This window comes from Neltuma alba, unplaced genomic scaffold (genome assembly GCF_004799145.2).
Source record: "Neltuma alba isolate B1F8T4 unplaced genomic scaffold, ASM479914v2 tig00002863_pilon, whole genome shotgun sequence".
Taxonomy (NCBI): Eukaryota; Viridiplantae; Streptophyta; class Magnoliopsida; order Fabales; family Fabaceae; genus Neltuma; species Neltuma alba.
The window spans coordinates 323,374-445,269 of record NW_021633048.1 but is presented as its reverse complement, the minus strand read 5'-3'; the positions used below and the strand labels follow the sequence as shown (position 1 = coordinate 445,269).

Here is a 121,896-nt window from a genome sequence, read left to right as displayed (position 1 = left end):
TTAAATTAATTTAAATTTTTTTAATCAGTAAGCTGACGGCGTATATCTTATTTAATTTCATCAACAAATAGCAACCAATCAAGGCAACAAAACTTCACTTAATGGACAATATCGTAGTTAATAAAGTAATTAAGTTGCCAGTCTTGGAATTTAAAACAACTTACTGGCGTCTTATTTTTAAAGCACAGTTAATTAGAACAGAAAGTTTATTCAAATCAACAACTCTTAATTTCCTTAATTGCCAATCAATAAAAAATTATAAAATTATACGACACGAAAGGATATCAAATATTGCAAATAAACACAGATTAATTAGATTAAAGAAATATTATCCCCCGTAAGGATAAAATGAACATCAATTTCACATTGCGTTAGGGAAATTGATTGAAAGGGGAATAAGAGATAGCACTTGAGCGTTGATGTAGGCAAATATCATAATAAATGGAAGTTGATGTGGCCTTCAATTTTGTACTTTTGCAAACTATAAAGTTTAAAAAAAAAAATAAAGCATAATTTATAATAAAATTTAATTATTAATTAGAGCTTGACCTATCTTCCATCTTCACCTAACTCAGTGCACTAATCAAAACTCTTGAGGCGCACCCAGTTTTAATTTGGCCTTTGGACCCATTGATCTCTTCTTTGAAACTATTAGTATTTAAAATTAGTGGGCACGAGATCCACACTTATTCCCACAAATTATATTCGTCGCTTTAATTACCAATTATTTATTTCTTTGCTTGATTCCAGCCATTGGCCTCATGATGCACACCATGACTTCAAATCAATTAAAAACATAGATTTTATTGCTAAAAAGGTCAATAAATACTATCTCTTCTCCTTAATATAAGAATTAAATAATTAATTTGGGGATATTAAAAAAATTAATTAAGTTAGTTATTGTCATAAATATGTGTTAGTCTCTCTAAATTATTATCTTCAGTTATGTGTCTTTGATGATTAAAATTATCCCAATACTTAATATTAGAATTATTTCTTGGTAGATTCTTTGTAATCAATAAGGATATTTTGAGAAAATATAAAAAGCAAAATGAATTAAGAGTTTATATTTAGATCAAATCTAGCCTCTTGACTAGTTTTTGTATTAAATACTGATTGGTATCTTAATTCCTCAATTTTATTTAGTATTTTGATTAAGTCAATTATTCCTGTTTCATGTCAAATCAATCTTATGTAACTTTAATTGGAAGACATGAAAGATGGATGCCACTGCTCTGTGAGACATATATCTGAAGGGCTAGCAGTTCATAAATGTATACGGCATATATTAACTAACAAAAGATTTTTTTCTCTTCGTTTTGGCCGATTGATATTGATTAAAAGTTAAAAAATTAGTTTCGCAGAAACCAAAAACTTAAGGACCAAATCAAAACTATGACTTAAAATGCTTCTGGAATATTTTGAATGTACTGTAAATTATAAGAAAAAAGATCGTGTCAAGGTTTACAGAAGGTGCTAAATATATCATTAAAAAAATTAATACAAAAACCAACAGTCCTAAATGAACCTTGGTATTTGAAGGTTGCTGTGAACACTGCAGAATCTTGCCAATTACTCAATAAATATTAGACCAATGATCGAATCGGAACTCAAAAGGCGAATTGTTTTGAGCTTTATCATTTCATATTGAATACGAGTTAATTTTATTAACATTTATTAAAATGATTCGTCTCCTGAATTTTAGGTCTCTGGCTCTTATTTTTGTCAAATTTTGCTAATTTTCACCGAGGCAAAATAATTGGATATTGTTGAAGGAGCTTAGCCAAACAAGTGGAAGAATATATACACCTCACTTCCAGTTTATTCTTTCCACCTAATCCTCAATTAAATTAATAAAAATTTATTATGCTTGTTGAACACGACATTTTTTTAAAAAACTTAATACTACTGTAAATATTATGAATGATTTAGCTATTTATTCTTTTTTATACGAGAGAGGGTACAAAATAACTTAAAATTTTTAAATCCTGTGGACGCGGCGGCCTCATATATAATAATACATCTCACTTACGAATTGCTCAAATTGTTAATCATTATCTTAATTCTTAAGTCTAATGAGTTGCATTTTTCCATATTATTTTCCAGCTTATTTATATAAGAAAGAATACCCAATCCTCACTAGCCGACTGGTCGTATAGAAAATATTTATTGTTCCTGGGTTTTATTATTTGAAGTATATAAATACAGCTAGTTCACGAAAGGGATATTATTAAATATATTCTGTTTTGCAAGAATGTTCTAGCTCTTAGACTTTCTTTTTGTTTGCCTTTTTTAACGCAGTTTTAAATTGGATAGATGCTATTATGGTATTAATATCAGTATCAAATTAAAATACTTAATCATAAACGTGATGTCATTAATTTGCCATCCAGCAGCTTGGCTTTGAACTTATCTCAAGCGTTTTTTTTTATTTGCAAATCAAAAGAAAAATGATTTATATGTTTGCAGAAACCTCTGAATATATAATATTATTAATTTGATGAAAATTATTGGATATAACAATGCTAAACTATCGCAATCCATGATTAGGCAGGAAAATTAAGGGGGTATATAAAAGTGTTTAGCTAATTTGTGAGATTAAAAGCACTTGACCTTTTCCTTTGATTTTAAAAATATTTTTTCCGGATCATTTCCAAGCAGGTTCCGCGCATTTTAGCAACTGTTGATGATAATGATGATCATACTTTTTCCATAATATGACTTTTATAATAACCATAAATTTTCTTAACATGTTTGCCATACAAATAATAATAACAACTGATGATGCCGATCAAGCTCTTTTACCAAACAATTGTGGAAGGAAAATAAGAGCTCTTAATTAAAAATAGGTTTCAAGAGAATGATTTTAATACCATATATATTCATAATAGGTTATGCAATATTATTTATTCTGGTGTGTTCAAACATATGCAATCTGCAAAATAAAAATTATTAATTAGATCTAGTATGACAAATCACACACAGATTCAAGACGCAACCAATGAGCGGGCAATAATTTTATCAAGTACCTTACTTTAAAACAACATCTAAACAAACCAAAAAAAAGTTAGATATTATTTTGTTGTTATAGGAACAAGGGCTACCTCAAAGCTCAAATACGTGGTACCTACTTTAATTAGGAAGAAATTAAATATAATATTAAAAAACATAGCAAACCAACCAATCTTGGTCTAAAAGCTAAAAACCCATCAAACCAAACCAGGAAAAATAATATTAGGAGAGAGTGGGGCAACACAGAGAAGATTATAGCGAGATTTGGTTCTAGCATGTGTATGTGCTGCAAAAATATAAAGATAATGTAGGTGTGGTTTGCACATAGCTTTCAAGTACACCTTCACTGTCTCCGTGTGCGTTTGCGTTGAAATTTTCATGGCTTAGCGTGAAGAGCTAGACTTTAATCCATTACTCCACGTCATCATCTTCCTCTTCTTATAGCCCAGGAATCTCACAATTCCTCTCACCTTAAGTCCATTCACAGAAACCAGACCTAACTTTTATCTTCTTCTTCTTTTTCTCTCAAGATTATTCTCAAAGACATGGAGGGTCTTATTCCTTTTGTGTACAGAGCTATAATGCAATACAGAAATGGGAAAGAAGGAGCCATGGGATCATGGCTTTGTGAGTCACCTTCTTATTCGTACGTTAGACTTTCTGGTGGTGACTCTGGTCGGTTTCAAACCTCCGCTTCTGCTTTACTGGCTGATTATGGCTTCTCTGCAACTGCACAACCTGCCAAGTCATCATCGTCACCTTCAAATAATTCTTCTTCTGCAACACAGTTCCTAGCACAATCTTCTGGCGGCGTTCAATCTTCAGGTTCTCCTCTGAATCGTCGTCAAGTTTCAGCATGAACATCCTTATGCTTCTCTATGTGCTTCAAGGAAGCCGAAGGCTCAGCACAAGAACTACTTATCCTAGTAAGAAGAATACTTAGGTGAAGTTTTTAGATGTTTTCTGTCAAGGTTTTTTAGTAAGAACGTAATATGTTTTTATTAAACAATCTCTGATTGCAAATTTCTAAACAACTTCCCTTAAGTTCTGTGCTCCTGGTTTGAAAACTGCATTTAGGGGTTGATATTAAAGTGTGCTATCTGAGTTTGTGTTTCGCAAATCGTGAAGGCTTGAGAATCAAGCAAGCGTGTGGAAAAACCAAAGGGGTTCCCAACGCTTGGTTAGTTAGTTAGTGTTGAAAATCAATGTAAATAGGGGGATTCTGGTGCATGAGGAAAAATAAATAAATGCATGTTTCTTGAGGCCAAAGGGCCAGGTGGACTACGAGCTTTTGAGACTGTATATTTGATATTCTGATTACCAAAGGGTATGTTGTTTCATGGCCAAAAAAGTGGCCATCGAAACTCTGAACTTGCTTGTAATAAAATAATTAGTCTGCAGTTAGTGTACTTGTTTGTGTTCTGTTCTCAACTCTTATGTCAAAATTGTATTGGAATGCTTACTTGGCAGCTTGGGCAATATGGATAGATATATATGTATTAGTCCAGTATTCGTTAGAAAAGAGTTTTTATTTTTCTGCAAGTTATTAGGTATATGTACTTTTAAGATAGTTTGTTTAATTTGTTAATTGACATGAGCAATCATGGTGTGGCCTGCTGCCTACAAAAATGAGATTATCGGTACTACGTCTCGTGAATTATTTTCTGCAGTTTTTACTACCACGGTGTGTGATAATAGTGATATAGAGTCTAAATTTTCATAACTTTCTCTCTTTGTAATAAATTTTACCAAATTTAATTTGAAAAAGAAAAGACAGGGAAAAACAAATAAAGGAATTAACGAATAAGCTTGATACGTACACCTGTTTTTATGAATATGTATTGGCAGAATTATAGCAATAAATGAGCTTTTTCATAGAATCTTAAATTATAAAAGCACGAGATAATATGCTTATATCATCAGAGAGAATAATAAAGGTCAATTATTTGATAAATTTAAGGGGAAGGAGGTTCAGAAGTCTTCATCGACCAACTTTTTGGTCATTATCAATCCAACAAGAGGCCAACACATCTTTACTCCAACAAGTTTTCCTCTCCATAGGCTGGCGGCTAAAGGCTAAATGTCTCCATTAAATGGTGGGCTTAACAAGAAGATTTGAACTAACCCAGTTTTCAATTATTTATCAGTGGATAGGTAGCAGAACATGATTTCTAAGAAACAGTTAGTTCAGTTCAATTATGCCGGAAATAATTTGAGATTGACTTCTATAGCTTCCACATGAAAGGAAAAACAAAATGATTGACCAATAAGTTATAAAATCTTTTGCCCTAATAAAATTTAGATCTAAAATAGAGCCTCTGGTTTAAAAAAAAAAAAAAGATCTAAAATAGAGCACATTTAATTATGATCAAATCTGCGATGAAAATGTTCAGAGATCTGCAGTCTGCCGATGATGTATCCAAAAAAGATACATTGACCTTAAAGAAAGATCCAAAATCCAAAGTGGTTGGGGATTGCCAACTCGTACACCGACTTTTATATCTTTTCACCATTTTCTTGCACATATACAAGTTTTTTTTTTTAAAAAAAATTAAGATTTAACTTATTTTAAATAATTTTATGTTATACGAAATAAATATAGATAAAAAATTTTATCCTGCAAAACATAAAATGAGTTTTTTTAGAGTGTTTCCAAACGCCCACTTATCATGGTCCTTTGAACATATTTTCTCCGAAAATAATTTATCAGATTGTATGCTTTTATTATTTCTAATTTTGTTATGATTCGATTGTATAAATACTTTTAAGATAATTCATTGTTTTATTATTGTTTTATTAGTACATGTATTCTCATATTAGAGATAATTCTACTCAAGATATTATTGAGTACTAAATATGAATACATTTTTCAATAAGAATCTGGAACTTGGTTTACCACATCACCGCGTCATAAGTAACTAGTCCTTTTTACTATATCCAACCTTGTTGTTAGTTGTTTTCTCATCATTTTTAACACCATCCGTGACTAAAACTTTATATATATTTTTGCATGCATATAAGCTAACACTATTCATTAGTTACTTGCGAATAATAAGATCTTCTATTAATTCAATATGATATAATAATGCCTTCTTGCCATGTGAGACAACAGAACTCAGGAGATGTGCATTATTTAGCAACTCTAGGAAGCCAAGTACGAAAGAAATTATTCTAGCTGCAATGAAATAGAATATAATATTGAGTTCGCTGTACTAAATTACTTATAAGAATTGAAGTACCACATGATTCAGCACAAGAAAAGGAGTGAAATGTTGTGAGCACAAGATTCTTCGTCAAGAACGATGCTCGCCATACGAGGAATACATATCCCCTTTCCCTTTGTTGCCTCCACTACTTTTATTTATCTTGTACTTATTTTTAATATAAGAATTAATTAAAAAATTTAGAATTGAAATTCATAAAGCATTTTAAAACATTTTTTCAAATATGTTTAACACTTTAAAACATTTAATAGTTCATTTAATATCCTGAAATATTTTTTTATGTGTATCAAGCACTCTAAAATATTTTTTTACATGCATTCAATATCCTAAATATCCTAAATCCTAAATTCTATATTAGGGTGCTTGCCACACTAAAACAATATTTTAAGATGATGGATGAATAAAAAAACATTTTAAGATGTTGACATTCTTAGGAAAATATTTTGGAGTATTAGATAAATCAATAAATATTTTAAGGTGCTGGATATACATAAAAAAAATACTTTATGGTGTTAGATGAATCTTAACCGTTTCATTTAAGTAGATAAGTTAGATAAATGATTCAATTATAACAAATATGACTTAATCTTCTTAAAATACTACTCTTGTATAACATTAGATCATATATCATTTTATAAGATAGATAAATTATATTAAAAAATGATAAATTTAGGAGATAATAAAGTGAATCGATATTACATTTAAAATCAAATCCACCCACACAATTAGCTCCTAAAGAGGGGTATTCATTTTCTTCAAAACCATCTGTCCATTACCCTCCTTTGCTTTGCAAAAGTTTGGAAATATAAAACCAAACCATTGTTTTCGCGTACGAGGTTTCACACTAATGTTAACATAATTCAGGTCGAGCCCATGCATCATGGGGTTCTCCAGACTGTATGAGCAGAATGATATGGGATACTGTCAATGTATGATTTTTTTTTTTTGGGGCCAACAAATGTATGATCAGTTGATCACATGCACATGATATAATAATCAATTCCAAAAGGTAACACACATACACTATTCAAGTTTAAATCTAACCTAATAAATTGTTCAAATGCATTAACTAATAATTTCTTTTATACAGAGATCATAGAATCTAGTGTCAAAAGTAGGGGTTGACTCACATTTCAATATATTACGAGATTAGATTGCGTAATTAGAAAATTATGAACGTGAAACTATAGCTGCCCTAGCCAGCCAGCCAGCCATAAGAGCTTCATTTTGAGTGTCCACAAGTTCAAATCATGAAGATACCTACCAGCTTCTATCTTCTTCTTCTCTGCTCTTTCTCATCATTAGTCATATCTTTTAGCCATTGTCCAGATTGTGGTCGCACCCATGTCCCATTCCCACTTAGCACCAACCCTCATTGTGGCGACCCATCTTACAAGGTTCGATGCCATAAAGGTTCCCTCTGGTTCAACGCTCTCAATGGTTCCTCCTACATGATCACCACCATCAGCTCCCAAAGGCAGCGTTTCGTAATCCGGCAGCCCGGTCTAGCCGGCCACCACACCTGCGTCTCCTCCGATTTCCGAACCCAAGGCATGTGGCTGGACCCAAACGGACCCTTCAACATTACCTCCAGTAACACCCTCGTACTCATGAACTGCTCCGAAGAGGTATTGACTCTCTTGTGGAATTGCTCTTCGTCAAGCATCTGTCATACTTATGTTAAGGCCAGAGCTGCCAAGGCGTGCAGCGGCGAGATATGCTGCACCGTGAAGACTGGGGGGTCGGCGACGGAGTATAGAATTAGGGTGAGGAAAGAGCGTTGCGCGGCGTACGTGAGTTTCCCGAATTTGGATGATTCAGCTCCGGTGAGTGAGTGGCCGGAGCCCGGGGTGGAGATAGAATGGGAGTTGCCGCAGGAGCCTGTGTGCAAGGTGCCGGCAGATTGTGGTGGCTTGGCAAATTCGGCATGCTCGCCGTCGCCGGTTCCGGCTATGGGTGGAGTGAGGAAGTGCTCGTGCAACTCTGGTTTTCAGTGGGATCCTGTGAACGGAATATGTCAGAGTAAGTACATAAATAAATAAAATAACAAGTTAAACTTTAAAAATTATTTGAACAAAATGGGGGGTTTAATTTTGTCGTGTCGCTAACGAGGAAGAACATTAATTGTTTCTTTGTTATAAACATGTGTTTGTGTAAGTGCGCGCCTAGATGAACAGAAAGTGGTCAGGTACAACTGGTGGCTAGCTGGCCGCCAATCAAACCTGGCCATGTGAATCACTGATGAACTCAAAATTAATCTTAATTAATCAGCCTCGTTTTTGATATTATTTCTCATGAGGAGGATGTTGAATCTTGAAGAAATGAAGGATTTTGCAAGATCAGTTTTGTTCGTTTCAGTATTGGTTTACCACTCGGTTGATCCATTTACCTTCAGATATCAGGTGTGAACAGGGAAGAGGATGCACGCGTCATAGTAACAAGAAAGCTCTACTTAGCCGAGGTAATTTATTTGTTGGATCATGACAATAATTAAAGTGTTTCAATATTTTGCATGCAAGTTCGATTCGGCATGCATGTGTTTGGAAAACTAATGCATGATCTTTTGATTAGCATGTCAAATATGCATTACTCCCTCCGTTAAGACCGTACCATTTGAATACTCTTATATTCAATATAATCTCAGGCTTGGCATTTGCTGCGGCTGCCATGATCACCGGAATCCTGATCGCTGCAATGGTTTTTCGCTACCGGAGGCGGAAAGCAACCCAACTTATGAGCGTAAACAGAGCACGTGACATATTGGACGCCGACAACAATAGCGGAAGATCAGCCAAGATTTTCACCATCAAAGATGTCACAAAAGCCACCAACAACTTCTCGAAACACAACCTCCTCGGCTCCGGCGGCTTTGGCGAGGTTTTCATGGGCACGCTGGCCGACGGCACTCTCACGGCCATCAAGCGCGCCAAGCTCGGTAACTCCCGCGCCGTCGAGCAGATCCTCAACGAGGTTCGAATCCTCTGCCAAATCAACCACCGCAGCCTCGTACGCCTCCTAGGTTGCTGCATCGACCTCCACAACGAACCCCTCCTCGTGTACGAATATGTCCCCAACGGAACCCTCTACGACCACCTCCACAACACCAATAAGTGGGCCCCACTCCGGTGGCATCGACGGCTGAAAATCGCCCATCAAACAGCAGAAGGACTCTCCTACCTTCACAACTCAGCCATACCCAGAATCTTCCACAGAGACATAAAGTCGAGCAACATCCTCTTAGACCACAACCTTAACGCTAAAGTCTCAGACTTCGGACTTTCCAAGTTGGCTCTGAGCGAAGCGAGTCACATCACAACGTGTGCGCAAGGCACATTGGGATATCTTGACCCAGAGTACTACTTAAATTTTCAGCTGACGGATAAGAGCGATGTGTACAGTTTTGGGGTGGTTCTGTTGGAGATATTGACGTCGAAGAAGGCTCTGGATTTTGGGAGAGACGAGGAAGATGTAAACTTGGTGGTGTTAGTGAAGAGGGCGATGAAGAATACGACGTTGATGGAAGTGATTGATCCAATGGTGAAGATGGGAGCTAGTAAGTCGGAGTTGGATAGTATCAAAACTTTGGGGTGTCTTGCGATTGCATGTTTAGACGAACAGAGACAAAATAGACCGTCCATGAAAGATGCTGCTGATGAGATTGAACACATTCTTCAAACTCTTTCTTCTGATACTGGCTTCATGGTTGAAGCTTCCGACGAGTTTTTCTTACAGTGAATGCGAACAAGCTTTACAAAAGTTCCCTGCCATGTTCTAGTAAAGAATGAGAGAAAAAATAAGTGTGTATATGGAGACATATATTTTCTCTCTTTCCTTTACTCTCTCAATCTTCTTCTTCTTTTCACTTGCCCAGTAATCTGTGAAATTTTCAGCGCATGCATCGATCTGTCTTTGTCAGAAAACTGTCTTTAATTATTGATAAAACATAATTAATCACGTACTTGTCATCATCCCAAGTGTAATTATACATGTCCAAGAGGGCTAAGTTTAGGAGTGGGAATTAATTATGGTTCATCGTACCTCAAAAGCAGTGATATAGCAATTGGTAATTAAATATGATGTGTGTTATACGGAAGCTTGCATCGAGTTTGTGACTGTTATGTATCTGTCTCACAATATAATCAAAACTTTAGTTATGAATAAAGTACAGAGCAAATGAACAATACAATTATGTGTTGTCCGGCAATTGGCCTTGGAAACTCGTGAATGATTGTTTTGTTGAGTATCTTTAAAAATTATTATTTGGTTTTTCCAATTTGATAGAATGCTTGCATGTGAAGCAAAATATCCATTAAACAAGAAGGGGTTCCATTTTTCAACAACATGAACCGGCCAGGGTTCAAAAATTAAAATGAGAAAGAGACATTCATATGTGTATGGGGATACTTCATACACAGGTTTGCACGTAATCAAACATAAATGTCCCTATGATTTTTCAAAGAATGAAAAAATAGGAGACAACATAAAATGCATTAGAGAGATATGAGAAATTGACGCGCCCTTATTGCTGTGGCAGAAGCAAAATCACTCGAATCCCTATTTTAATCCAATCTCTACAAGCATGCAATCGTCCATCTTTCTTGCCTAAAACTACGGACGATCATCCCAAGCCATTCATATCTTCAAACTGCTAAGTTCTTCTTTTTTGTTATCCAATCCAATTGACTGACCATTGAATTAGTGACCACAACTTAATTAATTAGTAAATTAACCATTGACCCAACGACTTTATCCTTCACTGACTCAACCTCAACTTCGATCCAATAGCTCTATGGATACATAGCAGACAATGAGATTCCCTGAAATCTTGGAGGCGTGAAGATAGTCAATCAATCCTGGTATTTTGACCTTCAAAAATTGTGTTTCAGTATTTTGGAAGTAATTTCCTCAGAAATGGAAAGAGGAGGTGAATTTGGACCTCTATATTTTGAGCTTAATACTGGAACGAAGATGCCATCGGTTGGCCTTGGAACATGGAAAGCGCCTCCTGGTCTTGTGGGTGATGCTGTCATTGCTGCTGTCAAGGTTTTCCTTCTCCTTGCTCCTTTGTTTTTTCCTCTTCGATTTCTTCTGAGGGATTTCAGATGGCTCTGATTATATATATATATATATATATATAATTGTTATACGAATGTGATCTTATAGGGCATGGCTTTGTTTTAGGAAAATATATTCACTTATCGAGCATGTCAATTAGAATTTGATTTGATGAACCAAATCAATTAAATGTAAACAAATGTTTGTAGACTTCGTCTGCGAAGGAATGTCTTGTAATTGAGTTCATAAGAAGGGGGGAAACAGAGCTGGCTGTAATATTTAGTCTAATGAAAGTTTTCCAATGATTTGCAGGCTGGTTATAGACACATAGATTGTGCCAAGGTCTATGAAAATGAAAAAGAGGTAAGATTTTCCTGTCCCATATTATTAGACATAGCATTTGTTTTGGTTTGTCTTGTGTTTAGAGATTTATGTTGGAAGCAGATAGGAGAGGCACTGAAGAAACTGTTTTCAAGTGGAGTGGTACAACGTAGTGAAATGTTCATCACATCCAAACTATGGTACGTGTTTTTTAGTTTCAACTGTAAAACACGGTTCCATGATTCAATGGACTTAATAAATTAATGTTGTTGATATATACTTTTCCAGTTGATTTGTCATTGTTTGTCCAAACAGGACCAGTGACTGTGCACCCCAAGATGTGTCTAAAGCGCTAAGTAAGACTCTGGAGGACCTCCAGCTAGATTACATTGATCTATATCTTGTATGGTTCCTGATTTTTCAACCTCCCAAAGCCTATTTTCAGACAAATGAATTTGACATCTCATTATTTTTGAAGGCTGCAATTACGTCTTCCTTCAACTATATGTCATTTGCGTACACTTCATTAAAAATCTGCTGTCTAATTTTCCGTCAACTCAAAATAGTTGTAATTAATGTGGTGACAGATGCATTGGCCTTTTAGGACAAAGGCAGGTTCAAGAGGATGGGATCCAGAGGTGATGGCTCCATTGTGTCTTGCAGAGACATGGAATGCAATGGAAGGACTATTCGTGTCGGGTCAGGCTCGCGCCATTGGAGTGAGCAACTTCTCTACCCAGAAGCTGCAAGACATGCTCAAGTATGCTAAGATCCCACCTGCAGTAAACCAAGTGGAATGCCACCTAGTTTGGCAGCAATCTTCTCTTCACAATCTGTGCATGTCTACTGGTGTTCATCTCTCTGTATTACTCTAAATTATCTTTTCTTCTTCTTCTTCTTCTTAATATCTGCATTTTCTGGTTCTGCTTCATTGAAATTAAAATTAAAGATGGTTTGTTGTTTCAGGCATACTGTCCATTGGGTTCTCCAGGGTCGTGGGTGAGAGGTGAGGTTTTGAAGGAACCAGTGTTGCTTGAAATTGCGGAAGAACTCAACAAGTCGCCAGCACAGGTTGCCCTGCGCTGGGGAATCCAAAGTGGTCACAGTGTTCTTCCAAAGAGTGTGAATGAATCAAGAATCAAGGAGAATATTAGCTTATTTGATTGGTCCATCCCTCCACATCTTTTCTCAAAATTCTCTCACATCCACCAGGTCATAATTGATGCCTTTTAACACATTCAAACAGTTAACTTCACATATTGATCATTGGATTGTTTGTTTTCTCTTGTTCTACAATGCAGCAAAGGTTACTGCGAGGGGACTTCGCTGTTCATGAAACTTGCAGTCCTTACAAGAGTCTCGAGGAATTGTGGGATGGAGAAATATGAAATGTCAGGTAACATCGTAGCCGAATGCTAATTAAATTGAAGAAACATCTCTCTCTCTCTCTCTCGTTTACGTTTTTCTTGCTTCACAATTTATGTGAATATCCATATATTTCACCTGATTATGATGCCTTCAGGTTTTTTTTTTTTTGGGGCCTTTTCTCTTCGTTCTGGCCTTGTAAAAAGGGTTCATGTAACTGTAATTTCCTTTTTTGACTCGTTGACATTTGGATTCAACTGTAGGACTAACCTACGAGATATGGCATCAATTTAATCACTATGATTTACAACCTTACAATCTTTGAACATAAATACTCTATCAATCTTCAAACCTTCGAACTAAGTGCTCTCCCGATTTCTTAGAAGTCCTCACATCTATTCAAGAAGACAAGTCACCCCTGACTTCTTGATCATTTGCCTCTTAGGATATTATCACACTTGGGATTTTCATATGAGACCCTTGCTATTAGACAGACACATGCATTGGTGTTACATATTTAAGGATATGAGACACTTGGATTGAATGGTGCAAGAAAAAGTCAACTGTAGATTTATTATAACAGAGGGACAATAATTTATTATGATTTATTGGGGTAAAAATTAATAAGATATCCACCTGCCATGGAAAAATTCACCTAATTAGTAGTATCCTCAAGCTGTTTCTTTCCCCTGAAGATGCTCCAGATAGGAAAAAAAATTCTGGAATAGGGGCAAATTAAATTGTAATTAATAGGTTATAATACGCAAACTAATTATACAGTGCAAGCATTGTATCTTAAAATTGAAGGGAAGAAAAACTGCTAGTAGCTTCATCTAATCCCAATTGTAAACCTATCTAATCCTATGCATTTAGAGGCAGCTCCTTGTGTGTGTAGGTTATCCCTCGATCACCATTCACCACATGCCCACTTCCTCTCAATATCCTGCAATATTATATCGTATGAGATTTTAATACTAAAACATGCGAGCAAGATAGATTGTTATCAGGTTCTTTAATGAAAAAGATACACATGGTGAGAGAATCAATACCATCTGTTTGTTAACAAACCCTCAACTCCTACTGGACCTCGAACATGGATTCGACTTGTGCTTATTCCAACCTGTTTAACAATATATGAAACAAAATCAAATCAGAAATTAAAACTAACCATGCTTATCAATATATAGCATGAAACTTCTGGGAGATGGGAGATGCATTACCTCTGCACCAAGGCCAAAGCGTGCTCCATCACAGAACCGGGTACTTGCATTATGAAATACAGCAGCACTATATGCGCATGTAAAAATAAGTCATGATCCAAAAAAGAGTAACATAAGTTGAAAACAAATTAAGATATATTAACAAGCAATGATACTGCTTAAACTGGAAAAATAATTTGAGACGAACCAAAGAACACTTCGGACAAACAAACAAACCTTTAAAATCTCAATAAGTAATTTGTCAGAAAAGCTTTTAACCTTACTCTGAAGAAGCTATTTCAAAGGTATAATTAGGTAACAAAGCATGGAACAGGAATACTGTCATTTTATTTCCTTAAATCATAGCCAGCCTACCTATCAACTTGACGAAGGAAAGTAGCAGCAGCTTCAGAGTCTTCAGTAACAATGCAATCAGTATGAGCACTGCAGAAAATGGAATGGAAGAAAGACTATCAGCCTCGGAATACGGAGAACTCAAATAATGATGAATGTAAAGGAGCAGGATGGTCCTCATAACATGCCTTCCATGTTTATGTATGTGGTCAATAGCAGCAAACACGTCATCTACAATTTCAACCGTGCATGCCAGCGAGCTGTACTCATGATGGAAGGATCTGGTTTCAGGAATATTTAACAGTCCACGGGCTCTTGGTCCACCATATAGTTGAACCCCTGCCACCAAATCAGTGTATAATACATAAGATTCATCGACTCTCAACTAATACCCTCCTTGCAAGCAGGATCCCTTCAATTTTCTATGCACAGATCACTTTTGATTTTTCCTTGGCAACATCTATAACCAACCAAAACAGAGTTTCCTCTTTCTTAGTTCCTTGATTCTTTTGGACAAAAACTTACCCACAAGAGCCTGCATTCTGGTTTAGTTTTATTAGAGACAGTGATCCCTCAACTTTAGTCCATTTTTCTTTATATGAAAAACTAGCTATCGTTTCGGCACACAAAATCCAGGTTTTCTAAATTTTTCGTCTGAAAATGAAGGACTTGTTTGATTACAGTAGAAAAGGGGGAAATAATCAATATTGCAAAGGGATTGACAGAGGGCTAGAAAATAACAAAAGAAAAAGAAATTGTCCCCTTAAATATATGCTTTCAGTTTCTCATTAATCCATATGCAATTAAGATCAAACCTTCTTTTCGGAGTTCAGCCATGAGTTCCCTGATTCCACCATTCTGTGTTAGATCCTTGTGCACGAGAAGTGTTTCCTTGGAACATCAGGGTATAACGTATTAGTGCACACAGTCCACGATCTAATAAATGTAAAACTTAAAGGATAGACGGATGTAGGCGATTCTTTTATTGGCCATTGTGGATACATGAAGAAACAGTAGTATTTAATGCACATTTCAAGGGATGTTAATTATAATTACCATTGCATTACATGCAGCAGGATAGTCAATCTTTGCATCTCTAACAATCTGCTTTGCCATTTCAATATTAGCTGACTTGTCAACATATACATGACAGATTCCATCTGCATGACAAAATTATAACTTAGTAGAAGCTTTAGTTTGCAGATGCACAAGGGAAATAATATTACATAATTGTGTGTGTGCGTGTTAATTACCAGCATGGCCAAGAACAGGAATCTTTGTTGACTCCTTGATTTGAGAAACAAGCTTATTGCTGCCTCTCGGGACCACAAGATCTATCACATCATCAAGCTGTCGCAAAGTAGAATTAGAAGGGAGCCATCTTAGAAAAATAACTATCAGAAATTTAATTCTAGCACCACCTTCAGCAGATCCGGAATTTCTTCTCTTGAAGTCACAAGTCCAATAAGTTTTTCACCAACATTTTCTGGAATGGCTGAAGTAATGATCTACAATAGCGAAGAAACATTAACATTGAGAACCTTATCAACTAATTTGCGTAAAATTGTATATAATACTAATTCAAATTAATCTTAAAAAACAACAGCCTCAGACCCAAAACTTGGGTAAACCTTGTGTAAGACAGCATTCGAACGTTTGGCTTCCTTTCCTCCCTTGAGCAGTAAACCATTTCCACTTCGAATGGCCAATGCAGCTATCTATCAAACCACACATCAACAAACAACTTATTAGTCAATCTTGAATATGAGGAAACATATGCCACAACAGTATACTTGTTCTGCAAAAAGTGACACAGAATCACAAAAGCCCAAATTAAATAGTATTGTTGAACAATGATAAGCCTGTTAATGCATTGTTTAACATCTTGCTCATATCTGAAACTTTTCAGCAGTTTGTTGAAGCTGGAGGAAGGATATACCTGAACAAGGGCATCAGGACGAGACTCAAAGATAACAAGCACGACACCCAAAGGGCATGATATTTTCTCCAGTATGAGTTTATCTGCCAACTGAGCACAAGAACATCAGGATTTTTAGTTTTCAGAGAGGATAATATTCTTTTGGCCAAAGTAGTGAGATGCTTTGTTTATAGATAGAAAGATGTGACTATTTTAATTACCAGGGAGAGACGTGAAGTTTTGTTTTTAGAAGGGGGAAAAAGTCTCAAGAATTTGTCATTTTATCAAGCCAACTCTACATGTCAGTTATGGATTCTACCTCTGTTTTCTTTAAAATTTGACCAATGGGTTCTTGCATATCTGCCAGCATACGCATAGAGCTCGCGAGTCTATAGATCTGTAAAATATAATAGTTGTCAGAAAAGAACATTTTCACAGAAAAGGGAAAAAATGACATTAAAAACATCCCTTAGAAGTGAGGATCTAGTGTGGTCTTGGACAGTAAGAACAGGAGATTGTTAGGCATAATATTTTTTAGTGCATTTCCCAAATAAGGAAACGATTGATCACCTTCTCAGGTTTCAAGGTTAAACGTGAAACCAGTGACTTTTCTAATCCAGCCAGCTCTGCCTCAGCAACATCAGCTTCATTCTCGGCCCTTATCATGCTTTCATTTTCCTCCAATGCGTCAGCTATTGCCAACATTATTTTCCTCCTTTCATCAGAATCTAGGGCCTGATACCCAAATCATTAGTACTATATTAATGAAACTACCTACTTTGGTTAATTGTTGTTGGCTGTAAACCATGCCCAAAAGAAAAGAAGGCACCTCACACTCGTTAATTTGACGGTGCATTTACCTGAAGTCTTCTAGAACTATCACGTGCTGAAACAGCCATTTCATGCGCGCTCACTTCCTTAACGGTTGACCACAAATGTGCATCTTTATGAAAAACAGTTCCTATCTTCTCCCCTTGAAGCACCCTTATAATGTTGTCTGTAGCATAGCCACTTGAAAGGAGATTGAATTGAAATCAAGGTCAGTAAAATAGGAAAATCCCTGTATCCTTGTACCAGACAAAAGAATCAGAGATAACTTGAGCCTGTTTTCATCACTTCAAATAGGTGGCATTCAAAGACAATAAAAGCATATAGAAAATAAAAATTGTTGCAACATGAGAAATGTTTCTGTAATTTTTTAGCATTACATGGCTCGCAAGTGTCAATATGATGGATAAAATCATTTTGTCTGTTCCAATCTGATGTAGACCGTCAAACTAAACTCTTTTTCCGGGCTTAGTGGAAACTCTTTATGCCATGTCTCAACAACTGACAACCCTTACCAGATTCCAATGGTGACATGAAACAAAATATATTAAAAGCCAACCATGAGAAAGGGATCATTTGTAATAAACAAACTCATTATATGTCCTACTTCATTGCATTTCTTTCCCAATATTTTGATAAATAATTTTATCAGTAGGGACAGTTTTCTCCAAGTCAAGCAAAAGATGGATCAACCAACAAATTGAAACAACTTGTTTTTTATTATTATTGAATCTAAAAGTCTAACGAAAATAGATATGTTTAGCACAAACATCCTGATATATTGGCAAAAAAATACCTAGTAATAACCACAGGGGTTCCCGCATAGGCAGCACAGACTGCAGCATTGACTTTAGCAGTCATACCCCCTCTGCCCAATCTGGACTTATCTCCAAAGGTAATTTCTTCTTGGTGTTTTTCTTTTACATATGTGTGAATTAGCTTTGACTTTGGGTCACTTGGAGGACCACTGTAAAGGCCCTCTACATCACTCAATAAAACAAGAAGGTCAGCTTTCAGTTCCAAAGCCAATAGACCCGCCAAACTATCATTATCCCAGAAAATACCAGAAGAATCCTGCAGATAGCGGTAACAATTAGAAGCAATCACCTATCACAATGACCAACAGGATCAGATTGTTGTTTGAATCTGGAAACAAGAAGTTAAGATTTTGGCAAAAGCCATCTAACAATATTTTAACAGCAAAAGATTGAATTTCAAGCTCCTCACAATAAGATTAATCCTACTAGAAAACAACTGTAAAATCAGCACAGATCATCAGGAGTAGCTGATGGTTCTCAGTTTCCATCATCATCTCTTGAAAAAGAAGGATAATTGAATGAAAATGAAAGGACTAAACAATCAGACGTAAAATTATAAAAACCATAAAAAATTAGAAAAATCAAACTAAAAATCTTAAGTCCCAGCATACCTCATAAGGTGCCTTCCTGGTACTAACAGCATCATTTTCATTAAAAATAGGAATAACCCTTAATTCTAATAAGGAATGCACTGTATCTGTCAGTTGTTTTCTGAAACCCGCATCTCTAAATAAGCCATCAGTCACAAGAAGTTGGGATGAAGTGACATCAAGCTGCACCACACAAATATCTCATCAATATCAATATGAAAGAAAACTATGATAGTAATTTTTGAGGGAAAAAAATCTTCCAATATATATATTCCATCCACTCATGTATCAAATTGAAAACCTATAGGATCAACAGATTGATTTGTGACTACCTGACTGAACATGGTATCATACAGAGCCATGAGACTACCCTGCCCAACTGATGCGCAGGCTTTCCCGTCAAGCTCACCTTGAGGCTTTTGAAGATCAGAAAAGCTGTATAGTAATGAAAAATTTGATAAATACGTGTATCATTCTCAAGCGCAAACTTACATGCTGAAAGTGTGCATGAAATTATTAGATGCTATGCTGATCTATTGTTAATTAAAAAATTTAAATCAAAATAATCTAAGGGAGGTGTGTTGTGGAGAATTTTGAACTAGTTTTACAGAACAACGCAGAGCCCGATGGAATTATATATCTGTTCCATTTGATGTATTCAACCCATATAGTTGTCCTTAAAACCGCATGAAAACATGATATATTTTGGAGGAACGTCACATGCTTCAAAAGCTTCCGTTATTTGATAAATTCATTTAGTTACTTTCGTGAACCAGTAATTAGATGAAATCGATACACGTATTGAAAACATATTTTACTTCAGCTTAGAGAAAACCTGCTATTGGCCACTCTGCGATATCCTAGTCTTTGGCGGCCGAGACCAACTGCACCAGATGTCACCAATATAACCTCGTAGCCAAGGGTATTGAGCTCTTTAAGCTGCACAAATTGACAAAAATTCAGTCACACTGGAAAAAATGAAATAATGATGTTGACCAAAAAGGGAAAAAAAAGAAAAAGAAATCATGACCAATGAGATATTTCTAGCTAGTTTCTTTGGGGGGGGGGGATCTGGGTCCATTGGCCGTTCAGTTTTCTCCTTTTCCCTTTTTCTCTGTATTTATCCTTGGTTTTCTTCTCACATGCGCTTCAGAAAAATCACAGAGGGTTGACTGAATATTGAATTAGTTTTATACTGGTACTATTAAGATTACCTGCTCACAGAGGGCTCCAAGTCTTCCTAGCGCTAATCTTCCATCACTTCGAGTAACCACAGCAGTTCCGACCTGCAATTATAATAGTAAAAGACGTAAGGTATATACGCAGGACAAAGAGCAGGAAAGTAAAAGCAAAGCGATTTTTAAAAATGCAGCGAAATTGAATGGAGCTCAATAAATTCGGCCACATTCACTCTTTTCTTCATTTTAACATGTATCAGAAATAAATCCAAAGAAGTTTCGGCGTAGAAACTTCTCGGAGGAAATAAAAAGCAAATCTTATCACTGAACCAATCAAAAGATTAAACCGACGTCGCCTTGAAGAACAAAAAGCCGAGAACAACGCCGGAAACGATTTGCGTCGTTCCCTAACATTTCACAGCATTAAAAAACAAGTGAAGCATTACGAAAAACTAGAATGCAACCAATGAAACAGGAGGTACTAGACAATAAAAGCGAGGGAGACCTTGACAACAACACGCTTGATATTCTTGACAAAAGCACGATTGGGATCCATGATGGTAATAGAGATCGAAGGTGATGAGATGAACTAAGGAGAGAACAGAAGAATCTCTGTGAGGGGAGTGAGAGTGTGGAAGGAGGGGTTGGACTTTAGACCGAGGAGTGGAGTGTGCGAGGTACGTTGGATTGGAGGCAGAAGAAAGCGCTGCCAAAGACGCGGCGGACCTGCCACGTAATGCTCAACTACTTGGAAGTATTTGCGGGCTCCGATTTTTTGAGGGGATATTACAAAAAAGTATTAAATAAATCCCGTAGATTCACTTGTTATTTAAAAATTTATAAAATCCTATTGGCTCATCTAATGGGGGAAAAGTTAAAATAAATAAAAGGGGAGATTCACGGATTCAGCTTGAACTTTGTGGGGTCACGTGTCGCTGGGCCTTTATTGAATTTTATTGTCTGCTTTTCATAGATAAAAGCAAACTCTTAATTATTGGCGTTGAAATAGTCTAAATTCGTATGGGATTGGTTATTGATGAAGAACAAGACTACAAAATTTTTAGAGATTCTATCTAACTCCTTTTAATTGTAATAAAATTACAAATTATGAATAATATCAATAATTTTTTACGCGGTCAACAAAGTTTTCTAAAAAATCTAGAGTTTGTTTTTATAATAAAAAATTATGTTACAAATAAATTATTGAGAGAAGCACATAATTTTATTGGTTATTCTATCTGTCCCTCTCTCTCTCTCTCACATATTCAAACAACTTAAATAAAACAATATAATAACTAGAAATTTTAAAAATATCAAGCTGAAAATTAAAAATTAAAAATTAATGAAATAAATAAATATTGATGAGAATATTAATTTTAATAAAGGCTACATTTTGTGTTAGGGAACAATTAAGAATGATATTAAGCGGAAGGGGAGGGAGAGTTCATGTGCAAGAGACATAAACAAGTCCTTATGATTGTAGGATCCAAGGATTCAGATTGGCTGATCTTAAAATATATATTTATTTAATAATAAATAATAAATAATCTGACGTTTTCTGGCCACTTATGCCATTTCAACGTTCCTCAGGCTTTGGAACACGTGTCATGCATTAAGCGGTACCTGAGAGCAGTCCAAATTTTGTCAGCCAGAAATATCTCTTAGTCCTATAATGATGATGATGATGATTTATTTTTCAACATCCTAATATTATGCATATCTAATATGTGATTATGTATTTTATGAAACTTAAAATGTATGATTTATTCAAAACTCATGAATAGCATAGTTTGTTAGAGTTGCTATATTTCTTTATTAAAAAAGAGTGTTATATTAAAAAATAGATATTGAAAAAAAATACTTTTGAAAAAATCATAATTTTTCTTTAAGTCTTTAAAAATTAATTAAAATAATAAATTATTTTATGATCTTAAATAAACATGAAAATTATAATAAAATATTTTAAAATAAAAAAAATTTAGATATGAAAAAAAATTCTCTTACTAATTTTCACCATTCCAAATTTTATCTCCGTACCATTCATGATAAATAATTTTGTTTTCAGGGAAATAATAAAAATTGCAAAATCATAGTAAAAGAAAATATGTAAATATAGATTACACCCATAACAAATTTATCATGCTGAGTGAGGATTGGTACCTATTTAATATTTATACAATATCGTAGGCTCTATAATTAAATAATAAATTAAAATACAAAAAGAAACGAGGGAAAAAAATTTTATATATAGAGTCTAATAAAGGGACCGGCTATTAAAAGTTTATAATAAGTATGTCCAGCTATAAATTATAGATTTTACATAAATTTTAAAAATGAAAAAAAATGTACAAGTGAAAATTTTGAATTTTTTAAAATAACATTTTAGAGAGGCTATACATAGATGAACACTTACACTATTTTGAATACGAAATTTTATATTTAATTATAAAACGTATAAAGTTTTAGAGTATTTATATTTAATATTTAAAAAATAAAAAGTTTTTTTTAACATCGAAAAATAAAAAGTTGTGAGACATAGCAGAGAAACTACGGCACCACCGCACCATCTACTTTTTTCACATGATGCTCGAGCTGCCTCCGCACCATGGATGGTTGGAAGTTGGGAGTTGGAAGTTGGGATTGTATCATAAAGCAGAGATCAGCTATAATTAAATTCAAACAGTAACAAGAATTTATTTTAATTTTCTTATTTTTATATTTATACAAAATATATATTTTCCAAAAAAATAAACAACTTACTTTAGAATGTGTAATTAAATAAATATCCAAGATCTAATTTAAACATATCGAAATGGAATATTCGAAAAGATTTTATATGCAATTATCATACCCATGTTAATTGTCATGGCATGATATCATGAAACTTAGATTTTTTTTTTTTTGGCCAGACACGGAACTTAAATTAATTTCTATTAAAATTGAATTGTTATAAAAAAATTTAACGAAATCAAAAAATGCCAAACCCATTCATACTAAGAAAAAACTTGGCAAAACTGGGAAATCCAGATTCAGAAACTGATGAAATGGACAAATTAACAGCCTTTTAAAAATAGTTTTCCAAGAGAAGAAAACTACTAACCATTTTTAATATGCATAAAAAAAAACTAATAATTTCAAATATTTCTTTTTTTTTTCCTGCACTAATTTTGATATATTTCCAACAGCCCGTAGCTGCATGCCAAACATCCAACGCATCCAACACATAAACCCAAACGATAAAAGAAGTAAAAATAATCATATAAACAAATAAAGCTGGAGAAATATCGAAAATGGAAGATTTTTAAATTTAAAATTAAATTAAAATACCAAATAAAACTAGGTGTGTGTATTGAAATTTATTTATTTATTTATTCGGGGACTGAATATTAATATATTTACTAAATTGATGAATCAAGCAGCATAAATAGAATATTCCAAATAAGGAGCCCATTGAAGCTATTTTTAGCAAAATTCAAATCACTCTCAACAAACAAGTAATAAATGACGAATTTATCGTAAATAAAAATCAAGGGTTTTATACAGAAAAAAAAGGGGGGCCAGGGAAGAAGAAGAACTAAAGGAAGCATAAGCTGGATGCAATGTCGTGAACGGAAAACCGGTAGATTTTGATTCTAATTAATCATAACACTGTTCAACATTTACAGCGTATAATGAATTTTTCCATACTCGAAAGAACAAGAAGATCTAAAAAATAAAATTAAAAAAAAAAGGAGATATAGAGGAGAAGGGCTGACCTTAACGATGAGTCGCCGGACCTTGCTGATGAAAGCGCGAGAAGGATCGACCTTGGTGAAATCGGTGGAATCGGAAGGGTACTTGAGCTGAGTTGACCCGTTTGAGTTAGGCAACTCGAGCGCGCTGATGAAGAACTCGGTGAGGCCGTTCATATTGACAGCCATAGGCACGGCTTCTGTCATTTTTTTCTGGGAAATGTAAAAGATGAATGAAGGAAGGAAGGAAGGGGTGAGTGTGATCTTCCAGTTCCCTGCTGCGGGGGGCTTTTATAGCCTTTGTGTGGCGGGACTGTCCCACTTATCCATTTTTTTATTCCCATAATTAATTATTTCTGCTAATTATTAAACCCAAAATAAACTAATCACCACCCAAATTACATTATTATCTAGTTTGATTAGCCCAATTACAACGGCCTCTCATTGCTACGTCTTCCGCTTAAAAAAAAAAAAAGAAAAGAAAATATATACTGGTATGTTGCTTTTATAGGGCCGAAGGGGCACCAACCCTAAACAAAGTCTTAGCGGCGCATAATCCAACAACCTTAATTTTATAAGGCTGAAGGGCCTCCAGTTGTTTTATATCGGTCCGTTTGTTATTGGATCTTCCAAATACCTCCGCACTCGTTAGTCATTAATGATTGTTTGGTTCATTTGAATTTTTCATAAATCAATATTCAGATTTAGAAGTCCGTTTGTTATTAGAGCTGCCAAATACCTCCGCACTCATTAATAATGATTAGGTTCAATTGAATTTTTAATTAATCAATATTCAAATAAATTGAGGTCAGGTATATTTCATTACGTGTCTTATTCAAACTATATGAAATTATCTTGGTAATATGTTAAATTTAATTTATTTGAAACTCTCTTAATGATAGTCTAGATTAAAAGCCCTATTTTACCGGTAATTGAATTGATTTTTCATATTTATTTGTATCATGAAAATAAAATTATTTATTTGTGGATGAACCTTAATAATTGATTAAAAAATAATAATAAACAGTTAGAAAATGATATCACAATTGTATTTTAAAATATATAATGATGTATTAAAAATAAATATTAAACATAATGTTTAGATATTTTGTGAGATGCTTCTTATGTTGTGTTTTAAAAATGAAACGAAATTATTTTTTACAAATATATTTTAATTTATAATTTATAACATGTGGCGTCAATTTTTTTTTGTCATTTTTTACAAAAAAAAAAAAAAGATGGGGCTCCGCATCTACATCCACATGACCGTGACCGATAACGAGTTAGTGATTTAAGATGGGGAGATTTGGAAGATTTTTGGGTCATTCTGCCGAGTTACTGTCCCATAAAATATGCTGAAATGGGCAAGTATATTGATTGTATCGGTTTTGAGCTTTGATGGCTGTAAATGGAGGTACGATTTGCCACGTCTCCTACCGCAATCAAGGTCAAAAGTGACACACACAGACACACAACAATTATCTATAAAAATTTAAATAAATTAAGAGAAAATCATAAAAACAGACCACCAAAATGAAAAATTATAAATAAGAACCCATGACAATATTAGTATGGGTTTTAACAACAATAGTATGGGTTTTGATAACAATTTTATGAATGAGTTCTCTGGGTGTAATTTTTTTATTTTTTATTAAAAACTTATTTTTTAATTATTTACATTAAAATAATCTAACTATAAAAAGCTTTAAAAAAAAATTAAATTGGTATTCAAAGCTGAGAGTCCTAACGTGACCCGTTGATGAGTTGAGAATGAGTGGCCTTACCTGAACTAAAGCGTTGGATATTATACTATGTTAGTTTGGTCCGGTTCAGCTAACAGCAAATTTTTCCGGATTTGTGACAATTCTTGCTCTTTCCTGATAAATTCTGGGCTAATATATCCTTTTTCGATAAGTCGCTTCAGATCTGCATTCAGCTAATAAGCCTGAAAAGACATAGTCATTTTTAGATAAATTTAGTATGTTAAAATGTTTTGTGGTATAATTTTATTTAGAATGTTAAGGTACTAAATATGTCTGAAAAATACTTAACAATACTAATTAATTATAAAATATTTTACAAAGTCAGGGGCCGGAATAAATTTTAATCCAACAAACTATTCAAGATAATAACGAGGAAAAATGGGGGGGGGGGTAAAAACCGTAGTATCTGGGGTCGCATCAGTGTCGTCCACTCACGTGACACGGATATCTGAGCCGTCTACTCAGGTGGGCTCCCAGTGCAGTCCATCTCAACTAGCAGACCGCAAATTCACAGGACCCTTCCTAAGCACACGCCACGTCATCGCATCCCGGAGGGCATATGGAATCTGCGGTGCACGAGACTTTTTCCCCATCCGAAACTAGCGTGGGAGGATAAAATGTTCAGCGAGAGATGGAGAAAGGCCGCACGGAAGCGGCTAAAGCGAGACGCGTGATGTGTACGACGGCGATTGGGACGTTTGTGAGCATGGGGGCAATCTAGAAGCCACGTGTCCACAAGACATCGTTTCAGTGCTCATTTGTCATTTTTCGCTGATTGGGAGATTATTGAAAGAGAGAGACACGAGTTGAGCCCTGATTTGGTCATATAACAATTATGATGAGTATAGTTCATACTGAGAGAGAAGCAAAGAGATCCACGGCTCTTGTGCGTATTGGAGACGTCCAGATGTATAAACACCACCTCCGATCTTAATTATAAGAACTAATTAATTAATTTAAAAAAATTAAAAAATGAGTTAAATTAGTTATTTGTAATAAATAAATATTATTTTTTCTAAAACGTCTTTGCCAATCAAATATATTAATTAGAGCTACTATTATAAAAAGGACTATTTTAAAAAAAATGTACAAATATGAAAGATAAGGTGGATTCAGGTTTTATATTTAAAATAAAAAAAACAAATAAAATTTTATATTAAAAAATTATATGTGTGTGATATGTGTGGGGGTGGGTGATGTGAGAAAGTAGGAGCCTGATAAGTTTAAATATAATGAAAAAGCCAGCATCATAATTATAGTGAAAGCCTTTTCCAAAGTAAATACGCGGTTTAATATAAGTCCAAACAAGGGAATTTGCAGCAAAAGAAAACGCTAATTAAGTGATTATGTTGGAAAAAGTCGCGATTTCGGGCATAACGTCACGCCTAAGATATGATTTAGAAAGCCAATCAATGTGATTAAGAGTTAAATTATCTTAAGCCAGCTGTGGATTTTGCACAGGGCAATCATGATTAATTTCCTTGTGCACTTGTGAAAGCACAAGTCATTGCACTTTGGAAGATTCCCTTTCAACCATCATAATATGGTAGTGTTTGTTTGCTTTGCATATTTATATAGAGTAAAACAATAGCAGAGAAAAAATTTTTGGGGATAAAATCAACTATGTTTTGCCACTTTTTCAAGAAATTAAAAAAAAATTAAAGATTTCAAATTATACCGTGATAAGGTAATAAATTTTGAAAAACATTTAGGGGGGGGGACATCTTTATAAACTAAATTAAATGCTCTTTCCAATATTTAATATCAGAGCGAGACAGAGTGATGAATTTGATTATAAATAGAAAGAATTTCACAGGAAAAAAATTGAAATTACTAAATTTTAAATAAAAAATTTCTATAAAAATATTATGTTATTTGCAAATCTAATGTTATTAAAGCCTATTGAAATGTTGGAACAAATTTATCAAAACCTATTGAAGTGTTAAAGCAAACTTGACTTGGAATTTAGTAATTTTAAAGATTTGGAATTTAGTAATTTTAAAGTTATTTTTTCGGAACTTTTCGTTGTAAATACAATATATTAATTTATTTTATTTCTAATATTTATAAATTCCTCTCAAAAACCTATATTAGTTGCACGCATTAAAAAAAATCTCTATTAAGAGGTAATCTCGATACACATAGTTAAGAAGAAAATTTTTAAAAAGCTGGAAAAAAAAAGAAAATTTTAAAAAGAATCAACACGTTTTCTTTTTTACAAATGACTAATAATCATTTATATGATTTTCTTAATTTTCACAAAATTGGGTCTCAACTTTTTTTTTGTGTGACATAGTCCTTAATATCAGAGTTTTTTTATTTTTATTTTGGTCCTAAATATAAGACCTCAATTCACTTTCTCTCTTATATTTATTTATTTTTCCAAACTAGTCTTTGTAATAACAGTAGTTCTAGCCAATACATTTGATTAATAAGAATATTTTGAGAAAGACAATACCTATTTATTACAAGTAACTAATTTAACTAATTTTTTTAATCTTAAGCCAGCGCACAGGACAATCATGATTAATTTCCTTGTGCACTTGTGAAAGCACAAGTCATTGCCCTTTGGAAGAGTCCCTTTCAACCATCATAACAGGGTAGTGTTTGTTTGCGTTGCATATTTATATACAACAATAGCAGAGAAAAAAATTTTGAGGATAAAATCAACTATGTTTTGCCACATTTTCAAGAAATTAAAAAATTAAAGATTTCAAATTATAACCGTGATAAGGTAATAAATTTTTAAAACATTTAAAGGGGAAAAACATCTTTATAAACTAAATTAAATGCTCTTTCCAATATTTAATATCAGAACGAGACAGAGTGATGAATTTGACTATAAATAGAAAGAGATTCACACAAAAAAATTGAAATTACTAAATTTTAAATAAAAAATTTCTATAAAAATATTATGTTATTTGCAAATCCAATATTATCAAAGCCTATTGAAATATTGGAACAAATTTATCAAAACCTATTGAAGTATCCGAACAACTTGACTTGGAATTTAATAATTTTAAAGATTTGGAATTTAGTGATTTTAAAGTTATTTTTGCAGAAATTTTCCTTGTAAATATAATATATTAATTTATTTTATTTCTTGTATTTATAAATTTTTTTCAAAAACCTATATTAATTGCTCGCATTAAAAAAAATCTCTATTAAGAGATAATTTCGATACACACAGTTAAGAAGAAAATTTTACAAAAGAATCAACATGTTTTCTTTTTTACAAATGACTAATAATCATTTATATGATTTTCTTAATTTTTACAAAATTGGGTCTCAACTTTTTTTTTGCGACATGGTCCTTAATATAAGAGTTTTTTTATTTTGGTCTTAAATATAAGATCTCAATTCACTTTGTCTCTTATATTTATTTATTTTTTCAAACTAATCCTTATAATAATAGTAGTTCTAACCAATACATTTAATTAATAAGAATATTTTAGAAAAGACAATACTTATTTATTACAAATAACTAACTTAACTAATTTTTTTAATTTATTTAAATTAGTCAACTAATTCTTTTACTAAAAACCGGGAGTAGTATATTACATATTAACAAACATGACAGCCTTTGAACTGAGAAATTCATCCTCCAGGTCTGTACCACTCAATTTAAGATAAGTTCTATAATACAATAATGCCTATGGCAGAAGCCGAGCCAGCCACCCATTTTGCTTTGTCGACGTTGGTTGTTAGGCCTCAAAATATAGTACTTTTATTAAATCTAATATTCATATAATTATTTGTGTTGAAAGCTTGTAAATTTTCAAGATTGTTAAGCTAAAGGGACATTTGTTGGAGTGCCTTTCCACCTGCACCAAACGAAAGATGTTTGATACTCCATGAGTTTGAAATTAATTACATTATTTACCTCATTGTGCTTAAAACTTGATTTTATCAGAATTCAGAAGCATCAGATCACAGTAATATCATACACACACACCCCAACAAATACAACAATCCCATTAGATGGAGTCGGATATAATATATGAATCACATAATGACATTATATTCAACATCAACAACTAGTTTTTTGAATAAATTGTTAATAAAAAGATTCCTTTCAATAACTAAATTAAGTATTTTCTTTCATCTTTATATACGTTACGTGTTTTATATTTCATATTATTTGGTCTATCCTTATCACCGGTATATTTAATTCTAATCACATTTTTTGTGTACCTTCAAATCATTTTAGCTAATTTTTTAATAATTTGTTTATATTAAATTATAAATTAGATCTTATGTTAAGAATAAGAAATAGTACTAGTAAAACACAAAGTCAGATGCAATTATAGGAGGGGAAAGTGTTGCCAGGGGGATAAGTCAAGGGGCATATAAAAAAAATAGATATGGGAAAGAGGGTTGTCCCCCATGTCACGGAGGCCTGTCGAGTGCCTTGCACATGCTCGAAGGAATCATTTCATGTTCCTCCTATATATTATATATTCATTCAGTTTCGTACTATTTATTTCATCGGGGGGACGGAGGACCTAGCCACTTGTATTCACATTATTATTGGATGTCAAATCTTATAAGAATTAAATCTCCCCAAAGAAAATAATGCTGATAAAAATTAGTTTATTTCTTAAAAAAATAATGAAGGAGTTAAGCAGTAATATTTCAATTTACGCTTAGTTAATAAAAAAGGATTCATTTTTCATCAACTATGCTCGATGAGGCCAAATTGTTTATAATCTTAGTTTTCGAGGTTTAAAATATATACAGCATGCTATAATATTATGATAATTATAATTAAAATACGTAACTGCGTAGGCTCGATCTCAAGAAATACAAAAATAAGTTATATGATTCAAAAACTTAAAAATAATTTGATTTATTATATATTTAAAATGTAAACATATACCAGTAGAAAAGCATCATTTGATATGAGCATAATATATACTATCTTCGATTCTTAATATAAGAGCTAGTTGACTAATTTGAGTAGATTAAGAAAATAAGTTATGTTAGTTATTTCTAATAAAAAGGTGTTGTCTTTCCTAAAATATCCTTGCTAATAAAATGTATTGGTTAGAACTACTATCATTACAAAGACTATTTAAAAAAAAAAAAGATAAATATGATAGACAAAATATATTGCGAGTCTTATGTTTAGAACTAAAATAAAAGTTAAACAAGCTCTTTTATTAAAAATCAGAGGTAGTATAACATGTGTCAGTTTTGCATGATAATTAGCATATGAATCCCATGGATTGGTTAGTGCTTAAAGTGTTCATTGCGTATGCGACTTGCCAAAGTATTCATATTGTATATACAAAACATATTTATGAACATAATTAATATTATCTCCTATCCTTAATATAAGACATAATTGATTGATTTGAGTATATTAAAACAATTAGTTAAGTTAATTATCTAGAATAAATACGTGTTGCCTTCCTTAAAATACCTTGCTAATAACGTATATTAGTTATAATTATGATTTGATGACATATTTAACATGTGCAACTACTACAATGATTACATTAAGAAAATAAATAAATAAATATGAGAGATAAAATAAATTAAAATTTTATATTTAAAATTATATTGAATATCAAACCAGCTCTTATATTAATAGTCAAAGGTACTAAGTACAGTGCTAGATTTATTTAGTGAGCGACTTTATTCTCATGAAATAAAAATGCACCAACATAAATAAATAATTGGATTTGTATGGTCGTTTGATTGAGGGGCGCGGACATGTCGTCATCAAGCTTGTCAGGGATTCCTGTGGATCATAAGACGCGGCCGCAACAAAACAAAACTTCTCAGTCCAATAATGCACCGCGTCGCAATGAAATCATCTTAGGCACAAAAATATTATTATCAGAGTGCCTTTTCCCCCCTAGGCAAAAAAAAAAGGGCTCAGATATAGTATTTTATAAAATATTATTATAATACTTTAAAATATAAATAAATAAATTTAAACTGTAAAATCTAATCAATTTAATTTATAAAATAATATGATAATACCTTTGTAAGACATTACATGTGAATAATGAATAATCTGTTTGTTTATCTAACGGCAGAGAAACGATTTTGAAGAGAGAATGAAAAAGAAGATTCTGAAAAGATTTTGATCTAGCTCCAAGTGAGTTGTGTAGATTATTTAAAATAAAAAACATTTGCTAAAAAATTGATTTTATCTTGTCCAGGTATTAAAAACCACTAATCGTGATGGTAATTTAAATATCTGCAGGGGTCTAATCATAATTGACCAAGGAAAATCATCCCAGTATTGATTAAAATAATGCTCCTCCGATCCTAAATATAGGAACTAATGGAGAGGTTTGTTTAGATTCTAAATGTAAAATATTGTATCTCTTAATTTTATAATTTTTTTTTCTAAATTATTTATATTATTTGCACTTTTTAAGAGAGTTCTATTTAATCAGAGATAGTTTCTAATGTAGATTATTATTAAAGGAATAATTTAAGAAATTACCATGCGTTTCTTATAAACAAATATCTTAGCTAGTTTCTTTAATATTTACAAGTTAATTATTTAACTTCTACATTTAGGCTAAAGAAATAAAATTTAATTAAAATATTAAAAAGTCACATGTAACTTTGAAAAGAGTAATATTTAGAAATTGATTCAATTACAAGTAAATGAAACATTAATATAGAAATCACACATAATATAATAAAATAGGACTATTGAAAAAAATTGAAACACAAATATGATGGATTGTTATGTTTTAAAAGGCTAAAGTATAATGTTATTTTTTGAAAGTTAAAATATATTTTTAATCTTTTAATTTTACACAAAATTTTAATTTAATCTATTAACTTTAAAAAGCGTATTTTAATTCTTTTGACCCTAAAACAGTTATTAAAAAAATGATAATATTAAAATTCTTAATGTTAATAAAACATTTTCAAATATTAACATATTAAGTTTAATTTTTAAAATAATTATGATTGTTATAAGAGAATATCATTTGTGGCTAACAATTTTCGAATTTAAAGACTAAAAATTTATTTTTTAAAGTTAAAAAATCCAACTAAAACTTTGTGTCAAACTAGATGACCATGCCTATATTTTAGCTTTTTTTTTTAATCTCAAAATGATTCTTTCAGGGAGAAAATAAAAATAGGCCTTCCAAAAAATTTCATTGAACCGATAAAAAACCGATTAACCAGTGGATTGGCCGACTAGACCCACACTGGTTGAACTTCAATACCGTGATTTTCCTCTGAAAAAGACCGAATTGGTTTTATTTTCCCATGAGGAAGACCAAATCCAAATTGAACATCGATCCAAATACGCAACCTGACAACGACAATAATTTTTGTTGTCTTGTTTTGGTCAGTAACACAGTAAGTACTCTTCCGATCCTAAATATAAGACTTTTATACACATTAGTATAAGAGTTTTATATTTAGGACCGATGGAATAATTTTGTTGGAGGTCTTTTTAGGTATTTAAGAAACAAATTTAGGGGCCGGGGCACTTTATTCAGTTAATAATTAAAACTAAACTTTATATTTTGGCTTGTTTAATTTTTTTCCCTACAAAGAAAAACGTCTAGGCAGTGATTTCATGAAACATGTTCAATAGTTTTTGCTTCTTTTTTTTTTTTCCAGAGACTAAATTAGGATTTGCTTTGTTCAAATAATAATAATATTACTTCTCAGAAAATAAAATTTTTTCGTAGCAGTAAAAATAAATCAAAGCCCTAGATGTTGATTAAACAGGCTAAAACCTGAAACTGTTGATCCATGTAAAGACATATAAATTTTTGGATTAAGGCGTAATTTTAATCCTAATCTTATTTTTCATATGCAATTTTATCTCTAATCTTTTTAGTGGCGTAATTTTGATCCTGATTTTTTTTCTTAGGTGCAATCTTTCAAGAAAAAAGATTAGAGACAAAATTATACCTGAAAAATAAGATTAAGGATAAAATTATTATATTAAAAAATCAAGGATAAAATTATATCATAACTCTAAATTTTTTAAATTAAAGAGTCTTTCTTATAGAACGGATGGTGGACGTGCAAAGTTACGCAAGCCTGATTAAAGCAACAAAGCACCTGTCCTACAAAAGCCTTTGTCCTGTTTATAGTCATTAGATGCAGCGAATGTGAGGAGAGACACGACAAATACATGAATAAAGTAAAGCTAAAGATATCAATTATCACCCCCACAAAAAAAAGGGGGGGTGCAAATTTGGTCAACAAGTATTTTCATGGCAGCTATGGGAACTAGTCAACAAAATTAAAAAATAAATTTAAAAAATATTTTCCTTAATGTATACTCATGCGGCCTTTAATATAAGATTTATTTAACTAATTTAATTAGATTAAAGAAGTTAGGTAAGTTAGTTAATAATAAGAAATATGACATATTTTTTCTAAAACATTATAATCATTTTCTCTAGTATCCTCCCTTCCTCTTCTACTTGATTATGGTTCAAGAAGTATCTAAGGGATAATTTCAAAAAAATGATAAATATAACAAATAGGTATTATATTTAGAACTAAAATCAACTCAACAATTAGTCATATATTAAGGATCCGAGGAGTACAAAGTAAAGAATAAAGAGGGAATGTGCGTCCACGTATAAAGCAACAAATCCATGAAAATAATCAAACAAACAAAAAGCGAAGATCAGCAAAAGAAAAAGGGAAAAAAGCAAATATTTTACTTGAAAAATATAGATAAATAAACTGTAAAAATAAATACGGAACATAATAAATAATAACTTCAGCAAATGAGCAATATATAAATGATGAAGCGAAAACGAGGGAAGGCAAGGTTGACTTGGCACTTGGGATTGATTGGGACATTAATTTGAACATAATGTATAGTGATTTTGGTAGAGGAATTCTTTTTGCCATGATTATGTTAGGGGAATTCATGTCTGTGAATATATTATTCATTGGCGTAACACAATTGACCAAGCAAGGGATTCTTTCAATCTCATCAAAACACATGTGTGTTTCACTCTCACTTTGGTTAACAAAGCCATTGTTTTCTTTTCCATTACAATTGAGAAATATTAATCATCATATCATAATTTAATGGTAGTGACTAGTAAGACTGATAGTGAAGTTACAAATTAGCGCTTTGTTTTCAGAAAATAAGTAAATGTCTTTATCTCAACATCATTAGATTATAATTTAATACTACTAACCATTAAATTATAGCTCATTTGACGAAAGCTAGCTCATTTGACGAAATTTAAATCCCAGTAAGACATGCACTACCCACTATTACATCAGAATGGAAAAAAAAAACACAAAAAACAGAAAATGAGATTTAGTTTAATTAATAATAATTCATCAATTAAATTAACTCTGATTATAAAAATAATTTAGTTTGATGAAATATGTTGCTACATCTTTTCCTTCAAGTTCCTTAAACTTCTAACCTTTCGAGAGTCCTTTTAATTAATCAATCCTGACCTCAATTAATCTAATTAAAAAAATTTGAGATGTTACTAACTTCATTTAAATTCATATTAAAAATCCAAAAAATCATATCACGTCATTCATTAAATTATAGTTCACAATTATTGAATTTTAAAATTTAGAGAAATGTATAACAATTATATCCTTTTCAACAATTACACATTTAGAAACAGCTTCGATAAATGACATCCCACTGATTCAATTATTTTAAAGTCGATCACATTTTAGAGAAAAAAAGTTATAAACAAAAGTAAATTAATTAAAATCATTTAGGATCAATATTACCCTAAGAAATCACCATAATTCAAAATCACATTTGAGCAACCCCAATCCAAAAACAATCACACAGTGATAGCTTGTCCAAATCAATACGAAATTCCTCTTTTACATCGTAAAAGTTAACCTAAATGCTGTTTTTTACGGTGTTTGCTGCTATATAAGGAATCAACGATGATGATAATGGACAGGGTGCACCCAATAACCCCCTCCACTACGTTGATTAGCCGCCATCATCATAAGAGCGACCATACACGCTAGAGTCACAACCAGTACAGTAAGGAGAGGGCTCTGGGGGAACCCAAACCAGTTGGGTTGCGGAGATTTAGAGATGCAAGGAAGATGAAGGTTGAAGTCACAGAGTTGGCATCTATAGCCGCAGGAAGCGGCGGTGCTTAGGGTTTCGCAGAGCCTGCAAGTCCCAAAGGAGAGTGGTTGGAGCCCCAAGAGATGGTCTGGGTGTGAAGGGTGGCGCATCAGCTCCGGCAATTGACGGCACAGTGGGTGCACATCAAAGTTGCACTTCTCACACCTGAATGACATTCCATATCTTATGAAGATATTACAATCGGTGATTTTTTATACTAAAAAAAGAATTTAGGTGAATTGAAGCCGAGACTCATCAAGACTAGAACATGTCTTTAGGCTTAAAAATCGCTTACTAACATGACCTTCATATCGGTAGTAGCAACTGAAGGTTTTTTTTTTTGTATAAAAAAGTTTAGGTGAGTTGGGTCTCCGGGGTTTACCAGGGCCAGGACATATCTCCAGGCTCAAAAAACGCTTATAGAGATATTTACAGATTACCCACCAACAAAGTCTTCATATCGGCAATAATTAAGATTCAAATTCACGATTTTGTGAGTTATGAGCTGACTTCTTACTAATTAGACTAACTGTAACAACTGAAGGTTAACCAAATATAAGGTCTAACACAAAGTTCAACAAATTGGCAATTGAAGGGTAACCAAATATAAGGTCAACAATAATAAAAGTGTAAAAATATGAACTTCAGTTTCAAAGAAGGTAAGCGTATACTTTATTTTCTTCAATTTTATATGGTGCTCTCTTTCATTTAATCTTAGTTTATTAATAATTTTATATGAATTAAGTGGGAAGAATACTGCCTGTAGAAGAGGAGGCCGTCAATGTCGGCGGTACAGAGATCACAGATGTGGATGCCGAGGCGAAGATGGGCGTCGCAGACCAACTTGAGGTCATGAGAGGCTAAGGAGAAGGTGGGGGGAGACGTGGCGCAGTGCTGGTGTAACACGAAATCGCAGGCGTAGCATATGTATCGGCCGCCACTCCCTGGTTGGTTGCAGCCGTGGCACAAGAAGTCTCCGCCGCTTTCTCCTCCTCCTCCCCGGCCAACGTACACCAGAGGGTGCTCAGGGTGCGTCACGTGCCCCTCTATCCTCATCTCTTCTTCTCCTCTGTCCATTACCTTCACAACACAATGAAGCTCTTCAACCTCCAACAATTCATCTTCATTTTAACTTCTTCCTTAGTCTTGCTTTCCTATTGGGTGAACTACTCACCCTTTTTTTTTTTTTGCCCCCCTTTGTGGGACAGGCATTAGGATATAATTTTAATTATAAAGAAGCCATTAGGCAATAGTTCAGCAATTTGGCTCATTTCCTTGCCTAGCTAACGCCTATGTAATTTCAAGGGGAAAAATAATACTCTTCCAGTTCTAAATATAAAACCCTTATCTAGTATAAGGGTCTTATATTTAGGACCGGAAGAGTAAAAGCTTGAAGGGCCATAATTCACTAGGTATTACCATACTACTCCTCCAATCCTAAATATAAGACCCTTATACTAGTGTGTATAAGTGTATAAGGATCTTATATTTAGAATCAGAAGAGTAGCTTAGTAGAAACTCTTCTGGTTTTTAATATAGGATTGTCAAGTTAATTTTGGTTTTAAATATAAAACTTATTTATTATATTTATTATTTTTTCTTAAATTACCCCTGTGAATACTCTTTTAATCATAATTAAATAGGATAGGGAGATGATATTAAGAAATATGATTATGGTGTTTTAGAAAAATATGTCATATTTTTTTATAATTAACTAATTTATCTAACTTCCTTAGTATAATCAAATTAGTTAAATATGTCTTACATTAAAAACCAAAAGAGTATCATTATGTGCTATTACTCCCTCTATTCTTATATATATGTTAGTATAATTTTTGGCCTATGAAATTTGAATCTAATTTTATTCTAATTTCTCAAATTTTAAAGTCATGATTTTAGTTTTTGAAATTTAAACTGTTTTAAAATGTTAGTCCTTGAAAGTGTAATGGTATTATAATCTTTTGAACTATTGTAAACGGTGTTGAGGTGATGATAGAAATTCACTATATGACACCTAATTAGATTTTGTATGGATAGCAAAAAAAAAAAAGTCTTTAGAACACATTGTTTAGCCTTTTTTTTCTCTTTCTTTTCTTACTGTTCATTTGAGAAGTTGTTCATGTCTTGAGAATTCATCCTCCTTTGTATAGTCATTTTATTATCCACACAAAATCTAGTTAGATGGTACATGATAAGTCCACATTATTATTTTAACATTATTTATGATACTTTAACAGGTTTTAACAGTGTTACAAAGACTAACATTTTAAGACAAACTCAATTTTAGGAACTAAAAACATAAATTTAAAGATCATTAAGTATTTTTATATTATCGAAAAGATTTTTTCAAAACAACTCTTTAAATGCTAAATAACATAACGAAAAATTAATTTATATTAGGGGCATGATTTCTTTATTTCTGGCCAAAATATAGGACTATAGTGAGTATTTTTAATAAATTATATATATATGTATGTTACGTTATATGGGGATATATTAAACATGGGAGAAGGTTTTGAATTTTGGACTGCACCATATCTTCCCCAGTTATTTTTCTATTTCTATTAATTATTTTTTTTGTTTTTAAATGTTTTTCATTACAATTTGGCATTTTAATTGTATTTCTTTTTTTGGCCATATGAGGTGATCGGAAAGCATCGTCTGAATCAGTCATGGAAAGCAACTTCCATTCCGTGTTTATTAAGTCATTGATGCGCCGGCTAATAAAAGAATTAATATTTAAAGTCGGGGGAAATCAAAAGTGGCATAATTAAGCCTTCTTTCTCTATGGAAATTTTTGCTGATCCCACTCAATTCACAATGATTCCCTTCTAAAACCAAAGTAGTTGACTCCGAAATTGTCCTCATCTGAAAGATTCTCAACTAAGTTATTACACTAAACAATTAATCCCACCCTGCGAATATGTGACTGTCATCCAAACTGAACTTAACAGCAAGGACCGGCGAGTTTAAGTAAACTAATGATATAAATATAAACTCAAATTGTAAATTCATAAGAATTTATTTTTTTAATAAATAAATATTAAAAGTGTATAATTAAATAATTAAAATATAAAAATGACAGTCATTTTATTTAAATATATTTTAAATCTAAATAATTGAAATTCAATCAATCAACAATCATAATTTACTATATTCAATATATTCAACAAAGAAATTTCTATAAAGTTCCTATATAAATTTATTAAACATAAATAAATCTAAAAACTTAGAGCAAATTTAGAAGTGAATTGACACGGTTTTATAAATTAAAAACAGTAAATTCGATGAGTGAACTCGTAAGTTAAACTAAGTTTATATCTATCACAAGTTTAAGGTCAAGTTGACATAAACTGAAGATGTGAAAACATTAAACCTCCAAAGTTAACACACGATTTTGACAACAATACTCATCATTACAAGGCCAGGGGAATGGCCACGATGATTGATTCAATCTCATGAAAAACCTATAAATCAGTTTGGGCTTTGGTGTGACTAAGTAAGTAGTTGTGTTGGATTATGTTAACTCGTGAAAGCCCATTCTGGGGATGTGATGGGCTTCTAATGGGCTCGTATTTTTTAATTGCAATGGGCTCATTAGATCCAACCATCTCTGTCTGCCCAAAAAACGAATCATTTTGCCGTCTTCTATATTTAGGAATTAATATAAGGAGTCATATCATAACTGATAAGATTGTGATTTCAAATCCCGTTTTCAATATAACGATCTTATCCAACTCACCTAAATAGATATTTTTGTAGTAGATATCATGTATGGTGATTCCACCACTCAATTCATGACTATTAGCTTATAGAATTAAAATAGTTGATTCCGAAAATGTCCTGACTTGAAATTAATTAATCAAGTCATTCCAATTATGTTTTTTTTTCCTTCACAACTTACAAGTATGTTTATATATATTTTCATCCTAACTCACGTTATTACTTCATCATTAATAAATAAAAAATCCATCGGCTTATGGGAACCGTATGATAATGAGGGCCACGTAGGCAGTGAGTGATAATGAATCAAAGATGATGTTCCAATTTTCCAGCCGTCGCAACGTTTGTTCTAAAAGTGACATTAGAGCTTTAATAATTAAGTAAACACAACCATCTGCATGTTTCATGTGTTGATGTGGAACCCAAAGACAAACCTCGCAGCCTTTGGATTGTTGTGAAAATCAAATAATTTATGGTTTGGTCATGTTTCATCAAATCAAAATCAAATGAAATCAGCCAAACAGAAATGGCTTCATGGCAAACTAAACTGGAAGCTTCTCTCTGTATTCTTGTACGTGTCTGCTTTGTGTCACCATGTGTTTCTCCTCGTTGCTCCTTCTCAGATGTATAATATGCTCTGCAATTATTGCCTTCTCGTGCGAAAGTCTTGATTATAAATTGATCATTAACACTACCTTCTATCTTTAATATAAAAACTGGATCATTAATTTAAGGATATTAATGAAATTAGTTAAATTAGTTATTTGTCACAAATATGTATTAGTTTTCCTAAACTATTCTATTCAGTCATGTACATTGAGTTTGAAATGGAAACCTCTTACAATAAATAGATATATTTTAGTAAAAAATAAGAGACAAAGTAAAATATCATCTTATATTTAAAATAAAATCCAACTCCGAACTAATATTTAAATTAAAAACTGGAGGTTGTGTGTGTGTCCATATATATATATATATATATATCTATGTATATGCGTGCCGTGCGATAAGACTTATTTAACTAATTTGATTAGATTAAAGAAGTTAGGTAAATTAGTTAATTATAAAAAATATGACATGTTTTTTATCCAAAACCTCATAATTATCTTTCTTAATATCTTTCCTTTCTCATTTACTTGATTATGTTTAAGAGAGTAGAAATAAGTCTTATATTTAAAACCAAAATTAACTTAATAATTAAATCTTACATTAAAGATCAGAGGAGTAATTGATTCCACTCAATCTCAAATACGCAAATATCTACCGCAATCCTTTGGGAACGTCTCCGGCTTATCCTCTTCCTAATGGATACTTTTCTTTTGACAGAAATAACCACTTTACATGTCTCTCAGCGTTATTATCTCTTGTTCTTAATATAAAAGTTAGTTAATTAATTTAAATAGATTAAAAAAGTTTGTTAAGTTTGTATTACCTTTTCTAGAATATCCTTACTAATTATGTGTATTAATTAGAACTACCATTTGATAGAACTTTTAATATGTGCATCTACTACTTTGGAAGAAATACATAAATATGAAAGACAGTGAATTATGGTCTTATAGTTAGGACCAAATTAACTCTAACTCTTAATAAACTGGAGATATTATTAGTATTATATACTAATACTACCTCTAGTCCTAAATATAAGAGCTAGTTGACTAATTTGAGTGTATTAAGAAAATAAGTTAAGTTAGTTATTTCTAATAAATAAATATTATTTTTTCTAAAATATCTTTACTATTTAAGTGTATTAGTTAGAATTATTATTATTAGAAGAATTATGGACTATAGCCGTATATTTAGGAAAAAGTTAAATGAGGTCTTACATTAAAAACTGGGATAGTATTTGTTTTATCCAATGTTTTAAAAGACGGACCGGAAGTCGAACCGGAAAGATCAACGGGTTATGGTTCAATCGGTCGGATCGGTCGGACCGTTCGGTCGGACCGATGACGCAATAATTAATTTAAAACAATATTATATATATATATAATGAGTATATATGAAAAATATCAAATTATTAAATAATTTTGAAATGCATTTAAATAATCTAAAATTATAATGAAATCATTGAAAATGGACTAAAACCTTATATATTTAAATTAATGTATGTTTAAAATATTTAATGATATTACAAATTATCAATTCATTCAAATCAAAATATTTTTTTTAAAAGATAGACCAAATATCGAAACAAAAAGACTAGCGACTCACGATTTTAACATCACAATATATGAAATTTTCAATGAAATAATACTATATGGTTATAAATAGTCTAAAAATATATTAGGATATTTAAGGGGATCAATTTTTTTATTTTTCTTCTATTTTTTTAAAAAAATTTAGTATTTTTTCAATCAGGCTAAAAAACCGTCCGGTTTTCTGAAAACCGTTCCGGTTCCCGGTCCAACTCCGGTTTCCGGCTTAATAACGGCTCAACTCCGGTCTAATCCGGCTCAATTATGTAAACGGTTTTTTGGTACAAACCGAGCCGTTAACGAGTCCGGGTGACGGTTCAACCGGTCCGACCGTCCGGTCCGGTCCGGTTCTTTAATCATTGGTTTTATCTGATTGAAAAAACATTACTTGTTAATAAAAAAATTACTACTTTCATGGTGCATCTTGGTTATATTTCAATTATGACCAAAAAGATGATAAGATACGTCACCGGAAAAATGATAATAAAATACACCATTATCACATGATACTCATTATTTCAATTAGCCTCTCATCTCTTTGTACGTGCATATGCTGTATAACAAAACCAGTTTCAATACTCATCATCTTGCTTAGTACCCTAAACTAATCAAATATAAACCATTTATATTTGATTTGAATAATTTAGATTTAAAATCTTTAATAATTTATTTTTAAATAGAAAAAACTTTTTTGAAAGAATGACAATGAACAGATCATCTTTATCTTTAACTTCTATACATACTAAAATAATTATTTTGAATGAATAAAAATAAAAAAAATAAATTTAGACTATTCAAATGAGATATGAACAATCCAGATCTAATACATTTAGAGTACTCATCAATGTGATGAGCACCGAAACTTGTTCATTGTATAATAGACCATCATTATTGCTTCTCCTCTTCTTTTTCTTTTTGGTTTCTTAAATTAAAAGAGTAGGTACTAATAATTTTAAAAGTGAGATTCTGGGATTCTGGTAAAAAAAAAAAGTGAGATTCTGGGACTTTCCATTTATTAGAAGAGCTTACATATCATTACGTTACAAAGCTATAAACATGCAAGTTCATCTTCTTCCTGTAGAATTGAAAGGCACCAATGGGTACCTTCTCTCTGCAAATACACAATAAAAATAGACTCTTCCAAAACCTTCTTGGCTGAGTAACTACGTTTTTTATAATAGCACATATGCAACCAAAAATCAAAATGTACGAGTCAATGTCAAGTAACTGTGCTCGTTTATCGAATACAATATCAAGTTTAATTAAATATATATAAACATTTCAATGATCCTTCATTATTCACATCTCCCGTTAATGATGATACATAATTTTTTGAGGTTGCATCGATAATTTTCTTTGATAGATGGCTTAGATAGGACCAACTGCCGACAAAAGATCAATCAGTCCAATGTGACAACTGAGAAGCGAAATTGAGAGAAGCCCACGACTGAGGTATAGCCCAATGACGAGACCGGAAACCCGAATCCTATTGGCTATTCATCAAAACACCAAAATGGAAATTTCTCAATTTGTCGTCCCTAAATTCTGCGACGCAGGAATCTCTGAATCTCATTTCATAGATAACATCGAAATATCGAATGCATGGCTTCGTGCCGTCTTAATTTTACTCCGAATCTCTGGTCTCCGTCTGATTCGCCGCGTCTTTCTTCCACATGTCAACTTCAAACCCCAATTCCTTCTCACTCTCACTCCTCCCACGCCACCCTCAAGCATTTTCTTCCCTCCAAAACCAGTAAGGTAATTTTAGCCTTAATCAATTTTAAATTTCATTCTCATTTTATTTAATAAAAAAATCTCGCTTTTTTCTCAGTCATTATGTTCTCTGATTCTTGAATTCTCCATAAAACCCCTGTACTCATTGATTTCCCCCCGCTCAGATCCCCTCTTCCACCGCTCGGCGGCGTTGCTCTGATGCTGTAAGGTCTCACATGACCATGGAGGAGAAGCCGATTTCTGGGGACAAAATGCTAGTTAGTTTTTAAGCCATCTGTGATTTCGGTTAATGGCTTGTAGTTGTTAGCTATTCATAGTAGCATAATTGACTGATTATTCTTTCGATGGGTTTGAAGGTTTATGTGCCTCCGCATCCGTTGATCAAGCACTGGGTTTCAGTTCTGAGGAACGAACAGACTCCTTGTCCCATCTTCAGTGAGTGCAACAATTTCTACTCTGGAGTTTCATCGTAACAATAAATACTGATCCTCCTTTCTTCAGTTACCTTAGCAGTTGGTTCAATCACATGAATTGCCTTCGAAACCGCCTTTTTTTTTCCTCTGCTGCTTTTCACTTTCAATGGCTTCGTCAGTTCAGTTATATTCACCGGCAAAGTCAAGTAGAAGCACTAATAGTAGTGTTTTCGTATCTTCAATAATCATTATTACTTTCACCGAAAAGAAATCATTATTATTAATAAAGGTTCTACTCTATCTTTAGTTTATTTTCATCATTTTACTGTCGTGTCTCATAATGAAGTGCTTGTCAGAAAATTTTTGATGGAGCGTAGGACTTCACTCCCATAAATTGTTGCTGCTAAGTGTGGAAAGAATTTGCTTAAGGGTCTGATTTCTGAGCATCGGTTGGCAACTCTCATACGTTTTTATCTATTTTTGTGGTTGGGACTTGGAACAGCTTAATTTGAATATCTCTACTTTGCCACAAAGGAATATAGCTTCCTTGAACAGGGTGGACTTGTGAGCGTGTGGTATTATTTTGTTTTCATATGAAACATTCATCCTCCATCTTTCTTTCTCCATCCTTTTGGTGCCGATTGATGTTGAATTATATTTTCCTGGTTAATTATATAAAATTGATCTGGCACTGTTTGCATCGTTGAAGGAAATGCAATGGCTGAGCTGGGAAGGCTACTACTGTATGAAGCTTCAAGGGATTGTCTGGTTAGTTGCATCATAGTTTATGAGCCTGTTTTAATTTTTTTTATTTTGCTCTTGATTTTTTTTTTTTTTTTGGATTTCTTTTAAAAGGTTTTTCCTGCAGTAAACATAATGTTCTTGCTGTCTGTTTTTTCCCCTAAAAGCACACAAATTTTAGGCATGGCTTTCACCTCTGGGTTACATTGATTTCCAAACATCTGCTTGGTCCAAATTGTGCTTCTCTATCCACGTGTATCAAAACGTTGCCTACGATATAAGTTGACTTTTGCTTAGCCTTGTATAGATCTTTCTCTCTGAATCAGGGACATTGGAAGGTTGCGCATTTTATAGTTTAGGGTTAGTGGTATTGGGGAGTTGAGGGCTCACTTGAGTATGTCAGGGAAAGGACGGTTTGAAAGCACTAGGATGTGTTCTTTTTAGATTCTTAGTGGATCAAAAAATTAAGTGAAATAAAGTATTGATTGCAAAGAGGAGGGCAATTAACCTATGCTTAACGTGGTGCCTGGGACTTGGTTGCAGCTCAGTCAACAGGAGAGAAGAACGAAAGTATCACAGCCACTTCAATATATATCCTGCAAAATATTTTACAAGGATTAAGAATTTTTTCCAATCTTGGAGGGATCGTGGCATTCACTATCAATAAGCCATGTGGAAACTTTGGACTTAAAACTAGAATCAGTAATACCCTTAATACTCTATAAACAAGTTAATTAAACCCAAATGAGCCTCATCATAAGGATTATTGAAAGTTACTGAAGTTTCTTCAGGACAGGAAAAGATTCTAAAGTGCCGGCTTTACTGAATGAAAATAAATATAGTTTAGTGATCTTTGGAACATTGTACATAGCCCTATAATCATAACTCGTAGGTAGGCCAACATACTAGGTGTACTTTTGATAGACTGGATGTTATTTCATAGCTTCCACGGAAATAATTTTGTTTGCCTCTAATCCATGGTTATTTTTTTCCCCTTCCATTGCTTTCAGCCAACTGTTGCAGGAGAGATCCAGTCACCGATGGGTGTTGCCTCCGTCGAATTTATAGATCCAAGGGAGCCTGTAGCAGTGAGTATCTTATTACTTTCATCACGTTTGTTTTATTAAACCTTCTAAGGATTTCTTCTGGTGTTCAGTTTTCAATATATTTACTTAATCCATTAATTTTGCATATAATGAATGATTGATGTGCTCGGCTTGCAAAATTGTTTGGAAGGAAAGTGAAAGAAGAATAAAGATGTGAGTGGAATGGAATAATTACATTTGGTATAATATAGAAAGGAATGGAAATGGCTTGGTCGAAAAGGAAAGAATGATGGGGAAATAACCCTCATTTCCTGCTTAAAAAATGAAATAATTATTGCAAGAGCATAGTCAGTTTCGTATAAATGATTGCTTCTCCATTTACCCCTGCTGAACTGTTGAAGATTCCAGAGTCTGGCTGTAGCACCTTTGTGCAAGAAATCATTTGATTTTTTTTCCCTTTTCAGGTAGTTCCCATCTTGAGAGCTGGTCTTGCTCTTGCAGAACATGCATCATCAATCTTGCCTGCAACAAAAACGTATCATTTAGGTAAGAATAAGATCTGGCTGGTAAAGAAGTTAACAACAATTGGAGGATATAGATACTCTATTGTTGCTCCGGGATCTATCAATTTATGGTTCGCTAGACCAATGTGATGTCTTCTTTAAACTACATCTAATACTAATATTGATTCTGATGAGACATTTGTTCTTTAAAATCACAACACATGTTTTGCCAATCTCTGTCGTTCGAATACATAATTATTTTTTTGTTTCTGATTTTATTTTGTGTTAGGAATAAGCAGAGATGAAGAAACGCTTCAGCCAACTATATATCTGAACAAGTAAGAGAAGTGTTAGAAACACAACGACAACACCCCCCCCCCCCCCAAAAAAAAAAAAAAACAAAAACAAAAAACACCGACTTCTGACTTTTGGGGCTGGTTGGGTGTAGGTGAGGGAGCATAAGGAGGGCAAGCCACTATTGTCCTGCTTTTGCGTTGTTTTACTTAAATGTTGGAGAACCTTTTATCATATGTTTCAGTGTATGATTGCCAGGTTGCCTGATAAATTTCCAGAAGGATCTAAAGTGTTTGTGGTTGATCCTATGCTTGCGACAGGTATATTTAATCTACTGATGCTTGAGCTTTTGCTTTTGCACATGTCATCAATCAAACTTTCAAGCTGCCGCATGTGTTGGTTTTTAGGATGGGCTGCCATATGGTCTATATTTGTCGTAAAAGTAGTATATAATAAGGTCCAATATAATTTCAAATCCAAAGTAACCATATGTTTTGTTGGAAGTGTTCTCTCCAATTGTGACTGTCTCATATTTGCTGTTTGAATGGGTTGCTTTTGTCATTTTTCTGTTATAAAATGAATTGGAAGATTAAACATGTGAACTAACAGAAATATATTTATCTAAGCTTGGGTCTGTTTATTTTGCTTTACACATTTTACCACTTATGATTAACCACGATAATTTTTCTGAAAATTTCAACTCTAATTCCGTTAGGGCTGGAAGTTATAAGGTTAATGCATTGGTTCTGATTTTGTCCATCCCTAAAATAAACTAGTATCCATGAATCATATTCTTTGTCCATATGAATTGTAGGTGGTACTATAGTGGCAGCTCTCAAACTCTTAGAGGATCGTGGAGTTGGCAACAAGCAGATTAAAGTGGTTAGCCCCTGCATCTTATTGAAACTAGATTTTCTTTTGGGACTCATTCCAACATATTTCAATGTTTATATATAGCATTGGCACTGCATAACTGGAGGTTGTTTATTCATTCAACTGCCTACATTTTGAGTTATATTTTTCTTTCATCTGTTGCTTATTTAGTCTATAATCATGACATTGTAGATATCTGCTGTCTCTGCCCCACCGGCCCTGCAGAAGCTGAGTGAGCAATTCCCTGGGTAATCACATAATTCAAGTTTCTTTAGTTTCTTGCAGACTAGATTTATCTTGTGGATTTCTAACATTAAGAATTTTACAGCCTTCATGTGTATACCGGAATTATTGATCCTACTGTGAATGACAAAGGGTTAGTCCCTGACTTTAATATTTGCCATGGGGAAATTTTTTATCCATATAACATAGATGTTTGGCCTCTTAGCATATCTTTAATAATTTCTCTCTAACAGGTTCATAATTCCGGGCCTTGGAGATGCAGGGGACCGTAGCTATGGTACCTGAAATTATCTCATCTGTTTCCGACCCATCGTTGGGTGTTATCTTTGCAATTTTGATGTAATATTTATTGTGGCTACGCATTATTTCCAGCAAAAGCAGCTGAGTTTCACGTGTTCCATCAGTGATCAGTGGCCCTTTTTCAATTTTATTTTTTTATTTGTTGAAAAGTGGGAGGCGAATGTATAGTATTGTGTCTGAATTTGACTCTTACATCATTCATACCACTCGTTCACCAAATTATGCTAGCTACAAGCTTACGCTTCTCTGTACTGCAAGACGAAAAAACTTGGTAAAGCTCTTTGTTTTTTGGATTTTCATCTAACAAATGTTTTAAAAAAAGTTAAAATTTAATAACCTGTTAATTATATCGATTATATTGAATCAAATTGGTCCTGTAATTTTAAACAATTCAGAGTGGTCTTTTTTAAAGTTTCGCATTCTTGGATTATTCCAAGATGGTTAAGACTTGAGGAGTCATAAAATGAATTGAGTAGATTAAAGAACTGTTTCAAGCATAAGATCTGTCTTTGGAAACAAAAACGATCCATCATAGTATGTTGAGTTATTCTTCCGGTCTTTAATATAAAACTCATTTAACTAATTTGATTAGATTAAGAAAGTTAGGTAAGTTAGTTAATTATAACAAATGTGACATATTTTTCTTAAAATAAGATAATTATCTTTCTTAATATCTCATCTTCTTCTTTTACTTGATTATGGTTGAGAGAATATTTATACGAGTAATTTAGAGAAAATTGATAAACATAATAAATAGGTCTTATATTTATGATCAAAACCAACTCAACAATTAGGTCCTATATTAAGGACTGGAGGAGTATTAAAAATACTTGTGAAGATTGGCCTAAAAGCATGATTAACTCGTATTAGGTCCTGATCGTACGAAATTTAATTGCTTTCTGTCGTGCTTGATATCAATTTCATCGGCAGATTAAGAATACATTTGGAACTACTAAAATCATGGTGGTTTTAAACATGAACCGAAATAAGTGACCACTGATATCCATGAATAAGACAATAGAGTAATAGGCAGCCACCGATGGCATGAAGATGAATAATCACAAAACTAATTACTTACTTCCATTGGAAATAAAGATCATCCTACATAAGTACAAAAAATCCAGACATGCACTAGAAGAAACTAATGACTAGGAAGTTTTAAACGTTGACAATCAATTCATCTCAATTAAAGTTGTGGGTCTTTTGGGGTTAGTCTGGTTCGTTGTGACTCAGCAAGCACTAGCACCACCGCCAACACCTCCTCCACCGCCACCAAAGGTGGCACCTCCACCGATCCCGCCTGCATCTGTCATTCCACCATGGAAAGCGTGGTTATTGTGGTGATGGTGATGATGAGCAAACCCACCGCCACCGCCACCGCCACCGCCACCAGAAGCCAGCCGGACTCGTCTTCCACGGCACAATATTCCCAGTACAGCAGCAAAGGCAAATAAGCAAACAGCAACAATGATAAATATTTTTAAAGCTGGATCCATCTCTCAATCGTACATACAAGGCCATTTGTAAAATCTCATGGGCATGCCTTTTTATAGCAAGAATGTTTCCATCAGAAGCTGGAATTATCCTTATGTTTGAACAGGTCCATGATGAAGAATATTCAAATTCAAGAGATCGTTCCAGTCTTATATGTTACTTGATTGATAACATTCCGCCGCATAAATTATAATCAAACTAAGTATAAACATGAGTATCATACAAGGAAACAGCTTGCGTGTGCGCGTACTTGTGTTTGACCCTGTCGTATTCATGTTCATTTTGAATACTTCTACAGAAATTCTGAGTATTAACAGAGATAATGAAACGAGTCAAGTAAATAACTACATCCTCATAACAAATATGATTATCTTCATTAATTCCCAAGAGAAATTTCCCCTCAAGCTTCTTGATATATATATATGTATGTATAGATAAGTGGTTAAGAGTTTCTAATATCATTATTTTTTTTATGTTAGTTTAAACATGCAGCCAAATCTGACCAAACTTGATATTAACAATGATTGATTGAATTAAATTATTTTCCAGATTCTGTTAATTACCTGAACCAAAACAGATGAATCAGAACTAGCTCATTATATTTATTTCTGGGAGCATTATTCTAGGAGTGCACGAAGATCACAAGGAGGAAAACAAAACCTCGGAGTCAAACGGGCGAAGAATTGGTTTCATGTCATTTCAGCTAATAATGCAGCGTTTTTGACCTCCACGATTTTCAGAACATTATTTCTTTCTGTTATTTCCTAATGGATAAAATGTCTAAGATCCGATCTAGATGCCTAATAATCAACTACTTTAACGACCATGTACGAGACATAATTACGGGGGACAGTTGAAAACAAAACCAGAAGAGAGAAGAATCCATTATGATAAGATTCAAATAATTCCATTCACGTACATGTCAAAACCCACCACCTCCTCCGTCACCTCCGCCAATGTAGCCACCACCACCACCGCAGCCGCCGCCACCTCCATCCCCATCAATCATTCCATGAGTATTCGTTTGGACCAAAGCTGCAGCACCCATCATCATGATCATGTCACCGCCGTCTCCGCAGGCGCTGCCACCTGAGGGACCTCCCATTTTGCAACCCCCGCCTCCAACGACGGTCCTGGTTCTGTATACGTAACGTGATTGGCGACGGCGGCGTCGTTGAGCCTTCTTGATTCTATTAATAGCTTGGGCTGCTTCTCTCGCGGATTTGTAACTCCTAATTCCATCTTTCTCGTTCTCTCCTCTGGAGCAAACGCAGCCCATAGCTACATGTAACGAATCAGAATTGGCTTCGAATCATCACGACGGGCATTTGTCTATATATAGATTTTCAATCTTGCTCTGTGTATATTGAGTATTAAGTAGCGACTTCTTATTTTCTGAGGATTGCTAATTTACGATATGTTGGGTTTATTTTAGACTATTCAAACATGTATCATAACAAAGGCTTCTTAATTTCTAGGGATTACTATATTGTGACCAAACTAAGGATCACAAATTTATCATATGTGGAGTTAAGATTATATCTAGCAGTTTTTTTTTTTTTTGGGGGGGGGGGGAGTGTTAAGGCACACCTATATGTTATGAAGATGGTCGCTGCTGTGTCTTTTTTGCTATGAATATTTAAAGTATCAATTTTAGCTGCGCTTTAGTTATAGTGCTTGAAATTTGAAACTATGATTCCTAAAATTTAACCTTAGTGGGTTCCGTCAAAAGATTTTTTTATTTCTGAAAAACATTTTTTTAATTTTTAAGGACCAAAATTAAAAATAACATCAAATTTTAAGAAGTAAAGACAAAATTAACCGAATATATTTAAATAAGTTAGAGTTAAAGTAAAATAATGGTTTGATACTTGCTTTTTAAATTTCATCATATAACATTTTTTTCAAATAAGTGATATTGTTTAAAAAAAATAGTCCTTGCTGTTCACAATATAATTGGCTTTAACTAATCATCAAAACAAAAAATGACAATTAACTCATTAAATATGTGTAGTAAATTGATAACTTTTTTCAGCTTTATTCACATTAAATAAGGTTGTGAATAAAAAAGAAAAATGCAAAAAGTCACATTTAAGTAATAATTGTAAGGGCAAAATTGATAAATAATTATTAATTATTCTTCAAGTGACTTATAGATTGAATCAAGTCATTCTTGATAAATAATACTCCTCTAGTCAGAGAGAATATATTTTTTAGTCCTATTTACAGGGTACTAAGAGGAATGTTTTATATGAATGTATAATTTTACTCTTTATTTATTATTATATTGAATTTGTTCATATAAAGTATAAATAGAGATAAAGTTAAAAAGTTATTAAATTTTAAATGAGGGTTTATGAAGTTTAAAATTTTTTTTCATCCGCATGAAACATATTGAAAATCAATTGTAAATATTACTAGACCAGTAATTAATTAATAGTACTAGAGTGGTAATTAATTACTCTGTAGAATCAAGTCATTCTCGTAAAAAGCAGGATTTTGCCACTCTACCTTGTCATAAGTGAAGGAGATTAATTCAGTGGCACAGAAATTAAAGAAACAGCCTGATTTAATGTGGATTTACAGGAGAACATTTGGGTTCAGGACAGACAACAACTTGTTGTCATGCATGCATAGCACTGGAAAGTGTGCATAAAATGGGTCGCCCACTGTATCTAACGCCACGATTCCTTTTACAGTATTTATTTCATTCATAGTTTCATAGCCTTTGTTTTTATCCTCATCCATGGCTTCCGGTTCCGGCGTCTCAAGCGTGAAAGCCTTGTCGGAATCAAACGGCGGCGCTCTCATCCCTTCCCGCTACCACACTCTCACCGATTCTGAAGGTCGTGATGACATGGCAGATGAGCTGGCTGCTCTCATCCCTGTCATCGACTTCTCCCGCCTCACCTCCCCCGACTCTCAAATCCACGCTGCCGCAGTTCGCAAACTCGGCCAAGCTTGCCAACACTGGGGCTTCTTCATGGTAATTTCTCATCCTTCTTCCTTACTCTGTTCCTACATTGACAAAACAGAGTACTTGAGAGTTTTCACTGTTGAGTCTCCTTTGAGCTTGAAAATTACAAAGCTTTGTATGAAATCGAAACAGCATGGTATGGGTGCTTCATTTGTATTCTTATGATCGCAAAAATGCGATTTTTATTCTTATATCAATTTTGATCTCTGTGTGGGGGGCTTTTCAGATCACAAATCATGGGATTCCAGAGAGTTTAATGGAACATGTTCTGGACAAGGCCATCGAGTTTCATAATCTCCCTCTGGAGGAAAAGAAGGAATTTTGTAATGATGACCTGCTACCTTCCATCAAGTATGGAACTAGTGCCCTTTCTCGAGGAGTAGGAGGGAATGTCCATTATTGGATAGATCATCTTAAAGTTTACAATTTTCACGGACAACTCAATTTTCCTCACAAACCACCTGGTTTCAAGTACGTATTCAACATCATCAACGCCCTCTTCCATTTTCTTCATCTCTTATCTTAAATTTATCTTCTTCTATGAATGGTCTTCTGTTTTTACAGGGAGATTGCTGTGGAGTATAGTAAGGCAATCAGAGGCTTGTCGAGGACATTGCTTCAGGGAATATCGGAGAGTTTAGGATTAAAACCGGATGCCATTATTGAGTACTCAGGTTTTGATCATGGGTACCAGAAACTTCAACTGAACCTTTACCCTCCATGTCCTCAACCTGACCTTGCTCTGGGGCTTCCTCCTCACACTGATAATGGCTTCTTGGATATCCTCATTCAAAATGGAATCAGAGGCCTTCAATTGAAGCACAATGGCAAATGGGTTAACGTTGATCCTCTTCCTAATTCCTTAATTGTCAACACTGGCGATCAACTTGAGGTCACTTTAATTTCACTTTCAGTCCATATCCTTCACATGCATAAAGAACTTTACAGTTTTGTGTTCTCAATGGCTACAAATTCTGACCTTTTGGTAATAGGTTGTGAGTAATGGGCGGTATAAGAGTGTTTGGCATCGAGCAGTTGTGAATGAGAAAGAGACGAGAGTTAGTGTTGTGGCAGCGAACGGACCAGAAGCGGATAAAGAAATGGGACCTGCACCGGAGTTATTGGAGAAGGAAAAGCCATTGTTCAAGAGCATGACGTACAAGGATTACGTTCGACTTCAACGAAAGGTGATATGTGCTTCTATGCCAAGAGGCTTGGAAGCTATTCGGATTAATTAATATAATGCTCCAAATTATTAAACTCATGTCACCATGAATTATGTCATAACCAGTGGTTGATGCTGTTTTATGGGATAGAATCAATTTGATTTCTACTGTCTGGTTTGAGTGGTTGCTATGTTTGAAAATATTTAATTTGTTGTGTTTAATTAAATGATGGCCTTTTTTTTTTACAAAGGAACGTCTATTTTTTTTTTTAAAGAAAAACTTGATCAAAGTTTATTGAAGCTGTTTTAGTTTAACCACGGGTGTCGAGTTCGAGGCGTGAAAATACAGCATCTTAAGAGTCAGTGACACCAACTTTAATGACTCCTATTATGTTTCGATCCAAATTAGTCTGAGCCTGTTGTTGTGTTTTAAAAATGGCCTGAAGAGCTTACGCAAAATAGAAAAGATATATACCACAAGGATTTCAGACGTCTTAACTCTTAATTAACAACTATATTTACTCGTTACAACCAAGTTATGATTCACTCCAATTTCAATTAAATTTAAAAATCGTGTCATAAATTGAAATAGCGCAGCTTTGACTTTATTGTGATGAGATGGAGTGTGTTTAGCAAGCACTAGCACCACCACCTCCTCCTCCGCCAGCATCACATCCCCCTCCTCCACCACCGCCAACATCGAATCCGGCAAGTCCTCCACCAGAGGCTGCAATAGCCCCAGCATCTGCGATAATTCCACCATGAAAGAGATGGCTGTGGTGATGATGCTGAAGATGATCAGTATTACCGCCGCCGCCGCCGCCTCCTAATGTTGGTTGTCGTCGGTTTCCTCCACACAATATCCCAAATACTAAGATAAAGACGAATAAGCAAACAACTACGACGATAAATGCAATTAAAACTGGCTCCATCTTTATTTGCTCAAGCTCAGAGAGATCTGTACGTACATGCCCATCAATCATATTAATAGATATGCTTTTATAGTATAAAGTTTCCATCATCACACGCTGTAATTTAATTTCATAATGTTCGATCGAGTCCATGGGAAGAAAAGTTCAAATTTTAGGGGCTTTGCTCGTCTTTGATTGATTATTTCTAGTACGGCGATGTTATTGTACCTGACAATGCAAGTTAAAATATATATATGTAATAAAATTTCAGAGATTTTACTTGAAAATAATAGGAAAGGAAATGAGGTCTGAATTGACATTTTTAAAATATTGTGATATTACCCATATGTCTTTCTGTAATATAAATGACATTAATAGAATTGAAAATGGCAAGTGTTGACGGATTAATAACAAGTATTAAATTAGAAATAAAAAGTTGCATAATTTTTATTTTTTATTATTTTAGTTAGTTAGTTAATTAACAAGTTACAAAATTAGAAATAACAAGTGTTGAACTTACAATAAAAAGTATTGAATTGAAAATTATTATAAGTTTCATAATTTTTTTATTTTTTATTATTTTAGTCAATTAGCTAATTAACAAGTTGTAAACTGCAAATAATAAGTGCTGAATTGGGAATGATAAGTATTAAACTGAAAATGATAAATTTCATAACTTTTTTGGTCACAAAAAAGCATATAGGTAATTTCAAAACATTTTCAAAATATCCCATTCACGCCTCATTTTCCCCCGGTAATTTACATATGTTACCTTTCTGAATTGGAATTTTAAACATTTAACCTTCTTTTTTCTTTTTTCATGGATTTCCCTCATAACTTCCGGAGAAGTTACTGGCAAGGTAAAATTGACGTGGTCGATGGCCAATGTTGACCATGACTTTTTCTTGTTGACCACGACTCGCATTACGTGTACGCGTAGTTGTGTTTGACTTCTATTCAAGCGCGTCCCCCCCCCCCCCCCAAAAAAAAAAAGGGGTTTCCGGGGATAAAATATTCTAGCGCCTGTTGATTCTTGAATACTTCGAATTTCTGGTCGCAACAAAAAAATTCATCCAAAAATTATTTCTCCAGATCTGTAGGTGTTTAAGTTAAAGTATATTACTCCTCCAGTACTTAATCCAGGACATGCAAGAATTAATTAACTAATTTAAATAAATTAAAAATATTAATTAAATTAGTTAATATGATTTTTTTTAAACTCCTTAAGCATTTTCATTAATTTCCTTCCTATCTCTTCTATTTGATTATTAATAAGGCTAATTTGAAAAAATTGATAAACATATGACATAGACCTTACATAATTAGATCTTATATTAAAGACAAGGGGAATATTATATTTTTTAATCCCCAGATTTTACATGAAATTTCAATTTAGTCCTGATTAAGATTATAGAATATATTTTCAATTCCTTAATTAAAAAAGGGTGTTGACTGAACAAATTTAAATAATAATTTACTAATAAATGCTGATAAAAATGTTTAAATTTAATATTTCAATATAATAAATGAAAACAAATGCCGTGGCAAAATTTTTAATGCTCACAAATTACATTAAAATATAAAAATAATTATTTTTTATCCTTTAATATAATCACAAAATTTTTAACAGGTTAGTTTTAATCTTAAAATATAAAAATAAATATATTAAAACATTAAAATTTAAACATGATTCATGGACGCCTAAGTATATAATTGTCATTTAATTTTGCCGAGTCAATATTTTTTTTAATGAAACTAACAGTATTAAGAATAAATTATATTATTTAATTTTTCAACAAAAAATTATTGAAATTATATTTTATAAACATAAGAGACTGAAACTTGATGAAAAATCAGAAGACTAAACATATTACCTTGGTCTCCTGCCATTGAATTTTATTTTATTTTTTATTTTTTGTCGGAGGAGAAACTTACGACACATTATACTTTGATCATAATACATGCACGTGAACTTTGAAATCGTACAAAATTGGCAGGCGAATTTGCAAAAATAGACTTAGAAAGAGGGGTGCGGTGTTAAATTTAAGATAAATAGGAATCATCGCAGTAAAAGATAAAATTGAACCAAAAAGACTAACCAGTGAAACAATCCCTGTCTGGTCGAGGCAAATGGATGTATCGTCCGAAAAAGAACAAATAAAAAATTGGCTGACTTGGCCAAAATGTGCGTGTGTATATTATAAATTTATAAATTATAAAACAAGAATTTACACTATGAATATGTTATTTTATTTTTATTTTAGAATTAAATACTGTTCATTAAGAATTTAAATCGTATTTTTTATTCTTATCAATGGTTGTTTTAATTTTTGTTTAAATCTTATTGTTGTTTTTATTTGAAAATCAGTAAATGGTAATCAACCAAGCGTGCGATTATCCGGCCATCTTCGCAAGAAGGACACCAATATATACTCTCTTCGCATAAGATGCGCAGAACAAAAACTATACATTGCAGCTTGCAGGCATAAACATGCATATTTTAACAACGACGAAGCTTATTTACAACGAAATTTTGAATCTATTTGTCAACACTTTCTCGGCTGCAAAAACAATCGATCAGTTGTTTTATGCACGCATCAACATCCGCCGCCGCCGCAGCCTCCGCCTCCATCACAACCTCCACCACTAGCTCCGTCTCCCCCGTACATCGCCGCAGCACCCATCATGAAGACCATGCCGCCGTCAGCTCCGGTTCTATTCACGTGACGTGGTTGCCGACGATGACGTGGTTGAGCCGCCTTAGTTTTCCGGGCAGCTTCAGCCTTCATCTTATATCTCTTCGTCTTATCTTCCGTGGAAAAAGTGCACCCCATGGCTTTATGTAAAGAACTGAAATCGCATATGAATTGTCTCAGTTTGTGTGGTTCTATATATATATGTGCGTGTATGTATATATCTAGACGCGCGCGCACAATTCATAATTGCGAGCAACTACCATCTTAATTTCTGTATGCGCGCCCATGTAAGTTGAAAGTTCCTTGTCTTGTATCAGTCAACCATTTCATATACATTTGAATTAGTCAAAAAAGGTTTAATACTCACAAAATTTGGGAGTTGAAAGAAATAAGATGAGTTGACTCTCTTCTCTTTTTCTATCTCCGGGTGGAAATGCAGAGAAACTCGTGCCTCTTTGCTCGAAGACCTCAACTCTTTGTTTGATGGAGAGAAAATGAGTAGAAAATTCATATTTGTTGTATGCCTCCCTATAGGGGGGACTCCAAGGGGTGGGCAAGTCCCGGCACGGTCCGGGCAAGGTTGGAGCAAGCGCGGGCAAGTCCCGGCATGGTCCGGGCAAGGTCGTGGCAAGGCCTTGTTATTAAGTGAATAAACACATATTTTGCTTTTAATACAATGTTTTTTTAATTTTATTTATGGCTACTTTATAATTTAGCCAAGTTCCAAACCAATATATAAAATCTATTTTTTCACATTTAATGTAATACTCGGAATTGATACTAACTGTACAGGCCCATACACATACATTCTCCATCTTTTTCAACTTTTATAATAAACTTTTTATTATTTAATAATAATTGTACATAATATATATTTTATTTATTTTCTTTTATTATATTTAATTTAAAAAAATATCTACATTTTATTTTTCTATTAAACATAACATTTTTACTAAACTATTTGATTTTAAATATATTAATATGATAATATATTTTTATTAATTAGTTTTATTTTAAATTATTTGATAATATTAATGTTCATATCATTTTTTATTGTGATATTTAATTTAGTTTTAAACATAATATACTTTGAGATAAGGATATTTTAATCATTCATATATTTATTCATTTTCTTTTCTCTCCATTTTCTTTCTTTCATCCAGAAAAGATGCATAATAATATTTTCTCTTCTTTCTGTTTTCTCTCGTCTCATTTTCTTTCCTCCCAACTTTTCTTTCTATCCAACCGAAGCATAATTTTGGAGTGTTGATAGTATATAAAATTAGATAGTTTAGACTTAACATTATTTTGTTATGGCAACAAAAAAAACAATATATTATTTTATTTTTTGACATGATACTTCAGAAGAAGAAAAAATACATCGCAACTCTGAATAGAATGGGTGCTCTGCAAGGATTCCAAGTGCTGTAGAACTGAACTATTCACGACAAAGCTCTGATAAAATCTGATTAGTAATAAAATTGTGCCGTATTATCCGTGAGTTCATCGTGATCAGGCAGGTTTAACAGCCACCACCACCACATCCCGCATCTCCTCCGCCTCCATGAAATGGGCGGTGATGGCGGGCAACAATGGCAACACCGTCGCGTGACGTCGTCTGGGGTCCACTTCCTCGGCACCACATTCCAAATAGCAGGGCAAAGATGAAAAAGCAAAGAGCGACCCATACGACGATAAATGCCACCAAAGTAGGGTCCATTATCGCACCTTATTAAATCTCATCACGGATCATATTTGCTTTTATAGTACTCCTCCGGTCTTAATTATAAAACCCAATTGATTTATTTGAGGAGATTAAGGAAGTAAGTTAAGTTGGTTATTTATAATAAATAAGTGTTGTTATTCCTAAAATATCCTTGCTAATTAAGTATATGGGCTAAAACTATCATTATTAGAAGGATTATTTTGGAAAAAAATACATAAATAAAAGAGAAAATGGATTGGGTCTTATAATTAGGACCAAATAAAAAGTTAAATTGGGTCTTATAATAAGGAGCGGAGGAGTATAAAGTTTCCATCTCATGCTGCTATTAAATTTCATATTGTTCGATCGAGTCCACATTACGCATGGCAAGGAAATTCAAATTTTAGATATTTATCTCGTCTTTTATTGGGTTAGCACATTGACCACGACTTGCATTCCGCGTACGTGCCATTGCGTTGACTTCTATTTTAGCGCCTCTTCGAATCCCATCTCTCAACCAAAAAAAAAAAAAAACGCTATCTTCAGATACTCTGTATATATGGCACAACACCTACTGCTACTAGGGGTCGTCTACAGTTTTTTAGTTATACATTTATATATGTGCTACCTCTGATTTTTAATATAAAATTCTGTTGGACTTTTATTTTGATCCTAAATATAAAATCCAAATTTACTTTATCTTTTATATTTATACTTTTTTTTTCAAAATAGTCCTCCTGACAATGGTGGCTATAGCTAATACACTTAATTAGCAAGGATATTTTAGGAAAGACATCACATATTTATTACAAATAACTAACTTAACATCTTTCTTTAATCTCCTCAAATTAGTCAATTAGCTCTTATAATTAAAACCGGAAGTAGTATCTCAACTTCTTCTCATGAAAACTTACATAATTACCCATATCTTCTTTTTTTTAATTAGTAAAGGGTTAATCTTCGTCACCCAAAACCAAAAAAGGGGTTAATCTGACCCTGTTTCTGTATTTTCTTTATTATATCAGCATCATATCAGTACTCTGTTTCATGTACTTGTAACTGGACCTTCGTTTAATTTCTTTCATTTTCCCTCTAATAAAGAAATTAAACCAAATACAATAGTAGACTCTGCACAAGATTGCGCAGATAAAAATTATGCACTGGAGTTGGAGGCATATATACATATATATGTATGGGTGAAGAATTCTGCCCATGTCTTCGCAGTAAGTACCCGACACATGTAAGCAAGCTCATTTACGTAGAATTTGTCTTCTCACTGACAGTTTCCACATACGAAAAAAGAAAAAATTGAAAACATACAGAATATTGCTAACTCATTAATTAAGAGGTCCAAATGATATTATCCACGCACGCATCAACATCGACCGCCTCCGCCACCACAACCACCACCGTCGCCACAACTCCTCCTCCACCGCAACCGCCACCACCTCCGTACATCCCAGAAGCGGCAGCAACCGTCATGAAGGTCATGCCACCGTCGCTTCCGGTTTGATATCCGTGACGTGGCTGTCGACGACGGTGGGCACGTGGTCGATGATGAGCCTGCTTCTTGGTTTTATGGGCAGCTCGAGCCTTTGTTCCGTCTTCCTTTGTCTTGTCATCTCCGACGGAAAAACTGCACCCCATGGCTTTAAGTAATGAATTGAATGTTGGATGTGATTTGTCTCTTGTTTTGTGCGCCTTTATATATAATGAATCCGATTGACTAAAGTCTAGAGTCGTTGACCTGAACACACAATTCATGATAAATTGCCAAGAACAATGATACTAACTTCTATAGCACTCCCCCCAAATTCCTATGCAATTACACGGCAATTCTTTGGGTTTTTTTTTTTTTTTTGGGGAGGGGGTGTCAAGACACACCTATATGTTATGATGAAGCTCGCTGCTGTCTTTTTTGGCATGAATATTTAGAGTATCAATTTTAGCTGCGCTTTAGTTATAGTAGCTGTGCTTGAAATTTGAAACTATGATGCCTGAAATGTAACCTTATTGGGTTCCGTCTGAAGATTTTTTTATTTCTGAAAAACCACTTCTTTTAAATTTCAAAGACCAGAATTAAAAATAACATCAAGCTTATTTACAGCGAAATTATGAATATATTTATGAACACTTCCTCGGCTGCAAAAACAATCGATCAATTGTTTTATGCACGCATCAGCATCCGCGCGCCGCCGCAGCCTCCGCCTCCACCACTAGCTCCGTCTCCCCCTTACATCGCCGCAGCACCCATCATGAAGACCATGCCGCTGTCAGCTCTAGTTCTATTCATGTGACGTGGTTGCCGACGATGACGTGGTTGTCTTGTACACGTATGATTTTATTTATAAATCACTTCTAAAATATTTTATAAAAAATTTAAATTTTATTAATTTTTATTTAAAATTTAATATTTTTTAATTTTCCCTATTTAATATATATTATATCTCATATAAACAAAATCAATATAATAATAAATAAATAATAAAATTGTATATCTATACAAAAAAAATTTTTGTCTTATAAATATGATAAAAAAAATACTATCTCCGGTTCTAATTATAAGAGCCAGTTGATTAATTTGAGAAGATTAAGGAATTAAGTTGAGTTAGTTATTTGTCATAAATAGGTATTGTCTTTTCTAAAATATCCTTGCTAATCAAATATATTGACTAGAACTATCATTGCTAAAATGGCTACTTTAGGGAAAAAATGTATAAATATAAGAGACAAAGTGGATTAAAGTCTTATATTTAGGACCAAAATAAAAGTCAAACAGGGTCTTATATTAAGAACTGGAAGTAGTATCTTTTTTCTCTGTCTTATAAATATAAATGTATTAGGACCAGAGGAGTATCATTCAACCGGCCATTTCATACATATGAATTAGTAAAAAGGCTTGATGCTAACAAAATTTAGGAGTTAGCATTTGAAAGAAATGTGATGAGTTGACTCTCTTTTCTTTTCCCTTTTTTTGATTCCCTTGCATCTCCCGCTGGAAATGGAGGGAAACCCGTGTCCCTTTGCTCGAGGACCTCAAATTTGGAGCGTTGATAATATATAAAATTAGATAGTTTAGACTTAATATTATTTTTTTATGGCAACAAAAACTTAATATTACTCCTCCGGTCCTTATTATAAGACCCAATTTGACTTTTTATTTGGTCCTAATTATAAGACCCAATCCATTTTATCTCTTATATTTATGCATTTTTTTCAAAGATAATCCTTCTAATAATGATAGTTTTAGCCAATATACTTAATTAGCAAGGATATTTTAGGAATAACAACACTTATTTATTATAAATAATCAACTTAACTTACTTCCTTAATCTCCTCAAATAAGTCAATTGGGTCTTATAATTAGGACCGGAGGAGTATTTTATTTTTGTGTTTCTAATAGATTTATTCTGAGAGATAGTACATACATAATCTATTTTAAAATAAAAACGGCATTCTAATAATTACTTCATTGAAGACATAAATTTATTGTTTAAAAAGTATAAATTAAAAAAAACTTTAAATACATACCCGTGCAAATTACATGTAATTAAAGATTAAAAAATAAATAAAAAACTTGAAGCTCAAGTTTCTATATATATAAATATATATATATTTTCCAAAGGTCATCTCGATGGAATAAAGGTCCCGTTTGGTACGAAACATTAAAAATATGGAATTGGGATTGTAATTGTAATTGTAATTGAAAAAAATTATTAAAATAATATTTAGTATGAGTAATTACTTATTATATGGGATTAGGCAAACCCATAAAGATGGGATTGGGGAATACCACTTCCTCCCATGGTATTCTCCAATCCCACATACATGGGTTTGGGTAATTTCATATAACAAACAATCTCTTATACTAAACACTCTTTTAATAGATTTTCTCAATTGCAATCTCAATCCCAATCTCTCATTTTCAATACTTCTTACCAAACATAATCAAAGGGGAAAAAGAATGAATGCCCCGTAATTCACTTTCTCTGGTTGAATCAAGTGTTAATTAATCAATGTAGCAATGTTTGATTGGTCTGATAGCCAAAAGTGAGCAACGTCGACATTGTCACACCGGAGATAAATTACTAATGGAGAGGGGATCCACATACATGCACATCATATGGATGGGAAACGATTCCAGTTACGCATTCAAACTCTATCTAATTTCATCCATTTATTTTCTTCAATTTGCTAATCTGATCCCAATTTTATATTATTTATAAGTTAGATAAATTAATTTGAAAAAACTAATAAATTTAAGACGCAAAGTGGATTAAAATTTTATACTTCAGTTCTTAATATAAAAACTAGTTAACTAATTTAAGTATATTAAAGAAACTAGTTAAACTAGTTATTTACAATAAATATGTATTATTTTTCTTAAAATATCAATCAAGTGCATTGGTATTAGCTATAACTACAATTAGTACAAGGACTATCTTAGGAAAAAAATGAATAAACATGAGAGATAAAATGGATTGAAATCTTATATTTATGATTAAAATAAAAGTCAAATGAGCTCTTATACTAAGGATCGGAGGTAGTATCTCACAGAGTATTATTTTTTTAACATGATACTTAAAAAAAAAAAATACATCACATTTCTGAATAGAATGAGTGCTCTACAAGGATTCCAAGTGTTTTAAAACTAACAACTATTCACAGCAAAGCTTTAATCAAATCTGACTAGCAATAAAATTGTGCCGTATTATCCGTGAGTTCATTGTGATCAGATACGTAGGTCTAACAAACACCTCCACAGCCACATCCCGCATCTCCTCCGCCGCCATGAAATGGGCGGTGATGGTGGACAACAATAGCAACACCGTCTCTTGACGCCGTCTGGGGTCCATTTCCTCGGCACCACATTCCAAATAGCAGGGCAAAGATGAACAAGCAAAGAGCGACCCATACGACGATAAATGCCATTGCGTTCACTTCTATTTTAGCGCCTCTTCAATGTAAGTACCACCAATTCGAATCCCATTCCACCTCCCCCACCCCCCTCCAAAAAAAAAAAAACTCCAGTTCTATCGTCAAATCCTCTGTATATATGACACACCACCTACTTAAGGGTAGTCTATAGTTTTTCAGTTGTACATTTATATATGTATCTCAACTTCTTCTCATGAAAACTTACAGAATTATCCCATATCTTTCTTTTTTTCAAAAAAAAAAATAGTGGGTTAATCTGACTCTGTTTCTGTAATTTCTCAGTACTCTGTTTCATGCGCCTGTAACTGGACCTTCGTTCCATTTCTTTCACTTCCCCTCTAATAAAGAAACCAAATACTACCGTCAGTCCTAATTATATAAGTTAGTTGACTAATTTGAGAAAATTAAAGAAATAAACTAAATTAGTTATTTGTAATAAATAGGTATTGTCTTTCCTAAAATATCCTTACTAATTAAATTTATTAGATAGAACTATCATTATTAGAGGGATTATCTTAAAAAAATATATATAAGTATAAGAGATAAAATAATTAGGGTCTTATAATTATGACCAAATAAAAGTTAAACAAAATCTTATATTAATGAGCGGAGGTAATAAAATAGTAGACTCTGCACAAGATTGTGCAGATAAATATTAGGCATCGGAGTTGGGTGAAGAATTCTGCTCATGTCTTCGCGGTGAGTACCCGACACATGTAAGCAAGCTCATTTTTACATATAATTTGTCTTCTCACTAACATTTTTCACTCACCAAAAAAGGAAAAATTGAAAACAATTATAGAATACTACCAACTCATTAATTAAAAGGTGCAGATGTTATTATCCATGTACGCATCAACATCCACCGCCCCCGCAACCTCCTCCCCCACCGCAACCACCGCCTCCACCACAACCTCCTCCTCCGCCGCAACCGCCACCACCCCCGTACATCCCAGAAGCTGCAGCACCCGTCATGAAGATCATGCCACCGTCGCTTCCAGTTTGATACCCGTAACGTGGTTGTCGGCGACGGTGGGCACGTGGTCGCTGAGCCTGCTTCTTGGTTTTACGGGCAGCTTGAGCCTCTGTTCTCCCTTCCTTTGTCTTCCCATCTCCTACGGAAAAACCGCACCCCATGGCTTTGTGCAGTGAATTGAATGTTGGATTGGATGTGAATTGCCACCAAGTTTGTGCGCCTATATACACAATGAATCCGAGTCACCTCTGGAGTCGTTGACCTGAATACATATATTCATTACAATAAATTGCCAAGAAGAATGATACTAACTTCCGCAACACTATCCCCAAATTCCTCAGCAATTACATGACAATTCTTTTATGTATTTTCATATATGAAGTGAATTACTCAACTTCTTCTAAGTCTTTATCATTCTATTCATAAGTCACTTGTAAAAAAAAATTGTTCTTAAATGTAAGTCACTTATAAGGTAATTAATGATTTTTTTTTAATTTTGCCCCTACTAATTTAATAAATGCAGAGAGATAAAGTAAATAAGTGAAAGAAATATGTTTAATACCTTCTCTTTAATAAGGATAAATGTAAAAAATTTACAAATTTAATAAATTTATTAGTTTGTAGGTTTGAAATATAAGTGACTAATAAATCACAAAATCATGTACACAAGAAAAGAATTAGTCCCCAAAAAAATTCGTAGTATGAATGTGAAATTATGAGTTTGGTTTCCCCACTAACCCTAATTGTTAAGTTTATCCTTTTAATTAGAAAAATTATCATTTCCTGATACTCCTTACTTGGTCAAGATATAAAAAGTTCGTGATGCTCACCCAAAACCATTTCACATATGAGTGGCTCCCGCCGGCGTCATTAATAAGCAAGAAAAGCTTTTGGAAAAAATTGCTTATAAATGCCCACTTAATACATCTATTTCCTAGAAGTCCCTCAAATTTTTAATAACCCAGTTCCCTTATAAAAGTAAGATTTGAGAATTAAATTACTAAATTACCTATAATCAAATCCTCTCTTCTCCTCTCCCTCCCGATCTCCTCTCCGGCTCCAAGACGATTTCTGGCACCGACATCGGGCTTTTCTGACCAGCGGTTCCGTTGACAGGTCCTTGCCGGAAGAACCGCCGGAGTCCTTGTCAAGAGCAGCTTTGGCTTCGTAGCAGCAGCGCCGGGCTCGCGGACGCGATCTCTTCTCCGGGAGATTTCTGACCTGACGCTTCAAATTCAATCCCTAGAACAGAGAATTTTGGCCCCTAAGTACAAAGGATTATCTTCCCAAAAAAAATTGTAAATTAAAATACCTCAATAAGGAAGCAATTATCGGCACTTGAAGGTTAGTAAAGCGGCCATGACACTTGCTATCCAGATCGCTGCAAAATTAAACAGATGCCGTGGAGGCTTGAAAGTTCTTTATGTTATCTTGCGCACGTGTAATAATTATTGTTTGAATTGAAATGATTTGTTAATGTTGATATATATTTTTTTTATGTCATTTAGATATGATTCTTTTTTGGATAATTTAGTTGTGATTCGATTCATATTTATTTGTGTTTATCTCTATATTTGTTATTTTTATTATGATTTACTATTGTTTTCTCTTGGACATATTAATCTTTTCGTTTTTATCTCCAAATTTTAAATTCACAGTGAATTTTGATAATGTGAAAAAACTATGATTTTACTGAGTTTGCTGTTCATATTATCCTTTAAGATCAGATGTGTTATCAACAATAGATTTATTTTACTCGGATTTTCTCTTATCCTCGCATTTATCTGAACAAAATATCTGCTTATGATCAATCACGGTTCAATGAAATGTATATACTTGCAGATTGCTCTTGAGAAAATCATGCTTATTTGTATTATTAGATTATATATAAACTTATAAACTAGACATATTAGTTTCCAAAAAAAAAAAGATAAATATAATATTTTAAAATAATTTATTTAACTTTTTAAATATTTTTAAATTAGTTAATTGTATCTTATATTAAGAATTGGAGATAGTACTTGTTTATGTGAGATTGCACTACTAGACAAGAATATACTTTGCGCCGACTTGTAACTAGTAACAAGGAATTAGCTAGTACTATCTCTGGTCTTAATTATAAAATGTTGTTCGTAATCTATAAACAAAATCTTATAATTAGGATATGAGATAGTAATACATATCTTTCTATGTCATCTGTTTTTTCTTTAGGGCCAGTTTGTTATGGAGAATTGTTTGCAGTGAAAAGAATGGAATGAAAAATAACCACATTATCGAATATATACAAGTTTTAAATAATCAAATTACGTTTAACAAAATCGCAGTTAAAATTAGTTAAAAATAATAAATAGATATGATTTTTTTGGATAATTTAGATGTGATTTGATTCATATTTATTTGTATTTATCTCTATTTTGTTATTTTTATTATGATTTACTATTGTTTTCTCTTGTATATATATTAATCTATTCGTTTTTGTTTCCAAGTATTAAATTCGCAGTGGATTTTGATAATGTGAAAAAACTATGATTTTACTGAGTTTGTTGTTTATATTATCCTTTAAGATCACATGTGTTATCAACAATAAATTTATTTTACCCGGATTTTTTCTTATCCTCGCACTTATCTGAACAAAATATCTGCTTATGATCAGTCACGGTTCAATAAAATGTATATACGAGTACTTGCGGATTGCACTTGAGAAAACCAAATACTACTATTTTTAATATAAGATTCAGTCGACTAATTTGAAAAAAATGAAAAAAAATAAAAGTTACTTAATTCTAGCATGTATTACATGATTTTTTAAAAATATTTATGTGTATTATTAGATTATATATCAATTTATAAACTAGACATATTAGTTTGAATAAATGATAAATATAATATTTTAAAATAATTTATGTAACTTTCTTAATCTTTTTAAATTAGTTTATGGGAGGTAGTACTTATTTATGTGAGATTGTACTGCTAGACAAAAATATACTTTGCACCGACTTGTAACTAACAACAAGGAATTAGCTAGTCCTATCTCTTATTTTAATTATAAGATATTATTTATAGTCTTTAATAAATTAAAATCTTATAATTAGGACTAAAAGTAGTGATACATATCCTTCTATGCCATCTACTTTTTCTTTAGGGCCAGTTTGTTATGGAGAATTGTTTGTGGTGAAAAGGAATGGAATGAAAAACTGGCATGTTTGATATGTGTTGGAGTAGAAAATAGTTTGATGAAAAAATTCATACTCCCTCCGGTCTTATATATAAGCTTCAAATAACTAAATTATGTTTAACGAATTACCAGTTAAAATTAGTTTAAATAATAAATATGTTAGAAATATATGTTTTTCAAATTTGCTTTATTTATTAAGAGAGTAAATGAGAGAGGTACTAAATAAAAAAAATGATGAAAGAGAATATATGGGGTAATATTAATGAGAGAGAGAGGGAGTACTAAATATAGTCAATCAAGGATAAAATAGAAAAAAGGTAATAAATGCTTAGATAAACTCAAAAATAAAATTTATATTTTGGACCAAACCCTTTTCTAAAAGTGAAGTTTATATATAGGACTGGAAGGAGTATTTAATAGGATGAAAATAATGATAGAATGAGAAAAAGTGAGGAGTAAATAACTTTAAAGCCCATTGGCAAAAAAAAAAAAACTTTAATGGTCTTGATTTAAAAGTAATACTAAAATAATTAATTATTTTTATTATTAATAAAAGAGTTAAGGTGTATCCAGCACCCCGAAATATTTTTTAGGAGCGTCCAGCACCTTGAAGTATTTTTTTTTACTTTGATATTGGATGCACTAAAAAATATTTTTATGTGCTAGATGCATTTAAAAAAATATTTTGAGATGCTAGATGCATCAAAAAATACTTTACGGTGCTAGACGCACCTAAAAAAAATACTTCAAGGTGTTGGATACATCACAAAATACTTTACGGTGCTAGACGCACCTAAAAAAAATACTTCAAGGTGTTGGATACATCACAAAATACTTTAGGGTGTTGGATGCAACTGAGAAATACTTCGGGATACTGGATGCACCTTAATCTTTAATAAAAATATGAAAATATTTATTTATGAATATAGTTATTAATGAAATATACCAAAATAAGTATTAAATATTGTTTTATTTATTATTATAAATAATTGATTTTTTTGTTATTATTGATACAAAGTTTAAAATAATTATTTACAATTATATTCATGTTAATGCCCTTAATATATTTTTACTAATTTGATCTAATATCCCTCCCACAGCTTAAAAAATAAACTTAAATAGAGATAATTTCGTCTTTTTTTTTTTTGTATAACAACTTTCATCCTTTTTATTTAGGAAAATATCTTCCCATCAACGTGTGAAGGAAGTCATCTTTTTTTATCACACGGGAAAGGCTGAAGGAAGCCATCTTTTCTTTCCATGCACAATTAAAAAACAGTTTTTCACAGGAAAAATGCATTTTTCGGGCCGACAGATTGGAAAATTTGCAAGAATTACAATCTGGGTTTTAATGAGGTAGAAAATTTTAGTTAAAACTATGTGAGTAATTAATAGGGACCACCATCGAATTAATCCAACGTCCGCTATGTAAACAAGAGAAAAATAGGAGGAGACTTTTTGTTTGCCAGCGAAAAATAGAAAGAGAATAGAACAATAACAGTGCAGCTTGTCCTTCACTCCTTATCACACGAGCCCCTCTAGAATTAGTATTAAATACTTTTTTTTTCCCGTATATACTCATATTTATTGAAGGTAGTGAAAAAATAGAAATTAATGCTACTCCCAGTCCTTAATATAAGAATTTATTTACTTTTATTTTGGTCCTAAATATAATATTCTAATCTATGTTGTTTCTTATATTTATTTATTTTTGTTCAAGATAATCTTTGTAATAATAGTAGTTCTAATCAATACATTTGATTAGTGCGAATATTTTAGAAAAGACAATACATATTTAATTACAAATAATGAATTTAACTAATTTTTTTAATCTACTTAAATTAGTCAATTAGTTTTTATATTAAAAACCAGAGATAGTATGATGTTGGAATTTAATGTAATTAATAAGAATAATATTGAAAAATGAAAATCACTTAAATTTTATGACATACTTAATGTTTTTAACTAGTTTTATTGGTATGTGTAAATTAGTTAGTTAGTTTGTAAACAGTAACAAAAACATTTTCGTAAGATGGTTTACAAATAGATATATACCGAGGTGGTATCAAATTGAAATAACATATATTTTTAATTTATATTAATTATTTTAGATGAAAATAAAAATAAATAAAGATTTTACATTTAATAAAAAATTTATACCAATCATGATTAATTTTTGCTGAGAAGGTATATAAACAACGAACCTTAATGACAAAATTTTGTCTATTAATTTTCACTTCTAAAATACAATTAAATTTAGGAATAATTAATTTGTAAGTCCTTATAGTTTTAACTGATTTTGAATCAGGTCCTTATAGTTTTATTTCTTTTTATTAGGTCCTTATACTTTTACATTTTTTTAATTAGGTCCTTGTATTTATTTTTCTTTTTATGAAGTCCTTATAAGTTCATCTCATTTTTAATTAAGTTCCTGAATTTTTTACTCTTTATTTTATGAATTCTAATAATACTATTCTATAATCATAAAATAGTATATATTATTTAATATTAGTTTATAAACAATAATATTCTAAAAATAATGAATTATTACAATAATTTATTTTTTTCCAGCAAGAAAATATTGTTTGTTCTAAAAAATTTATCTGAATTAATTAATTATATTACTTATATTAATTTTATTTAATTATTAATATTTTATATTTCAGTAATCTAATTAATTAAGTTTATATTTAACTAATAAGTAAAAATTAAAACAACATGGACCTGATTAAGAATTTAGGGAAATTATAAGGACTTTATAAAAAGAAAAATAAATGCAAGGATTTAATTAAAAACATGTGAAAGAATAAGGACCTAATAAAAAGAAAAAAAACTATAAGGACCTGATTTAAAATTGATTGAAATTATAAGGACTTACAGATTAATTAACCTTTAAATTTAAGAACGAGTATAGAAGAATCCGTTTTCAACGATTCAAATAATTCCATTCGCACACGCATCAACACCCTCCACCTCCGCCGCCACCACAAGCTCCGCCGCTGCCACAGGCACCACCAGCATGGGAGATACCAAGCCCAGAATCCATCTGGACATAAACTGCAGCACACATCATGAGGATGATGTCGCCATCTCTGGCGCCACCGCCAGCACCTCCCATTCGGCCGCCGCGGGATTTATAGACGTGACGTGATTGCCAACGATGATGGTGGCGTCGCTGAGGCTTCTTAGCCTTGCGGGAAGCTAATTGATGAGCTGCATGATCTCTGGAGGATTTGCATCTCTTCATTTCATCTTTCTTTGCATTATCTGATAAGGAAAAAGTGCAGCCCATGGTGATGAACTGAAGTTGGCTGTGACTTTGTGTGCATCAGGTGTATATAATGAGCTCTAATGGACTGAATCCGCAGAAATCGCCACTTGCTACGCAGATTGTTTATGAGGCCAAACATGTGGCACAGCTTCATCCACATTATTCAACCATGAAAATCTTTATCCATATAATGCATGAGATTAATTAAATTTAAATGCACCGTTTTAAATCAGAAAAATTTAAAGAGTCTCGAGTATCCTCTGAATAATACTACATCAGCAACTTATAATTAATTTGTAGATATTGAACAAAGGGTATGTATTGACTTCTTTAAACTTTTTTTTGATTATGTGTATTGAAATTACTTCTTGATGAGAATCCTCCTTAATATGTACAATAAATAAGATGATTATAAATATGATAAATAAAATGAATTAAAATATAATATTTAGAATCAAATTATATTCAGAACAAATTAAATATGACCCATCAACTAATTCTTATTCTTCTTCCGTTCTAGAAAAAATTCTTATTCTTATTCTTGAATTATGGTTTCAGAAGTGATTTTACAGTCTACGAGGTAAATATGTAGAGAAGTTTATCCCGATTAAAAAAAAAAGCTTCTGAGACAGGATATCCAAACCACCTCTAAATATAATATAACATGGCTCTTTACATTTACGACCTGACAGGTATTAAATATGGAAGAACAAAGTTACAATGATTGCCGGCAGGCTGGTCCTCATGAAAAGTCATGGAATGACATTATCACGAGGGATTGAGGGGGATGGCCTAAGAAAAGGATTTATTCTAAAGAGATAATTAATACGCATATCCTTATAGTTTTGATTAATTTTAGATTAGGTCCTTAAGATTTTTTTTCTTTTTATTAGATCCTTTAATTTTTTGTTGTTAAATGTGCTAGTCCTTACTGTTAAACATCTACTCACACCGTTAAATATTGCCGGTAGGAATCACTCACCCACACATCTCCTCCTCTCCCTTCCCACCATAGCTGTCTGACCAAGCATTCTTCCCTCCTTGGACATACTATCCTTTACCGTCTAGCCTCTTCATCATTTACCTTGACCCCTGTTTGAAACCATCCAGCATTATCAGACAATATTTATTGTTGAATCATGTTCCAATCTAACCTCAACTCTCTGGGCTGTGTGGACATTTCAGTTTAATGAATATTAACGAAACTAACTGCTTTAGATGTGTGTAGGTATCTATGAACCAAAAGAAATCGATGTCCCTGAACCTATTCGAACTATGAACTAAATGGAGTAGTGATCTATTTGCCGCTGTTGGACCTTCGGGATTTGACTATGATATCCTAGCAGAAAGTGTGGGAGATGGAAGACTACTCTCTTCGGGAAATAATACTAATACACACAACCCGCCTTTAATTTCTAATTCTCCTCAATACAGTAATTTGAAAAGCAGTAGCTGTAGCCATGTTCAATTTGTTCCATCACTTACAGATATTTGCCTCAAAAAAGCTCTGTTTTCCTATTACTAAAACAGAGGAGACATATGCACATACAGTGCATATATACAACAATCATGTCACATGTAAGGTCCTTCTTCTATATCTCCTTTTTATTTGAGTCCTCACAATAATAATTAGATTTTATATAATTGTCACGAAATGGCAACCTGTTAGCATATTTTAGCGAATTTGATTGAGGAAATGAAGAAAAGAAGATAAGTTTGGGGTGTGAGATATAAGAGAGACAACCTCGGTCCAACTTGCTTTGGTTTTTATTATGATTCATTGATGGAAGATGCCCCTGCCGTAAGAGTTATTTCTTGTTTTCTATATTTTCTGTTTATGGAAGATGCAGTGGTCAGTGCTCCATAACCGAAATTTTTAACGGTGTTAGCATTTTTTTAACAGAAGGACTAAGGGAAATGATGGTAGAAAGTTGAAGGATCCCATAAAAAGAAAAAAAAATCTAGGGACTTAATTCAAAATCAAAGAAAATCATAAGGACCTACAAATTACTTTTCCCTATTCTAAAAAAGTAAAGAAACATTAATTTTGTGGAGACGGTGAATTTCGTTTTGTTATAATATATTCATTAATGGTAAACATTGAAGTCATGCAAGAGACAGCCCATCGGTCCCTGTTGCTTTCTCTGATCTCTTATTCTCCATAGATGATTGAGGGCCTCATATAATGCAAACGTCAAGAAATATATTTCCCTGTTTTCAGTATTTTCTTTGGCTGGGGAAAGGCCTAAAGCTCTAAGCAAAGGCATGAATTGATTGGTTATTATTATTATTAACATTCATGGCGAATGCTAGTAACAATGTAACATAACGTACAACAGTGCTCATTCTCTGTATGTATTTTGGTGTTTATTTTTTTTAAAAAAAAAATTTACTTTCTTTTTTTTTGGACTGAAAAAAATTTACTTTCTAAATTCTAACCCATCCCTCCTTCATCCATATGTTAGAGTTGAGTTGGCTGAATGAATCAATTAAAGAAAAAGGCAAGCGTGTAGCTTTATTGGTGTTATTATGCAATAAAGTACCAAAAGAAAGTGTGGGGCGTGATGGAATAAATCAAATGGGAATTTTAAACGAAATCTTTACTGAATAACAGCATGATTCCCTTTTTCTTCCAATTATCATTTGGTTTAATTTATACTCCTCTGCTCCAAATGCAGAAGCTAATTAGAAAGTTGAACGATAGATCTTAATTCACTTTATTTTCTATTCATTTCCCTCCAAATTAATTTATCTAATTTATAGACTCATATATAATCTAATGTTATACAATGATATTTTAAAGAGACCGGGTTATATTTATTAGAATTAAATAATTTGTTTAAATTTCTTAATTTATTAAAATTAGTTAATTAGTCATTAAATTAGGAATCAGAACTCAGAAGAGTACTGTTTGCTGCACTCTTGAATCACTGCTATGCGATCCTCCTTATATTTAAAATTTATTCAATGAGCTCATAACAATTAATAAAAATATCCAATCACAAGCAAAACCCTCTTCATTTTTCTTCCTCGTCCGGCTTCCGTATTGAATTTCTCATATTTCTTCAGTTGATACTTTTAGGGGGAAATGATAGATAAAGATGGCAGAATATATGATATTTCAATTTAGGAAGCTAAGAAAATGTAATCATAAAGAAGAAAGTCCTTCCTAAATTAAAATTTTGAAATTCAGTAAAATGACAAAAATACCCTTTATTATTTTTTTTCCCCTTTTGAAAAGCTCAGCCCCTCACCGGTGGTCAACGGCCGGCAACCACCGCTGACGAATGGCATCTGTAGAGTTTTTTTGTGACAGTTTTTTTTTTAATGGGAGAATATTGTAAGAAGTGGTGGAGGTAGGATTTGATCTCACAACTTTTGGCCATTTGGGCCAACAAAAAAGAAGATAAACATTGGGCCATACTTCTTAATTTTATAATGCACATAAAAATATAAGTTGACTCTTTTACTGTGACTCCAGCCTGTAACAATAATTTACCTAAGGATGACAAGTCTTAATTGCGAAATAATAAATCTATATTTGATATTAACAAAGCAACTTTTCCTGATACATAACAAGTAACATGCACATTAATTGAAAATGACTATAATTTATTTGAAAATGACACGTCTTTACTGAAAAATGACAAATCTACACTTGAGATTAACAATGTGTTTTTCCCTGATACATAACAAGAAATAACATGTATATTCTCAAATAAATTTAATTATAAATTGAAAGGGATGTTGTATTTGGGCCAAACACATGTATTAATTAACACTAAGTAATTGAATGTGAGCCCATGTTATTTCAATAAGCTCATCAGCCCATGTGCGCCTGAAGTTCTCATCACCATGCTAGCTATGCTTTGCTTCTTGATGCCATTATTCTCTTTTCCTAAAAGGTATATAGATGCACACAGTGAAGCTTCTGGTTCAGAGGCAGAAAGACAATGAAAGGGAGGAAAGAGAGAGAGAGGGGGGACAAAAATGGAGCAGTACTTGAGGTGGGCTCAGGCGTTGGCTACTGCGTGGGGTTTCATGTTGTTGGTTGGTCTCATCTGCTGTTGTCTCACCACCAAACCTCAACATGATCCCGACCTTGTCTCCGGCAACGGCGGCTGCACCTGTGACGGCGGTGGCCAGGCCTGCGTTTGATCTTCCTCATCATTTCAAACAAAACCAGATTCTGAAATCTTCCACCGACTTTCCTTTTGAGTTCGTACTGATGTTTAGGAATGAATATTGTTGGAAAACTCGTTCCAAGTAGCTCGAATAGTTCATCTCTGGGTTCGGGGCTTGCTGTATATATATATAATCTTATTGAGTTTATTGAATTCAATTTTTGCTCGTTTATTTGTGAATAATAAGCATAGATGAGTGATTATTTAGTATCAATATATTTGTATCTAGATACATAGTTTGATTCTCGATTTGAACTTTCAATACAGTTATTTTTGGTTCATCGGTGTCCTTTTATAAGGGGTTAGTTTGATCTTTTTGTTCTTTAATTTCCCATCGAAGTTTAACAAATTAAACGAGCTGGAAAATGAGTGTACTTTTGCCAAAGTTTGAGATTCTCCTTTTCAGCTTCCACTATATTTTATAACTAGTCCCAAGCTCGGATAAAGATAAAAGAAGGATTTTGTTGGGTCCTCCATAGTTAACATAAAATTCTGTTAAATTTATTTTGACATGGATCAACTTAAAACTTTTCAGTTAATAATTTATCTAAAAAATTAGTTATTTATGAAGCATAATAATATTGTGCAATTCTTGTAACCAAACATTTTTTTTAGGTAGGCTAAGAGTGGCAGGGAGAGAACGTTAGAATATTTTATAGCAAAAAAACTTTTTCCCCTACAGAGAATAATGAACTTTGCCTTTCCTCCCCCTAACTATTTTTTAGCGCCTAATCATAGTTAGCTTGACTCCCTTGTCAACGTAAAAAAAAAAAAAAAAATTGGCCAAAAAAATTGGTCACATATGCAGCACAACTGAATTTCTCTTGGCTGGAGAAATCCTACGAGATTTAGATGTTTCAATTTAGTTTAAATAATGAAAAAAATTTTACATTGAAATTCATATTATTTGAAAAAGTCTGTCAAAATAGTAAAATATAAATATTTAGATGAAACTATGAAAAAAATCAAAGGAGTTAAGGCTTTCTCTCTCTTTTTTTGGATACATTTGTTACAGTGTATCACCAGGACAGTCCCCCAATGACTAATCACCCTGGTACTGCAGAGGCCCAAAAAGAAGGCGATCCTCCCAAGCACGTTTGTTCCATTTCCATCCTCCAGCGGGATTGAACTCAGGAGCGATGGTTAAGGGACACAGACCCTCATCCATCTATGCTAGCGTGCGCTGGTTAAGGCTTTCTCTTTCAACAAGCAAGTTTGAATATAGAACTATCAAAGTCTTTCGGGTAGCTTCAAAAATCCTTGGCGTAAACGACCAGTCTCTGTCAGTTTCATTGAACTTCCATAAAGCTGTTTCTCAGATCACTTGTCATCTATAGATTATAGGAATGTGAGATTAAGATATTGTTTGGTATGAGAAAAATAGAAGGGAAGGAGAGGGAAAGGAAGATTTTAATAAACCTTGTTTAAAAAATTAAAGTGAAGTTTTGAATCACACTTATTAAAACTTTTCCTCCCTTCCCCTCCTCTCATTTTTCCTCATACCAAAACGGACCCTAGGTTTCAGAGTTCACAAGCAGCTTGAAGCACAAGTCATGTGGTGACTCTGTCTGCAGCAAAAGAAGATACAGATGCATGGGACCGGTACTGTGCCTGGGCCTTACCGGAGGCGGCGACAGTGGAGGAGACTGATGGCGCGCCAAAATTTACTAAACTGTGTGTGTGATTATTTTATACGTGATTTATCATTTATGCAATAAATATTATAAGAGGGAATAATATGGATTCCTATTAGAAAAAGAAAAAGAAACAGAAATTCATCATGTCACTCGTTTTCTAATATGATCAAAACAATCAAGAATCATAGCTCCAGGTCAGACCCTGCCCCACTACAGTGACCATGTCAAGCTAATAACATATGCATAAATGTTACAATACTTCCACTTGATATGATTGAAGATGAAAAAGATATACTTTACAAAAAAAAAAAAAAAAAAAAAAGAAGATTCTAGACACTTTACAATCTGTTTTGATCTGCAATTATTGGCAGCCTTTCCCAAACAGTTCGTTCTCAGCGAAAAGAAATGCTTCAACTGAAATGCAGCATCACCTAGGACAAATGACAGCAAAGAGGCAGGGTTTTGCGATCAGCATCTAAATTACAGAAATGTGAAGCTGGCAAATAGAAGCAAGAACGTTGCTATGTTGTTAAAATTAAGTATATAAGATGCAAAATGTTGCGCAGTTATACTCATAAACATGCCAAGGATCACGGATCTACATTCCAAACCGAGATTTGAGATGCGGGAGCTAGTCAGTATGCTCGAATCAATGAAGTAAATTTCTATTCCAAGATTGTCCTTTCTAAAAGGGATTTAAAACACAGACCACCATTCAATCACCTAAGTTTTGGAAAATCAAGAGCATATTTGTAACTATAATATAAATTGCTGTCGCCATTTTACATGCTTAACATTTGTATTACTCGTATTACATCATCTAAGAATAATAAGATAATTTACGACTTCTGAGACCAAACCTTAATAGATAATCTACATCTTAAAATACGACATACCCGTTCTATAAATTAAAAGTTGCGTTGTTTATCAGTCATTTCTATTTCTAGATGGAGTTGCACTTCATATATTCAGTACCCAAAATCAAAGCTACTAAGTCATGACTATATGCAAATGTCAAGGGAGAAAGTACTCACATGTCCAGAACACATCATTCACACTCTACAGTTCACTGTAATTGCGCCACACTGCACGAAATTCTTCACGGAATGTGTTCAGGCGTGCTTTCAAGTTAGGTGTTCTAAAGCTTGCATGCATGATGGTAGCTGAACAGAGAGAGCGATTAACCTTAAAAAAAAGAACATAAATGCTAACAGGACAGGATTAAAGATTAAAATTTCTACAAAGTAACGTACCAAGAAGACCAAAAGCAAGTGCCCATAGAACAGTTAAGAGACCGCAGGAAACAAACCATAGGAAGAAGCTTGCTGTGAAAACAAAGAGGGTTGGGGAAGAATTAGTAGAGCTAACATCAGAGAGGCAAGTAAAGAGCAAAAATTGACAACAATCTCCAAAATAAGCAATGGAAAAACGGGTATTTGTTTCAAAAACTTCAATTACCAGAAGAAAATATCAGGACAAACACCCAACGAGGTTGACCACATATATATATCGCTCTCCTAGCTGATGGACGTCCACGAATAACAGGCCTGCAATTTGATTCATTATTGTAGCCCAACAATGGATGCTTCATAGAGATGCTACAAGCAAAACACACTCACGTATGAGGAGGTCTCATCTTGGCTGCCAAATGTGGTGAAAATTGCCGAACTGTCCGTGTTACTTTCTCACTGAAGGTGGCAGCAAAGCTGAAAGAAATGACTAATTATCATGCTACTTGTTTTTGCTCATAAAGCTTGCTACTCTTTTGGAAAATCAATATAACTTATCTAAATCACAAAAATTGAAAAATAAACAATAACCCATAAGGCCCCTTTTTTTAGGGGAAAAAACATAACACCTACCCCAAACATCCAACTTTGGGAATCAGAAACCATCTAGTTTTTTAATTGCACACAAATTGAGTCTCATTCTTTAGAAGAGGATTAAAGGCCATATCTCATTAAGCAAATCATATAGTATAAAAGGCTAAGGCCAAGTACCCCAGGAAAAATAAAATCACAATTCAGGCACTACAACGTTACATGCTAGATTGTGTTCTGCTTGAAGGCAGACTCTTTGTTTCAAAATTATAAAGAATCCATATTTTCTCACGTTCCTTGATGCTGTAGATAATGTACAAGACATGTTCATTATTATTCATGTTACAGTTGTGCCTCTTCCCAGATAAAAGAATTAATTCTCTTATGGTGCATGTCAATGACCCAATGCAATACGATATTTTAAAGATAAAATTGAAACACAATGCTAGAGCGGCTGCAGACATCATTATTTGGGTGAGTTCCCCAGTGCTCTTCCAAGTGTATTCCCACAGTTTTTCTAGTGCTAAAAACCACAGAATCAAATTTAAAAAGTAAAGTAATCATTATCCAGTCTAGCTATCTCAATTAACATTTTTTATGAAACTGCACCAAAAGAACCACATCCAAGGCTGCGAGTACTAAGTAAAACAATAATGCATGCTGTTTCATAATTGGATGCTTGATCGGGTTTGGTCTTGCAAAGACCTATCTACTTCGTACATTTCCTGTTCCCATTGCATCAAGAAAGAGAAAAAGATGTTTGCATTCATTCAAGTTTCATAGACACGATATTTGTAAGAAAAGTAAAACTTTAACCAATGATGTCATTTAATATAGAAAGGGAAACTAATACATTGCGCACCTGTCATTTAGAAAAGCAAGACTTAGTGCTGTAAGAAATGCAGCTACTATAGCAATTGGCCTCCAAAGAAATCCCAATACTACAAATCAAAGTGTGAATGTTCAGACCAGAAGTCATACATCAACTGGGAAAATAAAAAAACAATATTAACCATGTTTAACTTACTGAGAACAGAAACAATCAACATGAAGTAGTTGGTCCGGTAACTGCAAATGCAAGCAAAACCATACATACTATTTATTAGACAATTGGTAAAATTATAAATTCAACTTATATATTTAGACTGTATTGAAAATACAGTAATAAAACTATCCTGAAACGGTGGGTGGGGAATGCAAAGGAAGAAGATACAGCCTAGTTTGGCTCTGGCTAGTTATTCAACTCAAAAACAGCATTTTAATCATAATAAGATATTTCGTTCCTACATCTATAAATACTAACCATACCTCACCCCAGCTAACCTAGGTGGCAAAATGAGAAGTGCCCGATATTAAAATAGGATACCCAAAAAATCAGACCATGCAGAAAACGATGCAAGCAGATATCAAGTGATCAACTCCCTGGGAAAACAATAAATCTATTTTCTAGCTCTACTAAGCTTATGTATCTCTAAATCCATTGAAAGGTAACAATCAAACTGGAATTACGAGTTTTCATTTCTTCCACGGATTCCCATCAAATTTCAAAATACTTCCTTTAAAATAGTAAAGAAAAATGAGCAAGTCAGTCAAATCAACAACGTCAAAAGAAATGTTGCACGGTCACGCCAAATTGAGGATTCCGATAATACTTCGGAAAGAGCAAAACTGCCAGTATTTCAGTAACTGGAAAGATTAATCGATTGAGAATTCAAGGATTAACCGATACTACTGTGAAGCACGGAGTTATGAAAATGGGAACATTACTAGTAGAGATTGCATTTGAGGCGGCTGTTCCATCTAGAGTAGGATTTAGGTACGGTGAATCTGGAGAAGAATTCAGAGAGAGGGCGAGGTGGCGACGACCAATCCACTTCACGAAGTGCGTCGATCAAATCTTCAGCTGTTACGTTTCCCCAATCCATCTCTGCAAAACCCTAGCCTAGCAAGAAAATCGGTTTGGAGGACGAAGGAAGATGGTACGGTGACTAAAATTTGAAGTAAAGAACAAGTTGGCGGAGAATTCCGTTAGCACCCAAGAATCGATTATAATCAAATTGATTCCAATCTGTGTAGTATTCGATGATATGGTCATGGGAAAGGAAAGGATGCCGCGTCATTTATGCCTTCGTTCTTTTTTAACTTTTTTTTGCCGCGTCATTTTTTTTGGCCTTCTTCGTTCTTATTTATGCCTTCGTTCTTAAGCAATTATTGAGATGTGACATTAGTAATTTATAATTTACTTCCTGCAGTCTTATTTATAAAATTTTATTTGTAAATTATAAATAAAATCTTATAATTTAGACGGAAAGTAGCATAATTTTGCAAAATATATGCGTTATTCATGCATATTTTCTCATTAATTTTTTTCGGTACCATAAGGAGTAAACATGCATAAGATATAGCTTAGAAATATTTTCTTAAGTGAAGGTCAACAAAAAATAAAACAATTTAAGGTAAAATTGTCAGAATATATATTTTTACAGAAAAACCTGAGTCTTTCTTTCATAATCGTCAATCATATCACTATATAATTTTTGTCTTATTTTAAGTTGTAAGTTATCCTTTGGAAAAATTGTGCTCAAGGACCGATTTTTCAAGCTAATCATTAAAAAGGATACTGAAGTTGCTATTAAGTAATTCTTTGGAATGGATATGAGATTGGGAACAAGTAGTTTAAATTATCCTTTCCCTTTGTTTATATAAAGTCTTCATGGTGAAAAAAAAATAAGAAAAAAAGAGTGCTAAGAAGAAAATAAACTCACAAGATAGCCCAACACCGATTTGATTAAATAAAGGCTGGATCCAACAAGTTACCATTTATAAGTTTTTTTGTGCTTAAAATATTATTTAAAAAAGGCATCAATATATCAATATATTCATCATATATTTACTATAAGAGCGAAATAGGTGGTGAGAAAAGATATACTTCTCTGGTCCTTAATATGAGACATATTTAATTAATTTAATTAGATTAAAGAAGTTAGGTAAGTTAGTTAATTATAAGAAATATGATATGTTTTACCCAAAACACCATAATCATCTTTCTTAATATCTTCTTCCCTTTATACTTAATTATGATTGAAGAAGATCCTTAGGGGTAATTTATGAAAAATTGACAAAAATGAAAAATATGTCTTATATTTAGGATTAAAATTAATTCAACAATTGTGTAGCCTTTTAAGGCGTTATTTTCCTCAAGCTTCGGCTTGCCTTTACATGTTAAAAAAAAAATTAATTCAACAATTAGGTCTTATATTAAAGACCGGAGAAGTGTTTTTTTAAGAGTTGCTCATAAAAACTATATTCTCTGACAGAAAGCATTAATATTTTGTCCTTAAAACCTTGGACTTAATAAGAAACTTGGAGAACAAACATTCAGCAAGATCATCCATTTTAAACAAATTTTAATTCTTTTTCCTAAATTTAGAATGTGAATTCAAGTATGAGTTCATTGATTCAACTATTGTGAAAACTATCTCTTAACCTCCGTGATTAAAATAGAAAGTCCTGGCTGTCTGGAACAGAGTACATATAACAACATTAGAAACCTGAGGGGACAAACGACAGCAATCAGGAAGGGGAGGAAGGCTGGGCACAGAGATTTGGAAGGAAGAAGGAAGAAGAAAAAATATAATTAATGGCAGAAAGCCATGATTCTTCAGCCCACCTTCCTCCTCCTTCCTCCTCCACCCAACTTGGAGGATGGAGAGCAGTCAAATACATTCTTGGTAAGGTTCAAACCCAGATTTTCATTGATCTTCACGTTGTTTTTATCATTCTAGTTTGTCATTAATATGATCCTGTCATGAATTGAATTGATGATGTTACCACATTGGAACTGAAGGGAACGAGGTTTCTGTTATTATATCGTTGATTGATATGAGTCAGTTACGTGTTGATTTTGAAATGAATTAGGGAACGAGACATTTGAGAAGTTAGCTGCGATGAGTTTGATAGCCAATCTGGTGGTGTATCTGCATACCCAATACAACTTAGACAACACATATTCTGCAGAGGTTTTCAGTATTTGGTCTGGTTTTAGCAATTTTCTCCCACTTCTTGGTGCTTACCTTGCTGATGCTCATCTGGGAAAGTACCATATGCTCTTCTTTGGCCTTATTGTGTCTTTTCTGGTAAGTCTTTTTAAAAAAAAAAAAAATTCTAAATATATTATTCTCAATTGAGCTTCTATTTTTAGTAATTGGTCAAACACTACAGCTCTTTTTCAGCAATAATTAGAGGCATGAATCCTCTCCATTCGTCTCCTAATATCAACCTCAATTTAGAAAATAATAATAAGTAAAGAATCACAAAAAAATCTGCTCATACATAGCATGAAATTAAAATCTTCTGAAGCTAGAAAGCTTTTAATTTTTTTTTTTTAATAAAAAATGAATACAAATTTTTATTCATATTTCATATATCGCTTCGACAAACTGAAACGTTTCAAACTTATAATGAAGACATGGCAATGAAAATAACAGGGCATGGCCTTAGTGTCACTGGGTGCAGGCATACCATCCTTAAGACCTCCGGCCTGCACTAACCCATCTGACTGCATTCAGCCCACGGGCCTGCAACTCTCAGTCCTTTATATTGGGCTTGGGCTTCTGGCTTTGGGCTCTGGTGGGCTTAGGCCCTGCAATATTGCCTTCGGAGCAGACCAATTTGATGTGTCCACAGAGAAAGGAAGGGCTCAACTAGAGAGCTTCTGCAACTGGTGGTACTTGTTGTTCACCGTTGCCCTCCTCGTAGCTCTCACCCTTGTCGTTTACATTCAAACCAACATAAGCTGGCTCTTAGGCTTCGCCATTCCCACCGCCTGCTTCGCGCTCTCCGCAGTACTTTTCCTTTTAGGTCGCAAAACTTACATTCGCCTGAAGCCCAGAGGCAGCGTCATTGTTGACCTAGTGAAGGTGATCGATATTTGTTTCTTATAAATTTCCATATAGTGAAGAACCTTTAGAAGTGGGATTATATATATTTACAGTAGTGATGATTTTCTTTCAGGTGATCGTAGCAGCAAGCAGAAAACGGCATGTGAATATAGGGACAGATTCTGAACTCTCCTATTATGATCCCCCGCCGTCGGACCCAAAGATGACCGTCGTTCGCACGGATAGGTTCCCGTGTTTGGATAAAGCTTCTGTGATTATGAATGCGAATGAACTGAACGACGAAGGAAAACCCAGGGATGGTTGGAGGTTGTGTAGCGTCCAGCAAGTGGAAGAACTCAAGGCCATACTAAGAACCACACCTGTTTGGGTCGCGGGAATATTCTGCTTCCTCTCTATGACACAAACAGGGTCCTTTGGAATCCTTCAAGCCATCCAAATGCACAAATCAGTGGGAAACCATCATTTTAACATACCACCTGCTTGGTTAGGCTTAGTACCCATGATTTCGCTTTCTATTTGGATTTACATTTACGAGAAAATCTTCATCCCTTGGGCTCAAAAGGCCTTAGCAGGAGGCAGAAGGTTGTCGATAGAACACAGGATATTGATCGGAATTGTTTTCTCCATCGTATGCATGGTCGTTTCAGGGACGGTAGAGGTTCAACGACGTGAGTCGGCTTTGAAACAGGGGTCGTTTGAATCACCGAGCAGCATGTGGATGCTGGTCCCGCAGTTTGCACTATCTGGGTTAACCGAAGCCTTCGCGGCCATAGCCATGATGGAGCTATTGACGACGTATTGGCCGGAGAACATGAAGGCAATAGGTGGTGCAGTGTTCTTTCTGAGCCTGTCCATAGCGAATTATTTGACGACGATTCTTATTGAAGTGATAAAAGCGACGACGTCGTTGAACGGAAGGACGCCATGGTTGGGTGGGAATGACCTGAACAAGAATAGGCTTGAGTATTATTACTACACCATTGCTGTGATTGGGGTGTTGAACCTGTTTTATTTTAGTTTCTTTGCTCGTCATTTTCTGTACAGTAAAGTGCTTCCAGTTAGGCCCAGTGTTGCTGAACAGCTAGACAGTGAAGAAAAAGGAACAAGATAATCATCCGTACGTACGTCGTTGCAGCTAAATAGGTCAGCAGGTCTACAACAATATGAAACATGTCGGTTCACTATCTTCATCCTTCATGTCTTGTTAGGGGCCAAAAAAGAAATCTTCTTTGTTTTGTTTCCTTAATGTTCTCATCTATCCTTGACGATCAGATCCTCCCATCATGAAAAGGGGAAAAAATAAAAAAGGTTTCTGCTGTCATGTTGGGATTAGTATATTAAATTACATTTTGCACTGAGACTTTTGAGTCGGTTATAGATTCTTGTCACATTTAACTAGAATTGCTAACAAACACTAACTGCTGTATAAATCATCATTAAATATGCTGGTACACTTAATTTTCAACTCACACGGCTAAAATTGGAGGCAGATAATGTTATGTATGTGTAACAAAGTATATATGGAGGGAAATTAATAAAGATAGTGTGAAAATAGTAATACTTGAGTTACGCAACAGTCAAAACTCACGCCAGTCTCGTCTGATGCATCTGACCGACTGACCCTGCCTTCGTCTCAACCCAAAGCAGCAAAATTCCAACGGCTATATTGCTTCCCGCCCATCTTTATCTTCCACTATTATATATATACATGTATATATATATACACATATGCACGGACCGTACTTGCATCATCCCCAATCCTCGGTCCCCACCCTCTTCGATCTTCTTTTCCATTCCTATCCACTCTCATTCCTTTCACCAACTTCGTTACTTCAATGGCCATCGACGTCCTTCGTCGAATCCTCCTCTGCTTCAACTCCGCCGACGCCCCAGCCGCTAACCCCACCTCCTCCGCCACACCCAAGAAACGCCTCAGCACCTCTCTCCGGGACGACATTGCAGACGACAAAATGGGCACCAGAGGAACTCATAATCAAGATCAAGATTCCAGTTCCGACTCCACCGGCACCCCCGCCACCGTCGCTTCTGCCGCACCTCCCCGTCCTTCGAAATCGATGGTCATCGGGACCATCTTCGGCAACCGCCGTGGCCACGTCTGGTTCTGCGTCCAGCACGATCGATTGTCTAGTAAGCCTATTCTGCTTCTTGAGCTTTCCATCTTCACAAACCAGCTGGTCCAAGAAATGCGGTTCGGGCTGGTCCGAATAGCTCTGGAGTGTGACAGATCCGGACTCGAATCCTGCCCGCTCCGATCAGTACCGGTTTGGACCATGTTTTGCAACGGCCGGAAACTCGGGTTCGCGGCAAAGAGGAAAACCAGCGAAAGGGTCAGGCTGATTTTGAAGACGATGCAGTGCGTGTCGGTCGGAGCCGGCGTCATACCGTCCGGTTTCAAGACGGATTCGGGATCGGAGGAGCTCATGTACATGAGAGCTAATTACGAGCACGTTGTGGGAAGTGCAGATTCCGAGTCATTTCATCTCATTAACCCGGACGAGTCACCTGGTCAAGAACTCAGCGTCTTCTTGTTGCGATCTTGAAGCTATGTTCCTCGTCGAGTTGGGGTAATTTCGGAAAAAAGATCATATTTATTTTGAAATTGGAATTTCTTGTACAGATTACAAAGCCCTTTTGTTTTTGTTGTTAAGTAGAAATTTCAATGTATCAAGGAGGGTCGAAAACTAGTTGTTTTCCTTTCTGGTTATGTTGACACGAATGGAGCTTCGAGCTCGAATTCTTTAGCTTCGATGGATTGAAACTGAAAAATCTCGATCAAGATTTTCACTTTCTTGGAAAAGGACAAACTCTGTATGCTTACCAGATCCAAGTTTCATAGAGTTCTTCGCCATTTTTAATATTTTCCTTCTGGAACTGTTCATTATGGCCATGTGACTTCTGCAGGTCAGATAAGATTTTCTGTGTAATTTCATAATATTGTATCCTCACACCTCTGTCTACACTAAAACAAACAGATCATTGAACACAACACGCTTACATGGAATCTTTGTCATTTCATTTGGGTCTCTCTCTCTCTCTCATATTCACATATATGAATTGAATAAGATCTCCCAGTAACCACAGTTCGAGTATTAAATTGTGGGTGTCCATCTCTGTGGAGACATGTTGAATATGAATCTTTGTGGCCTATCCTAAGCTATATAAGCTTTGTTTCGTAGGTATAGTGAGTAGTCCAAATCTGTGTCAGATAATTAATTCAATATTGAATGTGAAACAACCAGCTGGAATTCACAAATGAATTGAGTGCTCAATCGGGAGAAGCAGCATTATTTTCTTTAATTAATTTTGGGTGTACGAATTATCTAAAATAACTAATAATTAAAGGTAATCGCAAGAATATGGGGGCTGCTTTATTCGAATCTTACACATGTTCTAAGGGCCCTCGTATTACGTAGGCTAACCCTCATGCAATTTGGAATCAGTCATTTTCAGGAATATAAACCAAATGAAAGAGCCACATAAATTCTACTTTTTGCGCAATCTTTTGGGAGAACTCCTATAGCATTAAGCTGCGCTGCATCAGCAAATTAAGCAGCCAGAGAAAAGAGGGATTCTCTGAGCCTGTCGTTGACAAATTGTTTAAGATTTATATAGGCACTGTCTGTGGATTCTATCACCTCATTGTATTATAGTTATATACTACCTCCGGTCCTAATTATAAGAATCAGTTGATTAATTTGAGGAGATTAAGAAAGTAAGTAGAGTTAGTTATTTGTTTTAAATAGATGTTGTTTTTCCTAAAATATCATTGCTAATCAAATGTATTAACTAAAACTATAATTATTAGAAGGATTATCTTAGAAAAAATTGAGTAAATATGATAAATAAAATAGATTGAGGTTTTATATTTAATTAGGACCAAAATAAAAATCAAACAGGGTTTTATATTAAGGACCGGAGATAGTATGTTATTGGTGATGCTGGCTTGTTTGATAGTGCAGTGTGTGAATGATATATAACAGGCATTACTTAATTACATGTAAAGGTTAAGAAAAGGGATCATTTTGGCAGATGGAAATTCACAAGAATCCATGGCTCTGTGTTTGCTTGCGTAGCGAAGAATCTTTTGGGGATCCCTAGTAATAGATAATGCATTATCAGCAACAAGTTTCTGAAATTCGCACGCGCACACACATGCCCTGTGAGTGTAAGCTAGTCCATATTAACGTGTTTATGCAATAAAAATGACTGTTAAAATTGTTTCCGTACGAGTCCTTTAACTTGACTCAATTAACTATCTCTTTCAAACTCAGCCTGAACATAATTTGGCTGCATGGCATTCGGCTTCGGCCAATTCAATGGAATGATGAGACTTTGAATACATATCACAAGTTTATAATCTTTTGAGTACATGGGAACACAAGATAATGCTCTGATCCTATTTATAAAACAAAAAGAGAAATTTTTTTTTTCTATTTATAAGATATAGAGAGAAATTTTTTATATAAATGTATAATTTTACCATTTATTTATTATTATATTGATTTTATTCTCATGTGAAATAATGTATTTTAAGTACGAATAAAGTTGAAAAGTTATTAAATTTTAATACAGAGTTAACTAAGTTTAAAATTTTTCTTGATTTACATGAAATATATTGAAAATAACTTATAAATAAGATCAAAAGAATATTAAGTTACCAATTGTCTTGTAGATTAGTAGTAAAAAAATTTGTAAGTAGGGAGTTACGAATTCAAGCACATTTATAATCTCAGAGCATTAATACCTGCTCCTAAATTAAAGAAGATAAGGCAAGCTATCCAAGGCTAGGTTAGAACATAAAGTAAGCTGTACGTCCATGGCTAGGTTCAATCCCTAGATCATATCATCATTAATTATAAAAAATAAAAGATGCATCTCATGTCTAGCCAAATTCTAGGATCACTCGAAGATTGGAATTATGAAAAGTCTCCATAATAATCAAAAACTTAAGTTATATCTTGGTAATATTAACTTATCATTTTCAAAAACTACACTGGTTCTTGATTAATTCAAACCAAGTCAGATTAAAGCTCTTCCAATAAATAATTTGTCCATATATAAATTCAAGACTCTTTTGAAAAAGAACAATCATTTGAACAACGGCTCAAGCTAGTAATTAAAGTATCAAGAGTATCAAATACTGTATGTCATAAAGAAATAATCATATAATTCTTTCACTTAAAAAAATAATCATATAAATCAACAACACCTATAAAAAAATTAAAAGTAATATGTATTTATTATTGGATTGGACTAGGCTGGCACCATATCGAATGTCCAGTTCCATATAATCCATTTTGAATTTTAATTTTATTTCGGCCTGACCCAAATGGACAAAGCAAAACCAAGTTCATCAAGCCATGATGTGTTAACATTTTAATTATTTGGAAAAAAAATACACATATTTAGTATCCAACAGTATCTTAAATAAGATTGTCTCTAATAAGAAAATGCTTATGCATAGCCAAAACAATTAACTATATATCGTTATGTTATTTAATTAAAATATTGTGATGTGGCCCGTTAATGAGGTTAAGCCCGGTCAAGTTAGGATTTATGACAAGAGTAATTATTTATTAGTTAATTTTATCATAATGGAAATGAATATGCAACATATTAAAGGTTAGCGAGTGTTAGTTGGGGGTGTTTGGGCAGTTATAAACATGTCTTTCAAAAGTACTTTTTCATAAATTGAAACAAACTCCTCCACATATTTACTTTGTATACCGTAAGATCACATTTAAAACCCTAGTTTCATTTTCATCCAAATACCCCCCTTAAACCTAATTCATTCTACTCTTCTTTTCTAGGATTTCATGGCTTACACTAGTTGTTATATATGTACCATGCGGTCAATCAAAAGAGTCCCTAAGAGCTTTTTTTCCCCTCTTAACTCTTCTTCCTTATTCAGTTATTTTGAGTCGAAATGTAAGTTGCTCCGAATCATCTAAGCTACAGCGAGAAGTATTTATAATTTTATTCTTGCCCTGCAACTTTGATACGTTGTGAGAATTCGTATAGATGTGTAATATTTGAATTATATCGGCTGAATTAGTGTGTGCGTGTGTGTGTGTTTAATTGTCTTACATGATGCACACCCCTATTCGGCTATAAAATCTCTCTGTAAATATATTTTTGTTGAAACTGGTTGCATTGAAACATCTTAATATAAGGACAGATAGCTTCGTTTCCCAAAGGTAGCTAGGAACAAGAAAACCAAACAAGCATGCATAAAAGATTCCATCTGCCTAGTAACTTTGACCTCTCCCAGGTTTTTGCTTTTGAAAGCAGCGTGTGGTTCTTCTATATTTGCATTTTAAGTGCTATTGAATTTGAATGTCTTAGATCACCGATTATATTCGCCGCTAAGTTGTGGTGGACGAGTATGGCAAAGCCAAAGCATGTCACAGACGAGAATAAGGAACACAATATGATGTAATCATCGGTACAAGACAAAGCATATCATTTTTAAGTATACTTTAGAGTTTTGTGTTGTATTTACTATGAGTATATATACTGGTCTCATATCAGACAGAATATGTCCTCAGGTTTTATATATATAGAGTCGGTGTTCAACAGGAGCTGGTTTACCAATCGACTGTATTGTGATTATTCCGAAGCTCGAAAGGTTTTCAAAAGAAAGCACAAAGGATTCTCAATACCATTAGTAGCTCCAAAATATGGGACGCTGGATTAAAAAAATGAGAGACCTTGGAACAATATGCAGATTCCTTTCTTTTCCTTCCTTGCTGAACTTACTTCTAGGAACCATTTTCATAGTATCTAAGAATTTCGTATTATATATTTTCCTTGGACACCAACCAATGAATAGGGGGTGAATATGGATGGGACAAGGAAAGAAAATGGATTTTATTCAATTCTTTAAATGAGTGGAAACAACAAATCTCTCTGTAAAGGCTTGCTTTGTTCATGATGATATCAATTAATTTTAATGGATGCGATTCTGCTTTAATATAATGGAACAAGAAGGAGGTTTTCTTCTTTTACTTTAAACATCGTAAACAAGAATACATCTCTGCATTTTCACCTCTCTAGAAGAGAGGCTACAGCTACTTCTATAGTACCTCATGTCCTTAATAAAAAATTTTGTTTGACTTTTATTTTAATCCTAAATATAAGACCATAATTTATTTTATCTCTCATATTTATCTTTTTTTTTTTGCATGCTATAGTCCTTCTAATAATATTAGTTTTAGCCAATAAACCTAATTAGCGAGGATATTTTAAAAAAGACAACACTTATTTATTACAAATAATTAACTTATTTCCTTACCCTACTTAAATTAGTTAACTAGCTCTTATATTTAGGACTAAAAGTAGTATATAGTAAACAGAAACATCGTCATTTTGCTGTCCTAATAGTCGCAGGATTACACAGTTCACTGATTGAAATGATATGACGCCATTTTCACCAAGTTTATCATATAGGAAAAAGAGATGGGGAAGTTACATATGACTTCTTAAGCAAAAGCTTGATGAGGCACGTAGATCATTTGTATACATGGAATTCCGTGGTGAAAAAGCCTACGGATACTGAACCATGTGAACGAAGCCTGTTCATGATGATATCAATTAATTTTAATGGATGCGATTCTGCCTTAATATAATGGAACAAGAAGGAGGTTTTCTTCTTTTACTTTAAACATCGTAAACAAGAATACATCTATGCATTTTCACCTCTCTAGAAGAGAGGCTACAGCCACTTATATGCTACCTCCTGTCATTAATATAAAATTTTGTTTGACTTTTATTTTGGTCCTAAATATAAGACCCGAATCTATTTTATCTCTCATATTTATCTTTTTTTTTTGGTCAAGATAGTCCTTCTAATAATAGTAGTTCTAGCCAATAAATTTGATTAGCAAAAATATTTTTGAAAAGACAACACTTATATATAGTAAACAGAAACATCTTCATTTTGCTGTCCTAATAGTCGCAGGATTACACAGTTCACTGATTGAAATGATATGACGCCATTTTCACCAAGTTTATCATATAGGTAAAGGAGATGGGGAAGTTACATATGACTTCTCAAGCAAAAGATTGATGAGGCACGTAGACCATTTGTATACATGGAATTCCGTGGTGAAAAAGCCTACGGATACTGAACCATGTGAACGAAGCCTGTGATTCTTCTGGATTGATCTTTAGTGATGAGAAAGATAGCAGTGAAAGTTGTTGGGATCAAATATGAGGGATGAACACTGAGAAACAACCTCACATAAGATATAGAATTAAATTAGAGAATAAATATATGGATGAAAGGGTTAGAGATTTAATACTTCAGCGATCAATAAATGTTATCAAGTATTTGAGGCTCTCTTGAGTCCCCCAAAAGTGAGGAAGCTAGGCCATGAGAGTGGTCCTAGAGAGCTGGAAATAGTGATTGGGTGAATCAAAATAATCCAGCGTCAGCTATCCTGTAAGCAGTTAAAGAGCAGAAAACTGCAGGGAAGGAAGCGGCATCTGAAGCTGATACGAATATTATGTACCTGCGTAGCACATGAAATGGCTTGTAGGTGCAGAAACTGGGAATTCTCTTTTTTTTTTCTTCACTAGGATTGTCTCACACACACACACACACGCACGCACACGCACGCACACAGAACAAACGTACGTCAATATCAGATTATGTATGCAAAGGAAGGTTTGTATTTTATGTCATACAGTAACTAACAGAAACAAAGGAAGAAAGAAAGGCAGACTTAAGCTTGACATGATGAAACTAATGAATAAAGAAGAAAGATGATCGAAGTGATATATGTATGAATAGATTAGCATTAGTCATAAGGAAAGAGGTAATCTGCAGCCGGAGGTCTAGAAAGAAACATTGGAAGAATGGTTCTAAACCTCAGGATGCAGATTACCCCATCCTCACCCAAATGAAGGATTGCCCCGATGTGAGCAGAATGTTAGTGGGAGCTTAGGAATTTATAATCAGCCATCAAGCATATTATAAATATTCTTTTATGGGTTTTAGGATGGAAAGCTTCTTTCCTTTTCTTTTTCTTAAATTTACGGGAAAATAACAACTAAAACCCCATAATTATTAACAATTTATTTATCAGAAGAAAAGCAGCAGACCAATGTCACCAAAGAACCAATAAATTCCAAAATATAAAGAAAAAGAACTAAATGTACTTAATCACCTTATAATCTAGTGGCATAAAAGTTTTTCTATAAGTGGGAGGTTGCAAATTTGATCACACTCCTAATCCCACCGCAGTTAAGAGAAATAAGAGCCTCATAATATTATTAATCCTTGAACAAAAAGAGTACAAATAGGTCTTTGTATATGCAAACCACAAGCTAATAAATTAACCCTAGTATCTTATCTAATTCGAAGGACTAAAAGTTAAGCGATTTTTGAGTCCAAAAAAAAAAAAGTTAAGCGATTTGGAAAGTAACTAGATGCATGGATGTTGTATGTTGCATGGAATTCAAGGTGAGTTACACTAAAAAAAACCGGGGGGGGGGGGGGAGACATGCGCCATATTAGAATTTGAAGGATTAAAAGTTAAGAGAAATAAAAATCTTAAAATATTATTAATCACTGAATGAGAAGAGTACAAATAAGCTTTTATATGGGTAAATCACAAGGTAATAAATTAAATCTAAAACCTTATCTAATACAATATAATCCTAATATCTTAGATTTATTTTTCTAGGATATAATAATATAATATTTAAACATAATCCTGAATAATATCGTAGTATAATTTTAGATAACTGAATGATTAATAAAACATAATAAATGACTAATAAAAAATAATACTAATTAATTAATTGTAGCATATTTTCACAACTATAATATATAAATAAGGTTCCTTAAATAACATCCACCTTTATTAGCAATTATCTGTGAATTCTCGTGAATTTAACATTTGTCTTCATAAATTTACAACTCGTTGCAAGTAATAGGCGAATGATTTTTGAGTCCCCTATAAGAAGATTATTAGCATTTTGATCTTTACTAAAAAATAGAAACGAAAGTAATAAGGGTTAAAGAGTATTACCTTCGTTTCAATATACATCAATGTATCTGTTATTTTTAAGTTTTGGGTTGTTTTCCTCAAAATAGTTGTCACTTTATAACATATTTGTATTAATTATTTTTGTATAATTTTTCTCTTTTTCAATTCAAGCCTTTCGAATGCTCTCTTTTTCCTTTAATTAAAACTATTTTAGACAAGTAACATTAAATTTCACTATGTGCTCCATAATCTAAACTATTTAATAGCTTTCTTAAATTGTACGTATAATATTAATGATGAATGAACAAGTTGAAACGGCGTTGTAATTTGCAACTACCTTTCAAATTTTGAGACGGAATATTAAACTTAGAAATTAAGGGTCTTTAGTTAATTGTACTTCTAAATTTTGATTACTCAAGGATGTTTGATTTTATTGACACTTTAGAATCTGTTGATTCTTTTGGGACTGTGCTCTTTTAATTGTCACCCGAACCCCATAAATAAAATAAAAAGGCGCGGACAAAAAAACAATCAAAAGTATTATCAATCAGAATTACTTTCAATAAAAGAATACTCATATATAAAAAAAAAATTCAAAAGTATTGATCCTTCTTAATTGTGCCCTACGTGGCCTGTCCAAGGGCCGCATGGAATAATTGTCGTTTCTTTAAAGTCTATTTTTGGCGTGAGTGATTATTTTTATATGACTGAAAACATAAATTAATTTATATGCGCATAAAGTGACTCCGGCACTACCAATATGAATCTGTTGCTAGTTTTCTTTAACCAATTTTGCTTTAGTTTTAAAATTGAAACGTCAAGGAATCTGTTCAAAATTTGTTAAAATTATCAACTAACTTTATTTAATCTTTTAAATAATAAATATTTACATCACTCTTATGTCTAATATTTCTGCTCATAGTTTTGTGAGTTCTCCTGGTAGCTAACCCTTATAGTACTCCTTTGGTCTTTAATATAAAACATAATTGTTGAGTCAATCCTGATCATTAAACGAGACCTCCTAGTCAACAACATATCTAAGAATTGGATTGTCGACAGAGCACGATGGCGTCATGTGATTTATGTAGCCGACCCCACCTAGTGGGATAAGGCTTGTTGTTGTTGTTGTTGAGTTAATCCTAGTCTTAAATAGAAGACTTATTTATCATATTTATCAGTTTTTTCTAAATTACATCTATTGATATTCCTCCAATCATAATCAAATAGGAAAATGAGGGAGGATATTAAAGCAGATGATCATGGTGTTTTAGGAAAAACATGTCATATTTTTTTATAATTAACTAACTTACCTAACTTCCTTAATCTAATTAAATTAGTTAAATAGATCTTATATTAAGTATTGGAGGAGTAATTTTTTTTAAATAAAAGAAAAATAGAAGTTCTAAAACAAATATAATTTCCGTGTAATTTAAACATCTCTTGGGGAAGACATTGCAATGTAATTATTAAAAAAAGGCATGCTTTTATCATGCTTACGAAAAGCTCAAAATTAGATTTATACAGAGCATATTTTATCGCTACAAATTTCATAATTGTCATTAAAGAAAGTGGTATAAAATTAAATTGGTCTTGTGCATCACATAAAACTCAATATAACAAATTGCATCATTCTGCGTTTGTGAATAGTAAGGTTTACGTTGGACTTTTATAATGTTTAGATTAGATTAGGTGTATATTTAGACATAGTATTACAGATGTTCCGATGAAGATGGGACTTAAGCCTGTTTTCTTAATTTTATAAAGTATTTTCTGATCCACTAACATTAACTTTAAATGATCATCTTTTATAATAATTATTGTTTTTTTTAAAACTAAACTCAATATATCAATATTTGAGAATTTTGCTAATAATGTGAGCATTTCTTATCAAGGGCGTTAAGAGTTAAAAGACAAAACAAAAACTCCATTTTATAATTAAAGAATGAAAATGAAATTATATTACACATACTCTGATAAGCATTAATCACAATGAAAGGCACTAGGTTCCTCTAAGCCTTTAAAATCATAGGAATCTAACCCTCACCATGGAATCAAATTTTGTTTTGTGTTTTTCGTTTTTTTTTTTTTTGGGGGGGGGTGTTTGGGGGGCACAAAGACAACAACGAGCCTCCACTAATTTAATGCTTGCACTTTGTATCCTGGTACGAATACCGCCACAGTTATACTTCACCGCAAAACTCATAGCAGTAAATGAATGAAAAGCGTGTTTGGTTCGAAGATATAAGCTCCAACCCAAGGAACTTTGGATAAAATTAATTAAGGCCCTTCAAGTGTATGAATGCTCGGGGCTGCCATTAAAAGTTGATTATTCACCTGTTCCTTTTCTCTTACTTTAATAAGAGGACCTCATAAACCTCCACTCTTCAAAATCAAAATATCCAAATCTTACGGAGTCCAGACCTATGAAAAATATGAAAGTCATTCTTTATGGATTCCAAAGGCACAAAATTCTCATTTAAGAAAGCCCATTCCCATTGCAGGCTAGAGTGCTAGAGTAGGTATAATTATTTTGAAACAATCACTGGTTCCCTGCAAAAGAAAAGCAAATTCCTCACATCTTGCCCTCTTTTCCGGTGAAAGATCTCCGAGCAGAATAATATGTTCAAATGGATTAAAAATATGATCCGCCATGAACATCTCAATAACCATTACACCAGCCAATGTATAGTATCCATATTCTCAGAAGAAAAGTTCTACCTTTACTATACAAACCCATTTTGGCACACAATAATTTAGCTAAATCCCCCATACACTCCACTTCTTACCTTGAAAGAAGTCACTGCATAAACATAACTACAAATATAACAAGTTGAGTACATGATAGCTTTGAAGACACGTGATTCAATAGCTCTCAACAAAATTGCTTTGGTGATATGATCGTCAACTACAAAGAAAAGGTTTCAACCTAAAATTCGAACAGAGTACAATTGTTGTTGCTCAGGAATAACTATCTATACACCCAGACATGTGTCCATGGCGGTGACAGCAAAATTCACCCCCGCAAAATTTCAAATAGACCCCACCTACTTTCTTTTCTTCTATTAACTTTACCTCTAAACCTCTGTCCAAGGCTTTGAATAGATGGGAAGAGCACAAGAAATCATGGAAAATCGCTCTAAGATTGTGGAATGCCAGATAGAAGCATCTTCATCGTCTCGTATGTCATAAAGACAATGCCAACACTAGGAACAACCTTGTAGTACTCAGGCAGAATGCCTCTGTACAGGCCCCGTAGACCTTCAGTCTGAAATATGTAACCAAATGTCCCAAACAAACCGGTATTATAAACACGGGCTCGGCCAGCAGCCCCCTCTAACTGCATCCTGCGCCTGACCAGATCCAAAGGAAAAGTTGCTGCAGATTTCAATAAACCAGAGAATGATGTGAGAACCAAGATATAGAAATACTTTTATCCAACATGAGGACTTCATACTCATATTGACAAGGCAGCAGTGAAAGTAGCAAGACAACCGAAGCTGGCTGCACAATGGTAATTCGAAAATCGCATACATAAGAGAATTGATATTAGAGTCAAATGCTAGTACAAGTTGAAGCATAATTTTCACTACAAGTGTAACAGTTCCTCCGCAAATGAAAATGTGACATACAGCAAGCACCAACCTGTCGAAGATGCAATGCCAGATAGACTGCCGCAAGCAAGACTGACCATGACAGTCGAATCATTGGGCCTAAATTTAGAAGAACAGAACAATTGATATTTACAGACACATAAGCCATACTGCCGTCATTAATTATTAGGCATAAAATTTAGAATAAACAGTACTCAATTTTAAGGGAGCATACATATTCAATTAATCACCTTCGGGATTGCCAAAAGGAGCGCAAAGTCTCATAAACAGAAAAACTGATGGCTATGCTAGGCCCAACACCCTGCATCATACAAAGTAATAGTTACAACAGTTGGGGAAAAAGGCAAGATTAAAGCAAATTATTGAAAAAGCCACATAAGCACACCATCAATGTCGCTCCAAGTCCCTTATACAGGCCAAGCAAACCTTCCTCTCTACAAATGGTACTAAAAGCATGTGAGATGCCCCTGTAGTACATGGCACTTCTCTGCAGAAAATCAAATGAAAAATGTTTAACAGAAGAATCAAGAGGCAGGGGAGCAAATTTGGTCAACTATACACACCAAGCAGAACACGGTAAAGTCACTGCCCCATGCAACCAGAAGCCGGAAAGACAACTCTAAAATTTCTTACCTGACACAACAATTTCTAATTACCTGTGCTGCAAGTCGTGTTCTCACAAGATCCAAAGGATAAGTGGCAGAGGCAGCAGTTATGCCCGCCAAGCCACCTCCTAAAAAGTGCACAAAAGGTTCTGAGCTTACATAGCCTCTATGATTTTCCTCAAGAAGCGAATATATTGCCTGCAACAAGACAAAAATAAGTGAAAATCTCTACAGGCTAAATAAATATGAGTCATAACTACTTGGCCACATACAGATCGCGTAAAGAACATCAGAGGTTACATTCTTGTAGCGTTCATAAGCATAGAAGCTGACTGCAGAATAAGGAAGACGGTGAGCAATGGTCACCAAATTGCCTTTCCAAAATGCTCTAAATCCTTCTTCACTGACAATGCGTGAAGCCTCCTTCCATATGCAAGGCTTGCTCAATGCAGCCACCTCCGAATGCATACCTTGCACCTGATATTAAGACATGCGGAATCATCAGATGACTCTTAAAGGGTGTTCCTTTGAATTCACAAAAGCAAAAAAAAAAAAAAAAAGTTTGACGCATATTCACATTTAAATCCACTCAAGTTACACCTGATAATTAAATGTCATTAACATAAAGAGATGAACTCAATAATCCAATCAAGACTAAAGGCAACGCCATAATCGACTCATTCACTTGCCTCGTGCAATTTGACTTGCATCGTTTATAACTCAAAGCATCGTTTATAACAGAAATTTTACCCAAAAAAGGAAAAGTTTACAGGAATCATGCAGCCTGACTCATGTTCCACTCTAGTTTCATAGTCATTTGAAGGAACGATACAGGCAACATTATAAGTTGCAGCTTCTGATATTTCATCCTAAGAATTTAAAATGAGTTGGGAGTTAGCCTTCACGCAGAACGCAAGATGGAAACTTTAGTCCAGAGATCGATGCATCTCACAACTGAACTGGAAATCCCGCCTGATATAACCAATTTGGACCCCAAAAAAACAAAATATTATCCAAAAGCTGCAAATCATCGAAAACACTAAACTAGAAATCTTAATCGGTTAACTTATCACCAGCTCTATGAATATGAAAACTCAAATACTAGGTATAACCCAAAGCAAAATAAAACCTGAAAGAGAATAGTAAGGCGAGCTAGCGGCGCGGTACAGGTCTTGCTAAAAGCACCAGCCACACCACCTGCCAGAAGTTGCTGCACCGTTCCCATCTGGGGTTGTTGATTTAGCGTCTGTTTTGTACGGCTGCTCTGACGCAAAAATTTTCGGGTACCCCCATCGGCGACGCTTCCATGGGCAGTATTCAAAGCTCTTTGTCCGCCTTCAACAACCATACCAACTTGCGCTTCCATAATCGTAGGATTCCTTTTGACTTTTTCTCGAATTTTCTGTGGACCAGAAATGACGGAACTGGATCTCACATGGGTCTCGCTCTCAACAACAAACGATTCTCGAAAGACTTGGAAACAGGGAATGCTTGAAACATGGAAGGAATGGAAATACTTGCGGCAAAGGAGAGAGCTTTGATTAGAAAGGGTTTAGGGCTTTTCTGTGGTTTGGAGTTGCTTTCTTCTTCAGTAAGTGTGGCCGCCTTCCACACGAAGTACAAGACTTGCGGCTCTCATTTTTTTTCTATAATATTTTCAGTTTAATTGTAATCAATTACCTCTTATTTCACCAAAAATAAATTTAAAAAATAAATAAATAATTTAAAATAAGCTTAATATTTACAAATTTAACTTGTAAATAACATAACATGTAAATATAAAAATTTAACTTATAGCAAAACTTATCAATATTTTATAAGATTTAAATAATTATTTATATTTGTTTTCAAAATAATAATTATTTATATTTAATTTTTATTTAAAACTTACTAATAATGTTTTTAATAAAAAAGTTAGTTAATTTGTTAAAGAAATCTTCTACTTTGTTACACAATACATTAATTACACCCTTTTTAAATTATTTTTCAGAAAACTATACATTAATTACACTCTTTTTTTAATTATTTTTCCGAAAATTTCTTTTTATTTTTTTAATGTTTTCTTTTAAACAAATGACATTCACTCGAATTATTAGTACTCATCATATATCATCACGCGCAAAAATATAATTAATTAAAAACTCGACACAAAAGACTTTTGTTATATATTAATATTGATATATTGATTTAAAACTTATATTTTTATTATGAATATGTATTATTTTTAGGAAACGGTGAATGGAATGTTTAGAAAAATTGCTTAAATGACGTAATAATATTTTTTAAAAAAATCTTAGATGAGCAAACGTAGCAACTTAATTAAAGTGTTAATCAAACAGTGTTAAGGGATAAAAGAGATGCAGATTCGCAACCAATCAAAACGAAATATGCTCGTCCAGCTTATCACAGAACTAATGATGGTAATCGTCCGATCGAACTAAGTGATTTTGTGGACATCAAAATCAGTTATTCAGATTAATAACCCATAATTTTTATAATAAAAAAAACTATATAAACTGAGTTCTCGTTGTCAATTTGGTGTTTCGGCCCCAAAAAAAAAAACAAAAAAGCCGTTTGCTGTGGAGAACTGAGTATGTTCGGTTCATGATGGGCGGGCCTGTTCTGAGAATGGGCCAAGAGAATACTGTAGATGAAATGGGCTTCAAGTTTCTCTATCTTTTTAATATGGGCCTATCGGATTTCAGCCATCTCAATTCTATACTTATTATCAAAACTAGATGTATATGATTCTGACTGAAAATGTGAGTTCCTGAGACTCGACTCATTTAAATGTTTTCGTATAAACAAAAAGATGTCTGTATGTTTATTCCCGATATATCGACAAGGCACTAATTAATTCAGTTACACCTAGGTAAGATCACTTGAAACGATTTTAAATGAAGTTCACTCTATATTCAAACTCATTCACTTGGATGCAAATATATACTATCTCTGTTTTAATATAAGAGATAAATAAATAATTTAAATATATTATAAAAATTATTTAATTGGTTATTATAACAACTGTGTTTTGACTTTTTTAAATATTGTTTTTAATCATGCGCTACTATGCATTGGAATTATCTCTTAGTAAAAACCCTTAAAATAAATAAAGATATTTAGAGGGAAATTATGAATGTGGGTCTTATATTTAGGATAAAATTTAACTTCTTAATTAGCTCTTATACTAATTATATGAGTTAGTAATTAAAAGACCTAAAAGATGGCACAGGAATTGCAAAGGAAAATGAGGCGATCATGTGAAGCCAACAAGAAAGGGAAGGCAAATCATAAAGTGCATTCATCCATATTAAGAGATTTTTTCTGCCAAAAGAACCAAATAAAATAAAGGCAAAAGGGTGTGCGCGTCAATATAATATAAAAAGCCCACTTCTTTCTCTTTTTCCTTCACTGCCTTTGCTTTGATTCCACGATTACTCTAACAAAACCACATAATAATTTAATTACTTGATCTCACCTAATCATTAATTTAAATTTATTTATCGAAATCCTTTGGTGATCCATATTGTTCATAATACTCCCTCCGTTTCTTATTATAAGAGACACTTAAAAGTTGTCTCTACTTTTTTGTGTTGATTTCTATTTTACCCATATTATTGTCTCCAACTCACACTCTCTCTCCCTCTCACTTCTCTTTCTTTCAATAATTTAATTATTCTCTCTCATGCTCTCTTCCTTATTAATGAGGGCATTTTTGGAAAAAATTATATTGATTATTCTTAATAATTTAACTGCTTTTTTGATCAACGTAATTCGGTTATTCGTCTCTTATAATAAGGAACGGAGGGAGAGTACATACCACATCTATTATAACTATATCTTTCCCCTTCCAATGCTTGGGATAAACAATAACATAATGGAACCATTTTAACTTAAAGATATAACAATATGATATAACAAAAAGAGAAAAAGAATTAATAAAGTTATTTATTCATATAGTTTGATGGCTTTTGTTTCTATATAAAAGGAAGAATGAAGGCAGGTTCTGTAGAATCAATTGCCACCGGCCAAAAAGAGTAAATGGAGGAAGTCACTTTGCTCCCTTTAATTTAAATTTAATTTATCGAAATCCTTTGGTGATCCATATTGTTCATTAATAGTACATACCCATCTATTATAACTATATCTTTCCCCTTCCAATGCTTGGGATAAACAATACATAATGGAACCATTTTAACTAAAGATATAACAAATATGATATAACAAAAAGAGAAAAAGAATTAATAAAGTTATTTATTCATATAGTTTGATGGCTTTTGTTTCTATATAAAAGGAAGAATGAAGGCAGGTTCTGTAAAATCAATTGCCACCGGCCAAAAAGAGTAAATGGGAGGAAGTCACTTTGCTCCCTTTTTTATTTCAAATATTCTTTAATCTTAAATTGTAAACTTTCATGATCAATATCAAACTAGAGATCGTACCCACTATTTATTCTGGCTTTGTGAGCAACTTGTACTATAGGGGCATGGTTAATCTTACACAAAAATATATTGCAGATGATTTTGATGTTTTGATTATTCTATATAGTAAAATAGAGCCTAAAGTGAGTCGTTGTTTATGGTTTTAAATGATACTGCATACTGTATAAAAGAATTATATATTGAAGAACATCATGTTCTGTAACGTACGTATGTGTGGTTATTGATAATATTATCATTATCATTCATTATAAAATAATTAAGTTGAAGGTTGGATGATGCCTTTCGTTTCCATTAGGAAATAAGAAAAGGAGAAGAATCAACACAAGTTGTTTTAGAGTTGATTGCCACCGGCCGAAACGGGACAAGGGTCCTTTAATCTGCTCTTATGTAATTTGTTTTGAAATATTCTTTAGCTTTAAGTTTACACTTTGATGATCAACACCTAAAAAGTCATCCGTGCATATATATAATATAATATATATATATATATATATATCATACTCATGACCAAACACTATTAATATATACTACCTCCGGTCATTTATATAAAATTTAATTGACTAATTCAGAGGGATTAAGAAAGTTAAATAAATTATTTTAAAATATTATCTTTTCAATTAATTTGCATAACTTATAAACTGATATATAGTATAATAATTCACATAAACATTTTAGAAAAATTATGTAACATGTGCTATAATTAAATATTTTTTAGCTTTTTAAATTTTTTTAAATTAGTCAATGAAATTTTATATTAAAGACTAAAAGTGGTGTTTGTCAATCTTCAATTCTTTATGGAAAAAAATAATAATAAATGTCATCACACACATAAATATATGGCTACAGATTCAGCTTCAGGATTTTGTCCAAGCGTAACAAATGGCGTTATTATTTGAGTAATTAGCCGTTGACATGAGTACCATAGCTATAAAGCTTTCTAGAGGACATTTTCCCTCATATCTGGCCAAAAATATAATTAATTTGTGAGTTTTCTTAAGTATACAGGACCTTTTTCTTAAAAAGTATAATTCATTTCATAAGTTCTAAAAAAGATAATTATGGGAGATTAGGTTTAGTGCGGTCTGATTTGGATGTACCAAGTAATAGACAAACGAAGGTGATATGAGTATGCAGTAAAGTGGCAAACAATATTATGGATATAGCAAAAGTTATATTCACACAATAGCACTATCCGGTGGTAGCACCCTAAACTGTGCAGTTATTTTAGTTCTAAATATAAGATCTATTTTGAATTTATTAATTTTTATTCATATTATTTTTAGTAATGCTTTCTCAAACAATAAACAAATAGGAGGAGATCGAGATAAAGGTGTTAAGAAAGTGATTATGATATTTTATATAAAATATGTCATATTTATTATAATTAACGAACTCAATTAAATAATTCTTACATATTTAAATTATCTAACATAACAGTGCTATAACTAATTTACCTAACTTTTAATCAAATTAGTCAAATATATCTTATATTAAACCACCTAATATAATGGAGTATTTGCACTTTTGTTTGATTGGAAGTAAACGGATTAGTGGGAAGAATGAGAATATATGTGCCTTTAAATAATTTGATATTTGATAATATATTTCAAAGATAAGAATCATTCCCATCTAATAAAATATTGTGATCAACTAATTTTTCCAGCCATCATATACCCCCCATTCACATCATTAATCTTCGTTTATAATAATTCAAATTAAATTGTACTCTCATGGTGGGGGGGAAACCCCTCTTGCCCAATGAAATGAAACCGTTCCATGACCCCCGAGTTGACGCACACCTCGAGCAAGTATTCGAAGAAAACAAAAACAGATCACTAATGGCTCACAATTTGTATTTAGTAATTAGACGTAAAAGATAAAAAAATTAATGGTTGTAGAAGCAAATTATTGTTTCTGATATTTTTAATGTTATACAAATGTTTTAGATTTATCGTATGTAGCAAAGTCACGATTGGTGATATAAAATCACCAAAAATCTGTTGGCCAAATATAAAAATGCGTCGTACTCCTTAGAATTAAACTAACTATAAAATCCAAAATTCAACACAAAAAAAAAGAGAATTTGGAGATAGCTTCTCAGTGGCTTGCTATATGTATAGGAACTATTTTTAGTGCTTATCATAATGATGAGTACCACAATACTAGTTATTGTGATGAGTGTTGAAACTGGTTTTATATATGGATCGGCGCAAAGGTAGAAACATCTTAATTGTGACTGTTTAATCATAAATTCGTAATAGTGATTAAAAGTTTAATGATAATTTTAACTTCCTCAACTTTAAGTAATTAATATGGGACTTCTTTTAATGCACTTAACTACTAACATTTCAACAAAATGTTTGAGAGTAGGTTCCGAACAATGTGCGAGTCTCAAAATAATATGTGACACACAAAAAAATACTATTCATCGTTATTTATAAGTAGTGTCATATTCATATATATATTTATATTAATTTTATTCACTCATGTAGCGCACAGTTTTAAGCCAAAATTACGTGAAAAGAAATGAATCTAAAATCAGTATTATTCTAATCAATATAAAATATAATATAAATGTGATTAAAAGTGCGAATTTTGTTGGATGTAAAATAGACCAAATCATATGGGGTACCTAAGTGGAAAACAAACCATAATAATAATAATAATAAATTATGTTATACAAAGTAGCAATGCAAAAAAAAATTATCTTAATTTATACTATCTCCGATCCTAATTATAAGACCTTACTTATAGTTTATAATAAATAAAATCTTATAATTAAGATAAAAGATAGTATAAAAATATTTTTAAAAAATATATTTTCAGTTTCCAAACACCACCAAATAGGCCGGAAATTTTAAAAATTATTTTATGACATTAATTCTTTGCAAAATATTTTAACATACTGAATCCTGATAAAATATTTCAGACTCCCAAGCGTTTAAGGAATGCCCAGAAATTTTAGGCCCGAGTAGCCCGCGGAAATCGCCAATATGCAAAGGATCTTGCCACGTGGTATGTACCACTGCCAGTTGTCTCCTACGTATCTAAAATTCCCCACGCTTTGTTCCTGCTTCTCCCTCTGACGTCAGCCACCTTCCTGCAGTTTGCTTCGTTTCATGTCGCTTATCCTTCAAATGTCGGCAGCCAGCGGCCCACATCGTGTCCATCTTTGTCTTCTCTTTCATTCACGTTCACCTCCCTCAGTCGTTCCTGCTATTTAGAAGCTTCATCTGAATCATCTTGTACTGCTCACTTCACTCTCTCTCTCATGGATTCCTTATCCCTTTTCTTCCTCATTTTTTCTTTAACTGTGCATGCTCGTGCTCAGCTTCCCGGCACGTGGGAGCTGCTGGTTCCCGACGCCGGCATCGCCTCCATGCACACTGCCGTCACCCGCTTTAACACTGTCGTCCTCCTCGACCGGACCAACATCGGACCGTCTAGAAAATTCCTCCACAAAGGTCGCTGCCGCTTCGACAAAAATGACCCTGTTCTGAAACGCGATTGCTACGCTCACTCTGTTCAACTAGACTTACAAACCAACCAAATCCGACCACTCATGATACTCACTGATACTTGGTGCTCGTCGGGTCAGTTCCTGCCCGACGGTACCCTCTTGCAAACGGGTGGGGATTCGGACGGGTTAAAGAAGATACGAAAGTTCGAACCATGCGAACCGAATGGGTCGTGTGACTGGGTGGAGCTAGAAGACGTCGAATTAGCTGAGGGACGGTGGTACGCCACAAACCAGATATTACCGGACGGTTCAGTGATTATCGTCGGAGGGAGAGGAACTAATACGGTGGAATATTACCCACCGAGGAGGAACGGCGCCGTTTCGTTTCCGTTCCTCGCTGACGTGGAGGACACCCAGTTGGACAACTTGTACCCTTATGTGCACCTCCTCCCAAACGGGTATCTCTTCATCTTCGCCAACACGAAATCTGTGTTATACGACCATCAAAGCAATAAAATCCTGAAAAATTTTCCACCTTTGGATGGAGGCCCGCGGAACTACCCGTCGGCCGGATCGTCGGCAATGTTGGCACTTCGTGGAGACTACTCCATGGCTGAGATTGTCATCTGCGGTGGAGCCGAATACGGTGCGTTTCTTCAAAAAACCAGTGATACCCCCGCGCACGGCAGCTGTGGCCGCCTGGTCGCAACGGATCCGAATCCGGTTTGGCAAATGGAGGACATGCCGATGGGTCGGATCATGGGAGACATGGTGATGCTCCCCACCGGCGACGTATTGATCATCAATGGCGCACAATCGGGGACGCAAGGGTTTGAGATGGCTTCAGACCCGTGCTTGTACCCACTTTTATATCGACCTGACCAACCGATCGGATTACGTTTCATGACCCTCAACCCGGGTACGATACCCAGACTGTACCACTCAACAGCAAACTTGTTACCTGATGGGAGGGTGTTACTTGCAGGAAGCAATCCACACTATTTCTACAAATTCGATGCCGAATTTCCCACGGAGATGCGGATTGAAGCGTTCTCGCCGGAGTATTTATCAGCGGACAGGGCAAACATCCGACCCGCAATCGAGATGATACCGGAGACGGTACGTTATGGTGGAAAGTTCGACGTGTCAATATCGGTTTCGTTGCCAGTGGTGGGAATAGTGGAAGTGAATTTGGGAAGCGCGCCATTTGCAACACATTCTTTTTCCCACGGTCAACGTCTGGTCAAACTAGCCGTTACATCTGCAGTGCCGGACGGTGACGGACGGTACAAGATTGAGTGTACGGCACCGCCTAACGCCGCCGTTGCTCCGCCTGGTTACTACATGGCATTTGCGGTTAATCAAGGCGTGCCGAGCGTGGCTCGTTGGGTGCAACTCATTGCATAGCCCTCTGTTTTTAGCATCAAGATTCGATTGCTCTGGAAAAATTGAATCATGGCTTTTATTTATGTACTTTGGTTGTTAATTCAGCAATTGTTGATATGAAACATTCCTCTTAATTGTTTATTTCGGGATGATACATCAAAACTTAATTGATATTTTGTATGAATTGTGACTGTGGAGTACAACAGAAGATTGTAGCTAGCGATGCTTCTGGGCGATTTGGATGAGTTTGGGAAGGAGAGCCATAAAATGAAAGCTTCCAAAATAAATCAAAATTTGTGATTGGTTTTGAAGGAGAAAGAAAGAAACAGTGAAAGCCACACACAGCACAATCAAACATCATCCTTTGGTAACAAAAGCGACACAGATGTTTGGGACCCAACCACTTTTCCTTGTTTTTCATTTTCCATGTGAAAAGGAAGGATTCATAATTAAATGCATCAAAATCAAAACTGGTGAACTGAAATGTCCATCGCCTGTATATATCAGAATCAGAAGTGAGAACTCAGTCTTATCTCCGACCGCAGTCCACATAATACATTACATTGGTCCTATATTATTTGCCTCAATCATCAACATTTTTAACAATTCATGTCTAATGAATATGCATATTTTATTCTATAATTTATTTTTCGTGTGACCTTTCAAATCAAATTAAGTTGACATCCTATATATCGATTTTATGAGGGTCAATTTTTTGTGGGATTGCATTGTGGATGTGCTTTCATTGAAGAGGACTCAACTTTGAAATAATCAGTCAATTCTTCTTTTGAAATGAAAGTGGTAATAGCTCATTTAACGAGTTTAATCATAATTTACGAAATACGAGATAAGTATGTGAGAGAAGTTTTATATTTACTTACATGAAACGTGATTATAAACATTTAGAACATAAGCCAACTCAAGCGCATCAATTCTGCTTATTTCTTCGCATTATTACAATGATACTATGCAAATTTGCTAAAAACAGGAGAAAAGTAAAGTATTGGACAATTGATGAAGCCTACGATGGGCCCTACTTCCAGAATGATGAAGCAACTTCACCAATTCAGAGTGCGTTAGGTTCATTATCCCCTCGACAAAAGAGCGAGAGTGTTATACTATAAATAATATTGTCCCACTTCCACCATCCAAAATAGAATGCATTGTTAATTCAGCTTTGTAAATTATTGACTATACAAAATTATTAGTTATAAAAACTAAACAAAAATTGAATAAAATATTACATGAAAATTATCATGTCTTGTATTTCACCCTGCAATAAACACGTTTTTGGTTATACAAGTGCGTGAAGATTCTCAATTGATCTGGAAGGGAAGAAACGTAACGTCAAGTTTTCTCCATCATCATGTCGATGCAAACTTTGGAGTCCCAATTGCATCCTTAATTGATCTCACTGTACTTGAACTAATTAAGAAATTAAAAGATAAACAATCGAGTTGTCAAATTCATTACTCCAGGCAGAAATTCTAATTTGCTTTAAAGTTTATACTCTTTTGGTTCTAAATATAGGGCCAATTTTATAATATAACTTATACTACAAAATAAATATTATATTTAGGACCGAAAAAGTACTATATAGTTATTTCACATTATTAAACATCATTCACCGGAGAAAATTTATGATCTTCAGGTATATTATGACATTAAGAGCAACCCATAATACCATAATAGTGATGGAGCCACTTTGAAGGATCATAAACTCGAAAGCTAGCTGTATTCAAAATAATAACACATACTTCACTCTATAAACTACCCACTTCCTAAGTGATTACAATAGGCTTTACTTATTCCAAGAAACGAGATTTAACAAACTCATCATCAAAGGATGGATTGATCTTACCATATCAATATACTACAATCTGTATATAATACGAGGTATAATAAACTAAGTTGAAACCATTGTCGTCCCATGAGCTCCATCATCACTTTTTCCTTCATAGCAATCCGCCACGGCGACTTTCTGCGCATTCTTGTACGAATACCTACGAGCAAAGAACACATACACAAACAGATTCACTGTCGTTATTGCCGCCAATAGCCAATAAAACTTGTCCAATCTGCTACTGTTTAAATCCTTCCCGAACCAACTTTTTCCACCCTTGTCTGTGACGTGGTCTACAAAAGTGATCACCCAACTGCTCAGAAAGTTCGCAGCTCCAATCACGCTGAGGTACAATGCTATCCCCAAGCTTCTCATGGAATCAGGCACTTGGTCGTAGAAGTACTCTTGTAACCCCACAAGAGTGAACCCATCTCCGAAGCCTATGACCAGAAACTGAGGAGCCAACCAGAAGACGCTCATGGAAAGTGAACCTTTGACTGGATTTCTATCAACAACTTGGAGTCTTCTGTGTTCCACTAACGCTGCTATTATCATTGTGCTCACAGAGAACACCATTCCGAAGCCGATCCTCTGAAGGATGGTGATTCCTCGTTCGTTTCCGGTGAGTTTTCTGAACAAGGGTACGAGGATTCTGTCGTAGACGGCTACGGCAATTATCATTCCGATAGCGGAGAGGGTGTAGATTGAGGCTGAGGGTAGCTGGAAGGCGGTGTTATTGAGTACTATGTTTCGGTTTAAGGTAGTTCCTTGTTTGATGAAGAATGTGGCGGTTTGAGCGACACACATTCCGAAGGGTAGTGTGAATATCCATATGGGTATCATGTTGATAATCAGCTTCATTTCTTCCACTTTTGTCACTGTTGCTAGCTTCCATGGACTCTGCTTCCCTGCTGTGCTTCCATCGTTGTTTTCCAGAATTGCTGCCTTGTCCAGAAATCTGAAACACCATTTAGATGGACCTATTAGTAATCAAAATCTTTACCTGAGATTACATATAATTCTCCCAATTATTTTCCCTGAGTTGGAAGTTTGGGCTATTTGGGTTGAATCAACTTTTTCTTGATGGAGAAAGGCCAGCATCATATCATTTATTAGGCATGTACAAATTAAGGCTGGCCCATTAAACTTGACAGGACCTATCCAGTTAATAAGTGGAGGCCCATTGGTCTGAACAGAGAAAGTACACTTACTGGGTCAAAAGTACACAAATTGAATGTGAAAGCATTACTTACTTGAGTTTCTTGGTCTGACAGAGAAGTCTAGTATTGGTGCTCTGAGACTTGGGAACTTCATAGAACTGAGAAGGATCGGTAGGGTAGGGAAGCTTCCTTTTGGAGATGGCCGCAACAAGGACCTGAAGCATGGGAGTGAAAGGGCTTCCAGTGGGAGCCCTATACCTATAGAAAGGCCTTCCCATCAAGAAAATGACCAGAGACAAAGCCATGACCCCTGAAAGGATAAGATCAGCAGCTCCCCAGTTCACACGGTCTTGTACATACACAATTACGGTCACCCCAAGAACCAGTCCACTGCACAGGCCACAGTTCCACCAGTTGAAGAATGACATTTTCTGCCGCCTTTCACCAGCATGTTCATCGTCGAATTGGTCGGCTCCAAAGCTCTCCAGGGAAGGCTTGTGCCCTCCAGTTCCTACAGATATTAGGTATATGGCAAGGAAGAAGAACACTTCATGAATCTTCCTAGGTTTAGTGCACATAGCTGCATCACAGGGCTTCAAACCAGGAAGAAACCAGGACATAGAAAGAAGAACCAGACCCTGTTTTTTCCACAAAGAGATAAGTAGTTTTGAAGAGGGTAGACAGATCATATAATGAATAGAAAGAAGAAGGAGTATATATAAGATACCATGAGATAAACGAGGCAAGAAGCGAAGACGGTGAAGTAACGGCCCAAGTAAGCATCGGCTAAGAAGCCGCCGATGAGAGGCATCATGGTGGTGACGCCGGTCCAGTAGTTGACATTCTTGGCCGCTGTCTTGAGGTCCTCATGCATGATCTTGGTCAGATAGATGACCAGGCTCGTCGCTATTCCGAAGTAACTCAATCTCTCACTGAACTCAATCGCTGCAAACACACAATAATAATTAATTCACACTCAAGACCGCTCGTAATATTCAGTCCACAGAACAAACAGCTGGAACCGTTGCCTTGAGAAATTCCTTGCTACACAGTCTACACTACGATATCTATATTTTTTTTATCCACTCGGTATCCTTTTTCTAGATTCTATTATAGGTATCTAAGCAACCCACTGATCCGAATCGAGCTTTGTAAGGGTAGGCTCTCTTAATAAGTTTTAACAAGTTTTAATGTAGCTGAAGTCGAATACGAGACCGTTAGTTCAGCTGGATTAACTCCTTACCAATTCAACAAAATCGTCACTAATATATCTATATAATAATGAATTTTCTTGACGATAACCTATTAGTCAAGAGGGTCATAAATAGTTTTGAAAATAGTCACAATTTTAATGATATGATTCTTTGACAAATTAAGTATTAATGGTTCGTATCTCTCGATGTGGGACTACTCTGCCACGTACAAAGTGGGTTCTAATGCCGGCGTAAAGTAATGTCTCCACGTGTTTACTCGACAAGATCAACGAGTCCAGATTCTTCAATTTCAACTTTCAGGCAGTTACTGTGTCTTAATTATCATGAGACGACGGTGGGAATACAAATACAAATACAAATATTAAAAATACAAATATTTCATAAAATTCAGTAATCTATTTAATTAGTTGTTGAAAAAAATGATCTCTGATTTTTTGTTGATGAATTCAAATGACAGGGTGGGGATACGATCAACTTTTAAAGTGCTTTGCGTCAAACTTTGCATTAAGTGACACGCGTGAAAGCAAAGAGACAAAATGTTCACTTACTTCAAGCAGTGGAAGAAACAAAAAGAGGAAAGTGGAGTACTATAAAGCAAACTCAATATTTGATATCAAGAGAGAGCATTTTATATATGCGGCTAAGATAAATTTATGGTTTCAATATTAATTAAAAACAAAAAACAAAAACGGATATTGTCATCACGTGGCCGTAGGGAACAAAAACCAAAATAAAGAGGCTATCAATATTCATTCGTATTCAACAAGCAACACATGCATATCCTTATTTTAGGAACAGCATTTATTTTGCATATTTAATGGGATTAATTCTGGGGCCACCATTAAAGCTAGAGAAAGAAAATACCTATAAGGGATTTCCAGACCAGTAAACGAGAAGGATTCTTCCTTTATGATCAACCGAAGAATCATAAACCCATTTCATGTCGTCGACTTCATGACCAACACTTTCTACTTCTGCAACTGTTCTCTTCGCCATGGCTGATCCCAAGGCTTGATCTTACTTAATTAGCTTGATGTTGTAACAAGCACAGGAACGGAGAGAGAGAGAGAGGGAGAGAGAGAGAGAGAGAGAGAGAGAGAGCAGCTGTGACTTGTGCGGAGACTAGCTTTACTTGGGATTCCTTATATAGAGAACTTTGATGACCATCAACAGGATAATTTAAATCTGATGCGTTTATTTTAGTGAACACATTTAATATGATGGACTAGCAATGTCCAAATTATTGAATAAAGATAAAAATATTTATGATTCTTTTTTTTAAGATACAAACAACCAAATTTCTCAAAAAGTTAGTTTAGTTAGTTTAAATTTAATTTTAAATAATAAATATATTTATAAAGTGCAATTCAATTGTCAACTTTAAAAATATTACTCTTATTTATGAAAAGAATGAATGAGTGAAAAAGAATAAATAATTAATACTCCAGTGAACCTAACTACCAATCAAGACAGGCAAAATTGAAAATGATATTAAAATTTTAGACAGACTAATAGTATAGTAGTATATGGGGAGCAATATTAAATAATTCTTTTTTTTTAACCCTATAACTTTACAAAACAAAAACAACTAACTTGATTTAAACTATATCTACATGACATGATCAAACTTAAAACTATATTATTATTTATGAATTATAAACACTATGACCTATTTTGTTATTATATATATATATATGCATAAAGCAGAGGCTGACATTCTCTATAGTCTGATACTTATCTGATCTTATTTATAGAGCAAAAAGAGAGAATTTTTATATGAATGTATAATTTACCCTTCATTTATTGTTATGTTAATTTTGTTCTCATGTAGTATATTGTATATTAAATGAGGATAAAACTGAAAAATTATTAAATTTTAAATAAGAATTAATAAAGTTTAATGTTTTTATTGGTCTATATGAAAGATATTGAAAGTGATATATAAATAGAGTAGAAGAGGAGTAAAAATTTAGCTTTACCCTTCATTTATTGTTATGTTAATTTTGTTCTCATGTATCATATTGTATATTAAATGAGGAAAACTGAAAATTTATTAAATTTTAAATAAGAATTAATAAAGTTTAATGTTTTTATTGGTCTATATGAAAGATATTGAAAGTGATATATAAATAGAGTAGAAGAGGAGTAAAAATTTTAGCTTTTGACCCGGACATTGTTGCTACTTGCTAGCTAGCAGCACTTTGAAATTCCATAAAGTCGCTTTCTCTCTGGCTGTTCATGCAATAATGGCGATTTGGGAGGGACAAAATTCTCTACACATAAACAAAAGTAATATACTAATTATCACATTCCTTTTACTAAACGGAACCCTTTAAAACGACCTATTATTGGTAATATTGCCTAATATATACATGGTGATGAATATCAACAGTACCTATACAAATTAAAAATATATGCGTGACTTTGCACGAACCTTTTTTTTAATGTTGGTTTAATGCTTTTATGTGTAAATTTTGATTATATAAATGAATCGTAGAGGGTTGAATCTGATCATTATATTACTTAAGTGTCAATCCATCCTTCACACGCGGAAGAAAGGCTTTTTAGACTGGCGGGCTTTACCTAATTTTTCTTCAGTTATACCATGCTGGGAAAGTATTTTTATTTAAAAAATGGTTAATGTTCTGATCAAATATAACAAATAAAAAAAGACAAATAATATAGTATAAGAGTACTTTATAGAAATGATATGTGAATGGAGATCACTTTCAATTAAAAAATATCGTTGTTGCAAAGGAATAGAATCCAATCCGGGTTAAGTTTCTTCTGGGCATAAAGGGACCACAATGCAATATTTCGATGGGTCTAATTGTAATGTGTGTTATTAAAAGAACTGAAACTGATTAGAGGGCCATTATTGGCCTATCAATATACTTTAAGGCCAAAGAATAGTTCCCCCATCAAAAACCAAAGGACGAAGAATATATGTTTTCCTATCAACCTAGCCACTCCTTATTCTCTCCTATTATATAAAAAAATTGGAGCAGGTAAAATTATTCCCCTTTTCTTCAAAAAAAAAAAAAACAATCTTTTAATCTAAAGATTATTAAATTGTATCGATATGCTCTACCTGCAAGGCTTAGAAGTATATGGGAAAATGCCTATGTTCCTGAATCACAATCATGTTGTGAGATATACAATATAAATTAATTCTGAATCAATATTTTTAATTACGCACCCACACACTATCTTCCTTACATGGGAAGAAAACTCCAACATCTACTAAATCAGATTTTGGAGGCTATAGATTTAAATCTATATAAGGTTTTTGTTTCATTTCTTAATTTTATAAAGTATTTTGTTCAGTTCTATATCATTATAGTGTCAAATGATAATTTTTGTGTGTTAATAGTTGCTATTTTAAAAACTAAACTTAATTATTAATATGTCAACATTTGAAAATATTTTATTAATATTTAGGATTTTATATGAATATTTTTGTTAACGAAACCATAAAATTATAAAGTTAGAGAGGTTTGAATAAAATATTGTATAAAGTTGGCTGATCAAATATACTCCCTTGCATAAAGTTAAAAAAAATAGAAAAAGTTATAATTATTGCAGCAAATGGAACAAATATCACACGCAGACACACACACTCTCTCTCTAGATCTCTCTCTATCTCTCCACACACACAGACACACATTAATAATAACCAAGCTGTGTTGATTGCAGTTTTTCTCATCCTCATCATGTAAGACTATATATTAAAAAAAGAATCCTACTATATAAATGCTTCTCTTAGATCTAATAGATTTAGTTTGGATAACTTATTAAGTAATTATTCGGATAAATATTAAACACGAGTTTTTTTTTTTGGGCTCCGTGAATTGTTCAAGTTATGGTGTTTTTTTCTCCAACGATTATCTCTCTCACACACACACAGGAATTTCTAATTAAAGAGTACTTGAAGGAGAAATTCTGCCTTAGCCCTTAAAAAAGTATACGTATTTCTTAAATAGGAATGAAAAATTATGCATGTTTAATTAATATTGCCTGAAAGTATGGCTATAAGCTATCAACCATTTTTGAAAGTGTCTATGTTTTTTTTTTTATTTAAAAGAAAAAAAGAATTATGGCTAGCAAAGGTGACAACGTACGGCATCATCTCATACGGCCCGATTTAGTCATTTTATACTCAATCTGGACATGAATATTCAAGCCTAGCCACAAAAGTGTGTGTATAAAAGTACGTATCATATTAAATGCAATTATAGATTAAAATAAGAGGATATGTTGGATAAGTATCTATATATCAATATTTCAAATTCTTTGATAAGACGTGATATTGAATCAAAGTATCATATAATTTTTTGTCAAAATCAAAGATAGACGCATCCAATACTTATAATTGGTGGAATTAATAGAAATTATCTATATTTACTGTCTAATTGCCTTAAAAAATCCGAATAATTGGTTTCCTTTATGATTTAGAGATAGTGCTTGGTGGAATTATTTCCTACACTATCTGAAATGATGCCATAATGTTCGAGTGTTTTGGAGCACTGATGATTTGAAAGAACGCAAGCATGTGCTTTTATTGTGGATCAAGTTAAATTGTCTTTTAATTTATGCTTTTGGGTGACTGCAAAAAAGCTAGCAAGCCAGATATTTCAATGTTTAATTAATTAATTAGCTCCTACCAATAGAGCCGTCAAAACGGGCCAAGCCCACCGGGCCAGCCCTTTTAAGTGGAGGGCCGGACTTGTATTTTAGGTGATTTAAAAGAAAATTGGGCTTAAAAGGGCTAGCCCTATAGGGTTCAAAAATAAAAGGGCCAACCCTTTAGAGACAAGGGCTAGCACTTTTAAATCCGCCTATTTTTTTTTATTATTATCAATATATTTATAAAGTTATAGATTAGTCTTTAATGAATAAGTTTAAATTAGAAAAATACTTAGAAGAATCAATACTCAAGCTAGATAATTGAAAAGAATTAGATGTCTTGGACTTGTGAAAGAACAATTAAAATCAATTTTCAATTCTTTCAAGAATGGTAGCTGATATTCTTAACATTTTAATCACCATAATAGCTAGTAGATCTTCATTTACCATCGGTTTACATATCTTAACAAAGTGTAAAACTTTTCTTATTCGAACAAATATTCAGGTTCTTATTTGTACTTATAACTACTGCATAGTTTTATTTTAGATAAAGTAAATGAAGACAAAAACCTTAATATTTTTATCACTGAAGAAGAGCTCACTTGCAGTAAAGAACAATCAAATATTGCTGATCTTGATGATACTAATGAAGATGAAGATAAAGATAATAATTATGTTGATATTGTTAATCTTTAACTGTTAGGTTTTATCTTTCTGTTTTTCGTGTTTTGTTAGATTTTTATTTTTTTTATTTTGGACAATAGTTTATTGGCATTTAATTTTTTTTTCTATACACCACTATTTATTCTTATATTATAATTTGAATAAAAAATCTTAAAAGTTTTGTTGTGAGGAGAAGAACGAAGAGAGACAAACATCATGTAAATAAAATATACAAGATTAATTAGATTAAAAGCATAATGTGATGTCATAAAATTGTAAAAGGCTTCTTTAATATTAATCCTATAATTAATGAATCATAAATAGCATGTTTTTTGCCGCAATAGTTATAAGAACCATTTAAACTGTCCTCCAAAACTATCTCATCTTGTGATGTGTTCTTGTACTATTACTATTATATAAAGATTTTAGGAAAAACTGAGAAAAGTCCCCCATTCAAAAAATTTATTGGTCAAGAGGATTTAAATCTAAGTCTTGGTATTCTGTACGTATAAAATTTGCAGTGTTAATTCTGTGTGTTTTTCATTAATAAAAAAAATGGGTACTTTTTCCTAATTTTTCCAAGATTTTAAAGCTTTTACTCCTCTTTGTTACTTCGATTCTTTTTTTTAATTAGTGTTTCATTATTTTTTTTTTTAATTTTCTTAAAAACAACTATTCCGATATTATTTCTAAACTTGCTTTGAGAAATAGTTTAACAAAATTAAACTATATATAGCAAAAAAAACCAACAAACAGGCTCAAGGCTTCAAAAGTAATATCAATTTTTTTAGCCAAAAGATAAAGATATTTATTACGTTTTAGGATATGAGAACAAATGGATAAATTCCTGATACAACTAAAAAGAAAAGGATCGGCGGGGGAAAAAAGAAGAAGAGGATTATGATCGATAAACATAAAAAATATGGCAAAAAAAAGAAAGTGTAAGGTGTAAAATTAAAATGCTCTAAGTTACTTCAACTGTCCGCAGCCGGTAATGGTGATTGATTGACTGACTGCCACCACCATACATAAATGGATTCAACTTTTTTGTGATTGGAAAATTAATTCCCCAAGTGCGTACTACGAAAATTTAAACGAATGAGTTATAATGTTTATAATTTATTGACAATATAGTTTTTGTACAATTTATTGATCCATATTGATATTGACAATTAAAGCCTCCTCCGGCGGCTTTTCATATTTGCTATTCTCTCTCTGGTACGAAAAGGAATTTAACTTTGCAATATCTTGGTTCAAAGAATCTTTCCGTTTGATTTTCCATCAGATGATGATTTTTCTTAATGGGTTGTTTTATACATCAGAAGATTTAACTTTTCATATTCCCTTAACATAAAAGTGGGGAAAAAAAATTTTCATTTTTCCTGAAGTTTATGTGAACTGTCTTAATAGTGTTCATGTTGAACTATGAATAGATTCAAGGTTCCCCCCAAAAAAAAAAACTATGCATAGATTAAACAATTGCGCACACACACATATTGCTAAAAACAATTGCAGATACACATTTATATAGTCTATCGAATGTCTCTTTTTGTATCCTGTTAATTTTAAGGGAGTTCTACTGTTTAATTTAACGGTTTTGCTCATTCTCTCCAACACGAAAAGAATTTAACATGCAATTTACATCTTGGTTTCAAGAATCTTTCTGTCTATTATTTAATAAAAGACAGGATCCTTCTGCACATTGCGATCTACCTTTACATGATTTTTAACGAGCGGTTGTTTCATATATTCAGAAGATTTGACTTCACATTGCCTTCTCAAGTCTCGTCCTTCTTTTTTGTCTTGTCTTTTGTTGCTGTGGCTACTGTTTCTTCTTCCACTAAGAAAGTGTCTGACTTTAGTGAACAATAGTCACATTGCTACTGTTTCTTCCACTAAGAAAGTGTCTGACTTTAGTGAACAATAGTCACATTTTCTTTAATTTAATTTGCTAATAACATTTTCACTGAAATTTTATGACCAATTAGTTGACAATGACCCCCCAAAATAATCTATAGTAATTGCCGAATGAGTTTTTGATCAGCAAACTTACAACAATAACATTGCTTTTTAAAATACCAGGGGAAAACATTGGTTGTTTAAAAATAGAGGATTAAGTACAATGAACTACGTTATAAAAGAGGGATTTTACTTCACCATACACTGAACTCAGACAAATGTGCTCACGATGGCAAATGACATTTATATAATTAATCTGTTGAATGTATATGTACAATTATAGTTTTGAATAAATTAAACAATTACTGTATATTACCCCCAATTTTTGATGTAAAAAGTTAAATTAGTTAAGTTAATTATTTGTAACAAATAAATCTTGATTTTTCTAAATTACTTTTTTTTAATCACGTGTACTGTAACTACACTTGATCGGGAGCCTCTTTAATATGTGCAATCAATAAAGATACTTTGGACAAAAAATTATTCCCTTCAGTTCTAAATGTAAGACCTATTTTATAGTATAAATTACATTACAAAATAAGTTTTATATCTAGAACCGGAGAAATATAAATTTAGAAAACAAATTAGTTTGATATCTTATATTTAAGATTAAAATGAACTCCTTGTCTAATCACTATATATTTAGGACAGGAGATAGTATATATAATTATATCATCATTTTATATAACTATCTAATATCCATCTCTAATCTACTCATTTGATTCTATTTATAAGTCACTTCCAATATGTTTTACACAGATCAAGAAAAACCTTAAACTTAATTAACTCATTCAAAATTTAACAATTTTCAACTTTATCCTATTTAATATATATTTTTATCACACATAAACAAAGTTAACGTAATAATAAGTAAGAGGTGAAATTGTACATCCATACAAAAAATTTCTCTCAATACCCTATAAATAGGATAAAAAAATATCTTTTCTCTACCCTATAAATAGGACCAGAAGAGTAATTAGTTCTTGAGGGATGATTAATTAGAGTTCTTTTTTTTGCCAACCAATTAGATATGTTTTATACTAAATAGAAGGGAGTGGTGCTTTAATTTTATATACAATGCATATTTAGGTGACATTAATTAAAGAGTGCATGAAGCTGAATTAACCAAACGAAGTCAAGAAGTAAATGAGCATGTAAATCGAATCTGCGTATGTATATGTTGCGATACAAATCACATTAGCTTTTTATATAATCAAGATTCGGATTATATCTTTCTTTTGGGTTGTTTGCCATTATACCAACATATTTTAATGGAGACGGGACATCATTTACTAAAGCCGATTCAACTTGATAATCAAGGAGTAATTATTTAATTGAAGTCTAAAGGCTACGGCTACTAGGCTAGCGTGGGCTGTTTATTAATTAATTAATTAATTATTATTAGCGATACCGCAAAGGTCAACTCATGATTAAGCTCATAAAATTATGGCATTTCTGTGGATGCAATTCATCAGCAAAACCCATTATGGCCACATCACTTCCATTAATTCATCGCTCATTCACATAATAATGCCACAACACACAACTAGCTAGCTGCATTTAATAATGTAGTTGATTAGTTAATTATCATTAATTAATTAATTATACTACCAAATTAAAATGCAGAAAAATGATGAATGATTATTAAGCCACTATATGGCTGACCTATTAAATTTTCAATGCAGCACGTGAATTTCGTTCTCTTTGAACTTTGAAATTGGAAGAACTATGAGAAATTGAAAGGAATTGATCGATAATGATGAACAAAAAGAAGACTTGAACACGAGAGGAATATAATATATAATAATTGGACCGTGCCGTCCATTTTATCATTAATTAATTAATTATACTACCAAATTAAAATGCAGAAAAATGATGAATGATTATTAAGCCACTATATGGCTGACCTATTAAATTTTCAATGCAGCACGTGAATTTCGTTCTCTTTGAACTTTGAAATTGGAAGAACTATGAGAAATTGAAAGGAATTGATCGATAATGATGAACAAAAAGAAGACTTGAACACGAGAGGAATATAATATATAATAATTGGACCGTGCCGTCCATTTTAAGAAACAAGCTTAGTGATGGATGTGAGGATTCTTCAACAAGCAGTGTTTTCATGAAACATCAACATCATCATCAAATTACTCAGTTTTGATTATTATTGCCCGTTAATTTCATCAGTTGCAATGTATGGATGACAATTGTTTGATCGCTCACAAGAATCTTTGCCGGAATTTTTCCACGGGTGAGTACTGGACCGAATAGCAAGACTTTGTCCCCAATTGAAACGGAAGCGTGAATAAATCATATTCCTGAGAGAAAAAAACAGAAAAAAACATTTTCGGATAGTGACCTGTGCAGGGTAACAACTAACCCCACTATACATATTCAAATATATATATATATATATAATTCTCATATATTTATTTTATTTTATTTTGATTCGATTATTAATTTCAAAAGAAAATTCAATAATTTTCCTCCAGTATCAATAAATCGAAGTTAGAAAATGCAGTTTTTTTTTTTTTTTAAAAAGCGAAACCTAGTGCAATTAAATTGAAATCAAATAAAATAACCAAAGCAAACTTTATGATGAACTTGAGGGGACAATTTTTGAATCATTGATACAATACTTGGAGTTCAAAATTATCCGCCGCACCGCAGAGAACAAGGAGGAAAAGAGGCGGGAAAGAAGAACAAGAAATCTTAGTGTGATCGCCATCGCCATTCAGATTAATTAGAATAAAGCTTTTGAATATGAAATTCTTGAGCAAAGAAAACGGAATATAAGAACTCGGGGTAGTGTCTATCCCCCCCTTGGGCCCGTGAATATGAGAAACATCATCAATTTTTTACTCACATGTTTTTTTTTTTTTTTATGCAATTTTAAAGGTATATATGCACACGCGTGCGCAAACATTTCAATACCAAGTTCGACGTGAAACCTTATCCAAAGGTGACGGATAGCGTTGTTGTTAAAACAATTTGTTGTTGACTTCAATCATGTATTTTGAGAGAACATTAATGATGTTTCCAGAAAATACCAAGACAGAAAAGATAAATAAATTCATATACGAAGCACACAAAGCACATGTTAATAATGTTAAATCATGAAAGCTACATCTAAAACCATAAAGTTGTTTAGGAGAATCTGCATAGTTGTGCTCCAAGATTTTGTGGTCACTTTTCCTGACTTATAGTTAGTTGCATGCACTTGTTTAATTTGCTAGACTAATTCCACTAACTCAGTGGATGGATTTATCAATCAATGGGGTTATCCATACCAAAGTATGCAAAAGAGGGAAAATGCATTTTCTCTTATTTCTTATTGGCTTGTCACTTGTAGTGATGTTATTTGGTAAGATTTCTTTAAGTCATTGTTGAAAACTGTACGTACTTTATTGCTTTCACAAGGTGCGAGATACCATTGTATTATTTACATACATATAATACACGTGATGAAAATCATATATAATGCTTGTATAGATAATTATCCAATAAGCTACTTTTGAATTTGATTCGTAATTGAAACTTTGACGATTGAACCTAA

At 33.4% G+C, this 121,896-nt stretch overlaps 14 protein-coding genes and 2 long non-coding RNA genes across 18 annotated transcripts; 8 read left to right on the top strand and 8 right to left on the bottom strand.

Moving 5' to 3' along the window:
- The first annotated feature begins 3,519 nt into the window (after positions 1 to 3,519).
- Positions 3,520 to 4,641, top strand: LOC114739527 (uncharacterized). Its single transcript, XM_028927594.1, has one exon. The coding sequence runs from the start codon at positions 3,558 to 3,560 to the stop codon at positions 3,870 to 3,872; it is 315 nt and encodes a 104-aa protein (XP_028783427.1). The 5' UTR covers positions 3,520 to 3,557; the 3' UTR covers positions 3,873 to 4,641.
- A 2,845-nt stretch (positions 4,642 to 7,486) lies between these two features.
- LOC114739593 (wall-associated receptor kinase-like 20) lies at positions 7,487 to 9,971 on the top strand. The gene is made up of 3 exons (XM_028927675.1): positions 7,487 to 8,258; positions 8,632 to 8,697; positions 8,881 to 9,971. The coding sequence occupies exons 1-3, from the start codon at positions 7,487 to 7,489 to the stop codon at positions 9,969 to 9,971; spliced, it is 1,929 nt and encodes a 642-aa protein (XP_028783508.1).
- Positions 9,972 to 11,147: 1,176 nt separating this feature from the next.
- LOC114739524 (NADPH-dependent aldo-keto reductase, chloroplastic-like) lies at positions 11,148 to 16,513 on the top strand. The gene is made up of 8 exons (XM_028927591.1): positions 11,148 to 11,279; positions 11,604 to 11,654; positions 11,736 to 11,812; positions 11,928 to 12,015; positions 12,200 to 12,475; positions 12,579 to 12,824; positions 12,914 to 13,008; positions 16,440 to 16,513. The coding sequence occupies exons 1-7, from the start codon at positions 11,148 to 11,150 to the stop codon at positions 12,998 to 13,000; spliced, it is 957 nt and encodes a 318-aa protein (XP_028783424.1). The 3' UTR covers positions 13,001 to 13,008; positions 16,440 to 16,513.
- Positions 13,537 to 23,839, bottom strand: LOC114739523 (delta-1-pyrroline-5-carboxylate synthase). 2 transcript variants are annotated; one of them, XM_028927589.1, is made up of 20 exons: positions 23,618 to 23,839; positions 19,899 to 19,970; positions 19,520 to 19,623; positions 19,017 to 19,119; positions 18,706 to 18,867; positions 18,073 to 18,350; positions 17,309 to 17,459; positions 17,019 to 17,183; positions 16,768 to 16,845; positions 16,470 to 16,559; positions 16,162 to 16,248; positions 15,952 to 16,038; positions 15,784 to 15,880; positions 15,587 to 15,690; positions 15,346 to 15,421; positions 14,719 to 14,869; positions 14,552 to 14,620; positions 14,198 to 14,264; positions 14,027 to 14,097; positions 13,537 to 13,920 (listed from the first exon to the last, which is right to left on the bottom strand). In XM_028927589.1, exons 1-20 carry the CDS (start codon positions 23,798 to 23,800, stop codon positions 13,839 to 13,841), a joined length of 2,277 nt encoding a protein of 758 aa, XP_028783422.1. In that variant the 5' UTR covers positions 23,801 to 23,839; the 3' UTR covers positions 13,537 to 13,838. The 2 variants fall into 2 exon arrangements, with proteins under 2 accessions (XP_028783422.1, XP_028783423.1); XM_028927590.1 differs by lacking the exon at positions 23,618 to 23,839 and adding an exon at positions 20,368 to 20,506.
- A 9,586-nt stretch (positions 23,840 to 33,425) lies between these two features.
- On the bottom strand, positions 33,426 to 47,509 carry LOC114739645 (uncharacterized). Its single transcript, XR_003739619.1, has 3 exons — positions 47,437 to 47,509; positions 42,186 to 42,195; positions 33,426 to 33,436 (listed from the first exon to the last, which is right to left on the bottom strand). It is a non-coding gene; the product is annotated as an uncharacterized LOC114739645 (long non-coding RNA).
- Positions 42,905 to 47,797, top strand: LOC114739644 (uracil phosphoribosyltransferase). The gene is made up of 12 exons (XM_028927729.1): positions 42,905 to 43,116; positions 43,257 to 43,349; positions 43,449 to 43,527; positions 44,215 to 44,273; positions 45,257 to 45,334; positions 45,757 to 45,838; positions 46,085 to 46,133; positions 46,348 to 46,409; positions 46,904 to 46,971; positions 47,155 to 47,210; positions 47,291 to 47,338; positions 47,439 to 47,797. The coding sequence occupies exons 1-12, from the start codon at positions 42,961 to 42,963 to the stop codon at positions 47,488 to 47,490; spliced, it is 882 nt and encodes a 293-aa protein (XP_028783562.1). The 5' UTR covers positions 42,905 to 42,960; the 3' UTR covers positions 47,491 to 47,797.
- Positions 47,798 to 49,921: 2,124 nt separating this feature from the next.
- LOC114739592 (loricrin-like) lies at positions 49,922 to 50,278 on the bottom strand. Its single transcript, XM_028927674.1, has one exon. It carries the CDS (start codon positions 50,276 to 50,278, stop codon positions 49,922 to 49,924), a length of 357 nt encoding a protein of 118 aa, XP_028783507.1.
- Positions 50,279 to 51,745: 1,467 nt separating this feature from the next.
- Positions 51,746 to 53,214, top strand: LOC114739591 (flavanone 3-dioxygenase 2-like). The gene is made up of 4 exons (XM_028927673.1): positions 51,746 to 51,985; positions 52,203 to 52,447; positions 52,541 to 52,868; positions 52,969 to 53,214. The coding sequence occupies exons 1-4, from the start codon at positions 51,746 to 51,748 to the stop codon at positions 53,212 to 53,214; spliced, it is 1,059 nt and encodes a 352-aa protein (XP_028783506.1).
- Positions 53,215 to 64,151: 10,937 nt separating this feature from the next.
- On the bottom strand, positions 64,152 to 65,743 carry LOC114739508 (uncharacterized). The gene is made up of 3 exons (XR_003739610.1): positions 65,680 to 65,743; positions 65,377 to 65,609; positions 64,152 to 64,629 (listed from the first exon to the last, which is right to left on the bottom strand). It is a non-coding gene; the product is annotated as an uncharacterized LOC114739508 (long non-coding RNA).
- Positions 65,744 to 70,501: 4,758 nt separating this feature from the next.
- Positions 70,502 to 70,834, bottom strand: LOC114739590 (transcription factor Maf-like). Its single transcript, XM_028927672.1, has one exon. The coding sequence runs from the start codon at positions 70,832 to 70,834 to the stop codon at positions 70,502 to 70,504; it is 333 nt and encodes a 110-aa protein (XP_028783505.1).
- Positions 70,835 to 76,718: 5,884 nt separating this feature from the next.
- On the bottom strand, positions 76,719 to 80,553 carry LOC114739507 (PRA1 family protein A1-like). Its single transcript, XM_028927568.1, has 8 exons — positions 80,222 to 80,553; positions 79,482 to 79,522; positions 79,317 to 79,395; positions 78,254 to 78,340; positions 78,093 to 78,181; positions 77,888 to 77,959; positions 77,669 to 77,797; positions 76,719 to 77,065 (listed from the first exon to the last, which is right to left on the bottom strand). Exons 1-7 carry the CDS (start codon positions 80,377 to 80,379, stop codon positions 77,694 to 77,696), a joined length of 630 nt encoding a protein of 209 aa, XP_028783401.1. The 5' UTR covers positions 80,380 to 80,553; the 3' UTR covers positions 76,719 to 77,065; positions 77,669 to 77,693.
- A 1,541-nt stretch (positions 80,554 to 82,094) lies between these two features.
- Positions 82,095 to 84,466, top strand: LOC114739589 (protein NRT1/ PTR FAMILY 2.8-like). Its single transcript, XM_028927670.1, has 4 exons — positions 82,095 to 82,185; positions 82,373 to 82,590; positions 82,942 to 83,373; positions 83,468 to 84,466. The coding sequence occupies exons 1-4, from the start codon at positions 82,095 to 82,097 to the stop codon at positions 84,464 to 84,466; spliced, it is 1,740 nt and encodes a 579-aa protein (XP_028783503.1).
- A 724-nt stretch (positions 84,467 to 85,190) lies between these two features.
- LOC114739588 (protein MIZU-KUSSEI 1-like) lies at positions 85,191 to 85,916 on the top strand. Its single transcript, XM_028927669.1, has one exon. It carries the CDS (start codon positions 85,191 to 85,193, stop codon positions 85,914 to 85,916), a length of 726 nt encoding a protein of 241 aa, XP_028783502.1.
- A 10,059-nt stretch (positions 85,917 to 95,975) lies between these two features.
- Positions 95,976 to 107,547, bottom strand: LOC114739626 (mitochondrial substrate carrier family protein B). 2 transcript variants are annotated; one of them, XM_028927704.1, is made up of 8 exons: positions 107,535 to 107,547; positions 98,717 to 99,103; positions 97,888 to 98,064; positions 97,639 to 97,785; positions 97,368 to 97,469; positions 97,213 to 97,283; positions 97,014 to 97,081; positions 95,976 to 96,746 (listed from the first exon to the last, which is right to left on the bottom strand). In XM_028927704.1, the coding sequence occupies exons 2-8, from the start codon at positions 98,951 to 98,953 to the stop codon at positions 96,508 to 96,510; spliced, it is 1,041 nt and encodes a 346-aa protein (XP_028783537.1). In that variant the 5' UTR covers positions 98,954 to 99,103; positions 107,535 to 107,547; the 3' UTR covers positions 95,976 to 96,507. The 2 variants fall into 2 exon arrangements, with proteins under 2 accessions (XP_028783537.1, XP_028783538.1); XM_028927705.1 differs by lacking the exons at positions 95,976 to 96,746; positions 107,535 to 107,547 and adding an exon at positions 96,754 to 96,872 and having other exon boundaries at positions 98,717 to 99,147.
- Positions 105,032 to 107,019, top strand: LOC114739624 (aldehyde oxidase GLOX). The gene has a single exon (XM_028927703.1). It carries the CDS (start codon positions 105,301 to 105,303, stop codon positions 106,894 to 106,896), a length of 1,596 nt encoding a protein of 531 aa, XP_028783536.1. The 5' UTR covers positions 105,032 to 105,300; the 3' UTR covers positions 106,897 to 107,019.
- Positions 107,548 to 108,586: 1,039 nt separating the features above from the next.
- On the bottom strand, positions 108,587 to 111,034 carry LOC114739532 (protein NRT1/ PTR FAMILY 5.6-like). Its single transcript, XM_028927604.1, has 3 exons — positions 110,606 to 111,034; positions 109,972 to 110,516; positions 108,587 to 109,676 (listed from the first exon to the last, which is right to left on the bottom strand). Exons 1-3 carry the CDS (start codon positions 110,750 to 110,752, stop codon positions 108,782 to 108,784), a joined length of 1,587 nt encoding a protein of 528 aa, XP_028783437.1. The 5' UTR covers positions 110,753 to 111,034; the 3' UTR covers positions 108,587 to 108,781.
- Positions 111,035 to 121,896: the final 10,862 nt, after the last annotated feature.

What these genes read in the sequence shown, in the direction of transcription:
- LOC114739624 (XM_028927703.1), top strand. Translation starts at nt 105,301, where the DNA reads ATGGATTCCTTATCCCTTTTCTTCCTCATTTTTTCTTTAACTGTGCAT.
- LOC114739593 (XM_028927675.1), top strand. Translation starts at nt 7,487, where the DNA reads ATGAAGATACCTACCAGCTTCTATCTTCTTCTTCTCTGCTCTTTCTCA. An exon ending in TGTGAACGGAATATGTCAGA is followed by an intron (nt 8,259 to 8,631) that starts GTAAGTACATAA and finishes ATTTACCTTCAG; the next exon opens with ATATCAGGTGTGAACAGGGA. An exon ending in GAAAGCTCTACTTAGCCGAG is followed by an intron (nt 8,698 to 8,880) that starts GTAATTTATTTG and finishes ATATAATCTCAG; the next exon opens with GCTTGGCATTTGCTGCGGCT.
- LOC114739591 (XM_028927673.1), top strand. Translation starts at nt 51,746, where the DNA reads ATGGCTTCCGGTTCCGGCGTCTCAAGCGTGAAAGCCTTGTCGGAATCA. An exon ending in CACAAACCACCTGGTTTCAA is followed by an intron (nt 52,448 to 52,540) that starts GTACGTATTCAA and finishes CTGTTTTTACAG; the next exon opens with GGAGATTGCTGTGGAGTATA. An exon ending in ACACTGGCGATCAACTTGAG is followed by an intron (nt 52,869 to 52,968) that starts GTCACTTTAATT and finishes TTTTGGTAATAG; the next exon opens with GTTGTGAGTAATGGGCGGTA.
- LOC114739592 (XM_028927674.1), bottom strand. Translation starts at nt 50,278, where the DNA reads ATGGGCTGCGTTTGCTCCAGAGGAGAGAACGAGAAAGATGGAATTAGG.
- LOC114739644 (XM_028927729.1), top strand. Translation starts at nt 42,961, where the DNA reads ATGGCTTCGTGCCGTCTTAATTTTACTCCGAATCTCTGGTCTCCGTCT. An exon ending in CCAACTATATATCTGAACAA is followed by an intron (nt 46,134 to 46,347) that starts GTAAGAGAAGTG and finishes TATGATTGCCAG; the next exon opens with GTTGCCTGATAAATTTCCAG. An exon ending in CTGAGTGAGCAATTCCCTGG is followed by an intron (nt 47,211 to 47,290) that starts GTAATCACATAA and finishes AGAATTTTACAG; the next exon opens with CCTTCATGTGTATACCGGAA.
- LOC114739524 (XM_028927591.1), top strand. Translation starts at nt 11,148, where the DNA reads ATGGAAAGAGGAGGTGAATTTGGACCTCTATATTTTGAGCTTAATACT. An exon ending in TTCATCACATCCAAACTATG is followed by an intron (nt 11,813 to 11,927) that starts GTACGTGTTTTT and finishes TTGTCCAAACAG; the next exon opens with GACCAGTGACTGTGCACCCC. An exon ending in AATTCTCTCACATCCACCAG is followed by an intron (nt 12,825 to 12,913) that starts GTCATAATTGAT and finishes TCTACAATGCAG; the next exon opens with CAAAGGTTACTGCGAGGGGA.
- LOC114739532 (XM_028927604.1), bottom strand. Translation starts at nt 110,752, where the DNA reads ATGCATGAGGACCTCAAGACAGCGGCCAAGAATGTCAACTACTGGACC. An exon ending in CTTGCCTCGTTTATCTCATG is followed by an intron (nt 110,517 to 110,605) that starts GTATCTTATATA and finishes TGGAAAAAACAG; the next exon opens with GGTCTGGTTCTTCTTTCTAT. An exon ending in TGTCAGACCAAGAAACTCAA is followed by an intron (nt 109,677 to 109,971) that starts GTAAGTAATGCT and finishes ATGGTGTTTCAG; the next exon opens with ATTTCTGGACAAGGCAGCAA.
- LOC114739523 (XM_028927589.1), bottom strand. Translation starts at nt 23,800, where the DNA reads ATGACAGAAGCCGTGCCTATGGCTGTCAATATGAACGGCCTCACCGAG. An exon ending in AAATTCCGGATCTGCTGAAG is followed by an intron (nt 15,881 to 15,951) that starts GTGGTGCTAGAA and finishes ACTTTGCGACAG; the next exon opens with CTTGATGATGTGATAGATCT. An exon ending in TTCCTTCGTCAAGTTGATAG is followed by an intron (nt 14,265 to 14,551) that starts GTAGGCTGGCTA and finishes ATGCGCATATAG; the next exon opens with TGCTGCTGTATTTCATAATG.
- LOC114739626 (XM_028927704.1), bottom strand. Translation starts at nt 98,953, where the DNA reads ATGGAAGCGCAAGTTGGTATGGTTGTTGAAGGCGGACAAAGAGCTTTG. An exon ending in CTTATGAACGCTACAAGAAT is followed by an intron (nt 97,786 to 97,887) that starts GTAACCTCTGAT and finishes GTCTTGTTGCAG; the next exon opens with GCAATATATTCGCTTCTTGA. An exon ending in TCCTTTTGGCAATCCCGAAG is followed by an intron (nt 97,082 to 97,212) that starts GTGATTAATTGA and finishes TTCTAAATTTAG; the next exon opens with GCCCAATGATTCGACTGTCA.
- LOC114739590 (XM_028927672.1), bottom strand. Translation starts at nt 70,834, where the DNA reads ATGGGCTGCACTTTTTCCTTATCAGATAATGCAAAGAAAGATGAAATG.
- LOC114739527 (XM_028927594.1), top strand. Translation starts at nt 3,558, where the DNA reads ATGGAGGGTCTTATTCCTTTTGTGTACAGAGCTATAATGCAATACAGA.
- LOC114739589 (XM_028927670.1), top strand. Translation starts at nt 82,095, where the DNA reads ATGGCAGAAAGCCATGATTCTTCAGCCCACCTTCCTCCTCCTTCCTCC. An exon ending in AGCAGTCAAATACATTCTTG is followed by an intron (nt 82,186 to 82,372) that starts GTAAGGTTCAAA and finishes GAAATGAATTAG; the next exon opens with GGAACGAGACATTTGAGAAG. An exon ending in GCCTTATTGTGTCTTTTCTG is followed by an intron (nt 82,591 to 82,941) that starts GTAAGTCTTTTT and finishes TGAAAATAACAG; the next exon opens with GGCATGGCCTTAGTGTCACT.
- LOC114739588 (XM_028927669.1), top strand. Translation starts at nt 85,191, where the DNA reads ATGGCCATCGACGTCCTTCGTCGAATCCTCCTCTGCTTCAACTCCGCC.
- LOC114739507 (XM_028927568.1), bottom strand. Translation starts at nt 80,379, where the DNA reads ATGGATTGGGGAAACGTAACAGCTGAAGATTTGATCGACGCACTTCGT. An exon ending in CTCAAATGCAATCTCTACTA is followed by an intron (nt 79,523 to 80,221) that starts GTAATGTTCCCA and finishes TTGCATTTGCAG; the next exon opens with TTACCGGACCAACTACTTCA. An exon ending in TGTCCTGATATTTTCTTCTG is followed by an intron (nt 77,960 to 78,092) that starts GTAATTGAAGTT and finishes TTGTTTTCACAG; the next exon opens with CAAGCTTCTTCCTATGGTTT.